Source organism: Pezoporus wallicus, unplaced genomic scaffold (assembly GCF_028554395.1).
Source record: "Pezoporus wallicus isolate ANWC-B61680 ecotype Strahan unplaced genomic scaffold, APGP_CSIRO_Pwel_v1 contig_2384, whole genome shotgun sequence".
Classification (NCBI taxonomy): Eukaryota; Metazoa; Chordata; class Aves; order Psittaciformes; family Psittacidae; genus Pezoporus; species Pezoporus wallicus.
This window is the reverse complement of record NW_026640488.1, coordinates 477,931-622,109: the sequence shown is the minus strand read 5'-3', so window position 1 is coordinate 622,109 and position 144,179 is coordinate 477,931. Positions and strand designations below refer to the sequence as shown.

The window sequence follows — 144,179 nt, the reverse complement described above, 5'->3', positions numbered from 1 at the left end:
AGACAACACAGGTCTGGAAGCAGTAAAACCACAGTGGCTTGGAAAAACTGCCATACGAATATGACAAAACTGCTTTTGAAGCTAACCTAAGCATCTTCACAACACATTTCCTAGTACTCTGTGTTCTAGGATTTGTTCTTGCAGAGCCAGTGTGGGTACAGGCATGCCTATATCCTTTTTTTTTTTTCCTGTTGCTGTCTTATAACAGGGAGTTCCAGCTACTTTTCAACAGCCACAGCAATGTGAAGTTCTATGTCTCACTCATCTACTCCATGCAGATGAAAAGGAAAAAACTATCAACTTCTGGTTCCTCCCTATCAGATGAGACAAAAGAGGTAGCGAGAAAAGGAATTCTCAGCAGCACAGTAAGCATCTCTTATTTACCAAAGGATCAAAAATCACCTCAAAGTCATCTAGTCCTTCCCCCTGTGCCATGGTAATACCCATCATGTTTCTGTCACAACTCACAGATTCTTACATCACCCATTCTTAAAATTATTCACAAATTTTCCCGATAATATATTCAAATGCAACAGTGCATTAGCAAGCAAGGAAAGATCGCTGTGAGAAATATGTAGAGTACCCCTCACTCTCTCATTTCTCTGCTCTTTCTCTTGTTCGAAGCTAAAATAACAGCTCCTGGTTCATTCAGCCATTCCTCCAGTACCCAGGTATTCTTACTGCTCCTTTCCAGACTCCCTGTAATGGGTTTATATTACTTTTTTTTTCTTAATTAATAAATTCCACCTTTAAAACTGGATACTACCTCAACAGTGGCTACATAGATACTCCATTTTATTTACAAAGTATACTCTGTTCTCACACAAGAGATGCAGTCACAGGACCCCACAGTAAGAACTAGAAAGGTCCTAATGGTTTACTGAAGGAAGCCTCAAGGAGAAGCATTTGGTCCTTCTGATCTTCTCCATTGCTCCCATCAACCAGGGGGCAGCAATTACTTTTTAAAATCCTCACAGTGTTTGAAGTAAGGAACTGGAACCTGAAAATCAGCCCTGAGGAAAATACCCCAAAAAATTATATATATATATATAAACAAAGAAAGAAACCCAAAAAAAACCCACAAACAACAAAAAAAACCAAACACATAAAACCAACCAACCAAAAAACCACACACACAAACATGTATTCTAAAGGCAAAATTCAACCATTCTGTGATCTTGCTATGATGTTCTTTAGTTTTACATAACAATGTTGGCTCTAATTATTATTCCTGTCATCCACTATAAATACCTAAATCATCCATATATATAAAAAAAAAAACAACCACCCCAACAATGACACATATTCTCAAGAGTCCTTTCCTGGCAAAAAGTGATTTTCAAGTAGTTTAGCACTCACCCACAGTCAATTCCTCCAGACATTCTTTAATATGAGTAAAGTTCTGACATTTTCTATCATAAAGAATCAATCTATCAGAGATCAACTGCTCCTCTCCCGTTAGCATTCTGGAGAAAGAAACTGCATTAGTCTAACATGGTATAATCTTAACAATAAAATCATATGGGCTACTCCTCATTTCTTTGTGAATTAAACCCTCCTAAAACAATAGAAAATGACAAGAAAAATACTGGAACAAATAATCAAAGTTAATCAACTGGGACTGCAAATGCTCATTTCCATTTCCCACTCCCAATATCTCTAAAGACAGACACTATAATCACTTTTCTCATTGTCACAGTAATACATTCATCTTCTATGAGTTAAGTAACTGCAGCAGCTCAGGGATTACATCAACCAGCTCTTACCTTCTCAATAGCATTTTTAAACACTTCAAGCTTAAACTTATCCAAATGCTCTATAACTTGTTCCTTCCTCACACCAGCTTAGAGTTTTAGCACTTGCCTTGAACAACATGTTCACCTCCCGAGTCCCTGTCTCTTGTATTAAAGATGAGGTGAATTAAAAAAAAAAAAGGAACTCAATCTGCTTTGTGTTGTCTGTCCAAAGTTTCAGTCTTCAAACAGCAGCAAACCTTCCTGGTCTTTCTTTTTAATAACATTATATTTCTGTAATTATTTCTGTTACCCTTTTTTGAGTTGGCTATTCTGAATGTTGCATTTTAATTATATTGTGCTTGTGCTTTACTTTTACACTTGTCCCTGGCAACCCAGCCTGAATTCCCTTTCCCTCCTTGTGTTTGATATTAAAGAGTTCATTAGTAGCCAAGCCAGCCTCTCATTACTTTTCATATTTTTCTCTGTGGAGGAATAGTTTCAATTTCTGCCATTAACATAATTTCCTGAGGGAGGAATCTCTCTTTTTTTTTTTTGAGTCGTCTTTTTTTTTTTTCTCTCTTAATCAGGCTTACCTGAAGTCTGCATTTCTAAAATTCCATTGTTCTATTTTAGCACAAGTCCTCCTTCCTAGTCTCTCATTTTCTCACTCTTGCACAAATTACGTATCTTCTTCTGACTTAGAAGCTTAGAAGAGCCTATCCTCTGGCTGCTTTCCTCATAATTAGCACCTTTACCAAGGTCCTCCAAGAATTACTAGGAACCTGCGTCCCACTGCACTATAACTAGGCATTATGCCTAAGTAATCAGAATCACAGAGTTACTTGGGTTGGAAGGGACCTTAAAGATCACCTGGTTCCAACTCTTTTCACTAGACCAGGTTGCTATCCTGTCATCTGGATTATTACTGCTAGGTGCTACAAACACCCTCATACAGAATATCTTCCTGATTTGCCAGCCTTCAGTCACCTCTACCAAGACAGTACCAATATTATTTTTCCTTTTTATTCAAACAGATTGTCGGTAGAGTTAATTAAAATGGAGAAGTTTGTTTATTCTGCCATCAACTGTCTTTCCAACTCTTTTGTGCCATAGACCCTAATATTCCTGTACTTGAATAAATATTATCTCAGAATATTTGAATGTACTTTGGAACAATAACTACTTAGATCCCATTATGTGCTGTCACTAAACCCAATGCTGAGTGCTCCTGATATGCTGCTGTTGAGCCGATGCCTCTTTTATACCTAAACTGTGGTTACTTTAAATGTTTGCCAAAACTCTGTACAAAGGTTACCACTAGTAATGGAATATGCCTTGCTGCCAAAGCAACAAAATTTTATCCCCCACCCTTGCTGCTAGTTTAAAATCAAACAGTAACTTTCCACCTAATGAATCAGTGCATATGTACCCACTATGGTAATGACATAACACAGCAAGTACTAAATCTAACTTAGTTTTATCACTTCCTAAACTAATACAACATCCATGAAATGAGAGGGATGAATATAACTTTAGAATTTTAAATTGGCAAGAGGAAGAGTCAGGTATCATTTCATTCATCTTTATTTCAGTTAACTTTTTAAAGTGTATCTGCATACAAAGTAATTCAAACGTTGCTGAATTTCACTGATGGCTATTGGAAAAAGTTCATGCAAACGCAAGCCACACATTCTGCTAATTTTTTTTTTCCTTTTAGGCAAAGGATAAAAAAAACATTAATACCTGGAGAAGTGCTCAGATACTTCTGAGCTACACCAAAAAGTGAAATAATACACCAAAAGTGAAATAATTCAGTTATTTTAACTGAGCTGACCTGATTATGAGCCGAGCCAAAGTCTGTGTGCCCAGAACTCCGTCTACTCCCTCAGTTACAGAAGTCAATCTAACAATGAGCATTATCACTTCCTTTGACCTTTGTCCATACATCCTTAATGTTGGGCGGTGGATGTACCATTTCTGACTTAACCCATTTTACTAGCGAGTAAGTCACTAAAAACAACACTACTTGCAAAAGATATAACTTGCAAATAGCATTCATCATAAATGTCGTGTTTGCTAAACTGCCTTAGATGTTTCTCTTCTCCACCCCCCCCACCCCCATCAAAAACGGTTCTTGTAAAAAGATAGAAGTTTCCCAACTCCAAGGACTCCACTGGCATGCAAGCAAAAAAAAAACTAGCTTGATATAGCCTAAGGAAAATTCCGTAAAACCATCTCAATACTACTGCTGTATCAACACTAGTTAAGAACCCCTAAGCACTGGACTGTTGCTGGCAAACATCACCACTGTAAAAATCACACCAGTGAAACTCTGCTGAAGGCAGATGTAACCAGTGACATCCATAAAACCTCTGGCAGCTAGTTTATGCTAATGTCTCCCTTTGGTGCTGGGACCAAAACATTAAAACCAGAAATCACTGTGGGGGCAAATCAGTTTCTGCCCTCCATGTTTACTTTCCTCCAACCTTTTTTTTCTTTTTCCCCCTCCAGTTTTAGGAAAATGTACTTTCACTTCATGTTTTCATTTCTTCTTATGATAAAGAACTTTCTAATTGTTTACTTGAAACCATTCCAAGCAGGCAAGCATAATTAATGTGAATTGCTGACTTGCATTAAGAAAGGAAATTATGCATTTACACCTATTGCTGACTATGTGTCCTATGCTTCCCTGTACTGAATGGCAAAATGGCCAACTAAAACCAAAATAAGAAACAAAACAAACAAACAACAACAAAAAATGCATAATTCCACCACAAAGTAACAGACTAGCTGCATCCACTACTGCTTTGAAACTTGGAATTGTGCATCCCACTATGACTGATGTTCAGTGTCCATGACACAGGCATTCCACCAGAACAGAACAAGGAGCAGCCTACCCTTTTTGCAAGATTTTAATGGTTTGCACAAAAATCTTTGGCTTCTTAGTACTTGTCATTGCTGTACCTTAGGGATACAGTCAAATGCAGAGTGGACCAGAACCCTCACCTCCATGAATCCACATCTCACTGTGGTTGGGAGCATGCACCTCCCTCAAAGTCTAGCACTGACAATCAAGAATGTTCCTCAAAGGGGTAGATGAGTCTTTGTCCTCTACAGGTTTTCTACAGGAATCCTGAATTTATGAGTCTGTGCTAAAACATATTTACAGCACTGGTGAGGTGTAAAAGTGTCACAAATGTTCAAGGAGTAAACAGCAGGGCTATGTTTAATAAAGCACAGGGGTCCAGTGTAAAAAGGTAACAAGGCAGGGATCTTTCACCTTCAACTTGTAATTATAACAGTAGCACCTCCCTACTCTGGCTCTCTTCGTCCCTTTTAAGTTCAAGATATACTTGCTTACAGAAGCACTATTCTTAATGTGATGTCAGTATAATAGTGAAGCAGCAAGCCAAATTCTCTCTCCCTCTCAGGTTTGTTGCATTAGAGCAGGAGCCGTCCACGTCAAAATGAGTTAGTTCAGTAAAAACCCACACTACTTTTTGGACGTGGCTGCACAACAGCCATTTTCCATGACTTGAGTGTCAAAACTCAAACATCTGAAAGAATGTTTGGTTATTACAAATATCTTAACTGTTAATTGTTAATAAAACTAAGTCAAAAATACAAAATTATCTTCCCTCCCACCTGGGGCTGCCTGAGGTTTTACAAAGGATTTTGTGAATGTAAGTGGGATTGATTCTTCAGCAGTTCAACTCTTCAGCTGTCAGCACAGTGCAATAAAATCAGCCAACAGTTAAGTTACAATTCAAAATTTTACTGGCATATAGATCTAGTCAATAGCTTAAAGGCTAAATGTTGGCTTGGGTTTTTTTTTAACATGCATTAGGAAATCCTTGTAGCTGTGAGCTCTTTGGCTGGCAGCACTTTATCAGTTCCCCAGGCAAACTAAACTACTACTGGAACAGGCACTACCTTAGGCCTACTTTTAAAATCCTACACTCCACCAATATACAATTCATGGAACTTGTAAAAAACAAACTAGAATGATAAGGATAAAGGGCACAAGTGTCTTTCAGTAGCAGTTATTTACGCAAAGAGCCTAGCACATGTCTTTATTATGCCACAGCTTCTTCTCCTCCCCTTCCCCCCCCCCTTTTTTTTTTTCTTAAGCCAAACCAGACAAGTTCTTCTAAGACATGCAACTGTTTCAATAAACAAAACTGTGTCTGTCATACTGTTTGGAGACTACAGTAGAGGTGCAAGGGGAGATGATGGCATTTGACTATGCTTCTACAGTTAAACAGCAAAAAATAATAAGAATTTGCCCAATATTTTTACCACTAGCCTAGCTATGTATTTCCCCACACAGAAGCAGATAACATGTCCTCTACAATGCTAATTATGGTTGGACTATAATTAATTGTCATGGCCTATAGTCACTGTGTAGGTAGGCAGTTCAGTATTACCTCACATTCTGACCTTTTTTTTAAAACAAAAACCAACCAATCAACCAAAAGTAGTCATTGATTTCCCAATAACTTACCACCCATCATGGGGAGCCACAACAGTCTGAAACAGTTAAATTTCTGGACAAATTCTACAACTGCTATGAAAACGTGCTGCGTTTAGTTCAGAGATAATGCAAGTCAAAGCCCCAAGTACATGTTACACAAACTCAGGATCTTGTTCCTTCTCCTTAGGTGGCAGATGATTTTGAAGGAAAAATACTGTTATGCATACTTCTGGAACTAAGGTTTCAGGCCTCCTGCATGCAGATAGCTGTATTTGTGTCATGTTTCCAAACTTTCCTCCATTAATTAAAGGTAATCCCACCAGATATCAGAGGTAACATGTTCTTAGACTGTGTCTTCACATCCCTTGAGACTCTACCACTGCTGTCACCAGTTCTTACCTTACCTGCTCTGTTTCCATTCCACATGGAATTGCCCCACCAGGACATGCCCTTTGGGATCACCTTTGACACAATGTTTTTGGACACATGATTTAAAACGGAAAGCTTTCTTATCATACTATCAATGAGTCATTTACTGAAAGATACCTACATAAAACAATAGGAAGTCTTACAATCAATGCTTAAGACAGAAATCAAGGCAAGATGTATTCCTAAAAGCTCCTCTGTCTGCGAAACACTAACTTCAGCTGTTAATGCTTTGCTACCCTCACAGCATCTCCAAACTTAAACTGACACTTTGAAATGTACTGGTGTGTGTATATATATATATATTACACAAGAGTAATTATGCCAGAACCGCTTATTGCTGTATGCATTCACAAGTGCACTCAAAACAGTTCTTTCAATTCAGCCCAGTCTTCAGACTTGATCCAGGTCTAACTGACCTGCTCCTCATGACACAGTAAAGTCCTAGCTCCACTTTCCAGATGGACTAATCCAATCAGGAAAAGGCACCATTTCTTGGAGGCTGTTCACATGAGTTTTTAAAGGTACAGCAATTATCATAAAGCAGCCATACCTGCAGCTACTTACAAGCCATTATTTGGTCACTGTGCTGTACTGATAACAGGACAGAAGAAAAATTAGAATTTCCAGATCACCAGTGCCCCAGCTTTTGACCAGTGCAGAACTTTTTAGCCTCTTGTGGAAGCACTCCAGGTTGCTTGTCTTGAATAAACACTATCAGATCACTAAAAGTGCATTCTTACCTTAAGCATAGGCATCTACTCTTGTGTAATACATTACCTGAAACACACCCAAAAGCAGGACACAAAAAGCACCATTTTGCCAACAGCTTCCTCAATACCCTACCTGAGAGCTTCCTTCAATGAGGATAAAGTATACACTTTTTTCCTGGGTTGTCAGATTTCTAAATACCTGACTAGGCTGAGAAGAGGCAACAACCAAGGTAACAGTGCTAAGTCAGCATGTTTGAGAAGGAAAGTCTGAGAGTTTAAGCGTCTGTAAAGCAAAATATAGTTATAAAACTGTTACAAAAAAGGATTGCTGGAACAAGAGGTCACAAAAGCCCTGTTCTCAGCAGCATATAACAAACACCACAAAAAACATACCAATTACTCTAGACAAGCCACAGAGCACAAACTGAGAGACAGAACACCTTTCTTCAATGACTGAAAGAAAATACTGGTACAATAACATTATACCAGGATATGGAGACCTGCATATTTTAAAACTCAAGTGTGCAACTCAAACATTAAAGAACTAAACAAGATCTCCATAAGCCTAATTAAAATTTTACAAGCCCTTGCAATGAAACCTTCAGCAAGCATCAAAAAGCAGCATTTGTACACTAACAAATAATGATATGCAAGAGTGGAACAGAAGTATTTGTGAATAATTCTTTTTTAAAAGAAGCCTCTAAACTTGATGCACAAAGTCATCTTGATAACCCCTCAATGAACAGCTTATCAGAGAAACTGATGCTTCAGATGGTACTGTGAGTCTGTAAATCCAAAGACTTAAGCTTAACAGGCATCAATGCATTAGTATAATCTCTTGAAAATAAAATACATCTTTAGATTTCTAAAACTCAAGTTTCATGTGAGGATCAAATAAAACCATGTCAGCAGCAGTCTCCAATTTTGGTCCTCGAGGTTTCAGATTGTATGAAGTTTTGTATCTCATTTAGAGAAAAAAAAAAAACACACAAACAACAAAAACAAACCTAAAATAACCCTTACAGAGATAATCAGGTTTTTACCATCATCACCACATAATTAGACACAGTGTGGCTACAGTAAAGTAAAAAAAAAAGAAAAAAAGTAAATTGTGTTTCTTCTGTGGATTTTGTCAACATATTTTTCATCATTTTAATAAATTCACTTAGTTGTCAAAGCACATATCATCAGTCACCATGGCTCAATAAATAGATTCCTATATCTGCTAGCAGAAGTCAATTGAAAACCTGTCTTGATTGAGATGGATAACAGAAAAAGGCACCAGGATGTTCCATCAGCTTCATAACTGCCATCCTCAAACCAGTATCTCACTGGTACAATCTTGCCTTTTGTAATTATTTATACTTTACAAAGTAATTTGTCATTTTTTCTGTCTTTTCCTTCTCCCTTTGACCTCCCATGTTCATTAAAGCAGAGGCAGAGAGGAAGAAATGAATTACAGCAGTAGGTCCTAATTCTTAGATTAGTTTCAGATCAAGTGCTCTTTGTACACAGCACAGCAGAAGTAAGGCAACATCAACAACATGAAAACCCTAATTCAACTTCACTCCGTCGGGTATTATAAACCCTTCCAATGGTCATTTTTTCTAAAATGTTTACTTCTAGAAATTATGAAGTAAAACCGGCACAAGCAAGAAGCATAGGTCTGTACTATTACTATGTTTGTGTGCAAACCTTTTTGAATGGACAGTTTATTATCACTCCCTCTTCTTCTCTCTGAAAATGAAAACTGGATAAAAGCATCATGCTTCACCACTGACCAGATGAAGCCCTGAATCCTTCTTACAGCTATGGGAAGGAATAAAAACACTGTTGTACGGATGAAAAATGCAACTATAAACTCTTGCACAACATCAGTTTCATGTAAGTCAACAGAAACCATCTAGGCAGAGAGGGGACTGGCAGATTCTTAAGTCTTTTTCAGTAGTATGGCAGCACATAAAACAACACACTCATTTTTTCTTCTTATTATCACCATATGAGAGGAGCAAATGCTAATCAGAAAACTGATCACACATCCCAGGGAAAAGGAGGAAATCAAGACAAAAATAAAAATCTCTAAATACTACAGGTGTGTCTCAGCATTTCTCAGTTACATGAAACCATATGCCCCAACCTGGTAAACTGTCTCACACTGGCAGGCTAGCACTACACACAGCCTCTTAACAGTGTGTGTCTGCCTGCACCTACAGGTTATTCGACATGGAGCAACTCAAAATCATGTCGAGTTACTACCAACCACCTTGAGTGCCAGAACACGTTCACATGACCTCGCTCCCCATTGCCTCAAAGACCAGAGAGAGCAACACAGCTTTATGAGGACACACTCCCTTTTCCAGTTACCAGGGCCCTGAAGTTGCTGAAACCTCTATTTCGTTTGGCATCCCAGGAAATATCAAAACAGCTTTCAGCGATTTGGTGAGCGACACAGTGAGTGTCCCGAAAAAAACATCAGTGTTACTAGTCTGTTAAAACAGAAGCCCAGACCAAACTGACAACCCACACACAGGGCCACGCAGCTAACAGACCGAAGCAGAAGTACCCGGCACTAAATAAAGCATCACACTTGCGAGTGAAAAAAGCCTTCTTCGAAATAAAAGCTCGCATTCCACGGTCTCACCTTGGCTCTCACCCGCTCTCCCGGCTCACAGCCCTGAGTGCAGTCTGGGTCCTCTCCCTGAAGTTTGCCACCAACGCTGCCCACGTCGCCCTACAAACCAGCAGCTGAAAAGCCGAGCCAAAAAGATAAAGGGGATTAGGCAGGCATTACTTCCAGTGACCTATATACTCCCCTCGGCAGCCCTGAGGCAGACAGCAGCTGCTCGGCTGCGGGGGGCACAGGACCGCCGCTCCACCCCGCCCCGCCGGTGAGGCCAAACGGCACTGCCTAACCCCAGGCGGGAACGACCGTGTCTGCCACGGAGGCCCCGCCGCCAGCTCCGTGGCCCGTCCCCAACCATGGCCACCCCCTCATGGCTCCCGCCCCGGGGGACCCAGCCCCTACCTGTCGCGGGCGGTGCCGGAAAGTTTCCCTGGGAAGGGGCGAGGCGGCTCCGCTCCCTCTCTGCCGAAGCCACCGGCTCCGGGAGGGAGGGAGGTGACTGCCAAGGTAAGTCGCCGTCAGCGGCGGGGCAGACGGGGCCCGCACTAACCCCCCAGGAGAGATCCCCCTCAAACCCGCCCTCACCGAGCGCCCCAGAGGCTCCGTCCCTTCAGGGCGGGCATCTTCCCCCTCGCATCTCTCCCCTCATGGCGGGCGGCCCCAAGTCGGCACCGTCCGCGGAGTTTGTGTAAGCGGGGGCCGGGCCCTTGAGTCAGAGCGGCGGGGAGGAGCTGCGACCTGGCGAGGCGAGGCGAGGCGAGGCGAGGCCCGCCGCGGCCCCTGGCGGACGGCCGCTCCCGCCTAAGCCGGAGGAGAGGGCGTCGGTCGGTGCCGCCTCTTGAGGTGGTGGTTGTGGGTATCAGGTGAGGAGGTCTCAGCCGGGAAAGGAACATGTTCCTGGACCAAAAACACAATAAACACGCACCCTTTTTAATTTCTAACTATCATTGCTAATAGTTACTTTTCTTTCGATGATACAGTGGCGTATGGGTGGTGTTCTCTCCCAGGGGAAAATGCCAGTGCTCCCTATGGCACGTCTGGAGTACTCTGTCCCCGGTGAGCCACACGCTGGTCTCTGGGGCTTGTCGGCTTTTCTGAAGGGGTATGGGCAGGGGGGAATCACCTACTTGCATTTGCCTGGATACTCTCGGAGGGTTACTCATGTAGCCCCTGTGATAACTAAGGAAGGTTGCTGCCATCAATTTCTCCTGCATGGAAAACCCACAACCTGGAAGTACCATTTTAAATATAACACATAATACTTAAAAATTAGAATTAGAGGTCATTCCCTAATGATACAAGCCATATAGTTCTTATTTTCACATACCAGCTATATAGTTCTTCTTTTTAAATACTTCACTATAACTGTGATACACTGCTATGGTGAATAGTTAAGCATGGTTCCATGTGCTGTTGTGTCTTTTTTAATGACTTCAGATAAATTAATTAGACTGTCAGGGTACTGATTGTGATTTCACTAATGATTCAAAATAGGAATAGATGTTGGCCTATTAGGTTAGCAGCTAACTTAAATACATGTAGAATATAATTTAACAAGTGTAGTGGTGTTCTCTGTGAGCTCAGGAAGTGTTCTCTGCAAATGCTCCATGAAATTAAAGAATAATTTACTAAGATTACTAACTAACTAGTTTCATACAAACTAACTCACACCTAGGTATGCCAGAGTTAAGATTTCCCAACCCAAGACAAAACCATCATCCAAAACTCCATCCAGAAATAAAACTGATGTGAGTGAGGTTCCTCCACTTAGAAAGACTGGAAGAATCATTGGTTCTTGTAAAGTATCTTGACACATATTGAAGCTAAATCTAAGCTGTAAGGGGGAAATGCCATTTCCAGAGACATGTCATTGTTAATTGTTTTCAGAACTGCAAGATAAAATATTTGTTCCACATAATTCCTTATTGCAAATACTACGATAGAGGTGCTCAGCAGCGCTATTAATTCATCGCCCTCATAGTCTGAATCCAGAACCTGTTACCATCTGGGCATGCATGTTTGTGTTGAAGATGTGTTTCCCAACATTAGATCTTGTATTAACATTTGTTCAGGAAGCAGCTTCCATGTGTTGCTATAGAACCTGGGTACATAGGTGCGTGGCATTTGGTGACTTCTTAGGATGATAGAGTAGAAGCCAGCTTGGGAATTTGGTCAAATTGTCTAGAGGACTGTAGCAAAAACTGAGAGGATACTTCTGTTTATATTTGGTCTCGGAAGCATGGGAACCATCAGCCAGCACACAGATGAAAGATGCCCTTTGTGTGAAACATCTCATCGTAAGCCGATCATAGAGGAGTGAGCTTCTGAAACAGTGCCTGTTACTGATGCTGATATCGTCTATTTCACTTCTTTCTATCACCGCTCTAAGCATTTCAAAAACATTCCATAATTATTTTTCCTGTGGTAATTAGGTTGAAGATAGCTGTCCCTTTACATCCTTGTCTCTTAATCATTAGATAAGCTGTTCTATCACACAGAAGAGATAGAAGTGTAAAGATGGCTTATCACAAGCCTCTCACTAATCCTCCTACCAGCTCTCTTTGTTCTGAAGGCATTCTTAGCTTCTAAGAAATACTTCACCCAGGTATAAGAGGCATAACACTTGAAGCCAAACACAACTGACTGACAGGATAGTTGTGAGTAGTGAAGATAACATGAGATTTCATGAACAGCATTTGTGAGTCTTGAGTATTGTGTCATCATTACAATTAATTGTGCAGTGCCTCTAGTTTTAAGCAATAATTACAACAAAGCTTATATTTACAGTAAAGAACGTAACAACATGTCTGCTTATACTTTAGTCACCAGTTTAACTCACTTTCTACAGAAATTCCAGACAGGTTCTACATTCTGTGACCCAGGGGCATGCCCACAGTGTCAGACAAAAAATTACTGTTGCAGATAAAAATGACCAAGCTTATCAACATATGTAAAACAGACAACTTTTAGAAGAGCTCTCTTACTGTGATTTTCTTTTTGTTACATGTTTTAAAGGTGTAGCAGTATTTGTCCATTAGGAAGTGTGCTTTATGCGAAGAGTTTAACTACACTCTCCAGCTGCAAGTTGCAGGTGTACTACAAATAGAAAATCCTCAGGCTGGAAATAGTTCCATTTAAAAAAAATCCAAACAAGTCACTGACAACAAAATAGAACGTTTGCTATAAATTGAGTGACCCCTGAGCTACCTCATTTAAGACGGATTTTTTGTGGATGTGATTTAGATATCATCTCAGTAAAACAAACCTATACTACAGTTGCTTCTTAGCAAAATAGCTGATTTTGAGGAAAGGCGTTAGAGGATAAATGCGTCCTGTTTAAAAATGAAGAGGAATACAGGCATTTTCTGATTCATAAAATCATAGAATAGTTAAGGTTGGAAAGGACCTTAAGATCATCTAGTTCCACCCCCCCCTGCCATGGGCAGGGACACCTCACACTAAACCATGCTACCCAAGGCTCTGTCCAACCTGGCCTTGAACACCGCCAGGGATGGAGCATACACAACTTCCCTGGGCACCCCATTCCAGTGCCTCACCACCCTCACAGTAAAGAACTTCTTCTTTATATCCAATCTAAACTTCCCCTGTTTAAGTTTTAACCCATTCCCCCTTGTCCTATCACTACAGTCCTTAATGAGGAGTCCCTCCTCAGCAACCTTATAGGTCCCCTTCAGATACTGGAAGGCTATGAGGTCTCCACACAGCTGTCTCTTCTCCAGGCTGAACAGCCTCAACTTTCATGTTATATGCTATGTTGTGGCCCTTCTTTCTCATATTCTGTGAGCAACAGGAAAAAAAAGGTCTGTATTAAATCTTCAGAAAAGTCTCTACACGCCCTAAAATCTTCATACAAAGAAAGAAAAGCATCATACTTTAAATGTTTATGAAAAATCATTGGTTACTTCTACCTAAATCATGTTTCATGTGAGTAGTGTAAACCACATTTATCCCTGAATGTTCAAAGATGTCCCCAACCTTTTTTGAGGTACAGTTTTGCAAATATTTTTCTTCAGTGCACAATTTATAATGTAGTACCATTCTAAAATCATTAGTATGTGAAAGATAAATGTTATATTTACATGGAAGAATCCCAGCACTTGGCTAGACTGGTAACTAATTAAAATATATATACAGATTGGAAATTAAAGTTACCTTTAAGTCTCTGTAGTTTGATGAAGAGAAACAACTGAAAAGATTTCATAATCTATCTTAATTGACAATTGTTGATTTACTTGTTTCAAGACAACTCTTCAAGCAAAAGAAAGTTTATTGAAGAAGTTATATAAACAGGATTTAGTTAAAAAGACTCCCATTTCTTTGACCATTATAAATTAGTGATTCCTGAGACAAACCAAAATAAGTTCACTGCCCCTTTAACAAAAATATTTTTCCTCTTTAAGCTAGATTTGGTTTTCTATGATACATTGTAAGGGCTTGACACTGATTTCGTGAGTAAGTTAATTCGCTGTGCTCCAGAAGTCAGTCCACTCGTAGTCTGTAATTTCTCAGACTCTGTAAAGTGGCACAGGTCAGCAGTGCTATCAAAAGAAGTAATCTTGCCTTTGCCCACCCATTCTCTCCCTCCCTACACTTCCATCTTCCCTGATGCAGTCAAAGAAAATCTGCAGCTATCAGTTCCCCGATCCAGATTAAAATCAACCCCCTTTTCTTATGGTTCTTTGATCTGGTTCACCTGCCACCACATAAATCTTTACCCTGGCACAAGAGAGGGAGCAGCACAAGGGCAGGAATGAGCTGTGGCACCATAAATTAACATAAAGGATATGTGAAACTGAAAGTATGACTCCAAAAGTATTTTTTTAACAGATAAGCATCTAGAAACAATTGTGCTCTATCCTATTTTTTGTGAGGCTTTTTGCTTCGGAGTGTGTATCTAAAGCACATGCTATATATCCTCTGCATTATCAGAGAACTTTCTTTTGTCCTCTTCAGACACTCTCTTTTTCTCATCATGCTTTGAAAACACAGTGCTGAACCCTGAACTTGTGCTGTAAATCCTTCAAGCTGTGTTTTTAGGGAGGAGGGGGGCAACTGATAACTTTTTTTAAAAAAGAAAGGATAAAAAGCCTCCCTTCTCACAGAAACAAAACCTCCTTCCTTCTCTGTAGCCTGCTAGTGTTGCAGAATGGAAACATTTTCAGTCTCTCCTAGATTTCTTTCAGATTTGCCAAACCATCCCTGCCAGCGAAGATTTATGTCTGGACCCTAGCAAAGCACTTACCTTAAGAATACAGCTGAAGGATATTTAACAAAACTATATCCCTAGAGGATGAGTAGCAGTAGACTCTTTAAAGGCTCAGTCCTCCTTTTCTAATTACGAGTTAGACTCCAGGTCCAGTGGGAGCTTTGGCCAAGGACTACATAACACATTTCTTAATGAAAATCAGGTTATCGGAGTTATTCTTCTTTTCTGGTAATACAGACTGTGATTATAGCGAACATGGTATTTAAACAGAACCAAAGCTACTCTTCTATAACCTACAGCCTGCACCCGTGTCTCATCAACAGTGAAAAAAGTCATGTTTTCTATTCTTACCCCTCCAAAAAATCACCCCTGACAATCTGGATATTATAATTGAATTATCTCATATTTTTAAAAAAACGAAATGACGACAGTTCCTGAGTAGGGAAGATTTTAGTAGACCACAGCAGCACTACTGAATGTTGGCTCAGATAACAAGACCTCCTCCCAGCTGATTACAATGCGATCTATGTAAATGCTTTAGAGAAGCACTTGCTTAGTAATACCTACACAGTATTTGCTTTGTTTTCATAACATCTCCCCTAGTTTTCACCATTATATTGCCCTCCCTAAGTCACACTTCTGTCTGCTTTCCTAAAAACCTTCTATTTGTCCTCCTGACAGACCACCTCTCTAACCACTGAGGTACTGACAATGGGAAATAGGTTACCTGTGATAGAAGAAAATCCTGCAGTCTGTGGTGCATGAAGCCTAGCTGCCAGATGTGAAATCAGACATACTGGGATTTCGTTTTCCTTTTTCCCCTGAACTAATACGAATTTGTACCTGCTGAAAATTGTTACTGAGGGAGGGGAAAAGAAAATGTCATCCTGTACAAGCCCACTGATCTCTGAATAATACTACTGTCCACCTGCACACCTGGTAAGATGCAGAGGCAAAACAGGCAATTAAAGATTTGACAAGTCTGCATGTCTTTCTTATACTACTTAAAATACAATGAAATATTATTAAGTAGCATTCTTGTGTGAGTGTATGAATACTGATTTCCTCTGTGAATAGGCGAATACTAGACAGGACAGGGACCATTCAGCTGCTAGGCAAAAAATCTATAGTGAATCAGAGATTAATTCTTACTAGTGTTTTATTCCTCTGCATATGCTTTTTTTTGTTCCTTGCCTAAGTCTGGAATAAAGTGATTCTTCACCATTGTCAGATACTTTATGAAGTCAGTAGGTGTGACTTTCTGCAGAGGAAATAAGAGACAGAAATACGACTTGCAAAGGAGAAAAGCTTTGCTTTGCATTTCTTGCATACAATGTACAGAAAAAAAAAAACATTTTTATTTCCTGAAAACTTAGTTGTCCTTAATGATTTACATTGTAGCTTAACTTCTCTTAGGAGCATGGCTAACTGGTAAGAGTTGTTAAATACAAAAAAAAGTTGAGAGAAGCACTTACTTAATTTTTTAAAAATACTGGTTTTCATTTTTTGCCAATAATGATTTTATTTATGCCAAATAAATACTCAGGGCAAGAGGAAAGCTGGGCACCAATCTTTGTGTGATATTAATTACTTCAAGCTCTCAGAGTGGGCAGTTGGAGAGAAACTCTGAGAAAGACACTGAGAACAGTCAAGACAAAATCTCCAAAATTACTTCCAGCAAAATCACAGACATAAACTCTCATATTTTAAGGAAGGGACTTGTTCTGCAAGGTATGCAACAGGAAGTTTTATTGAAATCCTCAGCAATTCAATCAATGACTGATGGAGATTTGGGATCAAATACCAGCATTAGTTGGTGCCTATATTCTTTGAAATAAAATCCTGTTGGGATTTTTGCAAAAGCACCTGGCAGGTAAGAAGTGTTCGTAACCCTTTGCGGTTAAAAATCATTGCATAAAATGCATAAACAGCATTAGGATCAAAGACCAGGCTTCAATTCTCTCTCTCTCCCTCTGAGAACTAGTTCCTAGCTTCCAACTAGTGCAATCATGCTCCTCTTGCTTACTTTTCCCAGGATTGTGTTCTTTGCAGCATAGTACTCCAACTTCAAAAGACTCCTTAGTTTCCCGTTTTGTATAAATTGATGTAAGAAACACTGATGCAAGGATTGAAAGGTGAATTTGAATTTCTTTGGCTGAGTTAAAATTAAGCCCTGCTCTTTTTTTTTCTTTCTTCTTTTTTTTTTTTTTGTAAGCAAAAGATCTATTAATGTACTATTTCTAGGGCCAACAGCAACTCCTCAGCATATATGTTCTGAGGAAAGTTTCCTTCAGTTCTAAGTGTAGTTCCTAGACACTGGGCACTAACTAAATAAAAGTCTTCATTTGTAGCCCTAATTCATACACCAAATCTCCAAATCTCCAGGGAGGACAGAATTGCAGTTACACCCTTCTGTGTTGCATAGCCCTTTAGCTAAGTCTAAGCAGCTCCCTCCTCAGTGGAGACTTCCTGGCTGACCTTTGTAAGAGACTTATTTGTGCCCATGCACTCCATGAAGGACCAGTAATGCAGGCATGAATTTCACTCTAGCATCTGAAAGTTAGGCAGTGCCACCACTGCTGGAAATCTGGCTACTAGCTCTCTCTACATGGTTCAGTGTGAGGTGTCCCTGCCCATTGCAGGGGGGTTGGAACTAGATGATCTTAAGGTCCTTTCCAATACTGACTATTCTATGATTCTATTTTGAAGGCAAAATAGAGAACTAGTCAGAAATAGAGAAATAGTCAGAATTCAAGGGAATTTGTCTTTTAGCTGCCTTTTTTTACGGTATTTCTGTTGAGTTGTTCTGCTTTTCCTATTATTCCTTGTATTTCTCTCCCCAAACTGAGATTCTGTAGTATTTTACTTTCATTAAGGGAAAATTTCGTATGGTTGCTGTCTACCTATACAAAGGAAAAGAAAAAAATGCGTAGCTAGTATCCGGAATAGAGTGAATTACATAATGGAATGTTACTCATTTTGAACTTGGACTGTTAGAATTTAAGAAATATGGCCTAACTGTACAGCATGAGTTGTACATGCTTGTCCCTGAGAAATTAGTTATAGTTTGCACACCCAACGGATTGTATATTTACAGAACGTAAGCTGACAGATACTAGTGTTTAGAGATTCTTTATCGTAAGAAATTACTTATTCAAGTTCAAGCTTGACACCCTTGCTTAAAAATATATCACTTTTAGGGACTCTCCTTTAATGTGTAGTCATTGGAAATTGGAATCCTGCTGGAATTCAGTGTTTTTCATTTGTTGTCCCTGGCAGCTGTGCATTAGTAGCATAAATAAATTAAATAAACAGCAACATCTGTTCCAGTACCTAGAGGCTTATTGCTGGAGTTTTCTGCATTGGATGGGAGGAGAAGCTCCAGTAGTAGAACTCAGCTTTGCAGAGGAGAGATTAGTGGAATCATGAGGAATAAATGTATAAAATTGTGACCCATGGGAATTTCTCACCTGCCAAATGATGACAATAACTAATGTCAAAGTCTGAAGTCCTTTAGTCTCTATTCTGCATTATTCATCTGAGTAGGAATCCCATTATATTCAAAGAGCTAATATGCTATCAGCCTATACCTTACTAAAAAGAAAATCTGTGGTGTAGCTGAAAACCTAAGCCTGTATGTTTTTTTCTTTTAGTTCATTATTCTTGGTTCCAGGACATTAGTCTGTATATGTATATGAATAGCATAAATGTGTGTATATTTATTTCTTAATATACACGTAATGCTTTGTGTGCACGTGCGTGTGAGTGGGACTGGATAATGCACACGTGGCCTTACATGCTCTAGTCAAGGCACCTCCCTGTCTTGCTTTGACAAAATAACAGATAAACATTGAATAGCTATGATGCACAGAAAATATGACAAGGTGATCTTGTTTAGCCTGGAGAAGATAGGCTTCTGGAGAGGGACATTTTACAAGGGCATGTAGTGGCAGGACAAGGGGGAATGGCTTTAAACTGACAGAGGGGAGATTTAGATTAGATATTGGGAAGAAATTATTCCCTGTGAGGCTGGTGAGGCCCTGGCACAGGTTGTCCAGAGAAGCTGTGGTGCCCCATCCCTGGCAGTGTTCAAGGCCAGGTTGGACAGGGCTTTGAGCAACCTAGTCTAGTGGAAGGTGTCCCTGCCCGTGACAGGGGAGTTGGAACTGGATGAGATTTTAGGTCCCTTCCAACCCAAACCATTCTGTGATTCTATGATCTAATAACACCTCAGGATTCAAACTCCATGAATCTCTCTGTAAACCTGGGAGAGCAGTCACAAAGTAGGTATGTATTCCAATGCTGGTATCCCTACGTGGTAAGGTAATGAATGCTCTGTTAATAATTTTTTAAAAGATGCAAAATAAGCCAGACGCATGTAACTTGCCAATTCCATGAAAATAATCTGGGAAAGTAGTATACAGCTGCAGGAAAAAAGTGGGAGAATGAGCCAGGATATTTCATTTCCTTTACTGGAATCCAGAAACTCAAATGGAAGTTGCTTATCAGGTTGCAAGCATAGCCAGAAATACATGCTAATAAATAAATATTAAAATTGAAAGGAAAACAAAATTGGAGCCTATAGACTTCTTCTGAGCTGCTGAAGTGCTATAGTTGCATAGTACGTGGTTGTTTCAATTGGCAAGATCAGATTTCTGTGAAACTATTTCTTATACTCCTAGGCATTTAAGAAAAGAATTTATAGCAGTTAATCTGTTCCTAGCTGGAGCCTGCAACTCAAAAGAGGGCTTCTTTTGACAGAAATTGATCTCTTCTGGGAAGGTAACTAGTTCCCCACCTTCTTCTAGTTCTTCTTCAGACACCTCTTTGGGTCTAATCATAGCAATCAGAGACTTACAGAAGCACAGTCAATCAGGTTGGAAGACATCTCTGGAGGCCACCTTGGACAAGACCCTAATCAGAGAAAGACCAAATCAATCAGGTTGCTTAGGGCTTTTTTCAGTGCAGATTCAAACGTTTCCAAGGATGGAGATTCCACAACCTCCTTGGGCCCTTGTTCCAGTATTGGACTACACTCATCGTAACAAAGTTGTTTCTGATACCTAGCGGGAAGTAGTTCTAATTTCCAACTATTGCCTCTTGCCCTATCACTCTGTACTTTCAATAAAGACAAGGGCTGACTCATGCTCAACTTGTCCAACAGGACCTTTTATGCAGAACTGTTTTCTACCTACCTGGCTTCCAGCCTGTCCTGTTGCATAAAGTTATTCCCTGAAACAGGACTTTGCATTTGCCTTTGTTAAACTTTATGAGATTCCCATCAACCCATTTATCCAGGATGCAGAGGTCCTTTTGAATAACAGCCCTACCCTCCAGTGTAACAGCTGCGCCCTACAGTTTGCTATCACTCACAAATTTGCTGTGAGTGCAATTCATCCCATTGTCGAGGTCTTTAATAAAGGTGTTAAATAGTATTGACCCTAGTATCTATCCCTGCCTGAAGGCACTGCTAGTAAGTGACAGTTAGTTTTGTATTATTGATCCCAGATAGCTTCCTGGGCCCAGCAATACAGCAGGTTGCAATGCCTGGCTTCCTAAGAAAGGCAGCTGTCAGGGCTTTTCAATGCTTATGCCATTAATTTTGGTCAGTAGAGTCTGTGGCATCATTATTTTCATAACATAAGCAATAGAGGGCTGTCAATGAAGTGATCTGGTTGAAGGTTTAGAGCAAGTGAGTAAGCAGGAGGTAGTGGTAGTGTGAGGGATAATAACTGAAGCCTAGGAAAGGATATCAGAATGCATTGCCAGGTCACTGATCATCACAAGACAATGGTTATAATGCAACAACAGTTAAAATGGGTTCAAAAGGGAGTAAATAAAATGGAGGACAAGTCCCAGTGATTTTAACTGATACTGATAAGTACTCCTGGAGCTTTCTTTGGCTCAGAAAGTTTCTGAACTGATTATTGCTGGAGAGAGAGGTCACTTCACCTATTTTCATCCTCTCCCCCTAAGTATGTACTATTAGTGATTGTAAAAGATGAGCTATCAGATGGACAGACCCATGTGTGTAAGCTATTATAGAGCACTTGACTTCCACCTCTTTTCACATTGAAATCATGAAAGCACCAACAGGCTAAGTGGTAGTGAGGTAGAAGTTGAAGGAAAGAAGACATTGACTTTGTTACGATATACAGGAAGAAGCTGAGAAGGTTGGAGGTTCCCACTATCTTTTTCATCCTTTAGAAACCTCAATTTATTGCAAGCAGCAGGAAGAGAAAGGAGCAGCATATGGACTATTTAGAGTAATTGTTACAGCTCTGGGAAGAATTATATTTACAAGTTCTCTCTAAGCACTGAATGTCAACCAAGTAGGTCTGATGGATATGTGTGGGTAAAAGAGATGTGGTAATGTGGTAACAAGTATGCCAGCAAACGCTTCTTCAACATCTTGTGAGGGTATTTTTCAGTTTTGAAATTATATCTCAATCTGATAGGTACTTTTCAGGCTTGCTGTGGTGAAAGTTATTCACATGAAAGTATAGTGCAGCCCATATTTGATTACTAATTGTTTGGCATTTACATCTCCATTTTCTCAATTTTGTTTTACTTCTGGCCTGCAAAGAACATCAGTAATATGTGAACCTCACAGATGCAGAAATCAGGAATTACAGCATGTGAATTGTGTAATAACTGAATTCAATCATTGCAGCTATTTGAAGTAAAACTGTAAATGGTTCATATAAAATAATTCTGGTTTTAAGGATAATGAGCTATATAATTTAGTAGCACTGGGAGCGAACTTCTTTAAAAGTTGCTGTTGCTAATGCTTTTTTCATACCAATTTCATGCTGTTAAAACTCCACCAGCATTAATGGAGTTAAACCTAATTTTTATTTCCATAAATGCAAAGAACGCTCAGTCTCAGTGATTTTTTTACACACTGTTTCAAGTGTGCTTGAAACTGCTAAACCCACTTAATTCCACACAAAAATAAAGCCTAATGCAGAGAGATCTAATTGTTCTTATTTCACACATAAAACTCTAGCAAACAACAGAACAATGATATTCTGTTCTTTGACATTTTAGTGGTTGAACATTCAGAGGCTTTTTGAGCTGTATTTTTATCAATGAAAAGTCTGTGAAACCACTTAACCACAGTTTATCTTGTATTAATGTAATCCTGTCCACCAGCTTCCATAGATGATGGAACTACTAACTGCCTGTATTAAAGGGAAGAAAAAGCATTTGATTTGTAAGATATAAATCAAATCTTTCGTTTCTTACACTTTGATCAGCTTTGCTTATGTGGGCACATAATCTGACCCCCTTTGCCATCTAATTTTCAGCCTCGTTCCTCTCCCTCCCCTTAGTATTGAGCTGTTATCAAGGCCAGATTTTTTTTTGCTCTCTCCAGGGACTAGTCATGCCTCATTTATTCTCTCCTCAACGTGTTTCAGAAACCCTGTTGCAATCTTAAATCATTAGGAAATACCCACTTCTTGCAACATAAGCTACTTCTGGTTGGTTTTTTTTTTTGTTACTAGGCTGCCGCTCTATGGCCATATGCATAAACTACAGGTTTACTTCCCCTGAATAAATTGTTTTGGAGTTTCTGGGAATGTAGAATATCTGGGCTTCATGTTCTACAATGAGAATATGATTACTTTAAAGAGGATAAAGGAAAAGACTACCATTTCATCTGTAGTTATGTACCAGTTTGGTATCTTAAAAACATTACAGACTATCTTTTTGATCATTAATTCTGTGCATACCTAACATGCAATTTACAACTGTGCTGCTTGACCTGGCTGTCTAATATAATGCTATTTTGAACTGGATTTTCAGATGAGAGAACATTCAGTCTTTTGTGCCATAAAGCAGAAGTATATGCTTTCAAAATACCCTAGCTAGAAAAGCAAGTGGATGTTTATAGGCGGATACATGCCTGGTGTCCTTCATAAGTATGAAGTTTTGATGCTTTTGAATCTCAGCTGTAACTAAGCCAAGTGAACTAAACTGTGTTTTAAACATAGAGGCTTATATGTACCCATAGTGGTTTACAAACAGGTTAAAGGGACATCTAAACTTTTATTAAGAATTCTTTCAGCTATGCAAGGTTAGAATACACTGCCTAGTAGGTTATAATATAAATCACTTCTTTCATATGTGCTTCTAAAAGCGGAGAGGATTGAAATTTAGCAGATCTGCCTTCTGGAGTACTGTGAGCAAGCTTCAGTTTTACAGTGTCAAGACCCTCCACTGACAAACCTCATGTTGAAGAGGGTGAGAATGTATATATGTATAGTATTACTCCTCGTCCTTGGGCAATTCTGCATGTTTCCATTCAGAAAGTGGAATAAGAGCAAGCTTGAGATGTGTTCCTGCCTTCATTTTTAGCACACCCAAGCTGAGATGAAAACTGCAAGGTTGATAGAGATCTAATATCTTGTAGATGTTAACTTATAAAGAACACAGTCCCTGGTTGATGTCCTGTCAGTGACTGTCCTGGGTTCAGCAGTAACAGTCATTTTTCTCCTTCTTGGTAGCTGGTGCAGTGCAGTGTTTTGACTTTTGGATTGGGAACAGAGCTGATAACAAGGATGTTTTTGTTTGACCAAGGACTTTGTGAGCCTCATGCTCTGCCAGGGAGGAGGGGAAGCCGGGAGGAAGCAGAGACAGGACACCTGACCCAAACTGACCAAAGAGGTATTCCATACCACAGCACGTCATGCCCAGGATGTAACTGGGAGTTACCCGGAAGGGCTGGTGCACTGTGGGGTTGGAGGAGGTATGGGTCGGTGCTTGGTCGGGCCTGGGGGGCGAGTTATCGGTTGGCTGGTGGTGAGGTGTTGTATTCTCTTCCCTTGTTATTTCCTTTATCATTATTATTATTGGTAGTAGCAGTAGTGATTTGTGTTATACCTTAGTTACTAAACTGTTCTTATCTCAACCCATGGGAGTTGCATTCTTTTTGACTCTCCTCTCCATCCCTCCGGGAGAAGGGGGAGGGCAAGAAGGGGGGGGGAAGTGAGTGAACGAGTTGTCTGGTTTGGTTTAAACCACGACAGTGACCGTCAGGTGCTACACAAAATACAGTGAGGGCTTCAAAATGACACTATTTTCTGTATAAACAATACCTTCTGTTTGAAAGAAATCTCAAAAATCCAAGTCCAAACCAAAGGAAATTCATTCATTCAGGTGAATAAAAGAGGAGGGATTGGCTTGCTTGAAAACAAGCTCAAAATTTTTGCTGCCTGTTTTCCTTTCAGTATTCTCCTATATGCACTCCTGGGTTTGCTGGAAGGCAGAGGGGAAGCAGGGTTGTTAAAAATTAAACAGCTCGCTCTTACTAAAATAAAAATCCATCATTGATGTGAACTAAAACAGGTGCTGACCTTTGGCCATGTCCGTTAACATTGTTCCAGAGAATCTCTACAGCATTTTAATATTTTCTGTTAATGTAGATTATTATTATAACAAGGGACAAAACTGCTTAAAGTAGTATTTTCCAGGATGTTCAGCCATTGGGCACCTTTGGTTTTGAAACAGAATCTGCTGTTAAAAGTGCTAACCAGTTCTGCCAAGAAGGTAACAGTGACAATGTCCTAATTAACCAAACAGTAATATATATTAGGAAGCTCTGAATGCCACATCTATAGCCCCCCATTTAGGAATATTACAAGTAAATTTACTATGAACAGGAGATTGAGAAAGAAGGTGGGGAGGAGGGATTGTAAAACAGTATAAAGCAGGAGCTCAGAAAGAAGTTGGATAAGAAACAGCTCAGGTTTCTAAACAGCTTGGGAACTAAACCAGTATAAAAGGAGATTAAAAATGGCCTCATTTTCTGAAGTATTTCTACAGCAGTCAGTGCAAGCAAGAGCAACACTAGAGATGTGGCTTAAAACCATATGCTGAAGTTGCAAGTGATAATATTGCAATACAATGAAACTATTTTTAAAGAACAGGGATTCTTACCAAATCGCTAGAGGCTGGAATGTGAAAGAAAGCAAGGCTGCCTGAAGCATGATGCAGGCAGCACAAGATTCTCCTCTGTATCTTATTTGTTGTAGCAGAAGCATAAAGGTCCCTTGAATGCTGATCAGTGCCCTGTACAAACCTGGTGAGTGCTGCAGTGCAGCAGGGTTTGACACCTAACACAGGCAGCTGAAATACTCGAGCCTACCAGAAGGCTGAAGAGTGAGATTTAGAGCCGTAGACAGTGAGAAAGCACCAACACATTTTCTGCTGGATGGCACTATACCAGGTCTGCACACAAGCAAATTATTTTTGCAGGAGCATACAGTTAGCAAAAGCTAGGTTAGCTCTAGTTTGTAAGAATTAACTGTTAAGATGATGAATTGAACTGCAAACTAAACCAGATCCTGTAACAGTCAGCTCAGGTGTTTAGTAATTAACTGAATTATTTCCTTCACATGGAGATATTGAAATGTCCAACTTGTACCAAGTGTCGTGATTTTTTCCCTGAAATTTTTATATAACTTCATTGCCATTTACCATTATTTTAATTCTGCATTCTTCCTAAATGGCTGGAAATGCCAGGGCACTGTATTTCAGATATGGCTGCAATAAAGCTGCCACAGAGCTGTACAGAAGATTATTTATGCTGCCGAATTCCAAATACGATCCATGGCTATTCTTGAAATGCCACTGTTTCTTTGTTTTTACAATGGCATCATATAACAGGCCTGAATTTATTTGCATGCTTTACACCTATCTGGTCTCACTCTGCTTTTGAGAGCCTAGGTGTCCAAAACTGACATGTTTAAAACAAACAACATCCCTCAGTGTTTTTGAAATGTAGAAATGTCTTTAATACTCTCTATATCCTGAGAAAGGGACCTTTTCTTCCTTGTGTATTCACAAGGGGAAAAGACCTGTAAAACCAAATCAACCTTAGAATCAAGACAGGGATTGTCTTCCTTTCCTCTTGTTCTGTTTTCTAGAAATTAGTAAGCCAAGCAGATTCTGTGTATTTATCATAGTGCCCAGGTGATTTAGTTATATCCAGAATCCAGCTGTTCCCAAACAGAAAGCGCCTAGAGGACTCAAATATAGTTTTCCCAGTTTTCCTGTCATTTGCCACTAAAAACTTTGGGTACCATCGTTAAGCTAGCAAGGTTAGAGCCCTAGAGAGACAGAGTTAATTCCCTGCTTCTGCCATCCCTGGTGAAATGCCATTTCACTTTTCTGTATTTCAGTTTCTATGTGCATTGTATTTTTTTCCTCTTTTTTTTACTTCTGTCATTGCTTTGTTTCGTGTTGGGTTTTTTTCCATATATGTTTTGACAGTAAGCTCTTCAGCATAGGAACAGTGCATCTAAATGGCCCAGTCTGAGTTGGAAGCTCTTTGTGTTGGTGTAATCAAGCTAATAAACTCTTTAGTCCAGGCACTCTATCTCACTTTGTCACTTTATTTTACTACATGTAGTTCCTCACAGCATTTCCTGTTCACTAATATTCTGGTTTAGTCAGGACAAGCAGATTAGAAAGAGCAGGACTCCTGCTACTACCCTTGCAAAAAGGTGGAGGTCATGGCCAGATCCAGTTAAAGAACAAGAAATTGAGAGGCACAGAAGTTAGTATCGCATTCAGCAACCCAGTGTCCTGCCCTTTCTCACCTCAGATTCAGTTTTTGCATTGAAATAATCTCCTGTCTTGATTTTCCTGCTTCAATTATCTGTACTGTTTGTTCTTTTTCTTCTCATGTTATTTTTCTTTTCATGTTATTAAGCTCAAATTTCTTTTTCTGCTGTCTTGACTGCAAAAATCTCATTCTGAATATACACAGAATCTAGTACAACCTTCAGGCAGCGGTGAATCTCCAATACTGTTATTTATAATAGATATTTTGTGGACACTATACACACAATAGCAAATCTATTGAAGTGTAAAGTGAAAAATTGCTCAATACAATACAACTCTTCAGGAACACATTTTGGTATAGCTCTCAATCACACAAAAACATGAAGTTATACTGTCTGTCATAAAAGAATTGAATGTGATAAATTCTATGAACAGTATACTAAGGCTCAAAAAAGCTAGCCACTTTCACTGTACCAGCTCCAGGAAGCTGGCTTGATTTCCTTTTGGTCTTATATTTAACAAATTGCTATGAAATTATGCAGGTGTTCATTTCTTTCTCTTCAAAACACAGCTTTTTGAAACTTTAATATTCTCTGTTCACATCCTAATGGATAAATATTCACATCTTAGAATTCCCCACAGCTGGCAGAAACTGGCAGCCCTGATGTTCATTAGAAGAGAGGCAAAGGACTGAAATGGAATAGCTTTATTGCCCCATAAATGTGATCTCATTAAATCAATCTGCAGGTCTGGAAAATTCATATCTTTTCCATTGGATTGCTTGAACACTGCATGTATGTGTTCTGTGAATGATGTGGGGACTTACATGCCTGATCCAAAACCAGTTGAAGCTGGCAGAAAGAATCCATTGTTTTGATTGTAATTCCTTAGAGTGTATGTCCTCATCAGATTAAAATAGGTGTGCAGAAATACCTGTGCCAAGCTCCTATGCCTGCTTGGAACTTAGGGGAAGCACTCATATTTCTGCTGTTTTTCTAAATGAGGAAACCCAATCCTGATGCAGAAAGGAGACAACCAAATTAAGTAAACAATGCAGCAGGACTACAGGAGAATTTTTACACTGCATGTCTAGAAGCAGGAGGACTGAATTCACAGCCTTAGGGGAGGATAAGCATGACTAACTTTAAACCATCTCTGTGTTCCTCCCATCCTGGGTTGCTCAGCTGTCTGAACTAACTTCCAACTGGTGCTGAAGTTCTTGTTTCTGACAGCTCCCATTTGCCATGTTTTGCAAAAGGCCTGTGAATAAACAGCCTTTTTACTCTTTGTACCTTTATACTGTCACCAACAAGGACTCCACCAATTCCAGAATACTCCAACTATCTTAGCAAGCATAAAGTCAGTAGAGCACTCTTGCAAAGACATTTAAAGTGCACAAGAACTGCTTCACTTTTATTGAGATGTCCTAATTAATATCCATGAGGCTCACTTGCCAGGAAGCACTGTGGTGATACAGCTCTGCCTTCACTGTTTCAGTTCATCGCTGAACTTATTCCCAAAACTAAAAGGAGAGATGCAGAAGACATGACACTGGAGGCTGTGGTGAAACCATAGAACTTCCTTGCTATCAGTGTCAACCATATGGGCTTTTCATAATCGTGCAAAAATACTATATAGAGAATAAATATATAAACATAACTTTTTATTGTAGCCAACAAAAGAGCAATGTAACTGGGACAAAAGTGAGGAATTAATCAAATGTGTAGTTGACAGTGTAAGCATGAGAACTGTGCTATAAGGCCAGAATTTCTGTGAAATAACAAATTTCTCAGAGTATCTTTTCATTCATTTTATTTCCTGGATTAAGTTATTAAAGATTGGCAAGTGTTTGGGATATTTAGAAGCCAGAAATAAACTAGAATGTATAGCAAGTTTGTCCTGACCCCCACTTTTCTCCTGCTACCCCTTGCTTCCTGGCTCACTTGCTTCTACCTCCCTGTTCCTTAAACTGCTTGTCCTCACTGGTGACCATGTCACAGTCCTTCACCAATTAAAAGCTTTTCAGGATAGTCCCTGTAGATGGTTTCTGATCTGACCATTTCTCCTGATTCCTTACTAGTCTTTAATAAAGGTGAGTCTCAGAAGTTCTCGCTTGAAATAAGCTTTCAAGCAGCATGTGTGTATCAGGCAGGTAGTATGAGAACTGGGAGGCCTTTTAAAGAATATTTTCAATATATAAAGATTCACGTGATGGGACTCCAAAAACAAGACATTAGACAAATCAAAAATTAAGTTCAGTGGGCATAATTTTAAAACCTTTTTACTTGGCTCAGTATAATCTGTTCAGTTTTCTTTCTCAGGAGGGAGGGCCATGAACTTCTGTTTTTCCTATTTCTTCTGGGTTCACTATTTGTATTCTGATATAATTGCACAGAAAAGATTGCCTCTTGAAGAGTTCAGTTACATGCGCTGTTCAAGTGATCCTGACAAGGATGAATGGTAATAAAAATTGTCCATCCTTTGAACGTGATTTGGATTACACTGCAGAAATTACATGTCAATATTGAGTAGAGCTGTATGGGGGATATACACAAGAAATATAGGGTTATATGTGGACATGATTTTTCATTCCCCTCTTGACACCACTCACTCTACATGCCTGTTCTTTATTTATAAGCAAGAAGCATGCTGACATTTCAATGTTCCTTCAGCTCAACAGTTCAGTCACAGCAAGAAAAACAACATGTGTAACCATGAGTAGTTTTGGTCTGATAGTGACACAGAAGCAAATAAGATGGAGATTACATCCTGCAAATACAAGATATTTTGGTATTTTAAGTTAGCAAGAACCATTACATTCAGGCAAAAAATTCACTTCCTAGGGAAAACAGGAAGTGTAATTTAAGTGTTTTCATTCCCTAAATCTGTTTTAAAACTCTCCAGAGAAAAATCAGGCCTGTAAATTTTCAGAATCCTTGAACAAATACCAAAACAAGAATCAGAATGGAAACACTCAAGCATGTCACTTTTCCAGTTGTTAACACACCAGGTGAAATGTTAGCACATGTGAACCTGTCGAGTACTAAGCAGTAATGTTGTTTTTTTTTTCAACAAGACATTTTTCATCAAGAAACAAAAAGTCCTGCTAGACTCAGAAATCTCTGGTTCAGCCAACAGTATGTCAATATTATTGGGCTTCAGTTGCTAACAGTTTGCAAGCTGAAGAATTAATAACCAGACTTAAGTTGCCACTATTCACTAATGAGGCTGCAACGTGACCTGCACACCTAACCAGCTGAATAAAAAATAAAAAGCTCAAGGCTCACTTACAACTGTCAACCTAATGCGTTTCCTTTAGTGCTAATCCAAAGACAGATGAGCCCTAGTGCTGCAGCAGTATATCAACATTCAGCCAGTGTAAGCACCAGAGTAAAACAAGAGACAATTTACTCCAGAAATTCTCAATATATATTTTCCTTTGGCTGTGACCGTTCCTAATGTCTTGCCCTGGGCCTGGATGATAAACCCATATTAATCCCCTTACAAGGCTGCATGTCCTGTAATTCTGTGAGATGGGACTAAGGTTTTATCTGCATATTTTTCATTCTCCTTTTGCAAATTTTTGCATTCCATTCTCAGTCTTTAATCATTGCTTCACCAATAATAATTGTGTTCACAAGAGCTATCAACAGAAGAAAACTCCATGGTTGCTGCACAGATGAGATGCAGAGAAGAGAGCAATTCAAACCTACCTCCTTTATATGCATTCCTCCAATCTGGGCAAAGGAGGTGTGTATGTAGATTTCATAGCTGAATTCTGGATCAAAACCTGTTTTAATTATGTTTTTAATTAAATCTGAACATCTCACTTGTTTTCTGTTCAGTTGGAGGAAGTCTGAAGTTGTTATCCAGGTGCAAATCTGGGGCATGACCACATCCATCGATTTTCAGAATATAAAGGCTGTGTTACAACCCTGAAGGTTTTGTGGAATAAAGTTGTCTCTGAGAGCTGCTTCAGCACTGATAGGTTGTTCCTCGCTTCAGCACAGTGCTGAACACCCGGCTTTTGTGAAAGCATCCCATAAACTGATTCTGACACTCTCTTCCTTATTTTCCAGACCATTGAACTCTTACTGATCGGGAATTGAACACTGTAGAGATCCTTTAAACAACTTCTGGCATTTAGATAGGAGTCCGGGAGTTCACAGTAGATATAGTAGATTTCTTTCTGTGAAGTAATTCCTGGATGATAAAGTTAACCTGAGATAAGCATTTAGGAGCTTTTGTCTGTAAAGATAATTTAGTTACTCAATGGGAACAACCAGAAAGAGTGTAGAAAGCACAGGTGAGTGTGTCTGGAATCCTTTTTGCCCTACTAATTCCAGAATGCTACTTCCTGCCCTGGAAACAACAAAAACATGTAAATTGGAGCAAAGCCTTTTCAGAGAAAGCAGGAATAGCCCACACCTCCTTCCATGTTGTAAAACCCCAGGAAATGCTACCCAGGCTTTTCTCTCATGCTTTCCACACTCCTAAAGCCTTCTGCTTAGCAGCTCCTTGAAGAATGTGGCATTTCCTTTGAGCTAATGAAATTGCAAAAAGCAGCTGTAAGATTTGGACTGAATGGGCTGTTTCTCTGTGAGGAAAGAGCGCAGTTTCTTTCTTGGGAAAGGAATAAATATTGTGAAGAATAAACAGTATAAGTAGCTGCAGTCTGAGGAAGCAGAGGTTTAGGGTAGGCTAGAGAAGTTACAACATACGTGCATCAGGGAAGAGTAGAAGAGACTGTGGTGACATACAGTGCTACAGAAAAGATGTGAGAGAAGTCTAAAAAGGTTTCAAAAATCGTGCCTCATGGAAAACCTGAGTTGCTTCAGTTTTCAGCTGAGAATTGTTGTTTACAGATTTCACTCAAAAACTGGCTAGTGGAAAGCTCTGATGTAAGGTGTGAGTTTTCTGTGAGAAACTGTTCATCCAACCCAGGATTTTCCCAGCAGTACCTGCTTCATCAGTCCAGACCTCACTGGGAGCTCCAGACTTGGGCAGATACTTGGTTTTCACTTACATAACTGAAAGAGAGTAAATTTGGTTACTGTTTTGACATCATGTTCTAAACTTCAACTTTGTATTTTTTAATCACATGAATCTTTTTCTTTTGAATGATGCAATCCTATGATTACAGTTGGTGAATACAGAAATAAAAAACCTGAACCCATTGAATGTGCATATGCAAAACAATAATGAGGTAAAATAATAGGATAAGGCCTCCATTGTTGGACTATTGCTAACAAAACTAAGCATCAAAGAGCTTAGCAAGAGGTCATTGACACTAAAACCACCAGTGTTTTGTAGTAGCAATATATAAGTAACATGAAACTATTAGTAAGAGTCAGAAAAAAAGAATAGTTCTGCAGCTCAATTTTTCATCTATGTAAATAGTGTAGGTATCTCCTTGATTCCTCTGGAGTTGTCAGCTCAGAAACTACAGTTGTTTAAATAAGTAGGTATAACTGGAGTACAGGACCTCTAAAAGCCTAGCAAAATAGGTTCTTACAACTGTGAATGTTGATGTCAAGCCTCAAGCCTCTTTAAAGCCAGTATGGAGGCACTGATGATGAGAATACTTGTCATCATCTATTCTTCTATTGACACTTGGTGATTAGAGTGCAAGTTGTGTAAAATTGAAAGAGACAGGACTGATGCTATCATGTAGGACTATTTTTATTTTTCCCTTAATTGCTCCTGAGGTATGCAGGCCCTCCCTTCTGAGCAGATAAATTGAAAAATGAATGTCTGGGAAACAGTGCTATATCTTGCATCACGTTAGGCTGCTTGGCTTAAAATAAGCAGGTGCCATCCAAAATTTGTCAAGGGTCCTAGCCAAGAACTCAATCAAAGCTCTCAAACTGTTTTTCCATTCTTCAGCTTTTATAAAAAAAAAAAAATTGTTTTAAGAAGCTGTGTGTTGTTGTATGTATGACTGAAAAATAATGTCTGTAAGTGATCAAAATATTTGTTTTTAAAGTTGGAAACTCACAGTAGTCTATTTTTAATAGTCTATTTTGAAAAACTTTCACATTAGTAAAGTGTTCTTCTATTAGAAACACACATTAAAGTAGCATGTTACAACCTCATTAATATTAAACTTTTCAGCACTGAATTCACAAAATAGTAATTATTATAAAAATATTTAATTGCAGAATTATCCTACTGATGAATATTAACATACCTTTGTGAACACTTCAGGTAAATGTGAACTGTGTCAGTGTTCAGCATAAGAAAAACATGATGAAATGCCTGAATGCTCACAGGTGGTACCATGGGTTAAAAAAACTCTAACCAAACCAACCAACCAAACCAGAAAAAAACCCAGGAGACTGCAAATCTTTGTATTGAACTGTGAAGATTATCCACCTATATGTCATATATATTTCCAGTGAAAGGCAGTTGATGTGCATTTCATGGCAGAAGAACAAAAGGAAGAATCAGAGCTACTCCTATCTGTAACCAATTTCAGTACTGTGAGAAACTTCTAAATGTACTGCAACAGACAAATTCATGACCCCGCTTCACCTTTTAAAGATTCTTTAGGACTGTGTTTGCTGTCTTCTGTGAGTTTTTCCTTTGTCAGCTTTTTACACTGAAGTACAAACTGCAGCAGAAACGCTTGACTCTCATCCAGGGGCTGGCATTGTATGTTCCTAGGTATTAGATTCATGTGTGTCTAATATGATAATACTTCTTAAATCATGCTGTTGCCAGCTCACTTAGCGCAACATGAACACTGTCTGCTGTTAATTCTCTGGTTATAGAATAAAGGTGAATACTTCAGGAGTCAAACTACGACTCAATTTAGTCTTGACAGCCTCTCTTTCTAAGAAGCGTTTACCTCTGAACCAGCTCTGCTCCTTTCCATATTTCCTCACAGTTTTTCTATTTCTTTTCCTTATTTTCTTTAATCATGAAGGCTGAGAATATTTATTAACCTGTGAGTGATAATACTAACTATAGAGAAAAATACTAGTAGGAGATGTTTGTTAACACGGCAGGAGAGAAAAGGGTGCTTTTAATCACCAAAAGTGGGAACACAGAAAAAGTAACCAAAATTATTTGATATTATTATTGGGTTTTATTATTGATATTTGTTAATATTAAAAATTAACAACTGTAAGAATCTCCCCTGAAAAGGCGTTCCCCACTTGTCTCCCAATTTTTGGTCTTTTGAAGTTATTGGATTTGCTGCTTTCAGGCAGACATCCTGCTCATTTCTTGACAGCAGTCTCAAAATCCCCAGTTTTGCTTAAGGTAATTTCCCAGTGTTTCAATAAGGAGGTCTTTATTCAATGAAATCAATAATCCTCTAATCATCTTCACTCATCATAAAGCCATCTACCGTTAGACTATCATCATGCTGATACGCTGGGATACACAAGCGGTTGCAACAGTGCAAGAAGGACCTGCACTTAGCTGGAGACATTTCAGGAAGCCTGCAGGCTCCTGATACGTCATTCTCCAGCTACACTAAAACCCATTGGACCAGCAGAACACAAATGGAGATCAGATTATCAGATCTTGGCCCTCAGCAATGTCAGCTTCCTATGCTGGCTATATTGCCAACGTCATTCATCTGTTGAACGAGACCCATGTTATTTTTACTCAGAACAAAAATAATGTTGTCATGTCCAAAGGCTACATTTTCCCTTTTGAAAACACTCTTTTTCATCCTTTGCATTTTAAAAAAATCCTTTGTCTGCATTCTTTTGTGGTCTGAGGCTCCTGTATCTCAGCCAAACACTGATACATTCATTGCAGGCTTCAGCCGCTTTGCAGAACCTGAATAGACATTGAGACTACACGGGCGATTTCAATTAAGCAGTTCTATAGAGCTGGTATTTTTTGTTGAAAAACAGTGTCTTTTTGCTGGGCCAAACAAAGTGGCAAATCCAGGGATGCAAGTCAGAACAAAATACTTAAAAAATAATAACTGCCAAGGTGACTAATTGTAAGCATTCAGCAGAGAGTTCAAAGACCCATTTACCCAATTGTTTCTTTCTTTTACTCTACCACTGTGAAAGTCCAAGTATATACAGTACAGAAAATATGATAAAGTAGGATTTGAGTGAGAAATTTCCAGATTTTAACAACCAAATTGCAGACTTTCTGAGATGTAAGGTTTGTTTTCTTGGAGAAGTGTAGCTATGAAAATATACAAAAGTCTTTTTATTCCTACGCACAGTATGCAGCAGAGATTCTCACTGAAGTACAAGAATGCAATTATTTTACCCTGCTTGTAAGACACAAATACATTGTAGCTCATGAAGGGCTTTAAAGCAGCATATGCCACATGCTGATGTGTTCCTCTTAACTACCTGAGACTACAGCAAGTGCTCTGCTGCTTTTTTGTCTTTTTTATAAAACTTTTGCAGCTTGCTCCTGTGTGCACTTTTTCTTCCCCTTCTACTTCTGTTTTATAATTTCTATCAGTTTATTCACTAAAAAGGAATAGAGGAGCTTCGTTCCTTGACTCTCTGGAGAGAATTTCCCACATGGCTTTAATTCCTGCTGCACTTCAAATTGCTGGGTCCAATCCATCCCTCCCTCCTTTTTGTTTCCTTCTTCCCCTGGGCCCAGCAAACCAGCAGAAGTCTTTTCATGTGTGTGTTCCAATCTGAGCCAAATTATCACAAATTACACTGTCTGGCCTATGCTATTATTAGACCAGCCAGCAACTGTGGCTCTTTTGATTCTTTCACCAGCTGGTTTTGTTGCTTGTCTCAAGACCCAAAAGCACAGCACTCTCCTCCCTCTAGAAACTGCTTACCCAGATAAAGGGCTGTGTCAGGATCTGTTCCAAGACTGCTGAAGTAGATCTGCTGTTGCTGCTCAGGAGCATTCTGACAGAGTCCCATCCATCTAGCTCCTGCAGACTTGTGAAAGCCTACCTCCTTCCTAGGTACCTCCATTATTTACACACCTTTATCAGGTATCAAGCCTGATAAAGAAATGTATTGTTGTATTTGACAGGAAACCCTAAAGCTGTTTATCACTTGAAAATACCAACATAAACTACAAGTGAGTCACAGCTCAGTCAGTGTATAGATGAGTGCATCTGGCAAGTACTCACTAGAAGAGAATTACTTGTAAGAAATGGAGCTCTAGACATTCACCCTCTATCCTTTAGAGTTACATATTGGCAGATTTTGCAGCTGGGAGAAGTGAAGAGTATGTGAATATACTGTCTTGCACATTCCTGTATATTACCCTACATACACTTGTTCTGCAGGCATTTAAACCCTAAAAAACACCTCTGAGCTTGAATGCTTGTGGCATTTGTATACAGGCAACATAAATACACCTACAGAAAACATACCCTGAAGAATTCAAGCTACTGGTAAGCAAACTCCTTTTGGAGGCAGTGCTCATTATTGAATGTTTTTTGCAAAAAAATGTTTCAGAAATACGAATCAAGTATCTCATGCAGTGCTGCCTTGCACTTGAATTCCATTTAAATGCTGGGAATTTTTACTTGTTTCCAGTAGTACTGAAAAACTCTTTCCGGTACTGTTTACTGTAGTATGTCGGTTATTGCTACCTGAATCTTGTATCCACATACAGATTTTATCTTAGTTTAATCTCTTCCTCTTTCCTTTCTCAGTTTGATCTCTTTCTTTCTTGAAATCTGTCTTCAATCAGTTCCATGAATTTCTTGAATGGCTCTTCTAGCTCTAAAACTCTGTCCCTGTCCCAGATGCATTTCCTGCTGGCAGAGCTCAGTATATAGCCAGAGACTTCATCACTTGATATATTCATTACTAAGTATGACTTTCCCTGTGAACACTAAAGAACTCTTGATGATTGTCAACATTAAATACTTATGATCCTTCTATACTGTATTATTTGATATTTTGGGGAAAGTTTTCTTACCCATAGCTGGAACTACTCTGTTTGACATGTTTTTCTTAGGCCTAGGATCTCTCCAAAAGTATTTTTCAGTTTTATATGCTTGGATACCTTGCTGTATTAATTTCAGCAATAAAAGAAGGTTGAATTCAATTTTCTGGGCTCTTTGAATTTGTGTTATGTTCTATGGTATATTTTTGGTTTTTCCTTCCTTTGTAATTTTACATGATAGCAAGCTTCCTTTCCTTCCCCCCACCCAGCAGTAGTGAAACACATAGTATAAAAAAAGGAGATATTCTGAAGTGGGAAATGGACGGCCCTTGTTGCTCTTTGTGGTTAGTGGAGTTTAGGAACTGAACACAGGTGCTGTATTTTGGCTCTACAGGGAAGAACCAGAACACAACACATATTGTTTGTTTTACAAGGAGGTTCTCTTTTGTCTCTCACACATGCACATACCAGTGACTTCCCTCTCTTTTGCTATTCTTCCTCATACTTTCCGCATTGGAGATACTTTTATGTGTTTCTCAGTACAGGTGAGGCTTTGTGACACAGCCATGGAGCTTATCTGTGGCAGCACTGCTTCACTGAGGAACTTTGTATACAGCTTAGATCTTGTACAGAGAATGCTGATCTTGCATTGAAGTTTGTGAGGTGAAATCTTTGGCTGCCATGCAGTCCACCCATCTGAAGCATGACGCTTCTGAAAACGCATACCTGGTGTACATCCAGTTTTTTGCCCGGTCTTATGTCCTTTTATACTATAAAGTCTTATGTACTTCAAAGTGGAACTATTATACCACTTGAACAGTAAACCTTCCAGTGGAAAAAACATCTGTTAAGGATCAATTATTGTAAAGTAAAGCACATTGACAAGCACGTTTCACAACACGTGAAACATTAAGAAATGCATAGACAATCATTTGTATGATATATTTTCAGTTTTGTGATCACATACTTTTATTTTCAACCTGCACAATCTGCTTTATTCACTATACAGACCAGAGGGTGCTTAGTGAGTCAGCACAGATATCGCTCAACATTAGGATTACTCAATGTTTTGTTGTATCTTTCTGGTCTAATTTGTGGCCACATACTGATTTACTGCACCTTATTCACTTGCTTCAAAGTTGCCTCTGAATTTAACTTCCTTATATGCTTTTTTTAGCGGTGCCTAATATAAAGTCATCCGTAAAAGCATTTAGGACTTGGTTTTACAGTAACTGTATGATTTGAAGAAGCAATATAACTTCAATTTTAGGTATGACCAATTGAGGCCCAGAAATAAATACATGAAGGTTAAAACTAGAACTACACCTGACTTCTAACTGTCCACCTTGAAACGTGGCCAGATTTTTCCTATCGCTTCTGCGCTGGAAGTGTGTACCTCAACCGTTTCAAGTGTGTCCGTAAGATTACTTCTCCTTAAGTGGTTTAAACCACCCTAACCAACCCCAAGCCAAGAAATACATCCGCCTGGCCGCGAAGCGTTGCCGGCCGCCGTTTGAACGCCTGCCTTCATCAGCCTATGGGCCACCCAGTGCCCGGCTCGTCAGGGCCAGGCTGCGGCCACCCCCTTCCCCTCGCCCCTAGGGGAGGAACATCTCCTATCCCCTCGCCTCAACCCCGTGTTACCCCTTAGCACAGGGTGCTCGGGTTCAAACGCTCCCCAGCTAGCATCGGCCATGACAAACCCTCCCGAAGCCCGGCCCGGCCCGGCCTCGGGGGCTGCCTCGAGGTGCCCGCCGCGGCGGAGCGCTGCCCGGCGGCGGCCGCCAGGTACCTCCCCCCGCCACCGCCTCCTCCGCCCCCTTTTGTGGCGGTGCCGGGCGGCCGCCGGGTTTCCTGCTGACGCTGGAGAGCCGCGGATGGGCAGGAAAGGCTGCCCCCGCCGCCTCTGCTCCAGCCCGCTGGCTCCTGCCTCGGCCCCCGCTCGCTACGCCGGTAGAAGCGCGGAGCGGGCCACGCTGAAAGCCCGCCAGGAGAAGCGGGCGGAGAGGGCGCAGGTGCGGGGCAGGCCCGGGCGGCAGTGCTGAGGGGAACGGACATGGCAGCCCCCGCTTCTTGAATGCTGTCAGCCGCCCCCCTGCCGCCGATGGCTGAAGCCTGGAGGCTGGAGGAGGACGAGGAGGAGCTGCGGGAGCTCGGCCGGAGGCACCGGAGGGTCGCCCTGAGCTCGGCGGCAGGTGAGGGGCGGGGGGCGCGGCGGGCCGTGGCGTCTCTTGCTTTGGGCCAGCCCTGGCCCGGTCTCCGGCTCTGAGACCCTGCAAGGGACTGGGTGGTGTTGGAAGTGCCGCCCCAGTGTGTGCCGACCCGGGCGGCTTCACCCGCGGTCACCTCAGCTCAGATGCAGCCGAGCTGTGGGCCGGTGTGGTCCGTACCCCGCGGGCTCTCCTCCCGGAAAGTCAGCCCTAGAGCCCCTGCCTTCTCTGAGCTGATGCTGACACGGACATGCGCTGACCACCAGAGATAAATCCAGGTGCTTAAGATGCCACTTAAAGAAATAAAATACCGATTTTTCTTGGGAGTACCAAGGTGGAGGAACGTCTGGATGTCAAAGTTGACCACATGTAACCATCTCCATGTGGATATAGACAGCAGGCCTTGCAAACAGGAGGCAAGGATCAGTGTACGTGAAAAGGCATGGAGATAGAAGCTTGGGAGCAAGTAATGTCTTTATAGAGAGACTAGAAGGTCACAACAAGCATTTATTTGAAATGCCGAAATCCAGTGGACCCTGGCAGCAGTTGATAGTATATAATTCAGATATCATTGTTAACCGAGGGGCAGCACATGTATCACCTTCCTGTAGTCACTCGGGTGTGAATGTAAGCATTTCTTTTTCTGTCAGCAAAAAATTCCCTCCAGAATGAATCGTTTTCATAAGGGGCCATTTCCAGTGAAAATGTCAGCCACACCGTGTATTTGAAGTTGAATTCCAAATATTCCAATTTTGTCTAATTCTGATACAACCTTAATGATATAGCAGCTGATACAATTCATGTGGTTTTGCGTCCATAAGCAACACTAAATTGAGTGTTCCTTTGTAGATGACAAAAACACAGCAATTCCAGGGACTCGGGGGGACAACTCGGGACAGGCAGGCTCTGTGGCTTCCAGTGACCCTGCACATGGCACTGGATAGCTGGGCAGGTGCAGGATTAGCAGGAGCCTGTTGAGACCATTGTGGCTTGGCATGTGTGCAGGGTTTTGCCTTCTCTAGGTGAAAGGGTGCAAAAAACCAAGTGTTGGTTCCTGAATGGTTTCCTCAATAGCTGAATGTTCACGCTGCTAGTCACAATGTCTGGGTTTTAAAGGTACTTCTTGTGGAGATTTTTATTAGCGGAAAACATGCAATTGGTTCTGCTGCTTTTATATATATATGTATATATAAACTTTGCTGCCGCCTTGTAGAGCAAACCTTGTTCTCATGGTTTGTCTTTAGCACAATGCTACTATCAGTAATAAAGGACCTGTGTCCTTTTTTTTAAACTTTTATTATTACCTTTTTTAAACTTTTATTATTACCTTTTATTATTACCTTTTATTATTACCTGTGTTCTTTTTTTTAAACTTTTATTATTACCTTGTCCTGACAATCCCTCTTTGAAATGGGCCAGGCACTGTTTACATTAGTAGCGTAAAGTATGTGTGCATGAATGGCATTCTGCTTTAGCTGTCTCGCCTTCTTTCCATCTGTTCGCAAGACTCTACAGTCGAAAACAGAATCTTTATGCCACATGAAGATTCCCAGCGGAGCTTTCTTAAGGCAACTGTGAAGAGTATCACCCAAAGTGGATGAGTTTGCTGTTCTTCCCATATTTGACAATTCTCTTACGCCTTTATTTATAAGCCTATTGAAAATAAGTGGGGTTGGTATTTTTTGTTTTTGCATGTAATATGCAGTTACACTACCAAAATGGTAATGTAAAATAGGTGTTAAATAAGCCTGCTGGATATTTTTGCAGGGTCTAAGAAATGTTGTAGTTGCATCTTTGCAGACAGTCAATTTAAGCATTTCAGTCTGTTAAACTAATTGTGAATGTGAGCAATTTACATTTCTGGTATGTGCAGCTTATGCACGCAAGTGCATAAGGGCAGTTGTTCACCTTTGTCCTGCACATATAAGGCGTGTATACAAAGTAGTAGTTGAAAGGTGAAAGTTCACAAATGCTTCTGTCTTACTAAACACTCAGACATGTAATTAGCGATATTTTATTGGAGGACTAGAACACAGGAAACTGTGGAACAAAGAAGTAGTATTTTCCCTCGAAGCTACTCACAGCTGTGCTACGCCACATACTGTAGGATGAAGCCAGCTAAACTAATCTAACAGCTTTTTGCTGCTGGAGGTGTGATCTCTTCTGTGGATGTTCACTTCTGTTCTCTTCCCTGTGTCAGCTCCGCTGCTTGCCCGACCTGCTGGTGAGTGGAGTTGCCAAAGTTGTGGTTTGGTGGCAGCCTGGGCTGATCTACCCAGTAGCTGCTGAGGGCTCGCTTGGAGCCCTTGTGCTCACTGGAACCTGCACCAACCTGTTCTGGTGCATTGGCTGAGCTGAGAACCATTTTTCTTGTCCTCTTCAGTGGATGGGAGTCTGCTGATTCAGCTGTCTGGAATGGTTTTGTAGAGGTTGTGATGAATGTTGAAGCTGGCACAAGGGAAAGAGTAGGAACATGCAGCCGGAGGGAGGTAAGAGACTATGCCAGTGAGGAGTTAGTTTGGCTTAGGTTGCTGCGAAACTGCAGCCTGCAAGCTGTTAGAGATCTGCTCATGTAGGTGTTTTTATTTGGTTGTTTGGGAGGTTGGTTGGTTGGTCATTTTTTGTTTGTTTCTGGATTGGGGGCATTTTTGCTGGTTTAATGAGCTGAAGAGGCTTGTTTAAGCACTAGACAAGTGGTAGAGCTGATGTTAAAGCAGGAAATGGAAACTTGGAGACATGAGCAGTTGAGATTGGCAGGACCATCCTTGTCCATGAAGCAGTTGTAGATAGCTCAGGTGACTTGTCTGTTTGCTTTTGCCCCACTGCACGTCATGACAATGGAAATGTTTTTCTGAATTCAAGAAAAATTCTGGAAAACCTGTGAGAAGATGCTAAGTAGAGAAATCTGAGACTGTTCAAATGAAATTACTTTCCCTTTGAGAAAATGATGAGTATTTGATTATTTTTTTATACATGTATAGTATCATCTAAGTGATAAGGAGGAGAACTAGGATACATTCATTAAAAATTCAGAAAATTAAAAGTAGCTGCATGAGTTCATTAAACTGAATTATCTGGTCACTTGCTGGGGGAAAGGAAGCCAGTCTTGCTGGAAACCTTCAGGGTTTTTTACTGCTATATAAATAAGTAAAATAACAAAATTGATTTCTACCCCTGTTGTTGCATATTTCTATCACATACATTATTGCTCTGCTCTGGGAATTAATAGAAAATGATGGAATCTTTATGTTTAGTGGTTTTATTTAGTTTGATTTTAATAAACTGGAAGCAAAAAAAAAAACCAAACAACCAACAACAGCAAAAAAATGAAACTAAAATCCTATTTCCTTATAGACTTTTGGGCTCTCTCCAGCCTAACTTTGGACCTTAATCTGGTGTGCTTTTCCATTCTGACTAGCTTTTTATTATGTGACTGCTGACTAACATAAGCAAACTTGCAGGAAAGTTTATAGTGAATGTAGTTAATTTTAGTTATGAACTGCATTGGTTAATTATGTGTCCTTGCTGCTGCGTTAGGGCTGAGGGAATATCTCAGTATTCTGATGTTATCTAAAGTGCACAAGGCATTCTTAACATAATCAGTATCTGTATTATTTCACTTTGAATTCTGGTCAGTGTTCCTTGAGAAAAAATAGCCCATTATGGATGTGGCAGATGTTTCTTTACTTAGAAATAAAATAGAATTGCCCAATATAGAAGTCAATAATGAAATTTATTTGGGTTCATAATGAAGAGCTATTGGGATTTGTACTTTATTGTGTGGTTAAAAGTACAGATGGTCAATGATACAAGGCAAGGCTTTGACTTAATTTAATATTGCTCTGTTTTACTTATCACAAATGCTTGTCTGTGGTTTGTTCCCACACATTGGCTGTAAATTTTGCATGTTTTGCTATGCTGACTGAAATATCTTTGGTTTATTTTGTTTTGTTAGTTCTTTGTTGTTTTTTTTTTTTGTCTACACCCCTCTTCCTCTCATTTCACTGTAGCATTCCAGATGTTTTAAAATCTATAAGATAATTGTAGATTATGAATGAAATAATCTATTTGTGGTTGGTTGATCGACTGAGTCCTTTGTTGGCATTTGCTTTGTTGGCTTTTTTTTTTTTCCAAAACAAGATCTAGTTCAGAGTTGGATCAATTCTTTATGCTCCTACAACTCCCACATCAAACTGGTGCTGACTTGTTTTGGAAGCTGAGAACAATGAGCTGTGTCCAGTATAACAAATTAAGGTTGACTATTTCACTGCTCAACATGCTGAGAGGTTATGGGGGTACATTTGTGTAGTATGTCTGATGAAATTCAGTGAACATGAATTTGCAGGCATCATGGACTTTTTACAGATAAGTGAATACTCAGCAGTTGTTTCCATGTTAATGCAAAATATGTGTTTGGCCTTAAGAAGTAAAGAATAAGTTGGTCTGAAATTCTTCACGGATCATAACATGAACATCTTGGCCTTAGTACTTCCCAAGGGGTGCTGGTGACTCTGGAGCAGAGAGAAAGCATGATTAGGGGAAAGGTGACTCTAAGAGTTAGTTGCTGTGTTCTTAAAATTCTAACTAAATCTTATCTTTAAGAAGCATAAAGATCTGCATCTTACAGAATGGAATTCAGCTTTGTTCAGTTGGAAATGTCTTCCTCTGCATGCCTGTGTTCTTCAGTGCTGATCTGGAAATTGTTCTGCTTGTCCATAGTGAGGATAACCATTATTGCAAATTATTCAGCAACGAATGAGTGGGGGCAGCATGTGAGCAGGTATTTGTTTTACGTATTTGATCGGTATTCTCGGATGGTCAGGAAGCAGTAGGATTGATTGTCAGCTGGGTATTTCTCTTCCATCTTTCTCTGGGGATTTAGTCTGTTTTGGTTTTGTAGTCCCAGTGCATGCTGAAGGGCTTCAGTTTTAATAATTGCCTGGGACACCACCAAAGTAAAACACTTGACATTTGAGGAGCACAAATAATGTAGTTTTGCTGTAATAATCTCTAACTGGTGCTGATATGTTGTATTATGCAAGTATTAAAAAAAATTACCTGATTGGGCCTTTTCCATGGCCAATTTAAGGTGATGCACACATTTCCAATAAACTTCATAGGCTTTGAATGTAGCTTACTTGAGGTCACTGTAAGACACTAGCTAAAGCTTTTATGGAAGTTAAATATTGTAGCCTATACATGGAAATTCACCTGCATATCTTGAAATTTGAGTGTACTGTCAGTGGCAAGAAAAAACCTGTTTGCAGTTACTTGGCCAAGAGTGTAGACTGAGCCACAAAGAATGTTATGTCTTCTGAAGAAACAATTCTTCTGGATATGAAGGCTGCTCTAAGAAAAATAACAGTAACTTCTGATAGTCTACAAGGTGATTCCCTAGCCAAGGAAACTGTAGAAGGATAAATAATAAGTATTATAAATAAGCATTAATGGTAGTAGTAAATGATGAAATGGACTTTCTTCATTTAGGTTATAGCCAAAGCAAGGCACAAAAATGTATCGTTGCATAAGGAGCAGTGAGTCTGTAACCAGAGAATAGCCCACTGATTTATGGTTGCCTAAAGACCATGCTGTTATAACTGTGTTGCAAGCAATCATTTCCTGTCAAGGTAACAAATGATAAATTGGGGTTGTTGCATAAAGAGTGGGGATGGGCAGCAAAGGGCAGAATGAATCATAACCTCATTGCAAGAAGATTTTGTCATAGTAGTGGTTGTTTACAGATGGAAAAAAACTTTAATATTTGTAAATAAATTTGCCAGTGTTTACTTTTGAGAGGTGAACCTTGATTTAAAATCTGGGAACCACAGAGAAGCAGTGTTGACTCTCCGTTAAAAATTGATATATCTCTCTGTGTGTTGCTTCAACAAGTATCTTGTACAATATGTGCAGTATGAAAAAAAAGTTTGATAGCTCTTAAAGCCTTTTGACATAAACTTCTGTTGATGTTTATTATCTATAGTTAAATACAGTGCTTTACATTTAGCATGGCTTAATTTCTCCGCTTTGATGATTTTGTGTCTGTGGCCATGGAAGTGAGCTCTGGGGTCACCTATTCCAGCCTCATGCTTGAAGCAGCACTGTTGCCAAGGCTAGAGCCATTCAGCCAAGGCCTTGTCTAGCTGTGTCTTGAAAAGTCTATCAAAAGAGAGGAGTTTGCAGCAGCTTCTTTGCCTCCTCTTTGCCATACTACAGAAGTCCAGCCTCTTCAACCTTCTCAATGCACAGTCCTGTCTTACTTACTCGGGTTCTCAAACTGTACAAAAATGGAGTGGAATGGCTTTGTTGCTGGCCAAGATTTTTTTACCGTTCTCTTGAAAATCAGCATGCACCAAAGTTACTGAAGTGTTCCAACAGCCAACTTGGGAAGACAATGTATCGTCTGTTTATCTGTGGTTTATGCTTGGCAAATATCCTTCCCTTCAGTGAAGGACAAAAATAAGTTTTGCAGGAAAGCACAGATTAAGTGGTTGATAGCACATAGGAAGAAAACTTCTTCTTTGAACTGTATGAATTTTGAAAGACAGGTTTTTACTGATATTGGTATTTTTAAATTGACCATCTGATGCTGTGCTGTGTTACATTAACTGCTTCAGGTGGTGGTGTAAATCAGCAAAGATTTGTATGGTTTTCATGTGTTTCTAAAAACATCAGTTTGACATTCTGACTTAACAATTTAGGATCTTCTTGCAAGACTTAATGGAATTCTAAATAAGGTGCTTCAAAGATGAACTTAATTGGTTTATGAAGTCTTGCATACGTTACAAAACAAATCTATACCTGCTTTCTATGGCTATATGTAGTTGTGTTTGAGTCTGGCTTGAAGGGCTATCTCAAAGCAAGACTGAAAATTTGCATACCATAGTAGGAGATGAATGCAGCAGATCTTATTGTTTGTGTCTTTCCTACTGCCTTTTTTTTCCCCTTAAGCTTTTGAAGAGGTTGTATTTATTTTGTGTGTGCGTCACCACTTCAGTCAGATTGTTCAGGCTTTTGGAGAAAATGTTACTGGATCAGAGCATGCAGAAGATTTCAAATGACTGACATTGTTGTTTCTATAACTAATAGGGTGTACCACCTCCCCTTTCAGAGCCATGGTAGTAGCTCTCATGTGCCCCAGTGTGCAAACTGGAAAAAGACATGGAGCAAAAATTTTGTGACTTCATATTCTTAGGGATGTCCTACTGGATCAGACAAAAGATTCAACTCCTCAGGTAACCTGTTTCTTACGATTGCCTACAAACGTCTTCAGGAAAATATGCAACCAACACTGTCTATTTGATTTTTATTTCCAGAAGAGATTCCTTCCCCTGCAGTCAATGTCTTAGCAACTTCTTGGAGGATGCATATGAGAGGCCCTGCTATATTTTGCCAATGGATTTATCTTTCAGAAGTTCAACTCCTCGTTTGAATCCACTTACACTTTTGATCTTCAAATCTTACATGGTAGTAAGGAACATAATTATTCATTACATAAAATCAGTAACTACCTTTTACATGCTAGTGGGTATTTTTACTGGGTATTCCTTAGTTCTTGAATTGCAATGATAAATTTATCATTGATATTTTGCTTTTTGAACATTGTTTTGAGGATGATAATTCACACTGTTAAAAACTTGGCTAAAGTTTCAAGCACTATTTCCTACAAAGGGGTTTCTGATCCATTCACCCTCTAGATAGAGTATTGTATGCATAAAAGAAATCATTTGTTGTTTTCTTTTTTTTTTCCTTCAGCTATAACATTTTGCTTCTATTTAGAAGAGATCAGCTAAAATTGGTATCAGTTGTTCAGGTGATACATTTGTATTCATCGTGCAACTTGCATTAAAACCTGAGCACTCAATATCATAGATCTGCACATGAAAATCGGTTCAAGTTGTGCGCATCTCTGCTAAATCATTCACAGTAATATTTGACTGTGCTGTGATGTTATTCATTATTAAAATATTGTTGGCTCATCCTGTTGGGACATAAACGCCTGGAATAAAGCTCAGCATTCTGACAACTTTTTCATAATAAAGTAGCTCCATCAGTGTGCTGTATTCATTTTATAACTGTCTGCACTGTAAATCTAGGGTGCAGAAACTAATAGAAATGTGGGACTTGGGATCAAAGTTAACATTATGGAACAAATATTTCTCCTTCTACCTAGTACTTTGAAAATAGCATTTTCAGGTGACACATATTATCTGAAGGCAAATGCTGTAAAATTTGTCATTTGTCATATGCGTGCCAACCTTTGCAAGTATGTCTGACAAAACACCCAGGGTTCTCCTGACTGTAACAATGAAGTTCACCTGAAAATGGAGTTCCTGAGGGTAGGTCACTTGCTGCAGTCTACCACATATGTTGTTTAAGCAGGTCAAAACAGTGCTTGGAAGAATGGGACAAATATTGCAGAATGATGAGATGGAATAATGCTGCAGACCTCATGTATCCAGTGCTCATGAGCATAACTTCATGATGACAAAAATGTAGTTTTCTATGCTGGTGTGGAAAGCTTGCTGTAGATCACCAGTATCAGCTCTGGAAAGTGCATGGTAGCTGCTGCCATGACATTAGGCACGTTTCATTTCTCTAATTGCTGTCCACTAGCTTGATGTTGGTGGATGCATTATCAAGAACTATTTAATTGAAGTGTGTCATATGGTATTTTACTCTTTGCATCATAGCAATGTAAAAGTACTTATTATTGTATTTACAGAGGCTGGATGCCTCTGAGAGGGTGTGTAGGCCTTTTAGGTGTGTGCACATGAGTGGGAAGAGGAGAGGTCTGGGAGCATGTGGAAGGAGAGATTTCTCTCCAAGGTACTACAGAATTGGAGCAGTCTTTACCAGCATTACCAGAGTGTTTGTGAACCCTGGGTTTGTCTGTGCTAAAAACAGGGTCCTTTGTTTTGAGGGCTTCTGGATGCTTATGGCTTTGCCATCATTTTGCTTGGTCATTTTAAGTTGCCTTATGGTTTTTGAAGTCTCTCATTGAACACTAGGAAAACTGCTTCATGTTACCGTGAATGGCAACTGAACGGATGGATTTTGTGTTTAGAAGACTGATGACATGTTGTCTGATGTCAAGGCTAGAGACAGCTAAAAGAATGACTTTTATAATAGGTGCTTTTTCTATTGTGTATATTTTGAGGCTGGAAGAAGGAGGAAGTACAGTTGCTAAATATTTGGAAAAACAGATGTGAAAGCTCTGTGAAATACTGTAATTTCTCAGGAGCCCAGAGACAGGTGCAGTCAGCTTTTGTCTGAAATAAAAGGGTCACATGTGAAGAATGAAAGGGGTAGGTGTCTAATATGAGGGGTTGTTTATAAGGCATTTCTTGGAACTGTGACTTACTGATTTCATTTTGTACACAGAGAGGCCACAGTATTTTTACTATGATTTGTATGTTTTTTAAGTTGTTGGAAATCAACCATATTATCAGTTTTTTAATAAAATATAATATGCCAAGCTGTGTGTTCTGAACTGTACCTATTTTTGCTGAGCATCCTTGAAAATCTTACCGAGTGGTGTAAAATCCCTGTGCTCTGTAGAGGTTGTCTGCCTCCTTTCATCACAGCAGGTGATGTTTCTATCCTGTGACTTGCCATTTCCTTGTTTGACCCCCTCTTTTTTCTGCCTATCTTCCCTTTTTGTAAACCATTGTCATCTTTTTCAGTTTTAGGGCTTGGGAGGAAGTCTGTATGTTCCTTACTGGTTAGGCATGCAGACCTGTGTTAAGAAAGTAATGTCACTGGTGTCCAGTGTCCAGTGACTGCATCTTTCTGTCCTTAGCACAGTCACATAGGACCTGTGGGCTGCTGCAGTAATCCTCTGATCTTTGGCATTCTTACGGATTAGCGGGAGCTTTGGTGCAATCCCACTGTTTGAATTTGGCTTCTGTTTCAAATTCCTATCTCAAGTTGTAGTAAAACCCTAATTTAGTGTTGGTCATGTGAGTCTGTGCACCTTCATTTTCCCATGGACACAGAAGGCATGGCTAAGTGATCAGATTTACTACACAGGTGGGCCTTCTGAAGGAGGTGGTGGAATCCAAGGTGGTGCAAGGGATCCAGCTATAGATAGTGACTTCTAATCAAGGACCAAAGGGCACACATATGCAGATTTACACGCGCACATGTTGTACCAGTAACAAAGGAGTCACAGGTTCCTTAAACGGGATTTGGTAGATGCTTAACACTTACCTTGGAATAGATGTGGATAAACTCATCACACCCCTCAGTAAAATGTCTTCAGAATGCCAGGTGACTCAAAACTTAAAAAATGAATTTTGGATGCTGATCTCTATGTTATGAAATGATATGGATTAAAATATTACATGTTTCAAGAATAAACAAGTGCTGGGCTTCCTGTTCTGTGGAATACTATGAGTTGCACAACTTCTAAGCATGTGCTCAAAGCTAATGGATGAGGGTTATCTCAGGTAGCAACAATTCATCAGTATATACCAACATTATTGAACAAATCAATTTCAAATTAATCCCTTTTATGATGTTTCTGGATCTTGTAATGTTTATTTTATGATAAAGTGCAAGAGACCTTTTGGGGAATAATCCATTTTGTAATACTCAAGAAAAATCCAATGCATGTGAGAAGCAATTTGCCTTCCCAGTACTTTTATTTCTGTGTGGCTTTTGGGCACAATTACACGTGTCACTGGAGGAAAATATTTTGTTAATAGGCTATTTTCAGATGCACTTCTCTAGAAAATCAGTACTTGCAACAAAGTCATTGAGGTTTAAGAATGTTCTCTTGGTGGTTTATGTGAACTGTGTAAATGACTTGGAGATTCTTTCATAATAAATAGTGACATAAATAGGGACTAATAAAAAAGGACTGCAAAATATTCCAAGAACAAGCTATTGAGTATTTCAGTGGTATCTTAAGAGAAAAAAATACTGTTGTTTGCCTGGTTCATTCTTCTGTTTTTATAGAAGTTGTGCTTTTATGGCTGAGTGTGTTACAGTCTTTTAATAAGTAAATTTCTTTCTCTCTCTGTCATTTCATCCCTTCTAGTCTCCAAGTTCTTCTCCAAGTTCAGACCTCTGCACTTGCACTCACAAGAGTGCCTGATTCCTAAATAGAAAGCAGCAGCATCTCTACTGCTGTCAGCGGCCTCATGGGGAAATAATCAAGAAAGGATTTTTCTTGTTTGTTTTAAAGCTGAATTAGTTTCCTATGATATTGAAGTGGGAATAGCTTCTGCTGAATTGACATGCAACGCATTATTGTGAACCTGTGTCTCACCCACAGTGCACTTCCATTATGCACTTCCAAGTGCGTAATGCATAAGATCACACTGGAGTCATTTGTTGTTGAGGTTTGCTATCTCAACAATAAAAACATACTGTTTTGGATAAGCAAATTCAGGAAATTTTTGATTGCCCAATGGGAAAGGATTGTTGGGTTGGCAGGGAGGATTGGAAGGGTGGGATTTGCAGTGTTTTATATCCAAGAATAATAGAGCGTAGTAGATGGAGATTCCTTTTTTTGAAAGTAGTAAGTTAGGGTGTGATTTCTCAGAAAGTATAAACAATGATCCGAAATGTATACAACAAAAGCTGTTTCTACCACACATGGTTTTGTACTTCATAGGTCAAAGGAAATTGCTTAAATGGTGGAAGTGATATCCCCTGCAGTCATAGCCTCAAATTATCCTTCCTGTGGCCAGGAATGCATAGGTTTAGGAAACTGTTATTCAACAGAAGAATACACAAAACAAACAAGCCAAATGCCCTATAGAAAACTTAAAGTTTCCCCAGGTATGAAGTGTGCCTTTGATTAGTGTGGTAAAGGGCATGTTGTGACAGGAAAGCGTACCTACGCACAGGTGTTCAAAGCTGGAAGCTCTTTTAGTGCTGGTCCACAGGCAGGACAAAGCCCTGAGCAGCAAAATATTTGAATACATTTGGATTTGGCATATGGTATATGAATGCTTATAAGATGGTCTTTTAATACAGTGTTTATTCACACATGTCAAACTGTATTGCATTCATTATATGTCATGTATCAACACCCTATGGCAGGCAGACATACCATAAAACTGATCTCTGTTGTCTAGTTGAGGAATATGCAGAGTTTCTACAGGCATGCTAAATCTCTGATTTGGGAAGAAAAAATAGTATTGTGCTCCTGAATGGTTAATTTCATTTTACTGGCTGTTAGCAACATCAGAGAAATGTTTTTCAGAAGCATAGACCTAACATTTCTGAAAAGCCTAGGAAGAAAGGGATTTTGTGATTATAAACCCTTTGTCTCAGAAGGTTTGAGTCAATTGGTATTTTTCTCATGAAAGTATAAAAATAAAAAGTATTAGGGCTTGTCTTGAGTTGCTCCTTCTGTGATCATGATGGTGTGCAGGTATTTATGTCTGCTTGTACCTGAAGTACATAATCTAAGAATTATATTGCACTAATCTCTGGGATGTCTTGTATGAAGATGTGGGGGTTTGTACATACAGAATTTGCTCATTTCTTGCAAAAAGAGCTTTAGAAAGAACTGTATCCTAAATTTCCCTCTTAAAGTCTGGTAGAAGGTACAAGTGTGGTAACACACATATCTGCCTATACTTGATTGGGTATCTATTTTGTTTATCATTCACGGCCTGAGAACAAGACAAGTTCCCAGTGCTGAGTCTGGTCTAGATTCTTATAATATGAACCTTTTTGGGAAGTGGTGAGAGCTTACACAGTCTGTTTCCTTTCTCTCTTGTTTCTGCAATCAGCCCCACTCTTAGATTGGCACATATGTTCACACTGGTGCATGCACACTTCTGCTGTTGCAATGCAGGAGTAACATAGGAGCAAGAATGAGGGGATGGAAATTCAGGCTCACAAAACCAAATCAGCAGCAAATGTAGCACTGGCAAATGTGTCATCTGTTGTCCAGTAATTTTTTTTTTCCTCTTATATATTGTAAAAGTGCACAGAAGGCTTTAAAGGTGACTGTAGTTAATCTCTTCAGCAAGTTAAAGAATATGGTCTTTGGATAATTACAAGTTTTTGGTCACTAGGCTTCAAGATCAAATACTCAGCCAGAGTTTGAATGTGTTCTTAGGTATGTGTTGGGGTCCTCCCACTGAGAGCCATGTATCAGTTGTGCTTAAGAGTGGGGAAAAAAGTATTACTCCAAATATAAAAAACTGCAGGAGTGCTTTGTGCTTACAAGTCTGGGGTACTGTTTAGTGTTAAAAGTGACAGACAAGTGTCCTTTCATTTGGGGGGATTATAATGTTTCGTTTTTTTTCCCTGCAATGTGCTGCTCCGGAGTTCAGCAGCATGCTGTAGAATTTAAAGCGAGTATAAAAACTGTCTTTACAATTACAAATTTGAGTTTGTCCTGGTTTTGTGGCCTTTTGGAGCAAAGGGAAAGCTATACATAAACTAAACGAAGAAGGTTACTTCCAAGCTGCTTATTAATCTCTCCTTGAACCTTCTGCCTTTTAAACAACAGATAAGGGACTCTGCTGTTGTAATGCTAAAATACATAAATAAATTCTCAGTTTTATGGGTTTTGTTGTATGTCAGTTCCTAACAGAATTGAGTGAAATTTATAGTAGATTCTGTGCAGTGGAATTAATTTGCATTGTTCTGACTCCTTACCTGAAAGAAGTGCTATAAAAAAAGAGTTGCTTTGAGCCACAGTGTGCCTTAATAGGATGGAAAACAAAAAGATTGCAGTATTGATGGCAGTTACTGCTTATCTTGGTGTGAATAAAGCAACTAGTCTTGGAAATCCTGCACAAATGCAGATCTTTTCCCCAGAAAATGCACAGTTTAGTTTGAATGAATTTGAAATGGAGAAATTTTAAATGGAAAAATGTGAGGCTCTTGACCTGATGCAATTGGCTAATATGGACCGTTGTTCCATTTAAGGTAAAAGTCAACACATGGTACCAAAATACTGATATGGTAGGATCCATTGCATTTCTACATGATGCCTTGTAAAGTTGCTGCATCAATCTTAGCATCTACATTTGGTGAGGCCTGGAGGTTTACAAAAGTATGCTCTTTGGGGATTAATGCATTCAGATTAGGACAAGGTGTATAACCTTTTTCAACAGTTGCCTATTGTGAGAATATGATTTCTCTATATATTTTGTACTTCAGTGTTGCCAGCACTGTGTAAAAGTCCACTTTCCCATTGCTTGGTTTATCTAGAGGATTGCTATTGTTACAGAAATGTTGTTACAAGCATCTTGTTACTTCTCATTATGAAGCCACTGCTGTGCTGTCAGGGGCAAAATCCAACAGAGATGGAGATAGCTACATGTTTTCCTGAAGAGTATTATGATATCCTGCTCCCTCTGGTGGCTGCTCAATTCAAGACCCATAATTAAGATAAAAAAATACAGTATTTCCCAGAAATGGAAATGCTATGTGCCCCTCTTTGCTCCCTTCAGCCAATTCATCTTTTAAAAGCTGTGGGATGGGGGTAAGAGGAGGGAGGAAGTTCTGCTTTGGGAGGTAACTGCATTGGAAGCTTCAAAGTAGTTCGAAGCAGCAAAACGGGTGTTAACTTTCCACTCATTTCTCAACAGCATTAAATGTTTATACTTAAATTTTTTTCTAGTGAGAGCACACTTTTCAGTTGAAGTCATTCTTAGCAACAAGATACTTTGAAGAAGCTTGCAAAATAAACAGAGAAAAACAATGTCTCTGGTGTGAGCCCATTTCTTCTGGGCTTTAATATTCAAGAGATGTGTGACATTACTTGAATTGGTGCTCGTGTGTAATGCCAAGCCAGCATCTAGAACTGCAGAATTTAAGCACTAAATTGAAACATTCAGCTCTTTGAGTCTCTTGTTACATTTGATACTAAATAAATTTTTTAAAGATTAAGTTCACAATAACCTTAAACAGGAGCAGTTTTATTTCTACTTTAAAATGTTAACTGCATGCTTATAGAATTTTATTTGCCTTTGTTCTTTTTCGTAAGACCAGTGTACATGTGGCTGATGTGCTTTCCCTATGTTTAGTGGTAAATAAAATATGTGAAAACAAAGGCAATGTTTCCCGTTTCAACATTTCAATTAAACATAAAGGAAAAGGGAGTTGCATTGACTTCCAGGATGAGCAGGTTGTGGCAGTGTGGCCAAGCAGTGGTGGATCTACTGACTGGATGTAGGCTGAGGGGGAGAGCTCCCAGATGCTATATTTACATGTGCTCTGACTTCTTTTCTTCCTTCTCACTGTTGTATTCACACAATGTTTTAGAAGTGGAAAGATTTTTGTCTAAATACTGTTAGACTGTGGCTGCATATGTAACGGGGAACATTGGTAACAAGCCGCACATAGCAAACAGATTTCAGTAGGAAGTCCTGCCTAGTTTTCTAAAGTGCTCACAGGTAAGGAAGCTACATGAACAAACTATGAGGATGGAAGGAGCCCTTCTGGGTGTGTTTGAACAACTGTTGCTGTAACTCTGGTTTGAGCTGTACCATCCTGTTTCCAGCTATCAGCATAGTGCATGGTGTGATGAAATGGAGATCACTGTGAGTCAGAAACACAATAAACTATACATTGTGTGGCTATGACAGCTTGGTGGGAGCACCTACAAATAGAAAAAGCATTAGATACTTCTTTGAGCAGTGTTGATATGCAGTAATTTTTTACTGCTTCAATGAAAACATAATCAAATGAGCACTTAAAATGTGGAGAGGAAAATATTTCTTTTGTACATGAAATAAAACTACAGAAGCAAATGTGTGTTAAAAGAAATTTTATTTCAAATGCAAGAGCTTTAAGCTTAAAAATACAATCTGAGTATTTTTTAATTTTTTTTTTTAGGAAGACTCTTATTCTTCTGTAATGTCAAGTTTTTTAGTGAAGTGTTTACTAACACAAGAAAAATGGCCTTCTGTTTAAAATACACACAGATGGAATCAGAAGCAAAATTACCACGGTCAGGGGAGGTTATATATAGCTGTAAGTGTATCCTTCTAATTGCACGGTGGATCTTTCCATAATAAATTATTAAAATCCCCTCTGATTTTAGCATATATGTATTTTAGGGGAACACAAATCTCAATTGCTTCTTTCAGGTAGTTCAAACAGTCATGTGATAAGAGATATTCTGGACTTAACAATGTAAGTGGTAATATGTGAACTCTAATAACACAATAGAGTGGTTATTTTGTAATGCTTGCATGATAATCTTAACTCTTACGAGAAGTGTTTTATACTTTGCATATCAGAGCTTTCAAAAATAAAACTTTTCGAAATGTATCTAGAGTTGGCTTTAGCAACTGATAAATTGTTCAGCAAAATAAGTTTGAGTTGATGTGATTGTATCGTTTAGATTTTTATTTGCAGGTCAATCTCATCAGTGCAAATAAGTTAAGTGAAATGGATGATAAACAAAACCCTTTCTAAAAGCACAGAAAGGATCAGTATCTAGAACACCCAGAAACTGAAGAGTTAATGATGGGGCTGCACTGGATTCAGTGTATTTGCAGATGTTGCTGCAACCAACTGCTGATTTTATTCCCATCCTGTCAGGGAACTCTGCCAGCTGTGATTCATGGAATGATTTTTTTGCGCTGAGTAATCTGTGGTTTTTCCTTTTTTCCTCTTCCCTCTCCTTATTTTTACCCTAAAGTCCTATTCATTTCAGCTAAAGGGAGGGGAAGCTTCCAAAGCATTAATACAAAACATTACATACACTGTGTTTTGACTAGAGGAATTTTAACAAACATTAAACTTGCAGTAATTTTACATAGTCTCAGACAGAGTAGTCCAGCAGAAAAACAGTTGTATGACAGAATTAGCTTTTGGTTTTGCTAGTCATATAGTGTCACAGTTCTTTTAAGACTTCTGTACTAATATTGCTAAAGAACATCCAACTTCTGTGCTGATATTATGCCTCCTTTCTCACAGATCGCTCTGAAAGAAATAAACCAGACTGCCGCTCTTCAGGGTAAGAACCATATTTCTGTATTTATTCTTCCCTTCTTTTCCTTTTTTTTCTCCTTATTTTTTTCCTTGTTTGGGATGAACTAGGAAATTGTCCAGAAAAATAAAATGCCATTCTTCTACTTCTCTGTTTTGGTAACAGTAATGAAATACCAAAATAATTGTGTTAAGGGCAATGTTTTCATATTCTTTACAGGCAAAATTTTCCAAGGAATTAACAGGGCTTATTAAACTGTAATTCTGCGCACTTCAAATCCAAAGGCTTGTTTATGTATCACATAGAGGGTTGTTTGGTAAAACTGTGGTTTAAGACAAGGAGCTCTTATGACTTTTGCTTCTTTGGATTGTTTGCTTCTGTAACAAGAAAAATAATTCTTGGTTCAGTCAAGAATAGCAACACTTTATTATTTATTCCATTAAACTCATAACTATCATACCTAAGGGTTTAATACAGAGAGAAGCAAACAAATGTGTTGTAAACAAAACAGATGTGCACATACATTTTGGATTTAGAATTTCCATCAGCAATTCCCATGAACTTTTCAGATATTGATTTGCAAGGCCACATCTTCCCTTTAGCTTCTGTAGTTCTCCTTCTTCTCCTCTTGTTTTTAAAAACAATCTCATTCTCTTTTGCCTTATTTCTACGCCCTCCCTTTCAACTCTCCACCAGGGAATAGGATCTCAGCCGTATGCTGTGGTGGATAATGAGATTTTAATGAAGTAAAGTGATAGAGCAGACCAGCTAACACTGGCTCTTCCACTCCTTTTTGAAAAGACTTTCCAAAGGATGCCCCTGGTGTCCAGCCTTCTGACATGACATGGCCTTTTCATTTGATTTTTACAGTCTGATTTTTTTCTTTGTTACATTTTTATGGTACAGTGGTGTAGCTTTTATAGCTAGAAGAACAGAGGGAACTGTAGCCTTTTTTTACAGCACAGCTGATGGGTTGTATCTATTGTGTGATGTGATGGAAGAGAGAATGCTTTTCCCTTCCCTCCCATATCCGCAACAGCACTGTAGGTGTTTCCAGCAGTGTGTTTAAGTTGCAGGGGAGTATTGCCTTTGTCTTTGATTACCTACATTACTTATGTCTGCTTAAAACATTACTGTATGTCCTGGTTTCCTTCTGTAATTAAAAATACTTGGCTTTTTTCTTCAAAATGATGCAGTTACATGCAAGTCTACATGTCTGAAGTTTTACTAGATCATGTCATATTACAATAATGTCAAATCCAAGTCATTGTCAAAAGGAAATCTGATTTTATAAAGATCTTTAGTTGAAGCTTGAAGCAGCTTCAGTCTGTTTCCCCTTCTTCTGGCTGGTCCTCCCCACCAGTATCATTTTGGTCTGGAGTATTTTAGAAGTTCTAATTTGGAGCCAAAAGCAAAGTGAAACTTCTGATTTTTTTATTTTTTTTTTTTTCCATGGAACAGGAATTTCACGTTGGACCAGCCCTCACAATAGAACATTGCCCTCAGTTGTCTGGGTTACAGATTCCAAATTCTCATTTGGAAAACACAGGGAAATTAGCAGTATGATGTAGGTGGCTCATAATGTTCAGCAAAAAGCAGCTCTCAACAGTCTTTTATTCCAACTAGTAGCGCATGTGCTTTCTAACCATGTATTATGTATCTTCTGCTCCCTTTTCAATCTTGCTGGCCATCATGTCATGATTGTTCTGCTTTCCAGGATGAGCTATGAGGAAGAAAAGTCATTGTTTAAAGGGTAGTGTGGTTTTATGCGCACCTCGCTGCTGCTTCTAGGTTAGAGCAGGAGCAGCCTGCCTTATTTAGATGACGTACTGTGCTAATTGATATTGCTACACTCTGTGGTTCATTTCTCATTATAGTTGGAAGCATAACCCTGTGGCGACAAATTGCTGGGTCAGATTCTTATCCCCAATCTGGCCGTATCATGTCTGGGAAAAGAGCTGCAGGCGCATGAAGACTGGAGCCCCTTGCTGTAAGAGCTGAGGGAAAACTAAATAGTGAAGTGTGCAAGACTTCAATTAAAGTGCAAAGCACACTTCTTGTGTAACATGGGCAGCATTTCAGAGCTGTTTGAGTTCCATTTGGGACAGTTTTATGGCTTATGCCATTTTATAATGAGCTACTGCACACACAACACTTTTTTCTCTGGGGACAGTTCATGACAAAGGAAAAAGAAAATAAAGTTGCTCAAGGGCATCTTGTCTACTGTCTTCTTAAGCTACATGTGCTGGAATGCATCTCCTAAAAGAACAATGTGCCATCCCGTTCATCCTCTAAAGTGGAACAAAAATGATCCTGCAGGTCTTTGTACTTGGACTTAAGGTCTAGTAACAAGAATTTCTGTACTAGAATTCCTATAAAATAGTGGAGATGGACATGAGAATAGTAGGTGACCAGATAAAGAGCTATCCAGTGAACCTCAAGAAAGGTAGATATCTTAAGATGAAATAGTGGGTGTAGGTGTTCCCAAGAGAGAGCCAGAGAAGTAGAAGTTTTTTCATAAAAAGCCCTGGTGAGTTCTTGCCCAGCAGTCTTGATTAAATTAATCACAAATGTGGAACACTGGGATAAGAAGAGTTAAAAAAAAAAAAGCCAAATCCAACCACCACCACCACCTCCTCAGGCTCTGTAAGGTTAAGTTTTAGTCTGGAACACGATCAGCTTAATAAACACGTGACAATATTTCTTGTGATTGCAGAGGTCTAAACTTGTCCTTTCCAACATCATGTTCTTACGTGTTTCTGTGTCTCTGTATTTCTAGATCAGCTTGTGCTTGAGTCTCCACAGTATGAGGGATAAAGTGCTCATATACAATGAAATAGGAACAGTTTTAGAGCATAGCTTGGACATAATTCATTTGCAGTGAGAAGCATATAAAAACCTGTTCTAGATAGAACAGTATAAAAATGACATTTAATATAGTTCTTTTTATTATAAGATGATACTATTTAGATAATGCAGGGTGAGGCATGTTTATAGCAGTATCAAGATCTGTGGCAAATATTCTGGTTATGTCATTAGCCTAACAGATGTTTAGTGTGGAAGAAATGCTGCAAGAAGGTAAAGTATTCTGAGTGGTGATACTGGGATCTAGCACGACACTGGGAAGACATTTGGGGAGTGGGTGAATCAAAACGTATGAGTAATGTTTTAAAAGGAGGGAAATGGATACTAGATAATGCTCACAAAATTTGCATTAATGCACATTTGTCTCGTTTGGCAATTAGCAACCATCTGGCATGCAGGAGAGTTTAGATAGAGAGGAGAAGCAGAACAGGGCCTGTGGATATCTTTTTCATGCACTGATTTTTTTGTTAAATATTAGCACATTAGTAAGATTAAAACAGATGGTCTCTGAATCTAAATAATGCTTATTGCTATGTTAAACTTTTATCAAAAAATGTGTAATTTCATGACCTAATACTAACCATCCTTTAATGGCTGTATTTCAGACAGTGTTAAAGATATGTCTGTACTGGCAACTGTGATCTGTAATTATCATTATTTCTTGATTTTACTGGCAGGTCATGCAGTGTTGGCTCTAATAGCTTCAGGTCATGCACTACTGTAACACAGGTCAGTTAGGTCAAAAGAAGCAGCCCCTTTAGTCTTATGCTTTTAAAGGTTTTCCAACTAAAAATTATATGATGAGAATAGAACAGAAGATTTCAGGCATCCACATATTTGCAGCTAATCTCTGAACATCAGTAAAGCTCATAGAAGGAACTAGATTAATTTCATTATGCTTTTGGGTTTTTTTTTTCCCTTTGGGGTAAGGATTATGAATGAAAAAAGTTCCTGAAACACAGTCTTGTAATGTGATACCATTCGCTGTAGCTGCCCTGACCTTGGAGATGAGAGGATGAAGGTAGCTAAACACTGCAACAATTTATTGAGACTTAGTAGCATATCAATCACCTGAAGAGATTTTGATTCCTAAAATCTAGGAGTCTACTGTGAGAGCTTGCCCTCAAATTGGGGAGGGGGAAGAAAATAATTAGTTTGTTTCTAGAAATAGTTTCTAGGTTTTACTGGCATATAGTCTGCCTGCTGATTGCAATGTGCTTAAGTTCTTTAACAGCTGGTTGCCTTCATTTGATTGAACTAAATTGGTCTTTTTTATTTTAAATACATCAAGTCAACAATGCAAATAGACACAACCCTTCTTTTGTTCCTTTATAAAGGAGCACTTGAAGTGGCTGATCAAAGAGTCTATGGATCCCTTTAGTGAGTATCTGGTAAATGAAGCTATCATTTTTATGAATGGCATTTTGTATCTTACTTTGGGTTTATTTTTTCTTATACAGCAGAATGCCATTAGTGAAGGCTTCTCTGCATTTCTGTATTTCTTCTACTGTGTAATGTTGATCTTGTGAAGTTATATTTAATAAATATTACAGTAATGATCTAATTATATCTTAAGAATGTGAAGAAAGTGAGAGGTGGTCTTGTACCCCTACTGAGGACGTGTACTTCTCTGTTGTGCCTTAGTCAAATCAGCAGTGTGGAGAGACTTTTGATGCTACTGCTGCTTCTGCACTGAGAAATCACAGAATGGTGGAAACATTGGCGGTAAAGGACTTCTGCAGGTCATGTAGTCAAACATCTTGTTCATAGGGGGGAAGATCAGGCCAATGGATGTCTTTTTCTAGCCAAGTCTTGAAAACCACCCTGGAGAGGGAGATTGAGCCCACTTATTTGCAGCCCACTTACAGACTGCTTGTCTGTCTTGTCCTAACTTTATTTCCAAATGATGATGCTGTGGGAGACAGTGTCAAAAGAATGAGTCTAAATCTAGCTCTTCAGTTCAAACACTGGACTACTTAATACCCACAAGGACCAGATTCATTCCCACAAACATTGTGAAATATAGTTTTTCATTGCTGTCGTTCAAAAGTCTGATATTATCCACTGGCAATGTCTGTATTACCCTGTCAATGCAGCTGTTCCACAAGCAAATGTCAGGCTTTTGCCCATCCACCCAATGTTATAGGCTGTAATACAGATCTGAAGTTTCAGACTTGAGCCTTGCTGATACTCATCTGGAAGGGAAGGGTTGTGTGCAGAAGAAAGAATGAATGTTGGGGAATGATGCTCATTTCATCATTACATTCTTATTCTTTATATTTAGCTTTTATGATTTTTTTAAGGCTTGGGAGTAGCAGGTTACTCTTAGGTAATGAAAAGAGCAACGTCCTACTTTTGTACACCCCTAGTAGGTCAGAAGTTTATATAATAAAAAGTGTCAAGTCTCCTTCCTAAACCCTTGGGGTGCAGTTTCATGATTGCCCTGAGCTGAGTTCATCCTGTGCCACTCCAGAAGGAAGGATCTCATTCCCTCCTTTGGGCTGTAATCAGTGCTCATGTGGTTAGCTGGACCAGAAGGTGGGCTCCATGGGAAAAAAAAATAGCTGTGTCTCCACTTTACAGATGAAGCAGGTTCAGCAGAAGGGGCAGAGTAACTTCTTGTAAATTGCACATAAATCAATAACAGAGCTGGCAGTAGGGACTCAGTGTCTTGACTTTGTTGTTTGTATCTAAAAAGTAGGATCGTGTGGCTCCATTTTTTTCATTCTGAGAGCTAAATTTTGGACTCAATCACTTGGAGTGTGGTGCAATCCCACTGCTTAACTATGGATTTAAAATGGTGAAATTTGAGACTGGAATCTGCTTATGTTTCTGTCTTTTGTTTATCATGTGTTTCTGGTCAGCAGCACGTGCTGTGCACATCAGAGGTGTACCTCCTGGGAGTAGAATAAGCTGGAGCAATTTTGTGCAGTGTATTCGTTTGCTGTAATAAATCTTTATGTTTACTTTATTCATTGCAGTGTTAATTTTCCCTGCTCAATTTATACTTATGTGTAAATGAGGGGTGGGGAATCAAAAAATCACAGGTAGAGCAGAGGAATAAATGGCAGATGGGTTCAGCTTAGTTGCTGGCAACTGGGGATTTTATGGGTATCTAGAGCCTGTGGGTATTTGTTTTAATGCTGCCAGTTCATCACTGTGTTGGGGATTTTTGGCTATTCATCTCACAGATAGTGGTAAAGAATTACTGTGAAGGGTGCATCTTAGCCAGCCTTCCAGGTTCCTTATTCTTAATGAGAGAAGAGGGATTGGTTTTAATAAAAGAGCATTCTGTTGCTTGTTTCTGCAAAGGGAATTTTGAAGGACTGCTTGATTTGGTGTGCTGAACAATTCCTTCCGTTGTCTGGGCTGCCCTCCAGTGCTTATGCTAATTCATAATGGAAAATACTGCTGAGAATGAGATGGTTGGTGAAAGAATAAAAGAAAAAGGTTCACTCTCCTTCTTCTCTCAAAGGATTTTGGTGCTTTTCTGGGCATCTTGTGTACATGAGCAAGTTTCACTTTCCAATTGCCTTTCAGAATAGACTCCTGCAGAAGGTACTGAGGACAATCCAGATACAAGGCCACTCTCCTTGTGCATTAGAATTGTTCGGGGCATAAAAAGCCATGGTGGACCTTAGTTCTAGAAAAAGTGGTTTCAGGAAGCGCACAATTACACACATCACAGGTTTTTTTTAATCATGGAACTTTCCTTTTAAAGGCAATTTTGACCAGATTTCAAATTTTTCCTATAAAATGGCAATAATTCTCTTTAAAGAAAACACATGGCTTTGTCTTTTAACCCAGCTTTGAGGTGGATGGAAGAGGTGGGGAGAACTGGAATTCTCTGTTAATAAGTAACATGTGATGGACCAAATTAATCAGTCATGGTTATAGTTCTGTTTCTTTATGATTATTCCTTTTTTCTCACAACAACATTTTGGTGGCAAATAGCACATGAAGTTAATCTGATGGATGGGAAAAGTGCTGGAAGAGGATTCTTTCCAAAAGTATTTGTAATAGGATCAAAGGAAACAGAGGAGGAGGAGCTGCTAAGGGAAGCCTTTGGAATAGGTGTCAGGGCTGAGGAAGGAGACTCAGCAGGTTGTATGTACACTTCAGGCTCAGAAGTAGCAGTAGTTTGGTTCTCTCTGAAAAAAAAATAAAAATAATTATGTTGATATTTTAAGAGTACTGGAGCTGATACTTGAGCTGTGATTTATTTCCCATAGGATTTAAATAGGTTTCTGTTTAGTTTAGGACAGTATCCACATTTTCCTTCACCTTTGGAATTTGAGTGGGAGAGCTCAGTTTGCTGTTGTATTGTGTTCGTTTCCATGGCCTCTTACTCAGCTGTGCACAAGAGAGAAGTGATTGTTACCGCTTGTTTTTTTCTTCTCTTTTTCTTACTGCTCACCTACTTTGTCATTTCATTGAAAGTTACTCTTTGGTGTCTGCAGATCTTTCTAGTACAGATAATCGGTTACCTTAAGTAGCATCTGATTTTTGGGAGGTTGAGCATTGAAATGGTTGATCAAGTACTCTTTCAAAGCATGTTACAGTTGCATCCACACTACATCATGGGAAAAAATATTCCTAGTGAGGCCTGTCACATTGTTAGTTGCTTTCTTCCTACTGTATTTCTGTCTAATGCTTGCTGTGCAACTTGCACAGCTGTACTTTAGGCTCTGATCCTGTCATTTGTGAGACACTGCATTTCTGATTTTGCTACAGGATTTCTCTTTTCAAAAGCAGGCTTTTGCTCACTGCAGGTACCTAGTTTTGACTATCTGTGAGAAACTATAGCCTCACCTGAGCTAGTACTAGCCCGTGCAGACAAGGATGAGCTGCTTTTGCATGTTTCCAGCTGCTTAAGCTTCAGGAAGAGATCTATGATTCAGTGGTACAAAAAGTCATGTTGCCTGATCGCTTGGAGGCAACAACCAAGGCAGGTCACCAGCAGGTCCCTTGCTACAGATGACTGAAATTAGACCACACAACCTTAAATGTGGAAAGTATTTATGTAAGTATGGTCTTTGTAAGTCTACATAGCCACATCTGAATCTTGGGAGTGTTGTTATGAGAGGTTTGTTGTCTGTTCAGGTTATAATGGACATTCCTATCTCCTGAGGCTTGAGGCAAAGGTTGACTTCTAATTAAAGAGAAGGTCCAAATCTAATCATAGTGTTACACACAAACATAGTGTTACACAAACAATTATTACTTTGTTAAATCTCTCTTTTGAACTACAGCACAATATCAAGTTCAAGTGAAAGAAGTACATCAGTGATCTCATGTTATATTAAGCAATATTTTTTTCTTGGAATAAATGTTTAGTTGAAAGCAATAGCTTTGGTTTTACTATTATAATTCTTCTAGTCCATGTTATCTGGGCTTCTGCTTCTCCATCCCTTCACACACCAGCATCTAGTATTAATATAGCATAAGTTCAAATAATTCTAAATCATTTTATGATTGGATGAATTCAGGAAGTTTGTTCCCTCTCCCAAGAACCCAGTTTCTTTTGGGCAGCTGCTTTTAAGACCATTGTGTTTCTATTGTCCCTTCTAAAATATTAGGTCTGTGCTGACAGGTGAAGGTTAGACAGCTAGGAAGGAAGAGGACAGTATCATGGTCCAAGTACAGTCATGACAGCTGCAGGAGAGGCTTTGTCACCACACCTTACTACTGTATAGGACAGAAGATTATTTGCGTTACTGCCAAATCTATCTTCTTCCTTCTGAGGCTGTTGACAAGGAAATGTGTTGTGTTAAATGAACATTTTACAGTGTAGGCAGACTACCACTGCTTTTTGTTAATAACAGCATTTTTTTTTCGACCTAGGATAGATCTGAAATGACAACACAGTTCTCTGTATTTCCTTTAATTACTATTCCCATACTGTCTTTTGTATTATTATTTTTTTTAATTATGTCTGTATTTGAATTGACAAAATGTGTTTGTTAGTGAAGTAACTGCTTTGCTGAAGGCACTAAACAGGTATTTTGCGCTAAACAAAGATGTACTTGAATGGAGATAAAAAGCAAAATCATTAACATTCCTGGAGGGCATAAAACAGAAATTACCAATATTATTTTCATGTTAAAAAAAATATTCAGAATTTTCAAATGTCTTTAAAATTAACCCAGAATTTGTCCTTTTATGTTGAGATTTATCTTAGAATCATAGAATCATTTAGGTTGGAAAAGACCTTTAAGATCATCAGGTCCAACCATTAACATAACACTGCCAAGTCCACCACTAAACCATGTCACCAAGTCCCACATCTACACATCTTTTAAATACCTTTAAGGATGGTGACTTATCCACTTCCCTGGGCAGACTGTTCCAGTGCTTGACAACCCTTTCACTGAAGAAATTTCTCCTACATCTTTTTTTACAGGGAGAGGACCACTTCCCTAGTCCTGAGGGACACACTGTTTCTGCTAAAAGCCAGGATGCTCTCTTTCCATAAGCCCTGCTAACTCCTGTGCAAAGATCCTTCTCCCACTTTGAGATAGGTGTAGCGCATCTGTGGCCTGTAAGCCTGGTGTCATGTAAACTGACCCATGATCAAAAACTCCAGAGTTGTGCCGGTGACACCAGTCTCATAGCCGGGTATTGATCTGCTGGCTTTTTCTGTTTCTTCCGTCATCATTTCCTACAACTGGAAGGATAGAAAAGAAAACTGCTTGCGCTCGTGAACCCTTAACCAGTCATCCCAAGGCCCTGAAGTCTCAATTGCTCTTGGGTTTCTTGTTGCGACTTCATTGCTGCCTACCTGAAAAGTCGATAATGGACAATCATCTGAAGGCCTTAGCAGGGTAGGAAGCTTCCTCTTCTCATATTTAACCAAGGCTCCTGGGAGGCACCAGACTTCCCTAAGAAGTGGATCTGGTCTGCATATTGAGCCATCTGTTTCCTTCAGAAAAGGGTCTTGTATGACTGCAACCCATCTTTTTTCTTTCATGGAAGCAGTTTTGATGCAGGGTACAGGCTGACTTCACCTTGGCGACTCCTCTATGCTATATAAACCATCGTCTTCATCGTTGTTTCCTTGCACTTGTGGAACCTCATAGCTTTTGTGCAAGGGCACTTGAGCAGGTGGGGCAGTCACAGAGAGGATGCGCCAGCTGCTCCAGGCAGGAACTTAATTGCCATTGCCCCCTGTCCCTTAAGCCACTGCGTTCAGCCAGGTGGACAAAGGATAGGGAATCTTCCCTATCATAGAATCATAGAACAGATAGGGCTGGAAAGGACCAACTCTAAAGGATCATCAAGTTCCAGCCCCCCTGCCATGGGCAGGGACACCTCATGCTAAACCATGTCACCCAAAGTTCTGTCCAGCCTGGCCTTGAACACTGCCAGGGATGGAGCATTTGCAACCTCCCTGGGCAACCTATTCCAGTGCCTCACCACCCTAACAGGAAAGAATTTCCTCCTTATATCCAATCTAAACTTCCCGTGTTTAAGTTTTAACCCGTTACCCCTTGTCCTGTCACTACAGTCCCTAATGAAGATCATTCTGTCTGCCTGTTGGACCTGTATCAGGGAAGGTGGGGTGCAGGTGAAATAGTCTGTGCCTCCCTTGCACTCCCTCATACTCCCCACCCTCCTCCCAGAGCTCTTATCACTAAGCAGAGGAGTTCCTCCACATGGGCACACCTTCCACAGGCATGCTCACTGCTGCTGTCCAATACTGGCACAAGAGCAGGGCACACCCAATGCCTGTCACTGGGGCATCAGTGTATTCCCACCAGAGCTCTGTCTGAGCAGCCACATCAGTCGTGGTGGGTGCAGAGCTCAGGGAGGCCATGGCTTTCTGCTGGGTGGGTACCACTGATCCCTGGGGGAGCTGGCAGGGCATCAGCACCCTTCTGTGTGAAGTGCTGCGCAAACCAGCTGATGGGCCATGCTCTGCTCACTAGGGCTCCATAAGGCCTTCTTTCATAGGTGCGAGTGGCTTGGCTGCTGTTGCTACTGGTCCAGCCCGGGTCCTGTCTGCTACTGTGGTGTGAACTGTGGGTTCCTGGTGGCTCTTCGCTCCCCTGAGGTTCCCCAGTTTGGGAACCCCTCTTTGCATTATGCTAGAGTGCTCCATTGCCAATCGTGCCAGCAGCAGAGCCAGTCACCTTGGCAACTGATCCTATTAGAACTGAAGTATCGTTAAAATGGCAAAGCCTTCAAACAGGTGACCTCCTTTCATCCTAAAAAACAAGTACGAGTGTAAAGGTGGTCTTTATGGAGCATACCTACTCCAGTATTCATATTCTATCTTTGCTTATTTGTGAAACAAAAGCCTAAGGAAGAAGATAAGGAAAAAGCAATTGTGCATTGGAAAGTATCAATGCATTTTGTCAGCATCCAGATTTGTACGGCTCAGAGCCTCTGAGAGGGGATGCTTGGTATTTAATAGTGCTCAGTGGGGTTTCTATATTTATGGTTTTTTAATTCGTATGCACTTTTAGTACCCATAAAATTTTGTGGCAAGCACTGCCACAACTTAACCTCATATTTCGTGTTTTCAAGGCTCTTTTGACTCTTTCAAACTTGGTATCTGCTAGTTTTATATAATGCTTTCTACGTCCTGTAGTGTAAGAGGCTGAGCTGCCATTTCCTATAGCTTTGCTACTTGTAAAAGAACTTCTTGTTCTAGGTTTAAATGGATGGTGTTAATCAATTAGGCAGTCTTAAGGAAAAGGTCTTTATTGCTTTTGGAGGCCCAGAGGCATAGTAGCAAGGGAAAAGGGAGATAAGGTTATTGGCTGATATGAGGAAAAGGACAGGAAGAATTCATTGCCTTTGAAGTAAAGAGCATCGCTGAGAGTGGAGGTTACAGAAATTACCTGTTGTGTTATCTGAATCCAGAGCCTTTAAGCTGTACTGGAGTTGTTTTTTTGTTTAAAAAAAAAGTCATTTTCTAAGCCTGCAAAGATTTGAGATCAGATGTCAGAGGTCAGAGATTAAGTGGGTTTTATGAGCCACACTGGTCCCTGTTTTTTGTGTTCTTTCGGTCACATGAGTAAGCTGGACCTGATACTTAGTGTCTCTTTCATTTCTGCTGTCTAATTTGTCTGATAGCATAGGTGGACTGACTGAAGTGCATGGAAGAGCATATGGAAGAGCTGTGTGTCTGGGGGATTCTTAGAGTCTAGGGAGGGGCGCTGATTTTCGTGGCTATGAAGTATTTTGGCAAGTTATCTTTCGTAACTGTTGCTCCGTCAAGGTCTGGTTCAGTCTGTTCTACAAGTTGTTTGTTTCTGAAGCTGGATTTAGTTGAGTGGTGAAGGTGATGATAATGATTATTTCTTCCAAGCTATAACCATCCATTAGAGGCTGCCATATTTATTGATTTGCTGTATAATTTGTGGTCCATGATGTTGTAAGACAGCTAAGGTTGTATGAATGAGGGTGGAGGAAGTTTCCCTTGTCTTGTAGTATGTTTGCATAGTGACTTACTCAAAGATGAGATCTCTTTCATCGGAAAAATGTCCCCAGAAGTTAAAGGCCTTCTCTCAGTTGTTAAGGTAGGTATTTTGAGGCTTTTATGGCAAATTCAGTGCTGTGCCTGCCTATCAGGGTTTTGCAGTATGTTTGAAATAGGTGCAGGTTTGGTAGGTGTAGGTTTAAATATCTGTTTCACTCTGATGGTTGATGCTTCTATTTCACACTTGGAAAAGATTTCAGTATGTAAAAATTTTGCTGGTTTTGCCCACCTTGGGCTAACAAAGATACTACCTTTACCTCTATAGACTGTACCTTACCTACATCCTTGTAGAGTCAGGATTACAAGACTTGAAAAGTAAACTTTGATACTTATCTTTGACCTTAATCTCGGAGTTGCTGGATCTTTGTGAATGAATAAAAAAGGAGTGCAGTGTAAGGTCATATTTAAACACTATAGACCTACAGATGTATGGTTTGTTGTTACTTAATGACAGTTTCTGACAAATTGTTTTCTGTATTTTGTAACCAAAAGCTCGTCAGTATCTATGGTATAGAAGAAAAGGAAGCATTTCAGTGTTTTTGGATAAACGGCAAGGGGAGAGTGTGTAAGGCAAACATGCCATTTCTCTAACTGATGTGCATGCAGGGCACTTGCTGGCAAGACAGGTCTAGTGAAGGGTGTGGTTATAAGATTTTATTTTACAATGTCTGTGCACTGTGCATTCTGTAAGGGCTGCTCTTACAAGTTCATGGACCTCATGTACTGTAGGGTGTAACTGGGTGAGTCAGCAGTCCATTGGAACAAGATGTGATCACACATGAAAATAGTTTTACTTTTGTGAAGCTTTAATATGTGAGGGTTGAAAATGGGTGTTTCTGCCTTTTCTTTAATTATTTTATTTATTAATATAAATGGCTAGTTTGAAGCCAGTAAACCTTTTTACTATGACCTTGTAATATTCTTGCATGCAGTTTTTGACTGTTGGTTGCAATTAAAGTGTAGGTTTTTGTTTCCTGTTTCTTGTTTTTAAGCGCTAAGACTTCACTGTATTTTATGCATATGTATAAATACATCTGTCTTATAAACTGTATCTTCACAACAAATGTCTTTGCTCTCAACATATCTATATTGCTTTAATCTACAGTTAAAACAATGAGGAAATTTCTTTTCTTTTCTCACTTGGATAAAGCTTGAACTCCAGCACATTTCACACTCTGATGGCCTACGAAGAAGTTGAATTAGGCTAAAGGAGCATGGAAATCTTACGAGATGGGATTTGTCAAATAGTTCAGCATTGGCCATTGTTATACTTTGAAATTCTCAAAGGTGCTCACTTGATTTTTTTGGCACTGAGGCCATACTAGTATCCAACACTTCTGGTAATCCCATTCTGTGGCTTCGGTTGAACTTTACATTTTGGATGCTTCCCCATCGACTCTTTTGTATTTCAGAGCTGACTAGGCAGGATCCAGACACTATCTTAACTGCTGAGTGTAGAAGCTATTTGGTACTGTCTTTTGGAAGTGAGACTCAGTTATTCATCTGCCAGAGGTCTTAAGATGCCTCAAGATTCCCCAGGAACTCCTTTCTTATACATACACTAGTTTCCTCCTCAAAGAATTCACAATAGTTGAAGCAAATGGGCATCTATTTTACAGATTATTTTTACACAGGAAACAAACAGATCTAGGGAAAATAAGAAATACCTATACCTTGTTCCCTTGGTTTGATTGCTGATCTGAAGTCTTTGAAGTCTGTATGCTTGCAAGCACTTGAGCCTTCTCCTCTGGATTCCTCACCTCCAGCTCATGCGTCCTGTGGGTCGTGCTGAGTTCTCACCCTTGCAGTCAGTGCCCTTTAATTCATTTGTTCCTCTCTGGAGCCATGCTCTGTTGTGTTTCTATACCTAAGCTTCTCAGCCTCTTTTCAAAAGGCCAGCCAAAATACATTTCATTACTTAGGGTGATTTAACACCCCTGTCCCTTCCCTATTCTTTTCTCTGCTGACCTGTAGGTAACAGATTTTGTAGGGGTTTTAAATACTCACTGTTGTAAAGTGAGTGTTACCTGTTTTGTTAGTAATCACTGTTAATGCTTTTATTCATATGAGTACATTCACATGCCGCTTTCCCCCTTTACAAAACCTCAACACTATACCTATCTGTTCTGTGAAGTACATAAATGATTTGAAGAAAATCTAATATTCATACTTAATAATAGTTAAAGCCCTAGTAAAAGTATATTGAATCCTGTGTATCCAGATCTACAGATTTTCTTTATGCCTTTGTCCTGTTCATCCCTCGTGATTAAACCAGGTTTTATTCATCTGTGATGTCAATTACAAAGGTGCTGGAGCTCATTCAGCCACCAAATTGTATTTGATGTACAGGGATGTATGAAGCAAGCAGAATGTCCTGTCAGTGGCTAGAGAGGGCTTTGATTTACTGGCTGAAATGCTACTGCAAATATTTGATCCAAAGAACCATTCTTTAACTGTAAAAGTAGGACACTGTCATCTTTCCCCATTTGCGAATGGAACTACATAGACTTTAATGGTAATGAATTTCTATCAGAAGAATCTGCAGTTTACCTCTCTTTTATCTGAAAGAGCTGTTTTTTCCCTTCATTTTTTTAACACTTTTGTGCTTGAGTATGTTGCTGGCTGGGGCCAAATATCCTGTCACTATGACAATTTAGTGATACTTGCATTTACATTTACAGTACTACATTGCTATTATATTGTTATTAAAATTATAGATGCTTTCTACTGCTAGAAATATTTACTACCAAGGTTAAATTGTCATTAAAGCATAAATACTAGTTATTAATTTTAATCAAAACATACTAGCAGGGTTATCACAACAGATGAACTTTCTTGGCTGTTATATGCCAGTCTTCAATAAGCAGAGCCCTTACTGAGAGCTGAAATCAGTCAATATACAATGAAGACTGAGAATACCTTGAATCATGCTCTAAGGATTTGCCTTTCTGGAATGGGCATGTGCATACAGTTATCTTCAGGGGCAAGGTGCGGTTCTGCTCAGGTTGTTGTCTGTAAGAAAATACTAGGGGAAGTCTAGCTGGCATGCCTGTAGCCCTGGATCAGGAAGAAATTAATTCAGGGTGACTCAGATTCACAAAAAACTTGAGATGTGTTCCAGCTTTAATATCTAAGCTGGGCATTATTAAGTGTGGAAGCTGTTGCAGCCTCGTGACTTCTAGTTTGCTGTGAGAATCGGAGTGTGAAATGTTACCATCTGCTGCAATGATCTGCTTTGACTTCCTGCCTGTGTTCTGCCTTGAAATTGAAGGTTCAGTTGCTAAAATATGATTTCCAAGTATGACAGTGACAAGCACATGAATATGTACTAAGTGGTTGAAGAAACAGCTAGAGAGCAATTCCTGAAAGGATTTCCCTTTGCTGGTTAACGTGAGCTGTTTTAATTAGCTGAGCAGCTGGATTTTTGCTGCTTCTTAACTACATCCTTTCTTGTCCAGACAGTGGGAAGTTGCATTCATTATGTGATGCAGAAGCAGACATCCTCAGCATAGTGATGAGGACTGAATTGTCCCTGGACTTGATTACTGGTTCAGGATTACTTGATTTTGGGGCTAGATGCAAGAGAGAAGTAAAGTTGTCCCAGGGTGAGTCTGGTTTCCTGGTGGACCAGATCTGTAGTACTGAGCATGAGTTTTCTTACATGACTGTATCTCTGCTAGCCTCCTGTACATGCAGGGCCATGACAATACCCATGCTTTAGCAGAGAGAGTATGTCTTCATTTTACAGAGAAGCCACTATGGTGCCAGGCTGCTGCCAGCTGCTTTTTTCTGGTGCTTGTCTGATCTCCCAGAGAGACAATCTTTATGACCCTGGCCAACAGGGAGAAAAAAAAAGAGTGGATTAGCTGATAGTAAAGAGTGAGAAGAACAGCTGACCAGAGGCATAGTCAGTATTTGGTAATTTGCTGTCAGGTTTACTGCTGAGTTATGGACTTAAGGTTTGTTTTTGTGAGTAGAGGCCAAGCTGCTTACCCCAAGGACTGCCCAGCCTCCCTGTTTGTTCCCACCACTTCTCCGGTGTAACCCTGGTGCTCGTGTGGCCCTGCAGCCAGCTGGAGCAGTCGGCCTCTCTAGCTGAAAACTAATTGCGATGCTTGGGATGGGATTGTTTGTTGTTAGCAAAATCACATGGCTGATCCAGCAGGCTTGTGACCATGTCAGCACTAACATGAGAGAGCTCATGGAAGTGGTGAGTGTGGGGACAGCTGCGCAGTCTCTGCTTCTCTTCACTACTGGGCAAACTGCACCTAGAGTCCTGTGTCACCTAATTTACACATATCCGTTGAAGGACTAGGAGTCCTCTGCAGTGGAGGCATTGAAGAGTTTGATCACTGTGAATATGTTTTCAGTGCACATTCACTTAATCCATAGGATTACTGCAATTCTGTCTACTGTATCCGCATCATGAGCATGAGATAGCTGTGACTTTTCTGTCCTAACTTTGTGAGCTTTTTAGTTGAACTAATACATCTGTTTTCGGCCCACTGTCAGGGTGGTGATAATCTGGTTTTTTGCACCACCCTTAATGTAACTATAAGGTTACTAATATTTTTCTGTGACTCAGCCTGCAGTGAAATCATTTAGGTGACATTTTAAACATTTTGTGTTTGGAATAATGTCTTCTAATAAGGTTTTTAAGTGTTACACTGTAGTACACTGCCTGTTATAAAGATGGCATGATTTCTAAAGCAACTGAGGGGAATATTTGATGCCTTTTCTTAAACTAGTGTTTTGCCTCACAGTCATTTCAACATCAGCAATTTAAAAATCCTTGGCTCACATTCCAAGAAGTCACAAGACATTAAAAATAGCAACATTTGAACTTTCTTTACTCTGTGGCTTGTGTATAAGACAAGGTCTATATCCATGACAATTAAAATTATGTTTAAAAGCTTTTACACAGGTATGTGAACTTAAGGAACAATATTTTAGAAAAAGCTTTGTATAACATGACATGAAAGATAAATGTTGAGATTTGGCAGCAGATAGTTCAGTACATTCATTTTTAGAACAACTGTTCATTATTTTTCATTCTTTTTTTTTCCCCACTAGGCTTTTGTGTATGACTAGAGTGATGTATAAAATCAGTTTTCCTGTAGAATACTCATTGTTATGTCAATGATAAAGAAACTAAAGGTCCTGGTTCTGATAAAAGGAGCAGGCATTCTGGAGGATTGCTCAGTTCCTGCTGAGAATCACATGCAAGCCAATAGGAGACTAGTGGAAGTGGATGAAGGAGAAATGCTGAGACAGGATTGTAGCTTGGGGTGTCTTTTGTATCCCAAGCAGTACCACAACCTAGAGGGTAGAAGGCTGTAGATAACCTAGGGAGACATCCCACCTTTTATATGGCTGTTCTCAGGGGCTGGAGGGAGCAATCACAAGACAGTACTGCCTATGCTCACTAGAGGCAGGTAAAGCCCAGGCCTCCTCTGCCTGTTTGCACTCAGCAGCAGATCTGGCTGGTCCATGAGATGCCCTTGGCTGGGCTGGAGCCACTACTGCTCCTGAAACAGCTAAAAGGCCTGTGGGTGAAAAGGTAAACCTCCTGACCTCTTTCCTTGGGTAGTATATGACTTGAATGCTGCCTTGCTCCAGGCACACACAAATCCCTGCCTGCTCACAGGCAGATACCTGTGGGATTTGAGCTTTGTTCCGCCCAGACAGTGCCTCCCTTCCTCTGCTGTGTGGGGACTGTTCAGGAGAGTGATACTCGCAGACTGCTGTGTTAGGTCAGGAGTCATCCTGCAGGAACAGGCCTTTGAGAAATACTGTAGCTACACTGGAGTAGTGTTTGATGAGAAACACTGCTCAGTGCAAGTAAAGTGTCAGAGCAGAACGCCTAATGAGGAAGAGACCATGGTTTATACACAATTAAGTGCACTTACTCGACTAAACAGTTTACAGCTCTTTACCCAGTCTATTTGGTGGCAAATTTATTTCCCCAGTATACAGACCTGAAAGATGTTTTTGAAGTGTTCTCCTCAAGTGTTTATATTTAGAAAATCTGTCCTTGAAACCCAGAGTAAAGCCTGCCAGGAAGAGTGAGCAGGTGTCTAACAACTTCAAACAAACCACTCCAGGTTCTTTATCTTTCAGAAATGGTGACCCATGGGACCATTTTCATATTACTTCAGACTCAAAGTACCCAGCTGCTTTCAGCTTAATAGGTACAGCAGCTTACAGATCTCCTCTGAGCCTGTTGAGTGGGCTTGCTTGGGTGCACAGAGGGCAAAACTGAGGTGGGTTAGTTCCCCGTTTTTGAGGGGCTGGCAAGTGAAGCTCAACAAAGCTGCTGTCTTAGTGGGAAATGAAACCAAGTTTGCACTTTAAATTAAAAGTGAGCGATGATGTGCAGATGTCCAAGGAGTTGATCTGGTTGTCCACTCCTTCATGTTAAATCCTTTGTGGGGATGGATGGGTAGTTTGCATCTTTACTTATTCCATATTTGATATAGCTGAGGTGGTGTTGGAGCAAATGTTTATCAGAGCCTTTAATGCTCTGAAAGTTCCTGCTCTCTGTACTGTTTTCTTCCAGCGGTATGAGTTTGGACTTTGCTTATGTATATTGCAGGGAGGCACAGGAGCAGTTGTGTTGTCTCCCCATCCCGGCAGGGACTATTGTCACACTGTCCCCTCGCGTGTTCTGATATAACTGTCTGGGACTTGCGTTGGGACCAGAATCAGAGGTCTCACATGAATTAAACTTCTTTCCTTTTTGTTTTTCCTTAACATATGTGTTTGTGGGGATTTTGTGTGTGCTCTGGTTCATTGCTGTGACTTATGGACAGGAGGAGGAGGTGGAAAGAGGCAGGGACTCCATACAGTGGAATAATTGTTGCAGTTCCTACCTCATCAAACAGGGAATTAAATTTGATTTGGTTAATTATTTGGATGGCTTGAGAAAAAATGTGTCATTAACTGTGGAACAGAGGAGGATACTGCTAACCTTCTAATTTCTCTCCTTGCAAGACAACAAGAGGCGAGGAATTGTTGCCTGTGGAACAGGGAGGGGTGTTAGCTCAGCATAAGGTATGAGCAAAATAACCATGTGCCCCAAAACCAGCATCTTACTTAAATTAGTGGGGTTTATTGTATGGAATTTGCAGTTCCTTTACAGGACTTTTTTTTTTTTTGGGGGGGGGGGGATCTGTTCCCAGTTTCATGTTTTTAAAGGACTTAAATAATTGTAAGCTAAATGTGAACCAGGAAAACATATCTCCTAGCAGCTTGTTTTGCCTGTGAACTCATGAGTTTTCTAACAGAACCATGTTATCCTGGGTTCTAAATTACACGGATAGTTGCATACTTGAACTGCCTTGCTCTTGATACATCCATACTACAATTTCGCTAGGATGGTTTTGTAAAATATTTTGTTGCTTCTTTGTATTTTTTGTTTTAAAATAGTTTTCTATACCCTTTTGGTCCTCGCGTTGTGTGGACAGCTTGAACTTTTGCCTGCGTGATGACACCTATGGTTTCTAGCAAAAAGTACTGGCTCATATCTGAAGGTGCTCATCAGATTCTAAGGCAAATTGCAATGGGTCAAAGCACTCTTGCCAGCAGAAGAAATAACTTGTTCCTTTTGGTTCTTACTAATACTTGAACGTGCATTCTTTATGGATTTCCTAATTTCCTGCTATAAAACTTCAGTAAATCTTTAATTTTGAGTACAGAATTTTTTTTTGCCACTCTGAAAGATTTCAGATCCACGTTACCAGACTTCAGTCTCCTTCCTGTCTAGTAAGTGATAAAGTGATTTATGGCAACAAAAGCAGGAGAATAAAGCTTCAAAAATGAAAATACAGAAGAAAGAGACTTGAGTTTAAAGAATTATAAAAGGAGCCTGGGGTATGTCTGAGAGGAACTTAAAACTAAAAGTGTTTCTTAAAGATAAGGCTGTAGTATGATGGGACACTTCGAGGGAAAATTAGAATCCTTTTCTGCTGAGAATGCACAGTGAAATACGACTGATAGAAATGTTTTCTAGTGCAGCTTTGCTAGCTGTGTGGATAGGGGCCAAGCCACATTTGAACTCTTTCTGAAACCAGACAAATAGGCATTGTTTATCCTAGACTACCCAAACTATTTCATAAAACAGTTCGGTCAGAGCAACATTCATTTCTAGTCTTAATTAGCTTTCAGAATGATTATAGAGGGAGGACATTTTTCATCCATGTCCTCTTTGATAGTCTCTTTCTTCTCTCCTCAAATACCTCTATTCTTCCTCCCACTGGGGTAATTGCAGCCATCAGCAGTTGCAGTAGGAAGTGCATGTGGAGCTGAACTGAGCCCTGACAGAATTGGTGTGCAGCATGCCTGCTGTAGGCAGAGTGAAAGCAGTGTTAAAATGCTAATGCCCTCCCTGTACTAACATTCCTGCTGTTACACCGCTGTTGAAGGTTTCCAGAAAAGATTTGCTTACCTTTGTGTTGTAATTAAGAGAATGTATTAATTTAAACCAGATATAGTCTGTTTATTTTCAGCTTTTAAAGACTATTCAGCACTTTCAGAGGCTTCTCATCCACAAGTGTTCTTTACATGTCGCTTTTTAAAGAAAAAACAGCAAAAAAGTCCTTTTCTGAAGTACTTGTGTGTTGGCTTTTTTTTTAATCTCCTCTGTAGGAGGCAGGTTATTAATTCCATGTTCTTCAAGCTAGCAACAGTGCCTGAAAATGGTAACTCCAAGTTAGTTTTGATTTTTACCTTATGAAAATAGTAAGGACCGCTGTATCCATTGAAGACATTCAGAAGAGAGGCGTTGGAAACCTTAATCTTGCCAACAAAACAGATGAATTGGCAAAAGGAAACATTTTTTAGCTCTTGTGTATCAACAGCTTTTGGTCATGTTGTCCTCCTGTCTAACCCCACCCACCAACTTATTCCTAAAAAATGCAATCTCAACTGAAAGGGGAGATAAGTTGTTAGGTAATTGTTAGAAATATTTAGCAAAGGACTTGTAGGCTTTTACTGTGTAAGGTTTATTTATTTACAAGAATGTTAAGTCATTAAATGCTTATAATCTGAGAGTATGCACAGCCTCATGGGCTCTTCTCCAGGTTTTTCTGACAGATGAGATAGAATGTGAACTTCAGCACAGAATTGAGATTTAAAAATGGGTTTAATAATTGGCTTTCTATCTTTGCAGAGTCTTGCAGCTAAGCTGTAACCTGCTTTTCATTAGAAGAGGTTGGGTATGGTTGTATACTGTAGGAGTTTGGGGCAAGTTTCTGTTAGATAACAACCTAGGGAAAAATGCACTTGGCAAACTCTTTACAATAGATGGGGAATTTCTGCATGTTGCTTACTTATTTTCTCTTTGTGATATTAACCATATTGTATTTTTTTTTGTTGTTGTTCATTAAGCCAAGGACCCTTGTCATCTATAAGAGCAGCAATCAAGAGATGTAAGTCTACTTTTCCTATTTTTTATTTTTTTTTAGAACTGTAGTATTGTAAGATTGCTACATCTTTCATTTTAGTAACTGGTTAACTTCATATGTGAAAACAAAGTAGCTAGCAAGCTTTTGGGGGTTGTAATTTCTTCCTTACTCTTTTGCTTCACATTAGACCATCTTTCTGTTTTGCTGATGAGCTGTTCCTTCTTGCCAGTTACTAATACGTTCCTATTTATCACTAGTGTATTTGTGCACAGATGTGATCCATCCCTGAAGAACTCGGATTACACATACAAAACAGAAGATTGTTCTATTTTATCAGAAATCCACAGCAACTGGGGACAGGATTAGATTCATGCATTGTGCTTTTGTTGGAAAATAAAAAAGTGTTTATAATTCTTGAATGAAAGTCCAAACTCTTCTTCCCTGGCTTTATCATTTAACTTCTCTTTCCCTTCCCCTGCTCGTGATATTTCTAGGCAGGCAATTTCATTAACTTAATCTTCTAAAGTCTTTTATGCTATTTCTCTCTTCTTCTTTTCATTTTTATTTCCTTTCTATAAATGATTTCAATTTCCTATTAATGGAACAACCCTCAGGATTCTGCTATAGGGAAAAGCAAATAAGTGGATGTACTATTGACTTGTTTCTCCTGGACCTATTAGTCAAGGGATCATTAGTATGGATTAGGTTGGTGGTAATCGAAGGGGATCGTGAAAGCTTTATTCAAAGCAAGTCTACATGATGCTGTAGTTAAAATGCAGCATTTTATCTTTACAGTTGCTGCCGTAGATAGGAAACTGGAAAAGAGTGAGCACCACACCGCAGAGGGCCTTTTGTGGTGCAGTGAGAAATTGATTCAGAGTACCTAAGCCCCTGTACCTCATCTAACTGGGAAACCTTCTGAAAGATCATTATGTAATTGATATCACTGTTTTTGAAAACATAGTTGCAAGTGATACTTAGTTTTAAAGCACAATCAAGTAAAAAAAAAAATCTTGTCAAGAAGCCCTGGCTCCTGTAACAATCTACTTAATAATATTAATATGCAAACAACTGTGATGAAATACAAGTACCATGTGACTTATTGAGATTATAAGATAGGAAAAAAGCCCCATGCACATACCAGTGCATTGCATGTGAAATCACAGTTCTTTGTACCCCAGTAACCATACCTGTGGATGGACCTAAATTAAAAATGGACTCTGAATGATAGCTACCTCCCCTTGTCATTAATCTGGGAAAAATATGGTATTCTCTGGAAAAAGTGTATTTCCCCTAACAGAGTTACAAATCTATTTTAATTTCTTACTCGCAGTTTACGTGGGCTGTTTATCTCTGATTTTCAGTAAACATGATAGGTATGTGCAGGGTTTCAGCTTTTCAACCAGTTGACCACGCTTTAGATGACTTTGTATCAATAAGTCTCTCCCTGTGTTGCGGCCAAAAAGGAAGAATGTTTAATCTCTGACTACAGTTCTAGATAGGAAGGCAGTGCCATTTTGTTTCAGTTTTTTGACAGCTCAGACTTCAGAAAAGTGAGCCCAGTTGCTTGGAGAAAGCAAGCATGTGAACATGAAGTGTGCTTGGAAATAATTTTTTAATCTCAACTTTTCATAAATTACTCTGGATTTTTTATGATGGTTTTAGGCCAGGACACACCACTAAATCCAGCTCCCACTGAAGTCAGTGAAACTATTTCCATTGACGCCAGTGTAGCAGCATGCACAGGAGTGCCAAGGAAAGTAAATAGAGGCAAGCCAAGAGCTGCAGTAGTGAGTCAAAGGGGAGCAATGTTTTTGCTCACTTCTCTACTCTTCCAGAATATGATAGTGTTAAGGAACAGAACCACAGAAGCAAGCCTGCAACCCTAAAATCCTGAAGGAACCTGCAAACTTGTTCCATTCTCATTCTGTCCTAAGCAAATATGTGGCTGAATGAAGGATGTGTAACAGCTTGTATGCACTCTGAAATTGTGGCTTCCCATTTGGCAGTATTGCAGCCATTTTTGGCTGTGGGTTTTGTTTGTTTTTCATTTTTATTCTGTTTTGCTTGGGGGCTTCCTAGGTTCTTTTGGCTCCTACTTTTTCCCAACCAGATCATTTCCATGACCTCATTCGCTCCCCATCTGCACAAACATTTGTGCTGGCATAATTCTGGGAATGGTGCAGAGGCAGGAACATACAGCCCAAGGAAAGGTGTAGGAAGGAGTGAAGTGCCTTCATAAATCATTATTGTCAAATTTGAGTGGAACTACAGGCAATGCCTGCCTCTGTGATGCTCAGCAGTTCAGTCAGCTGTGAAAAGGGTATTTGACCTCACTGGGGGTGGGAAAGGGAATCCCTGTCACCCCCCTAGGTTATTTTTGATCAGTTCCCTCACTGAAGTTGCACAAGGAAGAACTGGGGATGGGAAACAGAGGCAGGAAACAGAGACTGCTGCTGGGTGTGTCAGATTCCTTCCCCTGTGCTGCTTAGTGATCTGAGCCCAAGGTGAGCAGGTTCAGGGAAATAAAAAGGATAAAAACTGTACAGAAAGTGGGTTTTTTTTAATTTAACACTGAACTCACAGTGGGGTCATAGGAGTGCTACTGTTCATTCAAGAGGTGACAAAAGTCCATGTTTGGAAAGGGAATTGAGCATTGCCATCTCTTTTAGCTACGTTCAAGCATTAAATCAGCCCAGCTCTAATGTCAGACAACCAAACATTTCCCTGAGGTGTCTGGAAACAGAAACAGAAGAAAAGGAGCAAGACCTCCCCCTTGTGCCAAGAAATAGTTCAACTCTTTAGAAAATTTCCAATGAGTTTGAGCCTCTGCTTCTATAGAAATAGTCAAATCAGATCTTAAGTGAAATCATACTTTTTCTTCTTTTTTTTTTTTTCTGGTTTTGGCTTGAGGATTATCTGATGTGTTTAGTGTTCCCTGAAGAAGGGCCTCCACAGCCATGTAACATCTTTTGTATTGCAAAGACTGCAAGCCTCTTGAAAACAACCGTTCTGTCAGCTCTTCTGCTGTATTACCTTGTAGGTAAGGGAGGAAGCATTTGCTCGCTTTTGAGGCTCTCCTTGAGGTAGTATAATGATTAATCTTTATTCATTGGCAGCTGTATGGTGAGAAGAATAACTTCTCAGTCTAATAGTCTATGTATTTAATAGAATTGATGGTTGAAATGTCTAGCCCCGTGTTAGAAAAGCATTGAAAGAAGCTGTGGTTTTAAATATTATCACACATTCTTGTTGCCAAAAATAATATACTTACTTTTAAAACTGTTAATAATAGTTAATATGAATTAAGTGAAATAGTTAATTGACAGGATTGTGTTTGTTCACTGCTGCTGGAAGGGACAATAGATAAAAATAATCATAAAAATGTGGAGCTTGATTTCCCACAGGGCTTGATCTGTTTGAGGCTGTGGTTCCAATCTTGAATACAAAATGAAACTTGCTTTTAAAACACTTTACAGTGACATAACTGTTCAGTATTTCATACAGGTTTCCTAATGGAAACATGAATACTGTTATGCCGTGTCTGTATTGTAGAAGCACTCAGTGCTAACAGCAGGGTGGTATCTCTGAACAGATCCCTGAATGAACTTTATAGTTGCTTCTATATTGCCTTAAAAGCTTGCCTGAATGAGTGTAAATTCTTTCCCTGTTCTCTTCCAAAGATTCAGAAGTGCATGTCAGACTTCTGTTGCCACCTGCTTGTCTGTAGCATCATAATTCATGGGTTTGTGGTATAATGGTGGCTGTACTTATACAGGCATCTTGATCTCATAGCTTAAAATGCTCCCTGCACCATAATCTGTATGTGTTTCAAATACAAATGACATATTAAGTGCGCTTGAAAAGTAGGATCCATAGAAGAAGCAGTGGAGGAAAAACATTTGAAGTGTAAGTATACATCACAAACTGTGTACCCTTTACCACTCCACATTCAAAAATAATTGGATAAAGTCCATTAAATAGTGCATGTAAGAAATATGTGAAAAAAATTAATCTATAAGTCACTAATTTATTCTCTATATACTGTAATACCATTGTCCTTTACTTGCTTAAATTCCACTATAGTAGGTATTTTTTTCCTTTCCCCTGAGATAAAGTTTTAAGATGAAAAGTGATTTTATGCACTGCATTTTTTTTCTCCCACCCGTTCTTTAACTGTTTTGCTTACCTTTTACTTAAATACCACTAAGCATATGCTTCTGCATATGCTGTTCTCACCCTGAGCACTTCTTAGTGTGGAAGTTGAGGAGGTAACAACAGTTGTCAGTATGTAAACCAGCACTGAAATACATTTCCATTGACTCCCCTGGTGGAAGAAAGGTTTTAGAAATCTTAAAGTTGGCATAGTTTGAATTCTGAGGGGAAAATTAATAGCAAACTTTTTCAAGGCAATCCGCAAAGGGAAGGCAGAACACACTTACAGGATCAAAAGACCACAGAGCCAGAAAAACAGCTGCAAGTTTTTTCTTTTGTTTTTTAAATCAGGTGTGTGCTATATTTTAAAAATTCATGTCTTCTCTCATACACTTTTTAATTTAAATTCATTTCTTTGAAATGATAAAGGAATAAAAGCTGTGCAAGTCTTGGGGCAAGCATTTTTTAGAAAGTTTATATTTTCTTTTCCCTAGCATTTATTGGAACTTCACATGAATGCATGAGAGCAGAAGATGAAGTAGCTTTCACCTCTGCTCCTACTGTGGATTTAAGAGCTTCTAAAACAAAATGTTCTAAAAGTGCAGTTGTAGCAAAAGTGTGACAGCAAAAGAGGGGAGCAGTTGATGGAAGGAGGAAAACGCTTTGTCAAGGTCCTTAGAAAATAAATGTTTATATTAAATATTTATGTACATTGAAGTAGCTTTATTCCATAAATGTCTGGGAGATTAGTTGTTTGTTTTGTTGGTTTTTTTTTTATAACAGAATGAGCACCTTCTGAAAGCATTTATGATGGGTTGGATGTTAGCCCTTTTGAAGAGATGTATTTATATCTACTAGTAAAGTTATTTATATATAAATATTTTAAATCAGTTTTCAAGTGAGTTTAATTGTTTGCTTGAAATCTGGAGTTTGATGTATTACATAGATGCTTCACTGGAGTTTTTCTGCCTATGATAAGGAGAAAGATCTTTCAGACCTTTTTAGTTTGTTCTTATTTGTTTTAATAACTTTTGTAAATAGAAGTACATTTAGAGTCTCGTAGGAGAAAACAGCATATAGAATTTACCTGGAAATGAAAAAAGAATTAAAGAATTTGTCCAGTTTATCAGTTCAGTTTTCCATCCCTTATTAATTAGCTTTTATTTCTAATGGCCTTATCATTGTAATTTAACTATACCCCAAGCAGCTGTATTGAATACATTTACCAAATGGACTTTCTTCCATCCTCTTTGCAAAAGTAATATTGAAATAGGTTGGGTCAGTTTGGTGTTTGGTTGGTTGGTTTTGGTTTTCTCTAATGTTTGTATTTGATCAATGCTGTGTTAAGATCTCTGAAGAAGAAAGTTAAGGTGTTGTGTAGAGGATTTTCATTTACATATTTTAGGCAAACAATTTGTACAGAACGGGTTTAGGAATGTGCAATCATATCTGAAACTTTAAGTTGTGCCTCTTATTGGGATCAACCTGCCTGCCTATACCTCTTTGATAGGTAGGAGTATAAATTATGGGATCCTAGCTTCTCTGCATCTGTATTAACTCCTTAGGGTAACCCATTATTTTTGGAAGGGAAAAAGCACAGACCCAAATAAACCATGGTTTTTAAACTAAATAAAGCATTCAAAGAGATGTGATTTCCCTCTCCTCATTCTTAGAATGGCTCTTTGTAGAGCCATACGGTGGGCATTTCCATATTCGGTTATATTCGTCATGGTTAATTTATTGTAAGGGAAAACTCTAAGCAGCCATTGTTAAAAACAGCATGAGACTGGAACTAAATTCTGCTTTTATTTTAGCTTTTTTAAGGCACTATTTTGTGAATAGACATTACAGTTGTTCTCTTCCAGCACTGGCACATGCACTGCACTTGCATGACTAACCCATTTGATCATGTTTTCTGGCCTTGGTTTGTTCTCCTCACCTCTTCTTCCTCTTCTGTAACCCCTTCTTTTTTCCGTCTAGCACTCATGAATAGTGCACATCAAAAATGCCCTGTGGAAGAGGTATGTCTGATACAACACTATGCGACTCTTGAATCAAGTATATTATGCGGATTTCAGCTAATGATTCTGTGATGGCACAGGAACAGCATAGTTTTGGCTTTTGCACAACAAGACTCTACCACATCCTAAATTGCACTTGCTATGCAAAAATTTGTCCCTTGGGTAATTTCCTTTTCTCTCTGAAGAAATCAAAATAAAAATGTAATGTGGCCATTCAAAAAATTATTTGAATGTAATATGACAAAACTACAAAAATGAAGAGGTCAGGATTCACTTATTTTGTGGATTTTAAATAACATGGTTTAGAGAAAAAAAAAAAAAGACATGTTGCTGACTTTTAATCCACAAGAGATAAAACTTTAGGAAATTCCTAGCTGAGAACATTTAATATTTTCCTTTTACATAAAGGTGAAATAGTTTTTGTGCCTTAGTACTTTTCCCTTCTCTAAAACAATCAAAAAGAGACATTAAAAACAAGTTAAAGAACACATCTTGGAAACCAGACATCAAAAGCAAAGCCAGACATGTTTAACACTTTTTTTTGTTTTATTCATGGACTGTTCTAACTAAAGAAAAAGAAGTTTCAACTCTAAGGTCACCACAATGCAGAATGCAAGAACATGGGGCAAGGAAGAGAAAAGGGGATAAGATCACCTCTACAGGTGTCAACTTGGACATAAAGTGACTTAAATATGGTTATGAAACTGCACCCTAAACCTCTTCAAAACTTCTCATATTTACGACAGATAATTTTTTTTAAAAAACATGGCCACTCCTAAAATCTGGAATTTACGATCAGTTGCTGTGTGTTCTCCATTTCAATGATGGTGGATTAGCAAGGGCTCTGCTATTATCTTCATCTTATTGTTATGACAATATATTTTAACTTCTCCAAAACTTCTGTTTCATTTAAATAGCTTCTCGGACCTCTAGCCATAGTGAACAACAGAGGGATAGAAGGTATGATGCCGTTACTTATACTGCAACTATTGTTACTGTAAGACCTGTTAGGTTGTGTCACAGCATTACTTTTTATGGCTCTATTCTTTAGTTTTTGGTGGTTTTTTTTGTTCTCTCTGTCGTTGGTGTGTTTAAAAATAAATTAAACTTGGAATAAAATAAAAATATTATGATTCTTAAGCACAGGGTAGGTTAAGAGTTTGAGGATTTTTCTCATCAACTTTTGCATGTGTCCTCAAAAAAAGGAAGCAACCAACCATCAAATCTCTGCAGAACTGTTTTACTTTCCTGACACCTATTTACAGGATCACTTCACAATGAAAATAAGCACACTTTCAGGCCTCCTTTCAGTTTCTCAAAGGGTATTGAGAAAGGAGGTCACCAACCTGGATAGCTGGTGAACTGAGTCTCTCAGTACTTCAGGTGTGAAGAAATCTAGCCCTCAAAAGAGAGCTTGAATTTAAGTCTTTTTACAATAGTTCAAGAAGTTGTGCTTCTGCAGGGTTTTTTTTTCTGTCTGCAGACAGGAGCTTCTGTGGCAAATGCTTCATCTACCAACAAAACTCACTTCTCAAAGTGTATTTTGTGTGAGACTCTAGATTGAACAGTGGTGCTCTGGTGGCCATGGTCCAGGAACATGGGTCATCGCTGCACCTTATGCTCTAAAGCTGTTGTTATGGTGATAAAACAGGGGTACTACCTACAGGTCCCTGTTGTACTAGATGCTTTAAGAAAATAGGTCCTGTCCCAAAGGCCTTATGGGGCTTGCTCTGCCCCACTTTAGCACAGTGGGAGGTTTCCCTAGAGGTCTGAGAGTAGACAAGCGTTTAGGTAGCCAGCATATAGTTGCCAGAAGCAGTTTTAACTATCCTACTGCTTTCATGCTGTAGCAGGCTAAGAGCAAACACGATTAGTTCTCATTATCCCGTGAAGACTAAGACTTCTTCCATCTAATTGAGTTACACTTGTGTTTAAGTACTTTAAGCATGTAAATTATTTCACTGAAGCCAATAAACCTACTTTTTGGCTTAGGCATTTGATTAGGTGCTTTGAGTGGAAGCCTAAGTGCTTGTTAGAAAGGTCAGGTAAATTACTTTGAAATCATGAAAAAACATCTTTGGTTAAATCAAAAAGACCTAAGCTATTTTGATTTCTCATGCTGAGAAATCCTTGGTCTTTTATACTTAAAAGAACTATTTTAAAATGTTTTAAGTAATTATTCTCCTTTGCCTTCGTTTCTAGGCGTCCTGAAATCACAATAGTTGCTGCTGAACCCCTTCGGTCATCCTCCTGGTTTCCAGGTGCAAGCCCTGTCACTCCTCAGGGATTAGGATTCCCTTCTGCTTCATCTCATGCTCAGTGGAGGAGAAATGAGCATATTCCAGCTGAGGTAAGCTTACATGAGGCGTCTTTGATTTACAAAGGTAAAAAGCACAGTAAGTTAGAGAACAGTGGTTTTGCTTGCTTGGATTTTCATCACATTGAATAAAAGACTATGACAGTGTTCTTTTCCTCTGCATGTTAGTTCAGTTTCTTAAAGGATCACATCTGGATGTACATTAATATTTATATCTCTATTTTGTAGCTTCCACCATCATATGAGCAGGTGATAAAAGAAATCAATCAAGTGCAAGTCAATACAACAAATAACAATAATGCTGCTGCTCCTAGACATACCACTACTTCTGCAACACAAACTGACTTTCCAGAGGAACTAATCAGCCATTTGCCAGGAAGTAATGTAAAAACTAGTGTGCCTACACACTGGGAATCTGCAGGCTATCCAGGTAAGGCTGTTTTGAATTTCTCGCTGATGAAAATATGACTGTCACCTGAAGATGTTCTTTATTACTGGTCTGTGCAGAATTTACTGTGAATAGCAGTTAACTTTCTGTGAAGACTTACTGCTATAAATTTCTGTAAAAATCCTCTTTGCTGAAGAACTACCACTGCATTCATGGTGAGACTGTAATTAAATCTGGGAAGTTTTGCTCGATTCAGCCACAATGGCAATTGCTTTGCAGCCAGAGGAGCTCAGGTGTCCAATCAGAATAGCAGCAGTGTTACACATTCAGATTGCAAATCTTGCAAACCAAGCTGAGGAAGCTACTATACTGTTTTTTGGTCTAGATGTTGCTGGCATGTCCCTCATGCTGCAAGCTAACAAGTAATTTTGAACTCACAACATGTAGGTACCACACATTGCAGCAACCTCCAGCTTCTTCCTAGAGTTTGCCTATTTTTTCATTAATCTTTATAGAAAGAGAACTGCAGTTTCACAAGCAGCAGTAAGTTCTGAATGAAAATGATCATGTTTACCACCCTGAAGGCTGACAGACAATAACGTAAATAAAGTGTTCTGGAATAGATAACTGAAACCTTTTCTTTTATGTTAACAGGGCAGAGTCCTCTTAAGCCTCCTAGGCCTTCTGCATCTCTCCTGAATAGGCCTCCTTCAGAAAATGAGAATCCCTTAATAGTCTTTGAAATTTCTGAAGGTCAGAGGTGCCAAGAAAATCCCAATGCTGTGATATGTCCTGTGCCAAAGCCAAGATCAAGAAGCAATCTCAGACCTGTGGTCAAAAATACTGAAAGTGAGAATGACAATGGAGAGGAAGTGAACCAGTCTACCACAAAAAGGCAGCAACCTCCAATTCAGTCACCTGTCTTAGATGATAGCTTACTAGACAATCACTTGGTAATGGACAGCATGAGTACAGAAAAGAGCCAAAATAGCATTGTTTCAAGGATCAAAGTTTTTGAATCCCAAGGAACTAATGATACCTCAGGATTAACAAAAAAGCCAGAAATTGCCCCTCGTTTGTTTGCCCCAAGACCTGTTACTGCAAAGAAGCCAGTAGTTGCTCCAAAGCCAGGGGTAAACAGAATTTCAGGAGACTGGGATGCATGGACAGAAAGCAAATCAACACCTTCCAAGGAATTGCAGCCTCAACCTGAAGTAGTTGTGAGCAGTGTTGTAGCCAAACCTGAACTGCCAAAGAAGCCAAAACCTGGCCTCGTTAAAAGTAGTAGTAGTGATTTTCTTGATGCAAGGAGTGGATCAGTTGCAGAGAACAGTGATGGACAAAAGAAATTTCCTGTTCCTGCTCCAAGGCCTCTTGTTCCTAAAAAGTCATGTTATGCGGAAAATCCTGCCCTTTCTTTGGCCTCACTGAAGCCGATTGCTGCTCCCCCACGGGCTTCCATATCTGCCCAAGACAAAGGTTTCAAGTCTCTGGGGGAATTGTCGTCTGCAGCCAACTTCTCAGAACCTGCTTTGCAAAATAAACCAGATGTGGAAGGAGATCTGATCAGTTTTGATGATGACGTTTTGCCCCTAAGTCCAACTTCCATAGTTAATGATAGCATCAGTCCTGAAGCAGCAGCAGGTAAGAAGAATTATTTTAAACTCCCTGTGGTTACTCTTTGGAGGTGTGTGATCCTGTGAACTATGTCTACCTGTCTTGACGGGGTTTATGTTTGTATACAGAAATCTTGGGTTTCTATTATGTCAAGATCACTGTGAAATTACTTGGATTTTGGGTCTTGGAAGGTTCCAAGGAAGTATAAATCTCACAGCTTGTGCTGAATTTATTACTTGATTACTAAATAATGATAAAAATCTTAATGTTACATGCTAGATGTCACCTCCAGAATGTATCACAGTTCTCTCTGGGGAACTTGGGATATCGTATGTCTAGACATTTAATCTAACTAATTTATTTGAGTGCCTAAAGTTCTGTAGTGGAAACCTAGTCATCTAGAGAAGCAGTAATGTTTGTAGCATTTAAGGGAATTTGTGATCACACATACTGGGATACTCTGTCCATCTCACCAGTGACTACTTTCTCTTCCGTATTGTCATGCAACTATATGCTTGCTACGTTGTGTTTTTTTTTTAATAAGTGAAAATAGTTACTTTGTATGGACAGATTAATTACTACAGCCAAATCCCTTGCATAAACCTTGTTTGATTCCATTAAACACTTGAGGTCGATTTTTGTTAAATGTTGTTTTAGCTAGTTTAAGATACAGGTGGGTGTTGGGCTGTCATTAAATTCTATAGCAATAGGTTTTTCCCTCTTAATATTGAGGTATGTCCTGATGTAGCTTACCAGCTCCATTGCAATTCAGGGAGAGTTCTGCCCTAAAACAGGTGAACAGGTGATGTGTCACAGGAAATGCTTGTTTAAGGAAGTAGCTATGATTTTTAATCTTTTCCTTCTTTTTTTTCTTTCTTTTTTTTTTTAAACCTCATGTATTTGGTTTGTGTGGTGAGGTTTTGGTAGTGAGGGAGCTACAGGGGTGGCTTCTGTGATGAGCTGCTTGAAGCTTCCCCTGAATCTAATAGAGCCAATGCAAGCCAGCTCTGAGATGGGTACACTGCTGGCCAAGGCCAAGCCCATTGATGATGATAGTAGAGCCTCTGGGATAACACGTTTAAGAGTGAAAAGTTGCTGCGGGAGAGAGGGACCCCACACTAGAGCAGGGTGAGAGTGTGAGGAGTCCTCCCCTGAGGAGGAAGGATCTCAGAGACAATGTGTGATGAACTGATCAAGCCTCCATTCCCTGTCCCCCTGCATCGCTGGTGGGGAGGAGGTGGAGAAAATTGGACTAAAATTAAGCCTGTGAAGAAGGGAGGGGCAGGGAGAAGATGTTGTAAGATTTGGTTTTATTTCTCATTATCTAACTCTGATTTGATTGGTAATGAATCAAATTTTTGCCCCAGGTCAAGTCTGTTTTGCCCATGATGGTAATTGGTGAATGATCTCTCCCTGTCTTTATCTCAAACCATGAGCCTGTCGTCATATTTTCTTTTCCCTGTCCGGCTGAGGAGGGGGAATGATAGAGCGGCTTTGTTGGACACCTGGTGTCCAGGCAGGGTCAACCCACTACACCTCATTTATCTTTAAGCATCTCAGTTTTCAGAAAAGAGGAGCATAGATACTGTGTAGTTGTCACAGTAAATCGATATTAATGGTTGCTAATACATGTGCTTTCTTCACAGTTTGTGGAGTATTTTGTTAGATGAAGTTCTGTTTTCTTGTTTCTCCTCCATATTGACATAAAACCCCCAAGACAAATATGGAAAGTCCCTTGAAGCCCTAAACTGTTAAGATGGGTGTATTGGGATGTACAGATATGAGGGAAACTTACGAAAGCAGTGAAATAAGGCAGCTGAAGATCCTGCAGGAGAAGTGATTAGCTCAACAAGTCTATTTTTCTCTTGAACTGACAGATGCCAGGAGCACTGCAGGTGCTGTACCAAGCTGTGAAGGAGGCAGGAGTACAGGATGACTAGAAATGCAATTTGTACTTACATCAAGGAAGGGTATGACTAACAGTGTCTAGCTGGGAACAGGTTCATGCTGGTCATGTCTGGAGACTGGAGTCATGGAGCAGCCATTGTGCATGTAATGGTTTTAGGAGAAAGTTGTAAGCGTGATGGATGACTCTTGTTTTCTGTGCATTTAGGGTAAACCTTGATTAATAGATGCAGCAAACAGTGAGAAAATGTAACTGTTCTAAGTAGCAAGCAAGAAAAGAGAATACTTACCTTTTGAAAGTGCATAAAAAGGAAAACAATGTTTTGGCAATGTACACTAAGACCACCTTTCTCCCAACCTGGAAAAATCAAGTAACACTAATTCTCTTAAATCAGAGGTTGAGTGATCCCAAAAGAAAATCACCTGAAAAAACAGCTGTCACAATGAAATGGTAAGAATGCCAGTCTTCATCTTTCTGGTTGGTGTCCTAGGTGGTGTTCTTTATTCAATTAAGAAGAGAATACCTTCCATTCTCATGGTTGCAGAAGAATTATTCAGATAATAGTTTCCTGACTTCTTGAGTCACCTGTCCATGATTTTATTCATTCAGTAAAATGGCATCTTCTCTGCAACCCCTTCTTACCTACTAAAGAGAGAAAGGTCTGACAGCATTATCACTTCTACACTGTAAAATTAGGATTCATTCCAGATTTTGGAGGCATTTGTGAGTTCAAGATCATCTCTTGTACTCCTGATTACTAATGCTGTGCTATGTCCTGACAAAGCATCCACAAGGAGAACCCTCACTTTCTGAAAAATGAGGCAATGCGGAGCACTTTCTCATGTTCCCATAGGAATGGCTTAGGACTTGCAAGATGAATCCATAGTAAAATGTTTTGTAAAGGCAGGAAGAGAAGCTCTAATCTTGCTCCCAGTTCCCCAGACCTTTGCATTTCTTACATATTTGTCATTGTCATCACTTAGCAAAATGACAGCGCTCGGCTTGTTGTTATGGCAACCATAGGAAAGGAAGGAAGCTTTTATGCAGCAGTGTTTGAAACTAAGCACCAACAGCTTGTTTGTCGAAGAGCAGTGTTACCTTACAGATTACAGCATTCACAAAACTTAACTTTTTTTCTGATACAGCACAAACACATCTGGTAATCAGACTGTAATGTAAATAGAACTGGATGGATCAATCACTGCTGCAGCTAGTGTCTGATGCAAAAGTAAGAAGGTGCAGTTGATGATGAGAAGGGTGCAGAAGTTGAAGTAAGCATGTGAATGCAAAGATGAAACAGGCAAAACAAATTCAGACTCCTCACAGTGTTTTAGTTAACTGATATAAGGCATCAGCTTCCTCTGACAGAAGGTTATCATCATCACAGTATTGAAAGATATTTGAATTTTATATATTTGCTAAGATCAACAGTGTTGGTAACAAAACATTTTATAGTTTCACCAATTTGTCATTATTTAACTGGTAGTTTAACTACCAAAGCTCCAGGATGATTTTCTTCCAAGTTTACCTCAGGCAATAACTTAGGTGTCCTCAGTGTTTGACGGCATGTCCAACAGCACAGCTGTTAGTACTTGCCCTTATCCAAACATTAATGATTTTATCTTTGTCTTACCCATAGGGAGAGGGGGAACCATTCTGGTGCAAATAGAGACTCTGGGTACTGAAATTCCTTTCAAAGCTTTTGGCATCCAGTCTGCCAGCTGAAGTCTGTGAGAGCTTTGGAAGCTCAACAGCTCTGAGATTTAGAGGTGAGCTGTGGCAGAACCTTGAATCCAACTCACGTATCTGATGCTGGCCCAAGGGAAGTGCCAGGAAGAAGTCAGGAATGACAGATCTGTAGAACTGCTCCTTTCATCAGCAGCCAAAAATCGATGCCAGTTTTAGGTGCCATAATTTTGGACTCAGAGGCTAGGGATAATGTTCAAAGCCATTTGTATCCTAATGAAACTACTCCTCTTCAAGTCAGTTATTTAGAATGTGAAGGCATCTGTTTGGGACTCTAAATCTTGAGGTGCTAATGCTTTGATGACAGTTGTGATATTGGGATCATCTGGGGTATTTTTATATTTCTCTTATAGCTGATAACAGGGATTTGTGCAGTTCCTGAAGGTTAAAACTTTTGGTTGTCTGTCAGGTGGGCTCTGTTCTCACTAACTCATTTTTACAAAGGCTTGGAAATAAAATCCTAGTGCAAGTTAAACTGCATGTAAATTCTGTGGCTTCAGAAGATGCATGATTTTACCCATAACTTATATTAGTTGCTATGTTAAAGCATATAGTGTGCATGTTTGCTAAATGTTCTCATAATGTCTATTTTGGGTAAAGAAAATAAGATAATAGTGCATTTAAAGTGCACATTTGAATTAAAACCTGGAGGTGATTGTGCTGGAATGTTTTCATTCCTTTTTGAACGCGAAGAGTTATTCTTCTGTCTCATCTTCTCTCCCTCTCTAGAAGAGCGTAAAATTCACTGATTGTTCTATGCCTCGTATAGCAGAACTCGGTTTAAGCCAAATGTAGTTGAGAGAGAGCCTTACCTTACCAGCAGGAGACAGCTCTCTCTTGCTATCTTCCTTATATCCATGTATTTCAATTCTAACAGTAATACAACTGCTACATTTTTTAACTGTTTTTATCTATCTACTTCATCGCAGTTCAAAAGTTCATTTCTGTCTGTATAGTGAAAAAAACCCTCAACCAAATTAGAGCTGCTCTCCATTTCAATGTATTGTTCCTTCTTGTGGCAACTATTCTATGATTCTGTGATTCTGTGAATGGTGGAATTTGTGTGACATTGCAGTCAATTCAGAAAAACTGCTGTTTGAGTAACTCTAAAGTTGTCTGCTGTGGGGATATTGCCCAGCTGCTTGTTTTTAATTGCTTCCTCAGGAAGGAAGATTAAAAACAACTGAAATAGTTCTAACTTGTAGATTAGCCCAGACATATGTCCAAAATAATGCAGCTTTTCTTAGGGCTCTGCTATGTCACTTCAAATTACTCTTGTTGGGGTTAAAGTTACCTGTCTCCTTTTTTACTTACTACCAAAAGTATCATCCACAGGGAAGAGTAAGCTATCTCATCCATTTTAATCTGCCATTTGGCTTAAACACATCACAAAAACAGGTATACCTGAAGGCACACTACTTTTGGGTGGAGGAGTGGGGATATGGGTCTGTGCTGTGTCCTGTTGGTTGACCATCTCCAGCAGAAGTGGTAACAATATCCATTAATTCTTCAAATGTTACAAATATTTGCTTAGTAAACAGAAATTGGAGCCTTCATGGAGATTGTAAGCGACTCCACTGTTATCACAGCAGAGCGCCTTATATCTAGTTTCAGGAAACAAATAAGGTTTTTTAAATCATAGCTACATAATAGATGAGGAGCCCTTTAGGTTGTCAAATACAAATAATTTTGCTTTTGAGTTCCATGTCCAGAGATTCTATTAAATGGTAACACACAAGTAATAATATTCTTGATAATAATTGTCTTCTTTGATGATTATATCTGTTTATTTTACAATCACACTTAAAAAAGCAGATATCCTTTGACCAGAAAGATTGTCAAAGAACAACAAAATCCTTATTTAAAAGAAGTGGTTTTTTTCCTTTGCTGAAAATATGTGAAATTCTTGCAAGAAGGTAAATATTTTAAACAACATTATACATTTCCTTGCCCTTCACATTTTGAAGATTTTGTATGCCTCACTGCTTTCAATCACCAGTCCTTAGCTTTCGAGATTTCCAGCTTGCCTGTTTGTGGCACTTGAATCTCTTGCTGCTGAACAAACATCCATTCACCTGGCAAGAATGGACAAGGCTGTGTTTCTTAATCTCCAGGGTAATTTGGGGGGTTGTTTTTTCATCACCCACTGTATGTCCAAATACTCTCTGGCATCCAGTTTTTAAAGTTAGAGCAGGTTATGCAACCCATTTCTAACAACATGACCTCATGGCTGACCTGTTCTGGGCAGGAGGTTGGATTAGAGACCTCCTGAAGGCTCTCACTCTCTGAACTATCCTAGTCTTACTTCAACCAGCAAAACAGATTAATGGTGTAGGAGCAGCCTCCAAACTCTCACATGCAGGTGTACACAGTCCTTTTGTGCAGAAGACGGTGTAATTACTATCACTTTTACTGCTATGGACAAACCAGCAATGACCCGAACAGGTGTACTTGTAGATACACACAGATAATAAGTGTGGGCATTCCCGTACTTTCAGAGAGAAGTTCTGAAAGCGCTGAGAAGGTCCATTTATATCTGTCTCTGTGTACCATGTAGCACTGTAGTTTTCCACACCATAAAAGCTTGTACTGCCATTAAGTGTTACAATAGCCCAAGAAATTATGCTATTCTAATAGTAGATTTTATTTTATCTGCTCTCCAACTTTCTAACACTGTGGACCTGATATTTCATTGCTCAGTTAAGGACATCTTGCATTTTCAATAAATACATTTAGGTGTTGCATCTGTTAGCATTTTTTTTTTCCCTGTACTTTCCAGAGAAAATCAAACTCTACATCACTACTTGACTTCATGCACTTTTGTTGTACTGATGGCTAGGCTCCTTCTGCAAACTCCACATGTATCCTGTAAACGTCATTTACTGTTTGGATTGGATTCGTTCCTCAAAATCAGTGATCACTGGTCTTCAGTTGCTTTCCGTTTTATATCATATGTCAGCAGTGAACAGCGAGCAATGCCTAAAACCTATGCAAGTAGCTCACAACGTTTTGTCTGCTCTGAACACCAATAAATATTGCTGGATAAATTATTCCTCTCCTGAAATCTTTGCACAACTCTTCTTAAAAAATCTTGTAAATATGTGAGAAGTTTGAAATTTCTGTTTTGGCACCTGCACATAATGTTTCTCTGAGGAAAGATAATCCTCAAGATCAAACTTTCTGAAATTACTATGTGCTTGCTCTGGTGCTTTTGATAAAACAGCAAAAGCAGGTGCAGAAATAAAAACTAATGCTTTGGCAATGACATTGGAAAAGCTACTTATATGTAAAGGCTATTACATAGAAGAGATTTTTACCAGCCTGCTCAAATAATTGTTTGACTAAAAGTGCCATATCAGGTAAAGCAAATCTCCTTGGTCTGATGAATCTTTGAATGAGGCAGAACCTCAGAGACTTCATAGCCTCTACCAAAATAACTGGGCTAGTCATGAAAAACCTCTGTGTAGACTGGGGAGAAGGAAATCTTAGAATGTTATGATAGCAGATTTACTTGTCTCTTTTCCAGTTTTAAGTCTGAAGCCATACTATGACTACTTCTGAATACCGTATTCCTTTTATTTGAGTGACCTGGTCTACTGTCCTAGTGTTAGGACAGTGCTGAGAAGCCTGAGTTTCACCTCAGCTTACTTTCAGGTTATGCACAGATTGCATCCTGAAAGAGCCTGCGTCTCATTTCCTCTCTCTCCCCCCTCCCAACCCCCTCCTTTTTTCTTTTTTAATTTCACAGTTTATTAAAAGATCGTGACCAGGTCATGGCAATTTTCCATTATTTGCAGAGAGAGCTGCAAATTGTGTGTTTTGAGAAATGTGTTTAGTCTATATTATTCCATCTCATCAGAAACAGCATCTCTAAGGACGGTGAACTATTAATTTTGGTGATGAAAATACTGGGGAAAACTGAGATTGGGAAAATGACTGGTGTTGGAATTTAGGTAGGGTACCTGCCTAATATGTCTATTTATAGTTGTTGTGATTTAGAACATCTGAGTGGACATCAGGTTTCTGGTTGTAGCATTTCACAATGCTTCACCCCATTCCTCTTTGGGATGACATCTGTCAGGTTTCCATTAAATCTCCATCTGTGTTACTAGGAGGGACCTGTTATTGAAAATCTTCCTCCAAGTATGGGTTAATTATGCTTCCACAGACACCAGAGTGGTTTCATGGGGCTAGGTTTTAATAAAACTATTCATTGATGAGGGTTGGCTCTAATATGTGTTCCTGGAAGATGCCAGTAACAATAGTGTTCTGTGTGAAGAGAATGTGTGAGCCTTGCCTTTAACAGCTGATTTAGGTCTTTTAATTAAACACTGAAAGTAGACACAGTTGTGTACTTCTGTAGTGGCAAGTGTTGTAATGTTAGCATCAACACCTTTCATATTACATAGCTCTCATGTACTGAGAGTGCTTCTGGCTGGACTAAGCATCTTCACAGCAGATATCACTATTCTGTGCTTTTAGCTTTCCACATCTGATTTGTTTGGAGATTCCCCTTTTTCCGGGGAGGTTCTGTTACTGCCTTATTACCTCTTGCTTAAAGACTACCAATAAATATTTCAGAAAGTTACCCATCTGTCCTACTCATATGGGAAAAGCCTTGTGTTTGCTCTGTAACCTCCAAATTCTTTGTTTTAAACAAGGATTGTAAATGAGAGTGTGGGGGGGGAAAAGCCATCTCTCCTAAACTGGTAAAAGAAAGAGATGATATTCAGTGTATTTGAATACACAGCTTTCATTTGTCTTTCCTGTGAACAAGCACAGCAATATATGTTATCACATAAACCTTTGAAACAGAAGCTGTAGAGAAATGAGACTAAGGAAGAAACAGGCATTAAGCATCACTGAAAAAGTTTAATAAAAAAAAAAATCAATACAAGTCTGCTGATATGTGTCATGAAAAATGCCTTGCAGATTAATTTCCTTGAACTGAGAAGCTTTAAATGAGTATATTAACAATTCTGGTTTCACACCTCTGTGAATTATGATCAAACGATGCCCAATTGTTGTTAAACAACATAAAAATTTGATATGTTGTCAGTCCCATTGCACAAAGCAGCACAGTTGTTTACGCAGCCAATTCCTGCTGCAAACCCAGCACTGGGGAATGGAATAACACAAACAAGGTAATGAGTTTTAAACTAATTATGAGGTGACAACAGTATAACTGAACATACGATAATGAGTGGAAAGCTAAGGTTCATCAAATGGTTTTCTCAGCCTTAGGAATAACTTTCCTCAGACTTAAAAATTACTTCTCAGATTTATTGATGTAGAGAGCTCTGCCAAGGATTGAATGGTCAAGAAAACCATTTCTATGCATAGCAGTGATTAACAGCTAACAAACAGTAATTTTGTGTGATTTTAAATCTCCTGTAAATTTACAGGAACACGGATATCGGATCGATTATTTTGGGTGTTTAGAGCATTTCAACTTGGCCGCACAATGTTTATATTTTTATAAGATGGAGGTTTTGGAAAGTTGTTTCTTCATTGTTCGCGCAGAGCTTCCTTAACCTCTGCAGAACTGGACCTGTGTGCTAGTGTGTTTCCTACAGTCTGCTGTTTGAATCAAGGAGCCTGTGACTTAGCCCTGCTCACTTTTCCTCTGCTCACTCTGTGGCTCTAGCTTCCCAACAGGCCAGGGCAGCACTGAGGCTCCATGGCCCTACTGCCTTGCCAGGGTCACTCCTCAGATCTGTCATAGAGTTGCCAGATAACTGAAAGAGCAGAAAGTCCAGGTTCGGTTTTCTTTTTTTGAGCTGCACTGAAGTCACTCTGAACACTAGCGTAAGAGTTAAGATTAAATAATGCTTTCTTAATGCAATTCAAATGTTAGCATTGTAGCTGGCAGACGTAAGGATAAAGGAAAAAAGGAAAATTACAACTGCAGGTTTCCTCCAAGAGTGGGGTTTTTGTTTGCTGTAGTGACCATACTGCCAGAATGCTTGCACCCCTCTTGTGGTCTGTGTTTTAGTCCACTAGAAAAACCCTGGCTCTGGTGCAGCTTTCATGGAAGGGACCTAAACCTTTTACTGACTAGTGCTAAACCGTAACTGAAGATGTTAGTTATACCCTTACCTTCTAAAACATTGTGGGTTGCCTGTGCCAGGTTTTTGGGTGTGCCAGTGTCTTTGGAGACAATGCAATGGAGTTATCTTCTGCCTGGAGGGTAACAGAGCTTATTGTTAACTATAGTCTGTATACCTTTAGGTGTAGACAAATCATTGACCTTTCAAGGCCAGGTTGGATGAAGCTTTGAGCAACCTGGTCTAGGGGAAGGTGTCCCTGCCTATGGCAGGGGGTTTGGAACTAGATGATCTTCAAGGTCACTTTCAACCGTTCTGTGATTCTATGACCTGAACTGTAAGCTTAAAGCTGTTGTATATGCAGGTTGACAGAAGGAATTGAGGTGCTTTGATTAATGATTAAGATGTGACATGAAGGTACCCAGGCAAATTTCTGGGAAACCTGTAGGCAGGTAGATGTCTTGACTTTGAAAAAGACCATGGCACAGACCGCCATGGCACACCTGTACGTGATGGATGTGCCTACAAACAGAGCTTTGAGCAAGGGGCTAGTAGGAGGTGAACATCTGAGCAGGAGTAAGCATACACAGGCCCTGCAGCATGTTGTCCTTGCTACACTGCGTGCTGGCAGCAGGTGCTAGGGAGGGCTGGGGACATGGACAGAGGGGACTGCAAAGAGAAGCGGCAGCAGTGGTTGGGGGAGTTGTGACTGCCAGGTTGTGTGCATGCGGGAGGGCAGTCCATTACACTGTAATTCAGCAGCTCAATATGACACTGTGTTTTCTCTCCCTGAAATTACTTTGGGCCTATTTTATGTTATTTTTGGTGTTACATTATCCAAGTGTCCACTTGAATGCAAAAACCTGATGCATTCAATTTTGTGTCAAGGTCTTGACTATAGTTTTCCGACAGTTCCTATGGATAGTACCGTATCCCTAATGCCTTTCACCTCTAATTGTTTACGGCTTTACAAATGGTACTGACAGTATCTCAGAGTGGAAATTTATCAGAGCCACAACGTCTTTGTGTTGATCTGTAAGAAATCATGATTTTGTATTACATAATTTTTAAAATTGGGGGTTTTGTGTTGAATAAAAAGTTGTATCAAATACAGGACTTCCAAATTTATCAAAAAGTGTGACAGTACTTTGGAGCAAGGGTATGTTTTTATAGAAAGGCCTGAAGAATTTAAAGAGATGCCCAGCATACCTCCTCTCTGAAACTCTGACACTCCATAAATAACATCTCATTGAGCTGTACGTCTTAAAAGGCCACCAGAGGAGATCAGACTCAGTTGTTGGGGCTATGAATATGTGTCATGGAGAATTTATTATCTGGAGCCCTTCTCCAGTTTCTTCTTCACATATTTACAATTGTGTTAAGCGTTGTTTTTTTACTGCAGTTTTTGGTAATGTCAGAGAAAATGTGGCAGTTAACAACAGAGAAGAGATCTATAGGACGTATTGCTCTTTGACATGAAGGTGTACTTGAGAAAAGAACCCATTGATTTGGATTTTATTTATGTCTGAGTATTTCTACAGCTGCGTTCTACATGCACATATGTTCCCATGCCTATTAATAAGAGACCAGTGCTTAAGTTTACGAAGCATAGAAAACAGTGCTCCTATCTTACCGATGGAATGACTGAACAGGCTTGTAGAGGAATGAGTGATACAGGCAGGGGCAGAGCTCAGGCATGGCTTCCAGTTCTTGGTCTGAACCAGTCTTCTGCTTGACACCAAGTTTATAATCAACAATATTATGCAGAATCTTCCAGAGAATTAGTTGTTCTACAGCAAAAGCATTTTGTAATCAGTAATATTTAAATGCATTGTTTTGCTTTGCTTTGTTTCTGTAGGCATTTTATCTGCTGCAGTGCTGACTGTTTAGCTTTGGCAAGATTTTATTGATTAAAACTTTTTAGTGAATGTGTTCACAGCTATGTTTGCATATTAGAGCTACTGCTTTGAAAACGTTTCCCTAAAGCCATCCTGATTTCAGGTCCCTATTAGGAAGCAATGCAGTTCCTCTTGTTCAATGGCTTATGTAATGCCGGAAAGCATCTGGAGCATGTTTATGTGTCAACCATGAATGCAGATGTACAGAAAAGACATGTTATTTGCAAAGAGCTGAGTACTCTGTTTGCATCATCCTGATTTTATTATTATTATCACTTTCCTGTGCGAAATATCTAAGTCCTCAATAATGAAATCAATACCTAGTGAGATTTTGTTCAACAAATAAATATTAAATGGGGGGGGGTGTTTTTTGTTTCTTTCCTTTTAGATCCATTTCAGTTCCTCACCAAAAGTGAACCTGCAAAGGAGCAAACTGTTCAACCACTTATAGCCCGGAAACCCACTGTGATCCGAATCCCAGCTAAACCCGGGAAATGTAAGTTCTCTCAAATTGCCTGAGAAATCTCAGAAAACCTTTTTAACTGTGACTTACCATTTACTTCATTGTGTTGTTGTTTATTACCTACATTAGCTACCAAGGGAATTTTACAATATAGTTTGACAAAACAGAGGAGCCAACCTAAGGGCTGTGGTGGGAAGGAGAAATAGCTAGGAGTCATGTTCCGCTCTCCCTGCCTCCCACCTCTCATCTGGCTCCCTCCTTTGCACTAAGTTTGATGTCCCTTGCACCTTATGGAGCTAGTGCATAGCAGAGGTGAAACAGTGGGGACTTCTAAGAGAAGCAGCAGGGAATAACTGGAGGAGACCTTTTTCAGCAGAAGCAAGCTTGTTTTGTCAGCTAAACCATATCACTGAGTTGTACCTTTGGTCAAATTCACTTCTGACATCAGCTGAGAATATTTGACTGCTGCTCCCGAACTTCCTGAGAGCAGGGCCCCCACTTGTCAAAGGAACAATATTAGTGTATTAAACTTTGCTTCAAATACAGCTGGGATGTAAGGATAATTTTCACAGATTACATCAAATAATTTCCCTTGACCCTGACCCTTGTGAAATTTTAAATCTCTGGCCATTTAAGCGATAGTGTTTTGGTAGCAGTTGAGGAGATAAAAATGGCATGTGAGAACTTAGATGCAAAGACCTGATGTGTTCAACTTTGTGTCAAGGTCTTGACTATAGTTTTCTGACAGCTACCATATCCCTAACGCCTTTCACCTCTAATCCTTTACAGCTTTACAAATGACACCAAGAGTATCTCAGAGTGGAAATTTATCAGAGACACAAGGTCTTTGTGTTGATCTTTGTATGCAAGAGTACACTCTTGCTTCTCTTTAGCCTTATGTTTTATCCTCAAAGCTTAGGGAGAAATGTCACGAGATAGCTCTTAAAACTCGTATTTCAAAATCATGTTTTAGTACACTGACTAGGTGTAGAGCCAGTTTGTAGCAACCAGATGTCCAAGTGGCTTTTCTCCTAAGATTTTCTCTCATTATTTCACAAGTTCCCTTCTTCCCCTCCTCACCCCACCTCCCCAGTGCTAAAATACTAAGATTTCTTTTCCTCTGCATAAATGAGAAATGCATTTGAAATTATTAAAAATGCTGAGATAACTGAAAATAAAGTTATGAGAACAAGTCTTTCTGTTAATTATGATCTTTCTGATCATAGATAAAGGTTTTTTTCAGTTGGAAGAATACGTTTACGATCACTGTAAAGAATCCAAGACATAATTCTTCTCCAGAAAAAAAATGGCGATTTCCATTTTTGGGGGGGGGGGGGGAAAGGAGAAAAAGACCTGAGAATTTTATTTACTTTTTTTTTCTTCCCTGAGCTGGATTCTCTATTGAACTTGCAGATAACTGGTCCCTTGCTGCTCTCTAGTGGTAATGGAACTTTCCACAGGAGACTGCCGCCCATACTGAGTTGCAATTATCAGGGGAGCGCGAAGGACTGCTTTATGGGAGGCTGTAGCTGGAAGATGGATGTGGAGGGACAGAAGCAGGTTCCAGGAAAGCAGAGTAGTCATATGTCAGTAGAAATGTAAAATGTTAAAAGTAAAAAGATTAGAAAAGTAAGTTGCACTTACTTGGACCAAGGTATAACATGGATACAGTAGGATTTACCTTGTAAGAGGGCCACATAATTGCAGTACAAGGAGTCTTTCACCATGTTGGGTGTGGAAGGAGATTAATTCTGCCAGTGACTACTGCAAACCTAAAAGAAATATCCCAAAACAACTACCAAAAACACTAGCAAAAAGGGGACAGAGCTGGATGCTTAAGAATTTGAACTCTGGTAAAGCACTCATTTAGCATTAGCATTTTTGTTGAGATTTCATTAGAAAGGAAGTATTAAACTTCCACTTCAGTTATTACACTTAGAAATCACTGAAAATAACACCTGCCTTCTAATTCTTGGGTGGTTTTTTTCTTCCTTTATTTCCTTTAATTATGGTCTTGTAAAGAGTGGAGTCAAGGAAATTAGGCCATCTGTATATATCAAGATTTGAAGTGGCATGAATAAATAAATCTCTCGTGCTTTTTATAGATCAATAAGGCATGATTAGAAAAGATTCCTCTTGCAATTACTGTCAGGTATTGGTTTTATTTTTCATCCATCAGACTAGCTTAGTAGAGTGATGAACTGCACTAGTTTTGTTTTTCCTGTTCTTGGTCATAGGTGGTCGCAGGAAACCAACATGGTAACTGTGAATTGCTTCTAAGAATAAGGGATTTATCCTTGAACTGATCCATTTTTAAACATCACACCAGTGTTTTATATCATAATAATGCAACTGAGATGTTAAAAACAACACTTCTCCTTCTTACAGGTTGTTTCTTTGAAAGTACTTTTCATGAAATGACCAACTGAATGCTTTCATTTGGATAGAATCTCTTTTGTCATCGATCTATAAATGTCCAGGCTGTCTACATATATTTTTACATAACTTCAAGACTGGCTGGAAGTCAGAAGAGCTGAAGTGTCTTAAGTTCTTTGTATGAAATTAATATTCTTGGTATACAAATACATTGTAAAATAGATGGCAGGGTTCTAATACGTAAAGACAAAATGATTGGTACATAGAGACAAAATGATACTGGCAAAACCTGTCTAAGTGCTTCCCAGGTTTCAGTGATTTTGAAAGCAGTACAATATATCATATAACTAGCAGGTTTTTATGTTCTTTATTGAAACTGAAGACATTATCACTTTTCCCTTGTAAGAGCTATACTGCTTCCTCTTCCATTTCCTATATTTGCTTAGCTCCTTAAAGACTACCAAAGAGCTTCCATCTCTGTTTTCTTTCTGTCACCATGAATTTTGAAGCAGGCAACAGTTTCTTTTCTTGCCTTTACCTTTCTGGAGATTCTTCCATCCAAGTCTCCTGATCTTTCAGGGTTACTTGAAATAACCCTCAGCTGTTTTCCAGCCTGAAAGATATTCCAGGAGCTGACAGCTGAAAAAAGTGAGCCAGTTTAGAAATGTGGCTGAGAGATGGTGATGGTGTTTCAGGGTATCCTGTCATGGGTCTGACATTCCCAAGGGTAGAAACTCTTCTACTCGTCTAATATTATATCAACAAGTATTGCAGCTGAAACCCTGAAACTCTAGAATAATTTACTGGTGTCCTGAGTGTAAAGTGAAGATCCATTATGCAGTATGGAAGGTACTCCTGAAATTAACCCCAGAGTTGCAATATTCCATTCATGTCCCGTTTTTCTTCACTAGTCTTTAAGTGTTCCTGCCCATTGGCTGCTCTGCCTTTCAGTAAGGAAGTTGTGTTCACAAAAAAATGGCCCAAATCAATATGCATTCCCTTACCTATTGTTGGTTCATGTGAAGAAGCTATTAATTAGACTTTCATTTGGGAACTTTTTGGGTTTTTTACAGCTTTAAATGAAATCCTGCATAGCCCTCCACCACTTCCTGCTGAAAAGCCTGTTGGGAACACCTCTGATATCGCAGTGGGAAAACAGAACAGTGGTGACCTAGTAAAAAAAGTGGTAAGTTAGGACTGTTTTCCTGTATTACACTTTGTCTGCTTTGGTTAACAGATCTCTTGTGACTCTCAAGCATTTGTAAAGTAAGTTATTTGAAGGACCAAAGGATTAAAAGAACTACTCAAAAATATAAGGCTTTTTTCTTTTAATTGCGTTCTCTGATTTAATCAGATAATTTAGACTGCTGTCAGTTCTGAAGAGTACTTTGTTGATTTTATTGAACTTTGATCACATCTATCTTCAATTTTCTGTATTTAGTAGCTGGAATCGGGATATTCTACAGTTTACTTTCAAAAGCACGGCAAAGTGTTTCAAAGTCCAATGAGATTTACATAGTGAAATGCTGTCAAAGTCCTTTAGAAATGTACTTTTTTAACTCCATACACATGGTACCTCTCAGTGTCTGTGCTAATTTCCAGGCAGAGGAAACTTCTGTAGATGAATGAAGCTTGCTTTCTTCAGCTCTTTCCTTCTAGCTGTTTTCTTCTGGTCCTGTTAGAGCTAGAGTAGAACCATCTATTTGGGAAAGTAAGGCTCTGCTCCTTGCTCCTGAGCACCTAGTAATGGTAGACATTGTAGCTGTGTATCCTATATGTCCTTTGACATGGATTTACAAAAGGGAATTAGAACAAACTAGAAAATGACAGTAGAATTTCCAAATATTGAGTGCTGTGATGGCAAGAATGACAGTCTTGGAAACCACAGGCAGTAAAAAGATAAAGTCAAATCAAAAGCCCTCACTAGCTAGAGAACTGCCATGAAATTTCTTTCTGGCTACTTCTGCTAATAGGATAAAGTGTTTTTTAAATGTCTTGATTGAAGAGGCTGTTCATAGAGGTTCCATCTTTTCTGAGTAATGCTGAAAAAATAACGTCCAATACAAGTTGTTAAATACCATTTTAAAGAATGCAATCTCAAAACTTTCCCAGTGTCATCCAGGTTATTGTGACCGGCATATGTAAGCCTCAGATAATGTTTTTAAGAAAAAGACTGCATCAAGTCCACTGAAACATTCACATCTTATCCTTGGAAAGATATGAACTTCTGTGCTTCTAAAACTAGTATTGTTTGTCAGTGGAAGCAATTAACCAACAACAGTAGAAATTGTTGACTGTAAGCAGTAGTTGGCCTAGATTTCTTCCTTTTCACACAGAAGGGGAATTTTTTTCGTATAACATCCCCACCTGAAAGTGGCAGGTTTCTTTCTAATCAGGATTGTTCAGCCAGGAACATTCATTTTGAGACTTAATCAAAGGTCAAAATTTTGTCACAAAATTCACCTAGGTATTTTCTAGGGATGAAAAATCACCAAAATTGTTTACCAGTTTTAAGAACATGTGTCGCTAATTAAGTAAACAAGACCATTCAGACCTATTGGATATTACTGGTTCAAAAAATGATACTTTTGAACCTAGATTCAGCACTCTCATTTACCACGCTGTTCCACAAGCAGCTGTGCTTGTTCAAAGGAGCTGGCAGTACTTTCTGGCATTGGGAGAACAATGAACAGCAGGAGGCAGAAAGGATGGTAACTTGTTAATCCACTGCTGTGGTCCAAGCCCTTCAGACATGGCACATGTTTCCCTCTGCTGACTCTGTTACAGGGTAGTAATCTCTGGCAGGGAGATGGGCAGCTGAGAGGAGTAACACCATAATGTGCCAAAGCAAAATTCACCAGGGTTTGTATTTTAGATCTCTAGGAAACATACTTAGATGCCTTCTTTAATGACAGCTGATGTTACTTGCAAGAGATGCTGTCCTGTGTGAGTTTCATTAATGTCATATTTTCTGCTTTAAGCCTATTCGAAGTGTTTCATCTGTCAAAGTTAGATCAAAATTGATGATGTAACTGCAGCAGTTGAAATTCTGTGGGCAGTGAAATTGTACATTTGTATGACTCTCCTGAATTTAGCTCTTGAGCCCTGACTCCCATGTGGTAGGAGAGGAGGGCTGGGTCATACTTAATGCACAACTCAAGCTGTGATTCACGTAGTCACCCAGATGATTTACATTTTTTTCTGTGTCCAACAAGACTTTGAAATGCTAGAATGCACCATACTACTTATCACTTTATTCCCAGACCTCTAGCAACTCCTGTTTTTCCTGTATGTAGCTTATAATTTAAGAAATGCATCATTTAAACGAGTTCATTTTTGTTCCTTAGGCTTAAAGAAGTGGCTTTTTTCTTTTGAATCTTTATAGGAGTCGGATCATTCAGAAAAAGGTGGAGTGCCTCAGCTAGATCCTCTATTACCCCCAAGGTAAGTGCAGTTCTTCAGTGATTCACTTAAAACTGATGTTTCTAAGTTAGTTTGCCTAGTTAGTCTCAATGTAGACACTACCAACTCTATTTCTAACTCAATAGGCTTAGGTAGGTAGTATGCTCACTAATAAATAGGCAGGACCAAATTGCTAGCTGATTAATACTTGTTTGTACGCTATTGGTATGAGCAGGGAGATTATAGGAGGACAGCTGTTTGGCTCTTCAGCTAATGTACAGTGGCTGCTGACAGTCATTCCTTTCTGCATCTTTAACCTTTTCACCCACAGCACTTGCACTTGTGGCTGGGTTTGAGTGGTAAAGGAATGGAGGTGGCAGTTGCTGTCACCCTGAAAAGGGCAGATGCTGCGCCACTGCCTTCCCAGAAGTACTGGCTAGTTTATACAGTTCACTTCAGCTGTAAAATAACTGTGAAGATGCAGAATCAATGATAACCTTAGGGTTTTTATTCTTTTGACCCAATAAGGAAGAAGGTCTGTGGAGGCAAAAGTAGCTGGACCAGCCTTAAATTCAGGTCCACTGAATGCCAGAGACAAACTGGAGGAAGATAAAGCATTGGCTAGCTAGGCCACTGTGGCTATCTCAGCATCTGCACTCTAAATCTGTGGGCTTCCTCTGTTGTGTCAGAATAAGAGAATACTTCAGCTATTAAACTTAGACTACCAATAATAATAAGTATTCATTAACAGGAAAGAATATGGTTGTACTCACAAAGAAACACCTCATTATCGTCCCTTATGAGCTTGCTGCTTTCCCCTGTTCTGTTTAGTGTAGCAGCATTCCTGATTCTCCTGAGGGTCTCTGGAACTGCAGTAAACATTTTGTCCTTTGTCTTTTCTGATCAAATGGATTATTTTTTTTTTTTAAGTAAGCAATAATAATTATTTGAATTGCTTGTTAGAGTTTTCTTGTTTAGTTGAGTTGCGTTACAAATGCATGGGTTGGTTTGTTTAATGCAGTCTAACTTGGAATTTCCCATTTTGTCAACATTAAAAAAAGCTTACTTTAGGATGAGGCCAGGAAAGGGGAGAGGTGGAAGTTGAACAGAAGTGGATTATTTTTTTGAAATTGAAAAACTAATCCAATCTCAAATAGTAATGGAGAGCTAGTAGCAGGAGCATTAGTAGAACACTAGTGTCTTCTCAAGTTGTGGATGACACTCAAAATACGTCAGAAGGAGACTCCAGAGATCCACTAATGCACATTTGTTGTGCTTAATGATTTTTACAGACCCTTGAGGAATTCATGTAAGCAAATAGTTGTGCTGAATTACACTACATGAAAGAGGGACAACTGTAGCAGAAACCTGCAGTAAATGGCCAAATATTTCCCATTAATAATAAAACAATTTTGTATTTTTGGAATAGTGTTAGTGCCAGGGTTCTTAATAACAGGAAGCCAAAGTTATGTATACATAATGCTTGTTTATAACAGAGGTGATTTTTTCATTAGCAAATTATTGATTTGGCCACACTCTGATTCTAAAAATTGTGGCTTGGATGTACTCTATTGGCAGCTTTTTTTAATCAGTGCTTAGTAAGGGGGATTTTTTAGATTAATTACCACTGACACCTACTAGTTTCTGATTTTGGTTCTTAAACTACTGGCACACTAATGGAAGTGTGGTACCTCCAGCACTGCCAGAAAACTCAAGTGTTTTCACCAGTGTTTTCTTTCAGCAGTAGACATGAGTTGCATAAAAGTGGTAATTCTGCTATTGATGCCATAGTGCAAAGTGGTGTTATGTGTCATCAGTTTCAGTAGAGGCCCAGAAGTCACTTGAGATGACATCCCAGGGAATGAGCTAGTCTTATTGCTGAAGACCAGCTAGACCAGCAGAGATTCTCAGGGCTTTCACTAAAGCTCTCCACTAGAACAACTCCATCCTAAGGCAGCTTCAGACAAAGCTCTTTCTCAGGGTGGATTGCTGAAAGAAATCTGGCTTACGTAGTGGACTCTCCAGAAAGCTGGCAGGCTGTTGAGAAGTGAAAGAGGTGAGCAGACTTAGAAATACGTAGTCAAGCAATCTAAGGACTTGATCCTCTAGTTCCAGTATCTGAAGAGTTCATTTATTCCCAGAGAGCTTCAGGTACGACAAACTTTACAGTCCAGATCATCCTGAGTCATGTTTCCTCATTGCATATTCTATAGCTAGGGCTGTGGTGGAGGATGAGGCAGCAGGCTTATTAATATGCATATTTCCTTTATGCTTTACCTGATTGTTAGGCCTATGAATGGAAAAATTATACCTGCTCGACCTCCCCCACCTAGAAGTGTTCCTGGGAGGCCACCTCCACCAAAACTCTCTGCAACCAAGACCTCGTCCCAGAAGGAAGCTCTTTCACGGTCTACATCTGACATCGCTCCTGACAGAAAAACCAGCAAGTTCAGATTGGGACCCAAGAGAACAAAAAGTTCAGTCTTTAAAAATTCAGATCCAGCATTACCTCCTAGACCTAAACCAGGTCATCCTCTCTACAATAAATACATGGTGAGAGTTGAGATATTCTGAGACTATTGGTCATAAACCAGTGTTGCTTTAAACAGCAGTGAAAGAGGTAGTGAGGAAGGCTACTATGATGTGGCTTTCAAAGTGTACCTATCAGCATAAGCTTCCTTAGAAAATATTGATAGATAGATAGATAGTAATAAGTACTGTAAGGTAATACTGGAGAAAAGAATATACAAGCAAAGTACAGATATGTGTATTTTTGTGTATACATATCATTAATATATATAACTTTAATGCATATCTTTTGGGTTTGAGGGGTTCTTTTTATAGTCACCAGTTCTGAATTCTATCACAGCACATGAAAAGATGCTAAATGATTGCGTTTGTATATTGGTTTTCCCTGTATATGTCAAAATGCTTAACTTGAAAACTAGTTGACCTTGCTTAATCAAGCCTGCAAAGAGTGAGGAATGTAATATCACTTACCTTTACATTTTCATCCTATTGATGCCATGCATTTTCATTATAAAATAGTTTCTTTTTGGTATTGCACGTGTTGTTACGGAATAGTAAATGTAAGTGGATCAATATTACAGATAAAAAGGAGAGTCTTTCCCCAGGTACTTGAAACTGATCAGCAATCAGAGTTGGTGGCTGCTTGAACCAGTGCTGTGGTTAAAAAAAAAACACCCCCACAACCATAGCATGAACATCAACATTCAGTACAACGTGGAAGCTTTCTGTTGCCTTCTCTTTGATCTTCACTCTTGCATTTAGATCCTTGGTGGAGCACAAGAGCAAGAAAGAGAGAGAAAGATGTATCTAAGTTGATAGTAGGAACAGCTTTGAGATAAGGGAAGCATGATGCTTCCTCTCTGATGCAGCCACACATGTTTGCATAAGAAAATTTTTGTACATGAGATTTTATTCAGTAGCAGATCACTCGTAATTCCCTTCCCTCAAATGTTGCTGCCAATGAAATTTTCTGCCAAGTTGTTTTTCCAGTGCTCTCCATAACAAATGAATACATTTTTGTGCCAGTGTGTTGCTGAACATCATTAACTGTATGGTATGATATCAGTTAGATGGCTGAGACACTTCTAAAGCAGATGACAGCACCTGGGTTTCTTCAAGTGGCAGTTCATATCACCAGCAGTCTGTTTGAGTGCCTTCCAAAGGACCTTGTCCTCTTCCACTGGACTCCTAAATTAGTTACCTGCAGTAGGTGGTTTGAATAATTCCATTGTCTGACCATTTTCACTTGCAGTGTGAATTTCAGGTGCTTAGAAGTGAAATAGACATTTGTTTGCCTCTGTTTCTATTCAAGCTACCTGTGCCTCATGGAGTTGCCAAGGAAGATTGTCTTCCCAGGAACAATGGAGATCTGTCTTGTAAGGTAAGGCATTTTTTTCTGCTGATAAATATTTAATGAGTAAGACTCCTGTTGTGTTACAGCATCAAGTGCTTTGGGCTTTAAAGGTTACACCGAGAAATATAATAGTGTTTTCTTAAATCCTTGTGTTTCTTCAATAAAAACAAAACAACTGCCAAAACAAAACCCAATAATCATGATTTGCCTCATAGCACAAGGACATTCTGCTTCCTTAGCAGAGCAACAGTAATTATTTGGAGTGCCAGAAGGTAGAGGAAACTGGTAAAATTCCTCTGTCTCATTGGAAGATAATCACTCCCTTGGCTGAGTGTCTGAAAAGTGGGCGAAAGACAAGTGAGTAGCTTTATGAAGTACTGTATATGATACATCAGTAAATTGGCTTTGACATACAGACTTCAAAGTATTTTCCTCTTTTTGCTTCTACAAAACTTAACATGTTTTTAGGGTATGACTGGATTAATATTAAATAGTATAAATTACAGCTTTGAGCAGCCTTTTTGATTATTAACAGAAACCTACATGGCTGAAATACATTTCTATGCAATCTGTTGGTTTCTGTTGTAATTCGTATTATTCTGGCCTTATCTTTGTCCATGTTGGTCTTTTTGGTTGGGTTTTTTGTATGCAATCCATTACTTTGAATGCAATTCACAGTGGTTGTTAATTAGTACAGTCTAAAAATTCCTAGAGGGAGGGAAAAAGAAAAAGGCTCAGCATTTTGAGTATCATTTCCCTTTGTGAAGATCCCACAGCAAAACTGTCTTGTCCCCTCAGAGTTATCCTCTGGTAAGCAAAGGCCTTGTGGCTTGCTCACCCCTCTAAAATGCTGAGGGGCAGATGTGCTGCCCCTGATGAGTGTACTGGGGAGAGTTGGGCTGGGGTGTTCCCTTGAAGAAAGCAAGAGTGGCTGGCAGCATGCAGTACTGAGCAGCAGTGCAAAATTTGACCACAACCCTTGCAATGAGAGTTGATGCCAACGCTCCAGGTTTCTGACCCACAGATTGCTGAGGCTTTGTCTATACTGGGAAAAGTTACATGCCTTTCCTTCAGTTTACTGGCTCAAAAGTAGATTTTGATGAAATGTATTCTGGTTTGCACTAGCAAAGGGCATACAGGATTCAGTCCCATAGCTCTGTGACCAATACTAACCGTTGCCTCCAAAGGTGATTATCTGATACCAGAAAAACATGGTGTCTAAAGTCACAAAATTACTTTTAGAGCATGTAACAGAGAATCTTCTAATGGTTTATAAACTACATGTATTTATATGTTGTCAGGATTCAAATCACCCTCCAAAAGTTTCTGACACGAGTGCACCTCATGCTGTAGTCCTGCATGATTTTCCTGCAGGTAAGCAAATGTGAATATTCTGGAAGCTTGTTTTACTCCCAGATTTTCAAATTGGAATTTTATTAGGAATTATTGCTTAAAAATGATGAGGAAGCTCAGCCTGCAAAGCCTGCATGTAGAGTCGTTCAAGTCCATGGGTTTAGCTATAGTTGGACTAGTCTTTTAGTTAAAGCAAACTAGTTTATCAAGTGTAATTAAGACTTTTTGAAAACCCATTCTGGTTTTGTCTGTGGTATTTATATTAAGAAGGTTTTACTTAAAGAAAATCAGTGAGTGTGACAACTACTGTTAACTGAAATGATGCTGTCTTACAGAGCATCCTGATGACCTGGAACTCCATTCTGGAGACACTCTTTGTCTTTTGGAGAAAATCGATACTGAGTGGTACAGAGGAAAATGTGGCAATCGCACAGGGATATTTCCTGCCAGCTTTGTTAAAGTAATTGTATGTAGGCTTTGTATTCATTGCTACGTAAGATCCTGCTGCATTTGTTTTCTGGTTCTGTTTTACTCTAGCTCCTGTGTGTTTAACTAAATTCTATATTTACATAATCTCTTTTCCCTTTGGCAGTACAGAAGACAGAAGATATTGTTTGTATGGTATTAGAAAGATGCTTGATTTGGCAGGACCAGCTTATGTTATGGGGATTGTCTTGCTATCATTTGAAGCCAAGTGAGAAAATCATGGCCCTTACCAGATTCTCTTTGTTAACCTGGGTGGTTTCTCAGGGTCTACAGAGCAGATTAGTTGTTCACAGCTGCATGTAGGAATCAACACTCGGTAAGATGGTTGCTTTTTGTGCCTCACCCCAATCTCCCAGTTTCATTTTCCTGTCCCTTAAACTGTGCTGGAATCACCACTTTCATAACCATGTAGTGACCTAGGTCGGGGCAACAGTTGGGCCCAATGAAACATGGCATTTTTCTTCCTAGAATTATTTTTTTTTTTCCAGCTGGATCAATCAAGCTAAGTGGCTTACTAAGTGGCTGCACAAGTGGTGGTGCTGGCACAGTGCAAGGAGATTGTGTTGTTGTAAATGAGCGGCTTAAAGCAATCCTGTTAGTGAATGTGACAGTGAACGGCAGACAAGAGACAGGTGCTGTTTTGGAGCCCAATAGCAATTAATTTACTTCTTATCTTTAAAAGAGATACAGTATGGTTCACTGCATCAAAAGCTGGGTCAAATCTATTGCAAGCCTGAGTCTGAGATTAAAGTCCATTCTGCAACAGTGGAAGGGGCCTTTGGGCTATCCACACCAGCCGTATGGACATGGAGGAATGCTAAACTTGACACCAGGATGCAGTGAAGTTGTATGGCTGGGTATTCACATGGGCATCCATTTCACTTGGAGAAGAGCACAAGTGGGCACAACTTACTCCTGGAGAGATTCCAACTTAATACAAGATAAAAATTTTTCACAATGAGAACAATCAGCCATTGGAATGCTCTCCCCAGGGACGTGGTGGATTCTCCAGCACTGGGCACTTTTTAAGATTTGGCTGGACAGGGTGCTGGGACATCTAGTTTAGGTCATGTTTTCCCAAGGAAGGTTGGACCAGATGATCTTTGAGGTCCCTTCAGTGTGGTATTCTATGACCCATTAAAGATAGTGTCTGTGTCAAGCCAGGACAGCTGGCAGAGATGAGCACTGCCACTACATGGGCAATACCAAGTATTTGGTAACCAGCAGAGAGTGCAGGGTGTCTGTTTTGCTTGTAATGGTGTTTAAGATTTTAAGAAAAATACTGAAGAATAAAAACTAAACTTGGCATTAGTAATAATGGAACCATGCTTGATTCACTTTCATGAGAAAGATTTGTTAGCTAAATGGAATAGCTGCTTCTACACAGACCAACAGTTTAATTTAAAAGCTTTTGTTGCTACTGATGGCTAATAGAGAAAAGATTTTATGTTAAAACAGTGAAAAGGCTATTTGGGTTGAGTTCAGCATTGATACAGACAGATACAACTTCGTGAAAGCTATGGAAGATGTGTTTCAAATTTCTGTTTTAGTTGGGGTACCCTTTGAGTGCAAAAATCTTTTGTTTCAAAAAAAATTAAAAAAAAGGGGGGGGTGTCAAAAAATAGCACAGTACAGGAGGTTGATTTACTGAGGACTTCATTCATGTCAGATTTGATGTTGATACAAGGTCTCTATACTATACACGACAGTGTGGTGAGCTAGGTTAACAGCTTAGGTCTGGATGCCCAGCAATAATACATGGTTGTTACTTAGAACCTTCAGAGCACCACAGGTGCCAGCTGCTCTAGAAGGAGCACAGCAAAGATGATTTGTCCTAAAAGCCAGCATGATCTCCAGTCCTTCATATAAGCTAATGTAACATTCTTGTTGATTTTATGGGAACTGGCTAATGTGATAGCAAACTGTAACCCAAAGCTCCTCGCCAGGGTCTCTAGGGTCTTACACATCTCACAGATCATCTTTTGTGTCATAAATAACGATACCAAAAATACAGTTGAAGTCCTCTTATGATAAAGGCATTGAATGCTGTCTGTTTGATATATCTATGTATTGATTTTCTAAATTGTCTTTCTCCAGTTCAAGTGAGATTTGTGAGATGTATTTGTGTTTGGAGGACAGCTGGCTACCAGAACCCAGACAGGATAAGTGTAAACAATAATTTTGTCTGTTGTAATATATTGTGCTAGTAAATAATAGAGAGCAATTACCAATTGAAAGTTGGGAGTTAAATGCAACAACATGTAGTTGCATCCAGTCCCATATTCTGTCAGTCATGCCCCAAGTAGAAACAGCAAATCAGTTTCACAACAGAAAACATTAAACAGTGCTCCTTGTTTGCATGGGATTGGAAAATGAGAAATCAGGCATGCAAAACTGAAATCTACATTAGTATCATCAAATATCATAGCATGTATAGTGTCACATGGAGGTCACAACTGGAACTGACGCCTAGCTGAAAAATAGATTATTCTGACTGGTTCCAAGTCTATTGTACTTATGTTGCCAGAGCTTGAAACGGAAGATTTTACTAATTTTGCTGTCTTACTAGATTGATGTTCCAGAAGAAGGCAACAGGAAAAGAATACCCTGTTCATCACAATGTATTAAGTGAGTCACATCAATACTATTTTCTTTTTCGTGTTGATTTACTAGGAAGTGAAAAGAAAGATAACTTTGAAGCATTGTCTGCATTGAGGCTAATATGGTGAACAGTTTATTCACCAAAATATATTTTAAAAATTAAGCTCTCAAAACTGACAGTTTTTGGTGAAAACATCGTATTCAGGTAAAAAAAAAAAAAAAAAGAAAGAAAAAAGCCTAAAAACTCACTTTGTGGTTTCAAAAATTGGTAGAACACTTCATTTTTGTAAGATAAATGTTACAATGTTTATAATAAATGTTCACGTAGATACAGTCCCCTTCACTCACTTTTCTTCCTCTTAAGAGTTGTATTAGAAGAGCATTTCCCATAATTCTTCATGTAAATTGGTTACAGAGAGTGTGGACCGATCTGATGAACTTGAGCAGCACTTCACACTTCTCTCTTTGCTCCTGGACTTGCCAGCTTTCTTCCAGTATCCTTATAAGACACAATGTGGTAGGGCTCCCACTCATTTGAAAGAACAAGATAAAGTGGGACAGAATACAGCTGTACTTTAAGTAGAGAAATCTATCTAACCTTAAAATGCATAACTGTACAGGTGAATCTAAAGTTCCCCAAATGAAATTACCAAATATACTTCAAGCACATTTGTTTGCAAACACTTGTACTAAGATCTGTGGGCACGAAACATCTTTTATGCTATTTTTACTTGATGATTTATTGGATTTTGTAATCATTCATTATACCAATTAAAACAAATTCAGGGAGAGAGAGGAACTATTACTGTCAATGGGATAATTCAGTTTGTTCTTCAGATTGAGCTTGGCTTGCCTTAAATGAAACTTTATTTTTAAAAGCTGCTTCTGCAGCTAAGAAAGAAAGAGGTAGTGCTAGCTCTGTCCTGAAGCTTTGGCAAAAATAGGAGTGGGGGACAGAGGTGAGAATCAAGCTACTGACAATGCTTGTATGTTCTGATGCTATATAAAGAATTAAAGCCTGTTACCACTTTTTTCATTTTTGAGAGATTAAAAATTTTCTTAATTTCTTATTATTGCATTATTAGTTTATTACATTATTATGTATATTTAAAGGAAGAAAAATATAGGGTTTTTTTCAGCATTTCAACAAACTGTGAAATTTGTCAGATGCGTTGATGTTTCATTGATAAATAAGCTATTTCCCCATGCCTGGGATGGATTTTACAGAATGAAGTTTGTCAAAGTAGACTGAAACTATCTTTCCCCTGTGAAACCTCCATGCATTTGGGATCTGGGACAAATACACAACACCCACCCCCTACCCATGCTTGATTACATCTAAATTTGATGCTTGCTCAAAAAAACCATCAAATTCTTAACATAAGTGTATCAGGACACTTATTTGGATATAGGCAAAACTATAAAATGAGTCAGGTAGCCCAGAAACAAAGTGACATTGTTCTTCTTGTTTGGAACAGAAATAGGGTCTTATGCAAAATACTGTAACAGGGATTGTGATGCAGAAGTTGCATCCAGCTCCTTCATCCTCCTCATAAAGCAGAGATGAGAACCAGGGCTAGATGCCAATTTTTCACCCATCTTGTCTTCCGTGCATTCTGTCATTTAAGTTACTACATCAGTCCATATTTTGGACAATGCTTGCATATTATTAAGTGGGCAATAATAAGGCAAGTCAGTTTCTCTCTTTATTTTTGTGCAGAGGCCCGAGATGTGTAGCACGATTTGAATATATCGGAGATCAGCAAGATGAGCTCAGTTTTTCAGAAGGTGAAACTATTATCCTGAAAGACTATGTAAATGAGGAGTGGGCCAAAGGAGAGCTCAGAGGCATATCTGGAATCTTCCCCTTGAACTTTGTGGAAGTAATTGAAGATCTGCCTGGAACAGGTATGAATATGTTTGCAAAAATCTTCAGGAACATGGTTTTGTACTGCATGTGTATAGGAGAAAAGTGCAAAAGGACAATGAATGTGGGAAGGAGGTAGAAAGAGAGAAAAGACACATTAAAAAATCCAAAAGGAATAGCAGGACTTCTTAAGAAGCTATTCTTAATAATCGCTTTAAATATCTAAAATCTCTATCATTAGTAAGGTTTTGAATAGTCATTGCTGTCATTCTAAGTTGTGCTTTACTTATGTAGGTACAGGAGCAACACTAAAGAACAAGGTGGAGGTTTCTTCTTCCCTTCCTCAGGTAATAAAACTTTGTAGGTGAGGGCCAGAATTTAAACAGCATTTTCATAGCTTTACACAGACTTTCTATTCTAATGTCAGATTAGCTGCACAACTTTATCCCTGGATGTAAGACAACGCCCACAGTACACAGTGCTGCTTGGTCCCATCTTGAAATCTGACGGTTGGCCTAAACCGATTGAATTCATAGCTCCTGGCAAATTAACATCAGTAAATTCTTATCCTTTGTGCTGAAGCAAATTCTTGTTGGCTCTATTTTAAGTATTGCTGCAGTGGTCTAATTTTGACTTGATTAATCCTGTCCCCTGCCATCAGTGATAAAAAGGAATGCGTCTGAGCCCAGATGAAATTCTGTGGTAATTGCTGAAATGCCATTCTCGTCTACATCTGCAGCAACGCTATTGTATGAGAGAAAGGCAGGACACCCATGTTCTGTACAGCTGCTTTCACCAGCATCCATCAGCTTATGGGCACCATTAACGCTTCTAAAATTAATGCATTTCTTCTGTTCACTTGAATAGAACAACAGATGCTCAGTACAGTGGTGTGAAGCGCTTCATGATTTCACAGCAGAAACCAAAGACGATTTATCCTTTAAAAAGGGCGACTATATCCAAATACTGGAACAAGTAGATCCAGAGTGGTATAGAGGAAGACTGAATGAAAAAGAAGGGATTTTCCCAGCAGTTTTTGTTCAGATCTGTTCAGGTACAGTGCTCCTACTAGACGGCAATTCATTATTCCTTGGGTTGTGACAGTCATGGCATTTGGGTTCTGGGAGAACCCAACTATTCCACTGCATAAACAAGCCACACACCACTGAGGTCCTTAATATCCTAAAGCTAAACTAAGTGTTGAACCACTCTTTCTAATAATGGCAATATAATGCTCTAGTCAGTAAGTTATCTGGGAGGTAATGCAGATTATAGCATGGTTTAAAGTGTGGTTTAGGCACAGGCAAAACAGGACCCTTGAACTGCCTTTAGTAGGCATTCAGGGGTACAAAAGGTGCAGGGGATGACTGGAGAACCAGGTTCCTCCCTCAGCTGAAGAAAAACACTTCAGCATAGCCAAAGAGCTGGTAGAACTGTAAATAACTACAACTGGTGCGTCTTGGCACAGATCTATTGCAGTGCCCTTGGGGAAGCAAGGAACAAAGGCTGCTTACTCTCCCGAAGCTTCTCTTTGGTCCCCAAATCACTGCAGGCAAAACCTTCACAGGACATAAAATGTCACTGTTTTTTCCCATTGCTTTTGCAAGTAAAGCTGTGAGTGAAAGTTGAAGGAAATAAATTCCACCTAACTGGCAAATAGCACACACCAAGTGCTGCTTCATCTCCAAGTACAAAGAGGAAGAGACAGCTTTTACTAGATATTATTATTGGAAAGTTGCACAAGTGAACTTTCATTTCAGTCCTTGTAGAAGCAGAACCATGAGAAGGTGTTAGTACTGTAAAATGAACTGGTGGCAGTAGAGATTTTTATTCCCGTAGGACAGTGAATTTTCCAATTCACTGGTAGCAATAGTAATACCATCTGGACAGCCTGTAGCACAGTAGTGGGGAGAAAACATGAGAATGACAGAAAACTTCTCTGGAACCAGATTTATTTCATTCCAATCCAAGTAACTTGTCTATGTTCTGCAGCCAGAGTAGAGATGTCACAGTCTGTAGGAGGAAAGAAAGGAAAAGCCAAAGCTCTTTATGATTTTCATGGAGAAAATGAAGATGAGCTTTCCTTCAAAGTAAGTACCTCTCTTAGATGTTTTTCCAAAAGGTCTTATGCTGCTAAAGAATGCTAAAAATAAGATTTATCCACTGTGAAAGTAGGTTTGGAACAAGAAAGAACAAAGTACGTGTAATAGGAATAGATATTAACACATTTGATAAATGGTCTCTCAACAAAGTTTTGCCCTTACCACTTCTGTTTCATATTGGCAGTCTTCACTGAAGACATTGAAAAGAGGTGCGGAGGTACAGAATTCCTCTGACTTCTCTGATCCAGAAGACATGACAAGAAACAAACCAACCTCACTTTGCAGTGCTTTCAGTTCTTGACCAGTTGATATGGTCAAGGGAACATCTTTTTTTTTAAACTATAAAGACAGCAACAAGAGGAGGATAATAGTAAGGGTGCCCGTGCTACAGCAGCAGTTACTCTAAGAGACACCTAGTACAGCAAAATCTAAGTTTGGCAGCACAATACAAAGTTGTCAAAGGAGCAAGGGGAGAAATTAAATACTTGATGGATGCCCAGATAGTGTTAAGAAGCATGAATAAGAAACAGTGATCATGCCCTTGTGGATTCAAAGTTATGACTTAGCTAACTGCATCCTCAAAAGCAAGTTTCTGAGAAACAAGAGACTTACACAGCAGGCCCAAAATTTTGTGTATCAGCTGGAACATCCTATTTTCCTTTCTAAAATAGCAAAATAATAAGTTTTGGCACTAGCTGCTTGCAATGCTGAAAGGACAGATGATTTTTTTAAAGCAGAAAAGGGAAACAGAGGTACTGGCAGAAAGGCCAGGCCGTGACGGTACCTCAGATGAACAGTGTGGCGTGAGATGATGAAAACAGGAGGAAGGATCAAACACAGGAGCTGCAGATTATTTTAAACAGGCACACTGAGATACTTAGATGATTGTTTTCCTTCTGGGGAGAGAACGCTTTCCTCTGGAAGCTTTCCAAGTGCTGGGAAATACTGGGACTAAATTGAAAGAAGGAAAAAAAGGGGGAAAAAAAAAAAAGCTTAAGTGTTTTCAGAAAAGGAACGCTAATAACTGCAGGGAAACACACAAATAACAAGTGAGGCAGGGAACCTGTGAGACAACCCTCTTATGTACCTGCCTGCCTGGAGAGCTTCAGCAACACAAGAAGTTACCCAGCAGTGCTTTTTCAATATAGACAAGTATTTACCCTAAAAGAAGCTTCAGCTGGTCTGGACAAACAATCTCAGAGATACAACCAATAGAAGAGACTGGCCCTATCCTGCTTCTATGTGATTGGTATTAATTGCTTCTGAGTAACACCAGCTATGCATGTGTTAGCATTGCAGGGTAAGCTGCACAGGCTCACGTTACTCCTTCTCTTACAGGCAGGTGAGATAATAACAGAGCTGGAATCTGTGGACGAGGACTGGATGAGTGGAGAGATACAAGGAAAGTCTGGGATGTTTCCCAAGAACTTTGTTCAGATTTTAAAAGCACCATGAGTGTTGCTTCTCTTTGTACTCCCTGCACACAGGAGAATGTTTTCTATCCTAAAGGCACAGCAAAGACATCAACGTGTTTTGACTATCAATGTTTTGCACTACTTTTTCTAGACAGTCATACTAGTATCTTGAAGTCAAATAAGATAATTGGAGTCTTTTGTGACAGTGTATATAGTCAAGCTTCATGAATGCTCTGAGAGCAAATACAAGCAGGGTTTTTAGTGGTTTCCAACTAGGGAAATACTGTGGTGCAACACCATTTTAACTTAAAATAGCATTCTAGTACATTTACTATCTGGTATTACATTTATCATGCACAAAGTCTGCATAAAGCTTCTTTGGGCTTCTTTCAAATCTTTTTTAAATCCAAATTTAAAAATTGCTTTTTAAGATTTAATTACAGAACTCAGAATGTAGATCAAGTTTGCTATTCAGGTTTCATTACTGCTTGGCTTCCACATTAACAGTAGAATCTGCTTGTTTTATGGCTTAGAAGATAAGGAAGATAACTGGTACGTCATAGCAGGAAAATATCAAATCTAATTCAGGTGAGAGGGAAGACTCAAAGCAAATTCTTGGGTAATATTCTTCCATTATTAACCCAAGCTGCTTATACAGGAAGATCACAAAAGTAAAACTTGTAAGTATTTTGCTTCTCAATGAATAATGTTCAAATTGGTATGAATCATCTTAGACCTCCTTCCCCCCAAAATCCTTTCCAGATACAGGCTTACATTTTCCTACTGCCCACTTCAAGCACCATTGTGCCCTTCTTTCCCAGCTGCAGTTAGTTGTGACAGACAGCATTTATGAGCTTTCTCAGACCCCATCCATGCAGTAGCTGCACTATTCCAACTATCTACCCCTCCACCCCCTTCATGTAAAGTGGAAAGCCAGTCTTTGCTCAGCCTGCATTTCATTTGCCACTCAAGAACTGGAACATACTTCAGAACACCATTCCTGTCCGTAACATGAAGAATATTATACAGCCTTGGTTTTAGCTTTCAGCAGACATGGGATTAGTTTCCAGTTTGTTACCACATACCGACTATACTGAGCATCATTATAAATGGTCTGTTGAGGCCTTAAGGAAAACATGCCTGGCAAGAGGTTACTTCAAGCAAAGTCATTTAGTGAAAAGCAGCAGTGTGACTTGGAACAACAAACTAAGAGACACATGGCTGAGGTACCTTCATGTTATTACCCGAAGTTCCTATAAATTCCTTTTCTGCAACACCTGGCTTCTGACAAAATAGTTGAACACATTTTGATTAACTGCTAATTTCATCAGACTGGAATAGAAAACACTACCCTGCAGTTGGCTCTTGCATTGCCGACTGTATTCCAGCACTTTTGTACTAAGCAAAAAGGAACCAGTAAACTGTAAGCACGAGTCCTTACTGCAGAAGAGATGCAGGTCATTAGGTATTGGGATACTCTTACAGGATTTTCTTGTAGGTCTGGAAGTTCACGTTGCAAAAGGGCCAACAGTTGTGTGTTGGATGGAGACTGGAAACTAGAGGCATCGTGACTGATCTTGAGATGCTTTTAACTTAGTCACATACCTGCCTACAGCTTTACCAATGGGAGGTGTAATACTATGACAAGTACCTGCTGCTGCCAAAGACGGGGGTGCATCTAATTTAGTATCTAAGCAAACTGGTGAGAACAACCCTCCCCTCCCTGTGCACTGCACTTTGATTACCATCACAGCAGGTACAGGACTCCCCCACAGCAGGGAATGGGCTAAGTGAGCCCAAGGAACATGCAGCACAGGCATGAGGTCCTCAGCACTGGTTTACTCTGCACAATCACAGTTATGGCACAGTATGCGCAAATACAGACATAGACCTTAGTACTCCTTTTTTTATTTCTCTAGAAGCTTCATGAATGTGAAATGTTGTGTATTTAAACTGAGCAATACCATTCACACAACTGGGGGGGGCAGATCACACAGTTTTAATTAAGCAGAAACTGGATTTCTGCTTTCATTAACAGGATTAACATAGAAACAATTATAAATCATGTGCTACTCTAGAAAGATGAGAACATGACAATTTATATACCTATTATTCAGTTTTAACATCCCTAGCAAGTCTGTCCAGAACTCCTGTGGAATCAAACTTCAGTGTAAGTAAATCCACCAAGGACAACCCTTCCCACTCCCCAAGCTATCCTGCCAGGCCATTCAAAGGTTCTTGTTGTTTACTCCAATAAAACAGCCATCTCTATCTAGAGAAATCCAAGGAAACACACAGCTATCTAGCTTGTCTGACTCCTGCAAGCCCACTGAAGGCTTTTCAACCACAAGCTTTGAGTGGGTCACCCTACTGAGAACAGGCTTCTTCCACCATGACCTGGGCCACTGCAGTCCTGACCCTCCAGTGATCTCAGTGTGAGAACAGCAGAGCCAAGCAGAGCCCACACCAACACGATACCCAGGTCCTCCCAAGACCCACCACATCACTGGGGTGGCGGATGAGGCTGAAGTGTATGATGTTTACTTACTGTTTGTCTGGCAGTTTTCTAAGATTTTGATACAAGTCTCAAAAGTAGAACTGACTTTTTCTATTTTTTTTTTCCCACTCTCCTCGTCCCCTTTTTATAACTGTGTATTGACCAGTTTGGCTTTTTTTTGTAATTTCCACTGAATGTGCAAAGTCAGTGCCTGACGATGGCCACTGCTTTATTTGAACCACCTCCTCCCTATCACGCAGGGCAGGAAGAGCAGCAAAGCCTTATCTTCAGAGCAAGGAGTGCCATCTAAAGGCTGCTTGCATTACTGAAGGCAGCTACAAGAGCCTAGTTCTTAAAACGCAAAGTTCCATGCTCGGCTTTTACAAGAAGGGATTTTCTTAAGACTGATTCCTCATGTCACCATGAAGCTGCATATTGATGGTAACGTGAAATTCCTAAAGTGTACAGTGCAGAATTTGCAAAAAAGAAGGGAGAATGAGGTGGAGCACAAATCCTATCTGCAATATAGCAGCAAATTTCAGCTGTAGCCTTGAAATTCTGCTAGACCCCACATATATTAGTATGATAGTAAAAGCCTCATTTATCAAAAGCCTTTTCTGTTTGACCCACCCTCTGGAGATAGCTTCAGGAAGACGTCTGTGTTATGTGTACAATTAAGTGTCCTAAATAAATCTTTGTTAAGTCCAGTAAATTTGTTATGGTACCTCTGTAAATTAAGAATGTATTTAACCAATAAAATTTTTATAATTAAGTCACAATGACATTGGAGTTGGTGAGCCCTGAGCTTTCCACAAGTTTTATGGATCTCATTCTGCTTAAACCCAACAGCAACAAAAACACCAAACAAAAAAACTAATCCTAAAAACCCACCCCCAAAGCAACAATACAGTAGTATCACATCACTTTGCAAGTGGTCCAAACCCCTCAGAGAATCCTGATGGCTGTTAAGTTTATTCCAGCCCTCAGACTCAGGTGTGTTTCACACTTATGACCCGCACCAGTCTGTATTTGCTACCTGCAGCAACCAGCTGTCATTGGAGGTATCACACAAGAGTGAAGCATTACTCACCATGGCAAGATCATTTGAGATGAATGCACAGGCTGGCCCTGGGTTGATTAGCAATTCCTCAGGCGTGCTCTGCCGACTGCTGCTATTCATACATGCTTTTTCAGCTGGTATTTGTACAAAGAATACAGAGGATGCACAAAACTTTCCTTCCTGCTTACTTCTGCCTCATCTGAACTCATGTTGTAACGCATACATTTACCCACAGTGCCTACATGGTAATGCCAGCAGACTACAGTTCCAAAATATAAATTAAAACCAACATGAATAAAGCAAGTTCTTGTTCCTTCCCCAGATCCTCTTGGACTAGCCTTTTTGCAACATACACTCCTCAGACATACAGCTGAAGGAAAAAGTAGCAGGATAAAAGGCACAAGTTCTCAGAAATTACTCCTTCAGATTCTAACTTTTCTAGTCCAGAGGGTACAGGCCACCTGTAGTCCCTTTGGATTTATTTGGTGGAACTACTGCCAAGCGGAGACAGCACAGCCAGCACATGTCCATTACCAGAAAGCAGACAGATCTTACTCGGATGCACAGATACATATGTACACACCTGCACTGAAACATACTGCAGCAGGTTCAAAGATCACCAATCCTGCCACACCTGTGCTAAATCAGTTTTCCAACTCCAGTGAAAAATGCTCATTTTTGTTAGGAAGCAAAGAGACATTTGTTGCAATATATGGCTCCAAAAATGTGACTGTGTGGGACTCTTGGAGGAGAATGATATCTGCCTGAACACTACAGATGGAAAGAGCAAAGCAGATTAAAAGCAGCACCATTCCTTCTGCCTGTTTCAGCATTGTGACAGTTTCACAGACTCACTACACTACACTTCACAAACCAAAAAGCAGGATGAGCAGGCCTGCATTTACAGTCCAAAAAGATGGTTACCTGAGTAGTAAGCCATGAGCTGTTTTAATATCATTCCCCGTATTAAAACATTAACTTGGAATCACAACAAGACATCCCATCTCTGCAGTCTCCCAAATAAATTAAACATTTTCATTTTGCCAACAATTTGCTCCACACTAGAATTATCAACCAGGAAAAGAAAGAAGTCCCCAACATGGACGAGTACAGCCCTCATGGGTAGCACTCCTTTACTTCCCCCTAGTATCTTTGTTGCAACAGTAACATTTCATTACTTTCCTTGGTTTCTCGCCCAAAGCTATTTCAGAGCTGACTGCAAGAGCCACCACTACCTCAGAGACCTTCCCAGATAGGTCAAAACCGTTTTACTGTCTGATTTTAAATCACAAGCTTCCAAACAATTTAACGGTACAGGTTTAGGTTTGCTGCCCAATTCTAATCAAAACATGCCCGCAGTGCACAATACTTAGCCAGAAATACACACTCTTTCAATATTTAAGCTTGCATGAGCCAAACAAGCAGCAAAAATGCCACCAGATGATGGAAAAAGCACTCAGAATTACTCAGCAAATCACTTCAGTGTGCTTTATGTTCTGAATATTGACTTTTGCCATTTCATGGCAGAATTCTTCCCTCTCAGGTTCCACCGGGTTTTTAACTGTGATTACACCTACCCTTCAGTTCTCATAGAGGCTGAACGCACAACCCTGCTCCTGAGCATTCTGCACTGCTCAAAACCCTGCTTCCCTAGCAAAAAATCTTGAGTTGACACCTTTTGACTTTCAAAGACCACGTCTATCCCATGAGAGGTCATATCAAACTGCCACCAAGCTTAAGCATACATAATTCTCAAGGAAGCAGTATGGATAAATCCCTACAACTTCCCTAAGTTAAACTCCCAGAAACAACAGGTTTCCCTGTGTGGCACCCCCATTTCCCTGCACAATGCTCTTCCTTAATGCACCTGTTACCACAGCAACCTCTGCACATGCCCACAAGATTGCTTTTGCAAGGACCGAAATTCCTGGGAACCCCCAACATTCAGAACCCTTAGTACTGTACTACCCCCCTTTCAAGGACAGTCTGCTTTCTTCCACCCATCTCGCACCACCAGTCATAAAAAGCAGATCTCCAGAAGTCTAGGGTTTTTTACTTAAATTAAGGCAATGGGTTTACCTGATGAAAATCCCATCCACACACCCAGTGCCAACTTTGTCTAGCTGCAATACAAGCAACCAAGCAACAGCTCTGTATATTAGAACTTTTATTTTCCATCGATTTTTAGTTTCAGACAGATTCTTGCACGGGTGGCTCGTATCCGTCAGCTCTCTCTACTTTAGTGCCTGCCTCGTCCCCAGAGGGTTTGCCAGCACCACCACCTTCTCCATGCAGCTCCATCAGCTTGCCCACTAGAAAGAAGGAGTGTGATAAACAGTGAGAGATGCACCTCTTCAAACAGTTTTAAATTACTCAATTGCTCATCAGATACAAATTAAACCACCAGAAGATTCAATGTGGGCATGAACGGAAGGCTCATGCAAGGAGACGCTGCTGCAGTAACTGACAGACAAAAACAAGCAGGGAAGGAAGTGCTACACAGTGAAATTGCAAATTAAACTCTCTCTTTAAAAGAAAGATGTAAAGTCAACAACAGGCTGCTGCATTATATGGGAATGTCAGAAAATGGGAAGATAGAATCATTCCATGTCATTTGGGACCGAAACATTTTGTCATCACTCATTCCCAAGCCAAAGCCTTTAACATTCAGCAGCAGTTCCTGAAAGCCAAACACTGGACTAGAAGGACATGCTTCTTTACTAGTAGTAAAGAAGCTACTGAAGCTTATGATGCTGCTTTAACATCTTCTCCAAGAGCAAATGCATTTTAAATGAACAGCTTCCCACCTCCTCCTCTAAGATCACTGAAGTCTGCAGTAACTGACTTACGTTCGAACTTGGGCTTCTTCAGCATCTTAACCTTGCGGACATAGACATCGTGAAGTGGGTAAATGGACTGGCACGCCTTCTCTATGTCTTTGCCAATACTGTCAGGGATCCTGAGGAACCAGAGCACAGCGGCCCAAGAACATTAAACACTGTTTCTGCTTCTTCTACGACACAGGCTTAAAAGAATTCTTAAGCATACATAATATTCTACAGAAGCCTGTATTATCAATACTACCTTCACTCTGTTAAGTACATTTAGATGTCAAAACATATTCCTTGCAGTATTAAAAGAGATATAGTATAAGCATGCTCATGTTGAGAGTGAATGTGCAACTTCTGGAAGCAAAAACCACACTTTGGAGAACGTCCTTCTATCAGAAGAACCCAGAACATTCACAGCCCCAACTGATCAGAGTTACAATTTTAGTCTGTAGAAACATGAATCGAAAAATCTCTGGAGATCCTAATTCTACATTTATGCAAACTTATTTACAATGGCTGATGGAAGCCAAATACTATGTAGAGATTCAGTATTTTGAAAAGAAAAGTGTGCTGGGTTATCAACATGAGAGGCAGTTTGCCTGATCTCTGCTAAACACTATGTGAAGCACCTGCAATCCCCAAGTACCCCAGGAAAACTGGCCAACAAGCAACCACGTAAACTATAAGGGAGAAAGAAACAACAAAACAGAGGCAGAGCTTACAGCTTATTGACAACTTCTTTCAGGTCATTGGTTTGGACCTCTCGGGTCATGATTTCCATCATCTTCTTGCGGATCTGCCGCACCTGCTGATGCTGGGCATACGAGGTCTTGCGGATTTGGTTATTGCGCTTCTTTGTGAAGCCCACGCAGAAGAGGCGCAGCAGGTAACCATCGGTCGTTTTGACATCTACATGGGCTTCAATCATCGTCTAAAAGAGAAACAGCCATTTACCATCAACATGACGGACAGGTTTCTCAACATGACATTCACTAACATCTGCTGCTGCCACTGCAAATGCAGCTGTACATGCACCGGTGGCTGCCTCCTTTCCCTGAGGCACTGACAGCAACGCAGACCTCGCGCTTTACACACCTGCCACTTTTTGACCATGGAGCACATTTTATCCCTGGTGAGGTCCATTCCATGGAAGTTGGTCAGACAATTTTTGCCCTGAACGTCCTCAGTTACCAGCTTAAATTTACGGAAGGCAACCTCATCATTTTGCAGATCAGCCAGGCTCACTTCAAATACACGACCCTTCAGCCCATCAGAAGCAATTTCTGTGTTATGAAACAAATAAAACCTTTTATTAACATTAGAAACGCATTATTCAAATCAAATACTGAATTTCCATTTTATGGTGTCTAACAGTAAGGGTTGCCACTAGCTTCACAGCTCTGAAGCTTATATGCATCTTGACCAAGATCAATTCAACTCCTAAAACCAAATATTGTATTTTGTTAATTTGGTGAGGAATCTTTTTAGGGTAATTGTATCAGGCGCTGACCACAAATACCAGTACAGAGCAGATCCCAGGGTATGCAATAGCTTTGAGGTTGGTGTTTCTTTTAAATGGAAGTGATTACAAAGTATTTGGAAATCATGAACCATAACAGAAAGAGAAGCATGTGCTCAGCAGAGCTAAATCAGCAACAACCATCTTGAGTACAGCTCTGACAACTAACCACTTTAACACTGGCCGACTCATGCTTGGTTTACAATGACCCTTTTTTACTTCACATGTATACAGTTGAAAATAATGCTCATCTTTGTAACTTTAAGTGAAACTAGAATAGTATAATGCAACTATTTAACCATTCTACACAGCTGACCTTCCAAAAATACTGATGCCTCTTACGTGGATCACACTGCATTTCTAACAGATGCTCCCCTTTCCTGAGGTATGCCAGACCATACAAAAAGCCTTCACCATTCAGTGACACATGTACCTGTGCTCCCATTAGTTAGCAATTCCAGCTCTAGAGATCACTTTACCTGTAAGTTTCACATTTCAGTCTCTTCAAACATGATGGTCTTTATAGAATCACAGAATAGTTAGGGTTGGAAAGGACCTTAAGAACATCTAACTCCAGTCCTCCTGCCATGAGCAGACACTTCACACATCCTTATCGCCCAAGACACTGTCCAACCTGGCCTTGAAAATCACCAGGGATGGAGCATTCGCAACTTCCCTGGACAACCCATTCCAGTGCCTCACCACCCTGACAGGAAAGAACCTCTTCCTTATATCCAATCTAAACTTCCCCTGTTTCAGTTTTAACCCGTTACCCCTTGTCCTATCACTAGAGTCCCTCGTGAAGAGTCCCTCTCCAACACCCCTGTAGGGCCCCTTCAGATACTGGAAGGCTGCTATGAGGTCTCCACACAGCCTTGTCTTCTCCAGCCTGAACAGCCCCTACTTTCTCAGCCTGTCTTCATACGGGAGGTGCTCCAGTCCCCTGATCATTCTCCTCTGGACTTGTTCCAACAGCTCCATGTCCTTCTTATGTTGAGGATATCAGAACTGCACATAGTACCCTTCTGTACCAGTCTCCACATCTGCCTCTGATAACCAGAGTAACTCCTTAGTTCTTAGCATCCCTCAAACTCATCAGATTACCCCAGCACCACTTCATTAGAAACTTCAGGTGTGTCTTTCTGTAGCCTAGCCACATTCTGGTACTCCCTGACAAGCAAGGAGCCCACTGTACTAACTTCCCTGCAACCAAGCTTATTTGTTTAAACACTCTGCCAACTTCAGAAAAGTCATTCAAATCACGCAATTAAGTTAGAGGCACCTTTCATCTTATTTTTAAGCTTCCAGGTTTATAACAATACGAGTAAAAACTATTTGCCTGATGTTCTTTAACTGAGTCTCACTTGGAGACAGCACACAGGATAAACACTTCTCCCTTTACTGCATAAAGCCCCACTACTCACTAGTTCCTTGAGTCCTGGTGACAAGCGTCTTCCCGATGTTTCGGATGTTGAACATTGCTGGCGCTTTGACATCATACCAGTCCTTTTTGGAGAAAGGATCAACCCTTAATTTAAATAAAGCAGACAAGATTTGTTTTACTGACTTTTCTTAGATGAAACTGGGCTGAAGTAAGAACATCCTCCCCATATGCCTTGTGAAATGGGAACGAAAATGGCAACACTTTGTGCTTTCAAGTTTAACTTGGGCAGGATGGCAAGTATGTGAATAGTGACAGCATTACCCACTACAGGGAGGCAGCATTCAATTTACTTCAGAAAGAATGAAATCAACTGCAGAAACATCATGAAGCTGAAATGACAAGCTATACCGTGCTACAATTCCAGCAACTGCTCAGAAGCGATACAGACTTTTTAACTTCCCCACGAATACCCCATTTCATTCCTTGACTTCCGCAGCCAACATACACCACATACAACGCACCGTGTACCATCGCCACCACCCAAGACTCCCTGCTTCCACAGCAAGCAAACCACGCTACACCCGCTACGCCTGGGCACCCAGCTCGCAACACTCGCCGGGAGCGCTCCCCGCACCGGGCACATGTCGGGACCACGGGAGACCCAGCTCTGCCGGGACCCGCGCTCCCACAGCGGTCCCCAGCCCGCACCTCCCCTCCCACTGCCATGCACCGAGGCCCGCGCCCGGTCGCCGCCATGCCAGCAGCGGCCTGCTCCCGGCCGCCGCCATCCGCCCCGCATCCGCGGCATCCCGCCGCCGCGGCGCCCCGCCCGGTGCCCCCGAGCCCCGCGCCGTGCCATCCCGTCCCGGCCGCCCTTACACTTTCTTCTTGGCGCCTTTCTTGCCACCCTTGGTGAGCCGCTTGTTCTTGCCCACCGCCATGGTCCCGCCCTGGCCACGAAAAGACCGGAACCAGCAAATCGCGCGCGGTTGTGCGAGAGTGCGGCTGCTCTCTCGCGAGAACGAGGCGGCTCCTCGCCGGGACCTACCACTGCTGGACGGGACCAACGGTGCGGGGGGTAGGGGGAGAGGGGGCAGGTGGGAGGGCGGGGCGGGGATGCGGTAGCCGAGGGGCAGGTGAGCTTGTTCCTGCGCCTCGGGAGACCCGCAGAGCCCCAGAGATGTCGCTACAGGGCAGGGCAGTCTCCGCCGTCATCATGGCTGGTCTTAGAGCTTTTCCAGCTCTTTTGGGGAGGGTGGTGCCTCTCCCTCCGGAGGAGACACGCTCTCTATGCGACTCCATGAGGGTCGAGGGAAAGGGTGTCATTGCTAGTTCCTGCCCCAGTGGGGCAGCCAGGACCATGCGAGGTAATGGTGGGGCACTTCTCAGGGGCACAGTGGGAAGGGACAGAGCTCCTGAAGCAGTGCAGGGCAGCCATAGACATACCACATCGTGCAAGAGGGGCAGGAGCACCTGACAGCTGTCCCAGAGGTGATGCTGACGTGCTGTGTCTCCAGGCAACCGGGTATCTCGTCGGGCACACAAGGGGACCAAGGTGTCCTGCGCCTCTATGGGACACGTGGGAAGGCCAAATGCGTGGTCCAGAGCAGCACGGGCGGGGGGCATCCCAGGGGACTTGCGCAGCCAGTTACGTGCTTTGTTAATGACTGCCTAATGACCTTGGGGGAGGGCACCAGGCAGAGTGGGCCTCACCTGGCTGCCCGCACAGATCCGCTGGACCTTGCTCTTTGTCCTGCTCCTCCTCCTGGATCCTTGCCCATTAGGCCCAGTATAAAAGAGGTGCAGAGGAGTGGGAGGGATCCCGGAGACCCCAAGGCCATAAGGAAAACTGAGGCACACACACAGGTGCGCGTGAGGGATGTGCAGGGGACCAGAGTGTCTGCGGGAGGGCACTGTGAGCAGCTCAAGCATCCAGCGGGGAAGGGTGGATATGTAGGGGATCCAGGTGCTGGGGTACGGCATGGATCTATAGGGGTTCAGGGGGGTCCATGGGGGACACAAGCTTCTGGGGAGTGGAGAACTGTAGGGGACTCAGGTGTCCATTGGGTGTTCTGTAGGGGACCCAGGCATCCAGGTGGAATCCACACATAAGCCCAGGTGTCCAAGGGGGGTCCACATGTATTTTGAAGGGATTTGTAAGGAAACCAGGTGTACGGGAGGGGGAACCTGTAAAGGAATCGAGCATCCAGCATGGGGTTTCCAGTCGGGATTCCAGCAGTCCGGATGTCCCTGACCCCACTTCCCACAGGTGCCAATGGTGGGCTGGGCTCTATGCATGGCGCTGGTGCTGGCAGCGCTGTCAGGAGCGGTGGGTGAGACCCGCTATGAGAAGTTCCTGCGGCAGCACGTGGACCATCCCCGGACATCTCCGCTCTCGGCACACCGCTACTGCGAGACCATGCTGGCGCGGCGGCAGGTGACGGCAGCCGGCCGGCCCTGCAAGCCCTCCAACACCTTCGTGCACGCTCCGGCTGAGGAGCTGGTGGCTGCCTGCACCCAGGCGCCTGATGCAGAGGGATTCCACAGCACCCCAGCGCCCGTGGGCCTCACAGCCTGCCGCCTGCGCGGGGGGAACAACCGGCCCCCTTGCTCCTACCGGGCATTGCAGGTTCAGCACCACGTGCGTGTCTCCTGCCGTGCTGGGCTGCCTGTGCACCTCGCTGGCACCTATGCTCCTCCCCAGTGAAGCTTGACATGGGGGGAATGTGGATCCTCCCTCCCACTGGAGGCTCTGTTAAGGCCTGCAATAAAAGAGATGCTACAGGCCTGGGCTCTGGCATCAGCTTCTGGGGGACCCTGCGATCCTACCCCTCTCTGAGTGCTCCCAACGCTGTCCAAGGTGGACATGGCTACCCATGTGCCTCATAGCCCCTTAGGGTGCCTCCAACCTCTCTGTGCCCCATAGATTTCCCTTTTCTGGGTGCTCCACAGCTCCCATGGGTGCCTCATTACACCCCCAGGGTCTCCCTGTTGCCCTGGATATGCACCAAACTCTCCTGTGGTATCCTCACCTTTTGGGTGTCACATTGCTTTTCCTGGATGCTCCATAGCTCCTGCAGGATCTTCCAACCTCCCTTGTGTCTCATAACCCCTTGGGTACCCTCAGCTTCCCCAGTGCATGCCCCGTAAACCCTCATATGCCCCGCATTTCCCTCTCCCACATGCCTCTGACCCTATCTGGGGCCTTTCTGGGGCTGAGGCTGCTCTTAGGCCCCCTTGGCACTCCCATGGAGCCAAGTACCCTGGACCACCACCCCACGAACACTGAACACACACAAAACCACCACACATGCACACAAAGCATGCACTGTGCACACAACGCACAACATAAATACACACCACTGTCAGAACACAAAACACACACAATACACTTCTACACACAACATGCATACACACACAATACACACGATACAGAAGCACATACACACAGCGCACACTCTGCATGCACATGCATACACAAGTATTTTCTTGAGTTTGATGGGATTTCGGTATATGTTCATCACCGCTTATCCTGCCACTGGGCATCACTAAGCACAGTGTGGCTCCCCTCTCCATTCCTCCCCATCAGTACTTACCAGTATATTGGTAAGCTCCCCTACCTGAGCCTTCTCCAGGGAGAACAGTCTGAGCTCTTTCAGCCTTTCCTCTTATCAGAGATGCTCCAGTCCCCCCAGCATCATCAGCCCTTTGCTGGACTCTTTCCAGTATGGTCATATTTGCTCTTGTACTGGGGAGTCCGTCGCTGGTTCAGCAATGCAGGTATGTCTCGGTAGCGCCGAGCAGAGGAGCAGGACCACCTCCCTCCACTTGATGGCAACATTCTGCCTAAAGCAGCCCAGCGGGCTGCGTGTCCTCTTTGCTCTAGTCGTATTGCTGAGGGAGCCCCGAGGACTGCAATGGAAGCGCTGACAGCCCAAATGCTCTCCTAAATTGTAGCTGTGGAGGAAGAGTGCAGCAAACGGTCTTCCTGATGCCTTTCAAAATTGCTCCCTGTCCAAGAGCTCTCTTCCTCCTGTGCCCTGAGTAACTGAGATGCTCCTTTTCAGAATTCAGTGGAAAGGCGCTTGGAGGGTGCCCTTAAACTGGTGAGCTCCAACTCCCAGCGCTGCCCCAGTGAGAAGAGCTCTACTGCCTATACACTGGAGAAGGACTGGGGTATTTCAGGGGCATCTGGAGCATTCCTGTCATGGCAACTCCGGGAGGTTCACATGGGGGGAGCTGGGTGGGTTGAGCCTTTCAGGAGGAGATGCCTGGGGTCTCCACAAGTACCATGATTTAATTGCTGCTCTGTTTCTTTCTACCTTCCTTCTCCAAGGGTTGGAGGAGGACTCCAGCCTCTCCTCCTGTTCCCTGTCAGCTCAGATCATCTTGACACAGAGAGATTAAAATATCACCACTGTGATTTACCCTACGAGCCTTGCACTGCAGGCTCCAAAGAGCATGGGAGACATGGCAGCACCCACAGTGGGGAGTCAGCTCTGAGCAGCAGTGGCAGAGCAGCATTGCCACTTCTGGGATGCACTGCACGCTGTGTCTACCTGCATGTGCTGGAAAGTCTGGGTTGTTCCTGGCATCTCCCCTTTGCCTGAAAAGCAGCTCCACCCCTGCCACACGTCCCTTCCCATCCTGTCCCATCCCATTATTGTGCTGTTAGTTCACCCCTCTGCTGTGTTTCCCCCGCAAGTAGTAACTTTGCTTCTTTAGCATATGTTAGTGCCTGTTCTTTGTGAAAGCTAAACTGTAAAAAAACCTCAGCCACAAGAAAATCAGAATCATCCTGACAGTGCTAACGCATCTACTCTTTTTGGCAGCCAGTGGCAATGCAGATCATACCCAGGTACTCCATCTATGAGGAAAAGCACCCATTAATCTCCTGGCTTCATAAGAAGGATCAGAAAAGCATCCTCCTGAAGGAGATGCCAGGACAAGAGCTGGCTCTCTGTGCAGCTTGCGTATCGTGTGAAATGGGATGGAAGGGGAACATCATGCAGCCCTACACCTTTTTCCCCATCACTGGCTACTGTGCATGGTCCTTGGAGCTGCTTATCTCTTGTCTCAGGAGCTCTGGCATGAGGTTGAAGGGAACCAGCACAGGGGATGGTCTCCAGTGATGTCAGTCCCTGTTGTAAATGTTCCAAAACCTTGGGAGGTACAAAAAGATCTGTCTCCATCTGGCCTTGGTCTCAACACCAAAAGAGAATAAGGAGTTCGTAATGGGATTGTGCCTTGGAACTAAATCACCTCTCTTTGCTACTGCTGGCTCAAGGAAGGGCACAGGGCTGGTCCCTCACCTGCATTAAGTTCAGCATCCTTCCCCTCTCTCCTAGGGCCTCACGCTGCTTCTGCTTGCCAAGGAGACAAAGCAGAACTGAGCCTGTCCTGGGTTAATCTGTGCAGCCAGCAGGGCATGTCCCTGCACACACGAGTTCGCAGGGTGAGAAGTGCTATTGGCCAAGCGATTTCGTATAACAGCATCTCCAGAGAACCAGGCTGGCTTTTGGAACTGGGATATCTCCCAGCTTTGAGGGACGCTCTGAAGCAGGGAGGTAAGGTCACCAGACCACTGGGCAAGAGGGCTGCTAGCACCACTGTCTGCCCAGTGTTTGTCTTGGGCTTTGGGTCTCAGCATCTTCTCATGTAGGAAGCATACAACCTCCCCACCAAACTCATCTGTGCTACACATGCATGTCAGCAGCTGTGCCCAGCTCCTAGGAATTTGTCCTCCATGGGGATATAGCAGGCGCTGGCAGAGAGCTCTCTTGTCACCCTTCTTGTGCTCATGGACCACTGGGAGCCTGAGCACAGGGAAGGGGGCTGGCAGTCTGCCTAGGGGCAGCACAAAACAAGAGACACCCCTTTCCCCACGCAGCAGTGCTACTGAGATGCATAGGTCTGTGGTGCTCCTCCACCAATTGCTTCCCCACACTGTCCCTGTGGCATGTGAACCCCAAACTGTGTTCCCAATTAGACATGTCCTGCAATCCCTTCCTGCTCCCCCTGAGCGGGTGACATGCTTGGGCCCCAGGGTGGAGGGTCAGCTGTGTCCCCTGCTACATGGGGAAGAGGGGTGGTCCATCCCCTCCATTTTCTTGCGTAGGACCCTGGGCACATCAGGCAAGAATGCCTGCTAAAAGGAGGGGCTGCTGCCCATGGCATGCTGAGAACAGCACAGGGAAGAGAGAGAAAGCCAGCAAAGTCCTCACACTCAGCTGTGGCATTCATCCAAGCCTTAGGTGTCACTTTCCCCACAACAGCTACACAGCAGAAACCCTCATAGACTTTTCCAGTTCATATGCTGGCCTAGGACCCAAAGCTGGAGAAGAAGCCTGAGCTACCATAGGGGAAATTACCAAGAAAGCATGAAGCTAAGAGTTTCTGTTTACATGAGAGCAAGAAGCCACCCACCAGATCTCAAAATAATACAACGGAAATTGCTACAGGACTGCTGTTGGCTTCTGCTCTGCTGGTACTGTGCTGCTGCAGGGTACCAGGACCAACACCAGAGCCAGTCTCAAGTGCCTGAACTTCAGGGAAAACCTTTTGATCAGGTTAACATCACATGCTGTGCAGGCCCTGTGCCAATACCTGTATCAGTGTTTGTCACTAAATTGAAACTCGGCATGCCAAATGGATCCAGCCTTGGTTTATGTGGGCTGGTTGGATGTTTGGCTACTTCCTGAGTCCTGCTGAGTACCCAGCCTAAACTTAACAACCCACTCACCCCACATGTTATCTCCCAGTTATTGCTCAGCTTGGATACATCATGGCCAGGTCCTCTCTCCTTTAGTGCTGTCCTGCAGAGCTACCTCCAACATACTTCCTCCCTCCATGCTTAGAAACTGAGTTATCTCTACATCTTATCTCTGAACAACATGCTGGGCTCCTTCAGGCAGGTTCTCCAGCTGTTTCATCACCCTGCTGGCCCATGTGAAACCACATGCAGCAAGCCAGGGCCAGACTTGCCAGGGTGATGTGTTCAGGATGGGCCACAGGACAGTGGTTCCCAAGCCAGATGGCTCCTGCCACCTCTGCTGGAGGGAAATGGACCCAAGAGTCAGATGCAAGAAAGCTGGCGTATAACAAAAATCCCCGACGGCCACAGTTGGAGCCATCCCACATTCTTTCAGCAGGCAGGGACCTGCACGGCCTCCTCCCTGAGGGGATCAGGGGAAATCCATTGCAAATGGGTGCCCAGCCAAGGAACTCATCCCCTCCCATCAGCAGCAACCATAGCCAAACAGATAAAATACTCCAGATGAGAAGCCTGGAAAAGATTCACAGAAAGCGTATGAAGTGTCAAAAATCCTGGGGAATTAAAATTCCCCCAAGAGAGCAGCCTTGATCTGGAGGTGACTCAAGGCTGCAGGAAAGCACTTGTGAGTTTATACCTGCTTGGAGCTGGGAGGGGAGCAGCTCAGCTAGTGCCATCCTGTCTCAGCAAAGCTGATGCCCGGCTCTCTTCACGTGTCCTTCTCCAAGGGCTGCAGAACTGGTGCCAGGCACAGGGCCGTTCATCTCTGCCTTGTGTTGGGGTTGAAGAGTAAAAGCAGCCCACAACCTTCAGCTCACAACCTTTTGTAAAGTCTTCCCGAGGAGCACCACGGCCACTTTACGAAGCTGAGTGGCTGCTACATGTCTGGATGGAAGAAAAGTGGCTGGAGGGAGCCAGGCCACCTTCTCCATTTCCATCAAGCTGCTCTTGCATTGCATCTGTTGGAGGAGTGTGTTTGCAGCACACCCAGCCCTATGTATTTCTAGTTCCAACACCTGCAGCAGTAAGACCCTCCCAGGCTATAGGCCAGTGGTGCTAGCCTTTCACATGGCAGCTCATCTCTTGCTAAAGGGCTTAAATAAATGCTAGACACAAGGCACAGGTGAATTACAAGAGGGATGAGGAAAGCAAAGCAACCTGGCCCTGACTTCCCCCCCCACCAGGTCTTGGAGGTGAATTGGGGATTTTCCATTTCATTAATTTTACAAGGGGTAATTCCCAGCACACAGCATCATCCTCATGAACAGACCCATCCTGGGCTGTGTCTCACCCTTTCAGTCAACAGCCTGCACAGTGGTTCCACTAGACAGGAAAGCCATGCTCTATTAGTAACCAAACAAGGTAATAGACAGCTGATATTGAATTGCCCACAGTGGAAAATACAGCTGATACACAGAAACAAGCAGCATTTTTTTGGTTTTAAAGCGAGAAGCAAAATGGATGCCAAACCCCATTTGAAAGCCCTTCCTGGTTCTCCCTTGCAAAGGAGCATTACAGGAATTACACTTGCTCCCCTGGAGAAGCAGCAGAAATTCATCCCTGCTGCCCACTCTGGAGAGCAGTGCTGTTCCCAGGCAAAAAGGCTCTGATGCTTCAGGTGGAACAGAGATCAGAGGACTGTGCCAAAGGTGCAGAAATCAACTCCCGTACGCTGGGTTCTTTAGGCACATGCACACACGCAGGCAGGAGTTTATTAGTCCACAGACTTAACATACAAAAAAAAAAAAATCTAAAAATCCCCCAAAATAGGGGTAGGTTCCCAGTTTTTCCTGCTCACAGATTAACGGTGCTGAGGGTCCTGAACAGGTCTCGTGCACTCCAGCTGGAGTGCAGGGCAGGAGCAGGATGTGCATTCGCAGCTCAGATTCAAACCTCTCACATACAAAGGGGCTCTGTACCTTTACGCACAAGGCAACCAGGAGCCCTCCGCTGCCTCTGAGCCACATCCAAGGTCAGAGCAGCTGCAGCAGCTTTAGTGTGTGTGAGAGGGAGGCGGGCTCAGCAGATGCTAAGTACTGGCAGCACAGCCAGTCCTCCAGTTCAATGCTCCGCTCCGTGTCCACAGCCCTCTCTGCAAACTTCATCATGAGCAGGGCACGCTTCATGTCCACCCAGTTCTGAAGCACGCGGCAGAGGGCTTCCTCGTGGCTGAGGGGCTGCTCGGTGAGGTCTTTCCGCGGCCCCCAAAGCAGACACTGCAGCATCCGCTTCGCCTCAGTGATCCGCACACGCTTGATGGGATCTGCTTCCAGTAAAAGGTGTGCCAGCTGCTGAAGCCCCCGGGAATAGATGGATAGGCTGGGCAGAGCAGGAAGGTCCTCAGGGCTGTACTCCTGCTCCCTGAGGTGCACCTTCTCCTCAAAGGGGTTGGGCTGGTGCAGCAGCTCGTAGATGAGAATACCAGTCTGAAACTCATCGAACTTCTTGTACTGAGAAGCGGACACGATCTCCGGGGCCAGCCGGGCCTGACTCTTCTTCAGTTTGGAGTCTCCAGTTCCTGGCTTCTGTTTGGCTTTCAAAAAATTGCTGATGATGAGGCGGGGTAAGTGTTTGTCATCTTTGGCTTTCACGCAGCTCATGGGGGGCTTGCAGGGGACAAGCAGGAGGTTCTCCAGGCACAGGTCACGATGGATGATACCGTGCTCTTTGAGATGCTCCAGGCCGTTGCAGAGCTGGAGGAGCAAGAAGCAAACACGACGTTCGTACAGCTCTGGCTTGGCTTGGTGCAACGTCACCGAGTCCCTCACGAAGTCGGCAGTGGTCTGGCTCGGCACCTCTCGGGTAATGACCACCACGCAGTCGTGCTCGCTGGCAGTGCGGGAGGGATGGAGGCTATCCCCAGGCATGCCTTTCCCTGCATCTGAGGCCAGCAGCATGCTGGAGGGGACAGAGGCCACAAAATGCCCACAGTCCTGCTGAATGTTGAAGTGGACTGGCACTGCAGGGCTGCAGTATGAAGCAGCCACCTTGGACTCCTGGGTTTTACAAATCTGTGAGGAGAGACCAAAAGATGAGCCTCATCAGTCAGTGTCAGAGACAGGGCAGAGAACAGAAGCTGAGAGATAGGTTCCAAAGCTGAGATTTCCTAAGGAAGACATCACTAACTAGAAGTGGGGTTCACACTGGGCCCTTTCATACTTAAAAGTATTCCATGGCTTGAGGATCTTTCTTGTTCTGCAACACCCCAACCGTAGCAACCAGATGTCTGGGTTGCATCTCTGGGCATGCTTCCTTTGCCAGTCAGTACATGGTGTTTGCAGGAAAGGAGGAAGGTAGTCCTCCCATGAGTAACTCCTGGAGATTTTTTTCACTGCTGACAGCAGCAACATAGCTTTGACATCATCCAGATTCCCGCCTGCAACCCAAATGGCGTTCTGCAGAGGGTAAAGCAAAGCCTGTGGCAGAAGATGTGCAGCCTCCTCCTCCTGCCTCAGGAGATCACGGTTAGCATTTACCTGGATGAGGCCCCATGCAATGTGATGTGGCTGCAAGGGTGGCCCTGTTTGAAGTGAGGGAGCAAGGGGTGGACAGAGAACTCCAGCACTTTCTTCCCACCTAACCCTTCTCTGGTCCTGGAGCCACTTTCATATCTTTCTCAACCATCTGCTTCCTTGTATCAGCAACTACTCCCAAACCCTGGATCAATGGCTAAGGGAAACCAGCAACAAGCTGTAGTTATCAGCAGAGGGAAAAAACACCAGAGAGAAAGTGGAAGCTAACAACAGGCTTGGAAATAAGTGAGAGTGCAGCAAACTCAAGGAAAATAAAAGCATTTTATAATCTAGACTCTCCTAAACCCACATGACTTTTATCTTCATTTTGTTCCGGATTTTAGCTTTATGACTGCATTAAAGACTAAACAAACTCAAACCCAGGTTTATTATAGGAGGATCCATTAGCTTATGGGGCCTTCTGGCATTTCTATTATACATGGGGTTCTTCCCCCCCACCCCTTTTATTTAGCGATGTATTTATATCTCACCCACAGGAATCAGCAACAGGCTGAAACTCAGCATAAAAGGTTTCAAACCCTGGAGCGTGCCACTGCCAGTCACAGCATGTGTGCAAAATCAGGCAAGAAATCAATTTTGCCTCCGAGTTAAAATAAATGCAAGAATAGAGAGGAGCGGGAGAAGCGGGCTGCTTTTGTATTCCTCTAGCAAGGGTTTCAATCCAGGCATTTGCAGGTAATTCGCTCAGCTGAGACCATACTGCGGAGATGGGGCATTTCAAATCCTTATTGTCCTCGCTTTTCTAAACAAAAATACCCTTTCATGGCTGCATGCCTATTTTGTGGAAAGACAAACTCTGGAGAGCTAGGCAGACTGCAGATTAGGACAGTGAGGTGCAGGAAGGTGCAGAAGGTCCCCAAAGGAGGAGGCCTTCCAGCCCTCTGTGGAACAAGCCTGCTTGCTCCTCCCCACATAGGGAAGATGTGTAAGCCTTAGGAGAAGGGGAGGAACTCCTGTAAGTCTCTAGAGGAATAACTGCAACCAAAGAAAGACAGGGCGATCTTCACCAGCCAGCCATTCTTCGTGACTTTGGCTGTACCAGAGGCATATCCCATGCAACAAGCTCCAAGGAGGAGCCTGGGGCTGGCTTAGTCACACATCTCTTAAGGGGAGAAAGAAGCCAAGGCGTGGAGTGTATCTTGGCTTAATTCCTCTAAAGCCAGTTCATGTAACTCTGTCTCCTTCTAACTGTTTTATACACAGCTGTGTCTGCCTGTGCATAGCCCAAACCCTGGCTCAGCAGGCTCCTTGGCTTGAGTCAAATCCTCTGCCCACTTTGAGGTCTTGAAGCCCAACTTCAACTACAGGCCTGTGATCAGTTTCATGTCAGAAAATTATACCAGAAGCCAGGAGGGGCAGTTAGGAATCGCCCAGCTGTAAAGGCTCACAATTTTCTCTACTTCAGCTACCAAAAGGAAGGTGGCACACAGGAACATTGCAGAGAGCGTACTCATGCACATGTGCAAACACAGACACAACTTCACTTAATGCCGGTGCGAAGCACGACCCCGTTGGAGTGGTTCTGGCCTTGTTAAGGCACTCTGCAGTGTACCAAGAACGCAGAGTAAGCCCACATCACAAGCAGGGACTCTAGTGCCGTCCCATAAAGTAAGAGGCTGAAATGTGCTTTTTCTGCCTTGGCAAGAATTCATGCACAGCCATAGAGCTTAGCCTCTGAACCCCACCTAACATGGCAGGCAAGAGCAAAGGGGGGTGTGTGTGCCACAGGGAACCGCAGATTGAAAAGGACCACACAACTCTTAGGTTCCAGGGGGAAAGCTACGATGGATTTAGGTGTAACACACAAAAGAAGCTGCAGCTTTCAGTGCTGGACTAGGGGTATTGGTGCAAGATCCCATCTAACTCCATTCTGGTTATTTACAGCCCCCCCCCCGTTGGGTTGACTGTACTTACTTTAGACTATGAACTGGTTTTAAAACATCCCCCTTGGGGTTCATAATAGTTGAAATGATTCAGCAGAGATTCTTTCTTTTTTCCCTTTGCTTAATGCATCTCTGACAGTGCTTTTTGGGGAATTACTTTAGGTTTTGAAAACAGCCTGAAGAGTAAGCAGCAATGAGATGTCCCTAGGGTTAAGTCAGAATAGAAATGAAAGGTTCTGTATTCAAACAGTAACATAGGTCAAGAGCCCAAAATCCATGGGATGTCCATGGAACAGGCTGGATAAGCTTACTTATCCAGGTTTCAAAGAGCTGAACTATTGTACCTCAAGTTTCCATTTCAAACGTGGATTTCACAGAGTTACAGAAAAGTATTTCAGACCTGACCTTACACAGCACGTCTAGGTCAGCCTCACATTGTTTAGTTGAGATCTGTAGTATCTTAATGCCTGTAGTTTCAAGATCATATAAGCACTCACATGGTTTCTGGGTCAAACCTTCCACTTAAAAGGCAGGCAGAGACAAAAATGCTGTCTTTTGAAAAGCCTTTCATCAGCTTGTGTCATCAGAGGCAAATGCCTCTGAGTTTACAAGGTAGTATTTGCACAAAGATATTTTTAGAGAGAAACTGGTTGGGTTTCAGACCCTACTACTCTGCAGCAATATGCATCTGAATGGCATTTGTTACAACTAAAACTACTCCAAATTAACCTTTGCAAGCAGCAAGGGGAAAACATCAGTTTTGGAAAGGGTTTTTGCTTGCCAAACTTCACCTGTGAGAAAGACAAGCAGAGAAAACAGGCCACTGTGTGCTGATGGTGCGTCTCAAAGATATACCACTGAATCTGCTTCCCACTCTTTCATTCGAATCCATATACCGGAAAGGGGGAAAAAGAAGCTCAAAGGTTCAGTCAAAGCTCAGAGGACCCCCAAGCAGCCTTGGATCCTGCATCTCTTTGCATCATCCTCACAAGTGGAAGATGAAGATATACCTGGATGCCTCCTGGGTTGGGGCTTACCTTCACAGCATAGGTGGTAGAAGGGTCCTTGGAGCAGGTGGCACAGTAATATATCGCATCCCCTGAGTCACAACAGGGCTTGTTGCATGCCAGCTTGAAGAGGGACCAGTTGTTCTCACTGAAGTGCAGCTCGTTCTTCTGCTCCCGCATGAAGCAGTCCTCACACTTGGCAACCAGGCGGCGCACGGACTCGGCGTACAGAGCCCCCAGCTTGGCATACACCCCCTCCTTGCTGTCAATATTGCTCAGGAGGTTGTGGAGCTGGAGGCTGGAGCCCGATGACACCTGGCTGGACACACTGAGCTGCGAGGAAGAAAGGGACTGGAGGTTTCTGCTGGGGACACAAGCCCCGGTGCTCTTACCAGAGGCTGAGCCCCAGTAGCTGTTTCCTTTGGAGCTTTTCTCCAGGGACTCAGAAGAGGAGAAGGCGCCGGGGCGGCCCCCCAGGCTGGCTGGGTGGATGAAGGGAGGCTCCTCTCGGAGGCAGACATTGGTCTCGGAGTGGCTGACATTCAGCCTGGGGCTGGGAGCATCAGCTGCTCTGCCTGAAGATGCCTGTCCTCCAAAAAAGCCATCTGGAGAGGACACTGTTCTGCTCACGGTCTTCTTCTGGGGCAGAGGGGGTGGGCAGCTGGGGGCAGAGGAGGGACCATCCTCAGCAGAGACAGGAAGGAAAGGGACAGGGGGAAACACTTGGTTCTCAGGTGGAGGAGTTGAGTGGTTCAGCTCAGAAGAGTGCCCTAGGAGACAGCGACACACAAGAAGATGCCATGAGTGTCCCTTGTGGGCTGGAAGCACAATTCCTCCTCCATGTCCCACCCACCCCCACAGGCTGCTTCTCCCAGGGTCCTGGCTGGGAATAAGGCAGCAAGCCATGTTACATCTAACCCCAGTGCACAGTCCTCACCTATTCATGACTGCAAAGCTTCACTGAAGGGGTTAGGGATTTAATCTGGTTTAATACAGCAGGTTTGCAAAGCAGGATGCAAGTGTCCATCTCTCTCTCCCCCTCCCTGCCCCCCCCCCCCCTTCCCCTATGAGCTGCACACACAGTAGTAAAATGCTAGTAGAGGGTAAATATTTAAGCTGTGATGTCATCCACAGGGAGGTAAGAACGAAGCATTCCGGATACAAGGACAATCTCTAAACAGCCTGAATGTTTCACCTGGGAGCTGCCACCCAGTGCTTCAGTGCCATAGCACGATAAGGAGATAGTGACTCACACTACACAGCTCCAGCCCTCCAGCTGTACCAGAGCAGCCCAAGGAGTATATTGAACCTGTCTCTGCCTTACACTGGGTAAGAGCCACTGAGCAAGGCTTGGGATTTTGGCAATGTCCATCCTCCTAGAAAAATCTGGCCTCCCGCTCACTGCCTGTGCCCAAGCTTATTGCCAGACCTCTGTGCTCAGAGGGCAGCCTGGCCCCACTACACACCACTAAACCCCAAGCAGCTTCACATGCCATCTGCACATAGATTGGGCTGGGATAGCTGGCTCATTTCAGCTAGCTATCCCAGCTGTTTTCCTACCCTGGACAGACTGGAGACAGGTAATACAGTTACATGTCACAGAAGAAAGGGAAAGAAAAGGAAAAAATGGATGATTTGACATTTAAATAAATAGCAATAATTTCAGGTCATGGAGACAGAATGAATAACGAGTGGAGGGGTCTGCAGGGGAAATTAAAAGAAGAGACATAATTATTTCAGGGAATTTTCTACGCCACTGGAATGACAGGCAGGACTCTTGATAAACTTGAGCTCTGCTAACATATTGCATGCAAGTGTAGACCTTTGAAGATGTATGGTGGGATTCTGCTCCAAGGAAGCTCAGCAGATAGTGGAACCTATTGCTTTCTTTGAACCCAGCTTCCAAAGCTGCAGAGTGGCAGCAAGCCATCCTGCTGGTGAGGGTTCAGATGCCAGCAGGCACTTCCTTACTCACAGTAGCTTTCTGCTTGCTCCACAGGAATGTCCTGGGGCAGTTTCATGTCAGTCTGAAGCAGGCACTTGTCTCCATCACAACCCTAGTGACTCACCAGCTCTCATGCACAACATCCTTCAAGTGCAGGGGCTCAGATCCCTGAGCTCCCAGCCTGTCTGTCCTGGCACATCAC

At 41.0% G+C, this 144,179-nt stretch overlaps 4 protein-coding genes and 1 non-coding gene across 9 annotated transcripts in view; 2 read left to right on the top strand and 3 right to left on the bottom strand.

Moving 5' to 3' along the window:
* The first annotated feature begins 38,538 nt into the window (after positions 1-38,538).
* Positions 38,539-119,675, top strand: SH3D19 (SH3 domain containing 19). 4 transcript variants are annotated; one of them, XM_057419027.1, is made up of 21 exons: positions 38,780-38,817; positions 55,735-55,774; positions 77,487-77,527; positions 83,639-83,679; positions 84,597-84,639; positions 85,882-86,029; positions 86,225-86,426; positions 87,039-88,028; positions 99,987-100,094; positions 103,511-103,623; positions 105,823-105,881; positions 108,128-108,392; positions 109,681-109,749; positions 111,024-111,096; positions 111,411-111,541; positions 114,131-114,189; positions 115,883-116,070; positions 116,324-116,376; positions 116,897-117,083; positions 118,022-118,119; positions 119,470-119,675. In XM_057419027.1, the coding sequence occupies exons 4-21, from the start codon at positions 83,664-83,666 to the stop codon at positions 119,584-119,586; spliced, it is 2,919 nt and encodes a 972-aa protein (XP_057275010.1). In that variant the 5' UTR covers positions 38,780-38,817; positions 55,735-55,774; positions 77,487-77,527; positions 83,639-83,663; the 3' UTR covers positions 119,587-119,675. The 4 variants fall into 4 exon arrangements, 3 of the variants coding, with proteins under 3 accessions (XP_057275008.1, XP_057275010.1, XP_057275009.1); XM_057419025.1 differs by lacking the exon at positions 83,639-83,679 and having other exon boundaries at positions 38,543-38,817; XM_057419026.1 differs by lacking the exon at positions 38,780-38,817 and having other exon boundaries at positions 55,458-55,774.
* A 5,578-nt stretch (positions 119,676-125,253) lies between these two features.
* Positions 125,254-129,846, bottom strand: RPS3A (ribosomal protein S3A). The gene is made up of 6 exons (XM_057419128.1): positions 129,717-129,846; positions 128,878-128,981; positions 127,030-127,217; positions 126,657-126,865; positions 125,953-126,062; positions 125,254-125,415 (listed from the first exon to the last, which is right to left on the bottom strand). The coding sequence occupies exons 1-6, from the start codon at positions 129,776-129,778 to the stop codon at positions 125,294-125,296; spliced, it is 795 nt and encodes a 264-aa protein (XP_057275111.1). The 5' UTR covers positions 129,779-129,846; the 3' UTR covers positions 125,254-125,293.
* On the bottom strand, positions 125,679-125,748 carry LOC130604604 (small nucleolar RNA SNORD73). The gene has a single exon (XR_008973495.1). It is a non-coding gene; the product is annotated as a small nucleolar RNA SNORD73 (small nucleolar RNA).
* On the top strand, positions 129,824-131,623 carry LOC130604544 (ribonuclease CL2-like). 2 transcript variants are annotated; one of them, XM_057419130.1, is made up of 2 exons: positions 129,824-129,906; positions 131,107-131,623. In XM_057419130.1, exon 2 carries the CDS (start codon positions 131,113-131,115, stop codon positions 131,542-131,544), a length of 432 nt encoding a protein of 143 aa, XP_057275113.1. In that variant the 5' UTR covers positions 129,824-129,906; positions 131,107-131,112; the 3' UTR covers positions 131,545-131,623. The 2 variants fall into 2 exon arrangements, with proteins under 2 accessions (XP_057275113.1, XP_057275112.1); XM_057419129.1 differs by lacking the exon at positions 129,824-129,906 and adding an exon at positions 130,562-130,703.
* A 5,663-nt stretch (positions 131,624-137,286) lies between these two features.
* PRAG1 (PEAK1 related, kinase-activating pseudokinase 1) overlaps positions 137,287-144,179 on the bottom strand; it is a 24,435-nt gene continuing 17,542 nt past the window's right edge. The window contains exons 5-6 of the mRNA XM_057419123.1: positions 142,063-142,802; positions 137,287-138,620 (exon numbers count right to left, since the gene is read on the bottom strand). Coding sequence (XP_057275106.1) covers positions 137,583-138,620; positions 142,063-142,802 — 1,778 coding nt within the window. The 3' untranslated portion in view covers positions 137,287-137,582. The remainder of the gene's footprint in view (positions 138,621-142,062; positions 142,803-144,179) is intronic.

Bases quoted from the DNA above. Each gene is read 5' to 3' on its own strand.
- LOC130604544 (XM_057419130.1), top strand. From the start codon at position 131,113: ATGGTGGGCTGGGCTCTATGCATGGCGCTGGTGCTGGCAGCGCTGTCA.
- SH3D19 (XM_057419025.1), top strand. From the start codon at position 38,700: ATGCTGTCAGCCGCCCCCCTGCCGCCGATGGCTGAAGCCTGGAGGCTG. The intron at 88,029-99,986 runs GTAAGAAGAATT...CTTTCCTTTTAG, and splicing joins CAGTCCTGAAGCAGCAGCAG to ATCCATTTCAGTTCCTCACC. The intron at 118,120-119,469 runs GTAAGTACCTCT...CTTCTCTTACAG, and splicing joins AAGATGAGCTTTCCTTCAAA to GCAGGTGAGATAATAACAGA.
- RPS3A (XM_057419128.1), bottom strand. From the start codon at position 129,778: ATGGCGGTGGGCAAGAACAAGCGGCTCACCAAGGGTGGCAAGAAAGGC. The intron at 128,982-129,716 runs GTAAGGGCGGCC...ATTTAAATTAAG, and splicing joins AAAGGCGCCAAGAAGAAAGT to GGTTGATCCTTTCTCCAAAA. The intron at 126,866-127,029 runs GTGTGTAAAGCG...TTTCTCTTTTAG, and splicing joins CCATGGTCAAAAAGTGGCAG to ACGATGATTGAAGCCCATGT.